Source organism: Onychomys torridus, chromosome 4 (assembly GCF_903995425.1).
Source record: "Onychomys torridus chromosome 4, mOncTor1.1, whole genome shotgun sequence".
Taxonomy (NCBI): domain Eukaryota; kingdom Metazoa; phylum Chordata; class Mammalia; order Rodentia; family Cricetidae; genus Onychomys; species Onychomys torridus.
In genome coordinates, this window is record NC_050446.1 from 55,809,809 (window position 1) to 55,953,987 (window position 144,179).

Here is a 144,179-nt window from a genome sequence, read left to right on the forward strand (position 1 = left end):
ACTTTTTGTTCTCTCTGATTCTGCTTCTTTCCAAAGGCAGTCTTCACTTTCCCTTACATCTCTCTTATTTTTTAATTGTTGTTCCCTTCTATTCAGAACATTGCTTTAATAAGGACTGTAGAGAGCTTTTTCTCTAAATTGCTCTCCATTCCAGATAACTGTGCTAGAAGATGGTGTACTCATCTGTCTGCAAAGAGGCTTTTCATAAATTCCACATGAAGCAAATGCAAAGCAATGAATTCTGTTCAAGGATAAAAAACAGCTGTGCTGAAATAATATGTAAGAGGTCACTGGGAAAATAACCTGTGAATCTAATGTTTGAGCACTGGCTTGTTAATCGGAATCCCAGAACTGGAAAAGAACCGTTCTTAGAATAGTTTCCTTCTGATGGCTGCTGCTGCTGCTGCTGATGATGATGATGATGATGAGGAGGAGGAGGAAGAGGAGGAGGAGGAGGAGGAGGATCTCTGGTCTCAGCACTGCAGAGCAGAGTGGAGCCAGGTAGACACCACACAGTTGATGCCTCAGCGTAGCACCGAGAACATCATATAGCCTCAACAAAAACAAAACAGTTGTCTGGGGGGAAGGGAGGAAGGATAAGGAGACAATTGTAGGGCAGATGAGAGTTCTATATTTAGGTACTACACATGTGCATTTTAAATGAATTCAGTGAAAATAGACTGGAATGCTTATTACATGAGTTTAAGTCCATTTACCCTACAATTTATGTCACCAATGACAGGTGTGTGATCGTGACCTCTTTTTCTTCTTTTCTCAAAGCCAAGACAAATGCCTGTTTGGCATTGATGGGACCTGGTAAATCACATACATCTAATCAGAGATAGCTTTAAATTTAACCAAATTTGATAACACTATAATGTTGTATCCTGCTAATGACAAAAATTGTTTTAACTACGAGAAAGATCATTTGGTGATGTATTAAGAATCTTAAAAAGGCATAGCATATCACAGGGCAGTGGTGGTTCACAGCTTTAACTCCAGCACTTAGGAGGCAGAGGCAGGCAAATGTCTCTCTATGAGTTCAAGGCCAGCCTGGTCAACAGAGAGAGTTTCAGGACAGCAAGGGCTACACAGAGAAAAATCTGTCTCAATAAAACCAATACAAACAAACAAAAAAAGGCATCTGATTACTTCCTTTGAATACAATAGCTTTATGTAGAGATATGTTTATCATAGCATATTTATAAAAAAATGAAAGTAACCTGAACTAATATATTTAATAGATTTGGGGTTATAGTCTAATATATGTTTAAGGACAAAGATGGGTGAAAGAGTATGTGTGTGTGTGTGTGTGTGTGTGTGTGTGTGTGTGTGTGTGTGACCTGAATTTTGAAATTATAAGATCCATCACAGAAAATTACTGAAAGGAAATTCAACCATGAAGTAGCTATTGATATATAAGGAGATTATAGCCTTTTAAACAAATCCTGAATACATCTCTGATTAATCACTTTGAATGTATTGCTAAGTATACACATGATCAAGCTTGAGGCATGTTGTGATTTTAGTGTTTTCTATCACATTTTCAGAGTCATCCAGCCAGGAGCTGTCAAATATGCTTAAGTCTCAAATGCTCTGAAGGCTGAGGCTGGAGGATTTCCCCAGCCCAGGAGTTCAAGAATAGCATGAGTAACATATAGATACCCTGTCTCAAAGAAGCAAATTAATCAAAGTAAAGAAAAGCAAAACACATAGTTACCCTGTAGCGTAACAAGAATCTATCAAAGGCAAAGAAATTTCTTACCTACACACACTTCACTTGCTAAGTCTTCTTTATGTTTCTACCCAAGAACCTACATTAAATGTGAGTGTTATACAAAAATACATATGATGAATGTCTGAATGTAGAGTATTAGCAATGTTAGTACATGAAGTGGAACATCCCTTCCCTCACACTTGAGACCCTGGGCCCATCTTTTAACACTCCTTCTTGACTACTGAATTAGGTTACCATACCCTCAGATTCTGTCAGTCTGTCCTCTGTCCTCATGTGTCCACTCCTACAGCTCCCACCCTAGTGCGTGTTTTTATTGCATTTTTATTTAACATGTATTCTGAGCACCCATTTTTCTGCACAAGGCATTATGTCATGATTATGGTATTATAACAACACTGTCTGTTCTTCATGGAGTTAGGAGTCTAACAAGGCAGACAGAGAGCAAAAGACAGATTGTATTGTTAATCATGTAACAACAGTTACCATGATGTTTCACGGTTGCAGGACTAAGAGCTGTAAGAGCAAATACTTGGAGAGACAGATCTAGTCTGGAGAGCTCAAGTGAAGAGTTTGTAGAGAAGTGCCTTTACCTGGAACTCAGAATCTGTGGCATTAGCTTAAAGGAAGCGGGTGGGGTGGGAGTGGAAAAATCTAGACAGAAGACAGTGTGTTTAAAGAAACTGAGGAAAGAAAACCTGGAACATTTCAGACACAGAGGCAAAGCTAGTTTCAATGCAAGGCAGAGAAGAAGAACAGCTTTCTCTTGAGCTGGCAAGGCAGAGAGGTCTCTAGGCACATCTTGTAGGTTAGTACAGGACCAAAGCCCCTGGCTAATCTGAAATTGGCCTCTGCAGTCCTCGGGCATCCCCTCCCATGGCTCTGACCCATTTCAGCAGGATTTATTTTTTTCTGAAAGATCTGTTGATACACACTGGCTTCCCTTCTAAAACAAATGGGTAACAGGAACAAAATACAAAACTGATCTCATGGTACTTAACTGCTGCCTATGAACCCAAGGAGACACCTTGGGCTCTGGAATAGGCTGAATTATATTCTCCCAAATTAATATATGAAGTTCTGATCTCAGACTGTGACCATACTTGCAAACAGAGCTGTTAAGGTCAGGGTCACACTGGCAGAGGACAGACAGCTAATCTATATGACTGTGTCCTTAAAATGAGAAATTTGTATACACACACAGAGGATGCCAGATGGAGATTGGTTTTATCACATGGCAAGAAACTACAGAATCTTAGAAAGAAGCCTGAAACAGACCATTCACCTTCAATAATCCTAACTGTTTGTAACATATAACACCTCTCTCCAATGGTGTCAATGTTTTGAATCAATATAGACCTCCCTCAAATAGAATTAGAAAATTTGATTCTGAGATGTATCTATTTTATATTCTACCCAATATAAAACATAAGTAATCCAAGTATCTGAGAGAGACTTTTGTAACTCATAAAATGCTTGAGGTTGAATATTTTGTAAAAGAAAAAATTCACTACACTTTCTGTGGTTGGAAAGTCCAACCAGTAGGATCCTGGTGTCTACTAATTGAGCTTCTGATTGTGTAATAGCAGAGGACATAAGCAGAAAGGGAAATAACCCAGTGCAGAAGGGACCAACATGTAAAATGTCATTGCTTGCTAACAGCCCTTTTGGCTGGGTCTGATAGCACAGGCCTTAGGCTGAGGCAGAAGAATCATGAGTTCAAGGCCAGCCTGGATTACGTGAGATCAAATAATAAATAAGCAAAAAGAAGTCTAGGAATATAATTCATTGCCAGAGCCCTTTACTAACATGAGTGAGGTCTTAGAGGTATAATCCCCAAGCACCTCAAAAGAAAAGAAAAAAAACGCAAGCTTGTTTTAGGAGAATTGAGTGAGGTATACAAGAGTTATTCACCCACAGAAATTGTCATCAAGCCCTTCAAAGTAACGGCAGGGCCAGGGCCACCATGATTTACTTATCTCCTATTAGACCCTCATGTCATGTTTCCACAACCTCAGGGGAGGGAAAAAAGATTTAACAACCATGCAACAAACAATAGATATTTGCCTTTCCTATAATAAGTCGAGTCCTACTATTAAATTTGATGGAAGAAAGTAGAGATAATAACATACATTTGCTTCGAAACAAGATTGAAGTGCCTGGCATCATCCAGACCTGGGCAGTAATCTGCTACTTTGCTCCATGTCTGTATCTGAAACACAGAAAATGTTTTTGATGGACATCTCGTGAGGAGCTCTCTGATGAGTCCTACCATCTTCGGTCTACACCCTGAATAGTAATCATTTCCCCTTGGTTGTACACTGGCCTTAGTAAGGCACTTTGAAGAAATATGGTGGGACAAAAGTAGTGTTATATTGCTTCTGATAGTATGACATAAAAAGTCCACTGCTCTGCCTTGGACACTCCTTCCTGCTCAGTGTCTTGTTCTTCCTCGCTTGAACTGCTTTGGGGGTGCCCGCAGCCACACTGTGAGGCAGTCCTGTGAAAAGATCATGTGAGTCGTGCTGGAGGTGGACCCTTTAAGGACCCACCTCCATAAATGACCTTCAGCTAGTTATCCATCCAAGTCACTTTCAGATTCCTATCCCACAGAAACTATGTGAGGTGATAAATATTTTTTAGCTTCAGCCACTAAGTTTTGAGCTAATTTGTTACAGGGTGATAGACAAGTATTATAACATTATATTCACCCATTTTCTTTCTGTGTAAAACTTTGGTCTAATTTTATTTTGGGGGTTGGAATTGAGATTGTTAATTATATTGAATTTGGTCTTCTGAGGAAAAAAATACATCATAACATTGTTTTGGGGGGGGAGGGCTGTGGAGATTTCCATAATCAACTTTAGTAAACTGCTACACCATTGTATTTCTATGATACATGTAAATTTATTTTTTTAACCTTGGTGAAATTCCTAATAATGAAAACTAATATAATATAAAGTGCCAAGTAGGTGTACTAGCCCTGACATCAGGTCTAGATACATATATCATAAAATGCCAAGAAATTCATGTGTTTGAAATACCTTATATGGTTCATTCAATTTCTCATTAATCTACGTCAAAGCATCTGCCGAGCCCCTATTATGACCAACCCCTACACGAGGAACTAGGGTATTGAGTCAACTAGTGTTCATCTTGCCCTCCCAAACTTAGGTCTAACAGGGCAGACATGCCAATAACCACTTTGATAGACAGAAATAAGTGATGGAAATAGCAATTGGCTCTGGGTGCGATTAGTACCAAGGAGAAGCTCAGGAGGATGGGAAGGGTTTCCCTATGAACCCTTTAGAAGGATAAGCAGGATTTAGTCAAATAGAAGAAAGCTTGATGGAAGTGCCTCAAGTAGACGGTAAACACTTGCCAAAGCACAGAGGTGAAAAGGGGTTTAAAACTGTGGGGCACTCGCAACTTAGGGTGGTGAGGGAATGCCAGGGGTACAGCAGCAGTCAGATATGATGCTGGGGACAGAAGAGACCGATTGTCATAGGACAGCTGAGCCCATGAAGAATCATACTTGTTCTCAGTTACATTAGAATCACCTGAAGCAGAAAAGTCATAGATCCCCACATCCCATCAACAACCGACTAAGTCACACACTTGGGCTAGAGATTGGCCATTCTACTAGGCACCCAGGCCAGTGAAACTTATCTTACTGTGTGGACCATTTTAAGGGGAGAGCAAAATGTGATTGGCTATAACTAGTATGAAATACAAAAAAAAAAAAAAAAAAAAAAAAAAAGGAAGGCTGAGAAATTTAAATGTAATAATATTAATTTAAGGTGTGGGATGATGTTCCATGCTGGGCAAAGCCCCTGCTCCCACCTGCTGCTAGAGAGTTATGCTCTCAGAGTCCAGTCTGTCTACATTGTACTTCACTTGGCAACTTGGCTCATCTGCTATTTTCCCCCTTGCATAACCAGCTGTGAATTCTAATGTATATGGCCCATTTGATGTTAGTTGACCTTCACTTAAGAATTTGGTGGTCTTGAGTCCATGTACTCCTTAGGATTGGGTTCAGATAAAGTGACAGAAAATCTAACAAACAACACGATTGTGCAGAACAGATGCTATGACGGTCTCATGAAAGGTGGGAACGGTGATTTGGCCTGTTGTAGTGCACACGGTGTTGGGCACTCAGGGTCTTATATGCTTCCTTACTCTTGTGCCTAACTGGCCCTCCGTGTGTCTAAATTGCTCATGAAATAAGAAGATAACAGCTTACAAAAGCATGAGATGTGTTTATGTTTATGTTTTGTCTTGTTTTAAAGCATCCTTTCTCTTTCTAAGGACATTCTCCAGAGACTGCACAAGTCACTTTTGTTTATTTTTTAAATCTACTTTCTGTTTGTTTTGGGGTTTGGGGTTTTTTTTGTTTTGTTTTGTTTTGTTTTTGAGACACTTTCTCATGTGATCCAGGACAACAGCGAACTCTTGATTCTCTGGCCTACCAGTGCTTGGGCTTCATATAGGCATGTGTCACAACATCAGCAAGCCACGTTTATGTATAACTCTGACCACACTGAGCTGTAAGAAACGCATGGAAATGCAGCCTCCTTCCTGAAAAAGTGAATGTCAAAGTACAGGCAGATTATTTATTCCATTCTTTTATTTTGTTATTAGAGCCCACAACACACACATACAGATGCACAAACACACTGACACACACAGAGTCATACACACGCAGACTCACAGACACACACCACAAACATACACACATACATAGACACACACTAACACAGACAGACACACAAACACAGACAAACACACACACACACACACACACACACACACACACACACATCCAAAATACTGTTCTATGATGTCATTAACATAGAATGAACAGGGATATTGAACAAGGTAGTCATGACATTGCAATCATTCAAGACATTCCTGCTTTCACTGTCTTAGATAATTATGAGACTGAAAACAAAAATACAGACGTTTTTCATTGAATCAAGGGAGCCATGAAAAACCAGACCCCAGTTGGAGCAAACCTGTGAAAGTGAGCCACAGCATGCTCCAATTTAGAAACCAATGGTGGAAAGTGTAGAGTCCTCGTGCAACTTCTAAGGATGTGTATATCAAGAATAATATTGGTTCTCAAAGTGAGAAAGTCTATGCTAAAATCTCAAAGAGTCTTTTTGGCGATATAATCAGCTCAAAGTGAAGTTTGCTAAGTTCTTTGTGGGATGGAGCAGAAGGAAAGGAGAGAAAACATTCTGGGAAGTATGAATTAAACCGTCTGACAAATCCTGCATTAGAGAGGCCATGCCGACAGAACTGTAAGGAGGCGCTTAAGTATGAAATCTGAACATGGAGTCCAACACTACTGAAGACTCTGTAAAGGGAAAGATGAATTCAGGGCCTGAGCTAGGAACTGGAGGAGCTGAGATGGGTTGATTTCTGTTTCTAGGCTTGGACCACAGAGATGCTGGTGGTCTTGTAATTGGCCAAGTTGTGAACTCCCTGGGAGCTCCAGGTCTCAGCTGCTCTTCCCTCCTTTCCTTTACTGTTTGCCATTAAGTCATACACTGTTCTACATTCTAAGGAGAGTGTGAGAGCAGAATAAATGTGATCCCTGCTCTGTTTTTACTAACCCTTTAGAGATGGAGAAAAATGCAGGAGTCCATAATGATTGGATTATGAATTGTGCTCAATTGGGTTGCAAATTGTGGCAAGAAGAATGAAGGGGGACAGCAGGATGTGATGTGTAAGACTATAAGGGCATTTGTATGTACTACTGGAGGGAAAGGTTTTCATTTTAGACTTTTTAATAAGTCTGTATGTCCCCTTAGAAAAGTGGCTGCAATACAATTGTGTGATGAGAAAGGAGTGTGGAGAAGCTGGCTTTACAGTTAAGGATTGGGAGTTCATCAGCATATAATTGTTAACCACAACCATGAGCCCCTATTTTTCCACAAAAAGAAAATGTGTGAAGTTACCAAATTGTTAATTATTTGGGTGCTTTTTGAGGCAGATTCTCAGGGCATCTACACCAATTAATTTTATTTAAAAAAAAAATCTGTTACATTTTAACATCAGGACAGGATTTAAAAATGATTTCAAGTATTTTTTTTAGATCATAATATTAATAACCTCAAAGATTGTCCCTAATGGGGTCTAGTGTGCTTTTAGAGGTTCTGCTCAGAAAATGTGTGAGGCAGAGGCCACGGTTGGTCTTAATGCTCACTGAGCACTGCATGTCACAATGGTTGTCCATTTCAGAGATGGGCTTTAGCACTTTCTGTAGTCTGCAGGTTGACTAATTTGCATCTTTCATTTCATTTTCGTCTCTGTGAAACGGTAATAAGCCTTGCATGTGTACAGTAGGGGGGAAGTGCATAAAGCGTGCAATAGATTGTATGTGACTGCAGAAAAGACAGGGCTTCTGGAAGCAGGACTCTTATTTTATTACCCTGAGTCTCACTGGTGGGCTGTAGGAGTCATTAATGCTCATGAAAATGGGATCGTTTGGGATAGAATGATCAATAGTGTGATACTCTTCAGTTAACACTGCTGTTTCTCTCGGGTGTGCAATACAGAAAGGTACTTTTTTTTTTTTAATGTTGGATTGCAAGAACAAGGGAAAGAAAAAGTGTGGAAACACCAAAAAGAAAAAAAGCAAGCAATTTTTTAAAAGGCACAAAGCTACACAGAGAAACCCTGTCTCGAAAAACCAATATATATATAATTTCTGCATAGAAACTCTAAATTCTGGAATTACTCAAGATCCCACTACGTTTTCTGATGCTTTCTAAAACTAAGAAATGCAATCACTTACCAATTAAAATGACTAATATTTTTATTATATTGCATCATTTTAGTATGAAAGTGTTTTTAAATTTTCCTAATTACTTGAGTTCAGTTGGTAAGCTGACGTAACAATTTAAATTCACATTTCTCTTACCACCTACTATTTAAATATTTCAAGTCTAAGCACATTATGGTGTTACAATTTTAATAGAAGTAACATAAAAGTGTTGTTAAACAACAGAAAGCTGTGCAGCAAACAAAAAAAAAATCGATCTCACTAGATAACTGGTTTTTAACTGAACCAAGGAAATGTTATCTGATGGAGAATCTGAGAAGCACCCTCCTCTTTCTGTTTTAAAATAGGAGTAAAATGATATAAAAATCTGTCTACTGTTAAAGTAACATTTGCAGTGTCAACTGAGCTAGCCCTTTGTGGCTTAGTTCATACTGAATTAGGTTAGTGCACAGCCTGTGATCCCAGCATTCCAAGAGTGAGATAAGAGAATCAAAGGGTCAAAGCCAGCCTGGGCTATAGAGCGAAACCTTGTCTCAAGTAAGCAAATAAACATGAAATGAAATAGAAAGTTGGCTAGTGTTGGGGCTGGAGAGATAGCTAAGCTAAGGGCATGTGTTGTCTTTGCAGAGGACCCTATCTTGCTTCCCAGCATCCAGGCCAGTTGCTCACAACCACCTGTCATTCTAGCTCCAAGGGATCCTGTGCTGCTAGCCTCCTAGGACACCTGCACTTTTGCCCATGTGAACAATGTTTTAAAAAATCTTTTAAAAAGTTTTATTTTAAGGAAAGTTGGGTAGTGCAATGAGCAGCAGAGGAGGGTTGAGACTGATCACAGCAAGTCTTTGGTGCCTTTCGTTAATGACTTTCTCTCATGGACTTCCTGTTAGCCTCTGTGTAGGACTTTGGGATTGATCACAAGACAAATTCCTTTAAGATTAAATCCAAATAACAGTTTCATTTCTGATGAGATATAGACTAAATAAGTGGCTTTGTAGAGACTTTACCATGTCTTCTCATCTATTCCCTTACTCTTTATTCTGCATCTCCCTCGGAACAGGAACAGGAACAATTGGCCAGATTGTACTGTGTCGTCATGATGTTGTAACCTTTCACGGAACTGATGGAAACCCATGCTTTAGAGTCATATCCATTGGCCAGCTGTGTGACATGGATATAACTGTCTGTGAGGTGAACTTTTTCAGTTATTTTGTAGCCAGTCATCTTTCCTGATGAATTGCTTGCTTCTACTTCTAACCATTTTCTATTGTGTTATCATTTCCTGGATGATCTCAGTGGAACTTAGATATGATTTATATTAATGTTTTATTAATATCTTCTTCATGACAGCTCAATTTTTGTGGTCTCTTTCGATAAATGATGTTCATCATGTGAACAGAATTCTAAATATTTTTTCAACAAATGTCACAGTTTTGTTTCCCATACATAGTCTTTAATCGACTCAAAGCTTCATTTTGTGCAGAAGGTGAGGTGGACATCTAATACTTTCCCCAGGTGTGAAATGCCAGTGTCCTGAAATGCTACTATGTAACACAGGTGTCTGGCTGGCTGCTATGCTTGGGGAACAAGCCTGTTTATTGAGTGGGATTTAGATATGTTTATTAAAGTCTGACTTTCCCCCACTGATCTGAACAGCTAGCTTGTTCCCCTTGACTCTGTTTATGTCAAACAGGCTATTTGTCTCTTCATACACCGGAGGCACCATGCTGCCTTGATATAGCTTTCTGTCTTCATATTGGTAGAACTCATTTTTTCAATTTGTTCCTCTTCAAAACTATTTTGGCTGCTTTTAGCCTATCGCCTTTTCTGATGTATCCTATAGTTAACTTGTCAAGGTGCATACCAGGATAAAGTCAGGGTTTTTATTGGAACTTCAAAGAATTTATAAGGTAATTTGAAGTGAGTTGATACTTTTGTACTATTGAATCTATAATTCATAAATATGATGAAGTTGTTTTATTTTAGGTCTTATTTGTTATTTCTAAAAATAAGGAACATTTCTATAAATATCTTGCATGTATTTTGTTGTATTTATTTCTAATATTTCTTGCAATTCTTTCATACATTTTAGAACTGTTAAATTATTGTTTTTGATCCATAGAGCCATGGGCCATTAATAGTTTTGATTTTTCCACACTAAACTCTAATAATTTGGCGGAAAAGCTAATTAAAGAACATTTAAACAATGATTATACTTACATATATACATGCAATCTCCATAACTACTTAGTGACTGCAAAATGGCCACGACTATTATTTTTAAATGTAGAAACTGAGGCATAGGGAATATTTTTAGACGAAGTTGCCTGAATCAAACAAGGAGAGTCAGCACTTGAAGCTGAACTAACTGCCTCTGTGCTCTGCAGAGGTTTCTGGCTCTGTCACATTAATAACCACCAAGGAGTAATGGTGGTGTTTATCGTCCCTTTCTTACCTCTTCGGGCCCTGTACCATACCTTGCCTTTTCACCTATGCTGCTACATTGTCCAACTCAATATGGAACACAAGCTACTGTGGCATGTCACCTTGTCCTGCTCCTGATTTTAAGTGGGCCAAGATTTTACTGTTCATATGTCTTTCAATTTTTTTTTAAAAAAAAACACCCTGTGAGAAATCAGGCAATTATTATCATCATTGTACAAATGCAGGAGGCATTCTGTCTGAAAGCGGAAATCAGCAAGCTCAGTATCCCACAGCATAAATTTTGAGATGGTGTTTTCATCTGGATTGATTGACTCCAAATCCTGTATTCTTCCCCAAGGTATATCCAAAATGCAGTTCCTGCATACATGAGTGGATGTGTTTAAAACCAAGAGTTAACACAATTCATGTTCCCTTAGAGTCACTTTTACTTTGAAATGGAATAGTTGAGTCATTTTTTAAGATAAAAATTCACACAGACCCTGTCTTAGTTACTGTTCTAATGCTGTGATGAAACACAATAACCAAAGCCATTTATAAAGGGACACATTGAATTGTGGGCTTGCTTACGTGTCAGAGTTAGTCCATTATTATCCTGGCAGAGAGTCTGGTGGCAGGCAGGCATGGTGTTGGAGCAGTAGATAAGAGCTTATGTCCTGATCTGCAGGCAGCCTGCAGAGACTGGCCCTGCAGTGAGCTTTAGAAACTTCAAAGCCCACCCCCAGTGACACACCTCCTCCAACAAGGCCACATCTCCGCATCCTTCCCAAATGGCTCACTAACTGAGGACCAAGCATTCAGGCATATGAGTCCATAAATGCAATGTCATTCAAACCACCATGGACCCTAACAGTTTATAGAGTAGATAAGGGTGAGATTGGTGAGAACATGCTGGGATGAGTAGCTCAGAGCAGGACCTCTGAAGTATTCTGTCCACCTCAAAAGCTCCATGGGGTGCTTAGGAACCTTCTGGTTCCTGTAACAATCTGAAGACGGGTATTGAATCTTTTCTGAGTATAAAAATTGTATTATCTCATCTGCTAGAAACTGGTAATTACAGACTTTTCTCTTTCCCCAAATTCTTCCCCAGCAGTTATCTGAGCATGGGGTGGGTCAGGGCCAGGCAGTCTAGGACTGCTGAAGGCAGTCATAGAGAGTGTTTTATGATGTCCTCAGGACAAATGATCCTACAGTCCTCTGAAAACAGATCTACAGAAGGGGAGAAGAAGCCTTCCTAGCTCTCTAACATTACATTTTTTATGCCCTAGTGTCAGCTAAATAATTAGCTGCTGGCCAAGGGGATGCCTGCACATTTGTTAAGAGAGTCTAAGTTGTTGGTTCTATAGTAGCAGGCTGGGTACAGCTTTTACACCAGGGTGGTCAGAGAATCTTTCAAGGTAAATGTAGAGTTTTCCCACATAGTTTATAGTTTCCTATTAGCTAGAGGGCTTTCTGTAAAAGATATCATGTGGAAAAAAAATAGTTATTCATCAAAATTACTTAATTGTGTTGACTCCTCTTTTTTGGTTGTTAAAAGGCAAAGCCTTCCAATAAACAAACAAACAAACAAACAAACAAAGCCAGGCGGTGGTGGCGCACGCCTTTAATCCCAGCACTCGGGAGGCAGAGCCAGGCGGATCTCTGTGAGTTCGAGGCCAGCATGGGCTACCGAGTGAGTTCCAGGAAAGGCACAAAGCTACACAGAGAAACCGTCTTGAAAAAAAAAAAAAATGCCACAGCCTTCTGAAATCTGTCCATCTCTGAATGGGTTACACATTTTATATGTAAGTCAGAATTCTGAGAAAGAAAGTAATCTTATTTAAATTTAAAACAAACACAGCAGCAATATGATGTAAATATAAACTAAACATCAACAAAAGTGATAATGCTGAAAAAATGGCTCTGAAGAAACATAGGTCCTAATGAATGTTACTTCTATGGCAAATCAGAACTTGGCAAGGAAATGAAATTATGGATCTTGAAATCAAGAAATCATCCTAAATTATCTGAGTAGACTCTGCTGTTGTCTCAGATATCCTTGGAAGAGGGAGGCAGAGGTTGGACTCTGTAGAAAGCAAGCCATGACCCTATCTTGTCAGAGAGATGTGAAGATGCTATGCTCTTAGCTTTGGAGGAAAAGGAAGGGGCCATGCTCTAGACAGGCCAGGCTGCATCTGCAGAGCTGGAACAGCCAAGGGAACAGTTTTTCAAGTAAAGCCTATGTCCACTCCACAGTCCAGCCCTTATTTAACTTCATCCTATGGAACTAATTTCAGCCAGCACATCTGTAAAGGACTATGTTTGTTGCTTTAAGACACAGTAGCCATGGTGATTTGTTATAGCAACTATACAAAACTAATAACCCATGTTTAGGTAATTGGAAAGAAAGATAAGGGGGGTAAAAGAAAAGAAACTGAAGCAAAAATAATTACAGTCAGGCATGATGGTGCATGTCTTTAATTCCTTCAATTGAGAAGCTGAGACCAGAGGACTACATGTTTGATAACAGATAGGCTAACCAGCAAGATCATGCCTCAAAACATAATTCAAAATATCACAGAATGAAATTCCAACTCGCTAAGAAACCATATTAATAATTTATAATCGGAAGAATCCTGTTGCTATTTGTATAACAATCTCTCTCTTATGAGACTCCAAAGCTCTTTGTACTAGAATTGGTCAAATGCATGAAACATGTGACCTTCATGTTGAGTTGAGTTACATCATGTAACTGGTACTAAATGTTTTTTTTTTTTTTTTACTAGTTCTTGGATAAAGCAAGACAATAAAAATAATGTAATTTGTCTTTTCAAAATTGAGTTTCTTCTTCTCTGCTATGTTTATATTATCTTTCCCATGGAAAGCTGTATTATAGTCTGCTGATTTTTCCCTAAATTTTAAGTAGCAATTATTATAATAAGGCAGGAGATTCCACAGCTAGATTTAGAACTCACATATTGTTTGGAAATTTTAGGAAATTTTCAAGTTTACAAACCACTTCCACACACCAGTCACAAAAATCAACTGTGTTACATATTTGAAGATATTTTATCACATTACCACACATTTAGGGTGACAATAGTATTATCCAATCATTTTGGAGGCTAATAATCTGATGTTGGTCTCAATGAAGGACATGTTTCTCTCTGGCAGCTATAGGGAGAAAGTCTCTCCTTGCCTTTTCCAGCTTCTGCAGCCTCTGGTTTGTGGCAAAATTGCAAATTAAAGTTCTACTCACACTGTGTCTTCTTCTCTACCTGGACTTCACTATGCTATGAAATAATCATTTTGTGTACTGTGAATATATATTACTCTCACTGGTTTAATAAAGAGTCAACTGGCCAATAGCTAGACAGAAAGAGGTCAGGTAGAAGAGCCAGACTGAGAGAATGCTGGGAAGAAGAAGGGTGGAGTCACCAACCAGAGGTAGATGAAGCAGGAGATGGACATTCCATGCTGAAAAAAGGTACTGCCACATGGTAGAGTATAGATAAGAGATACAAGTTAAGCTAAGTTGAGGGAGCTAGTTAGTAACAAGCCTAAGCTATTGGCCAGGCATTTACAATTAATAATACTAAGTCTCTGTATGTGGGACAGAAAAGTCTGCCTACATTACTATGTCACTTTTCATGATCATTATGGGTAATTGTTCCACTTTGGTAATCCAGGATCCTCTCTGAAAATCTGAAAATCTGAAAATCAATTATTTGCCTTAACCCCTCTTATAGCTTTAACTTCTCTTTGCAGCGTAACCTAAAACTTTCACAGGTTCCAAACAGTAGAACAGAAGCATCTACTAGGGACAAGAGGTCTGTATCATACTATGTATTGCATTAACAGATATACCTCTGGGAGAATAGAATGCAGAAATATTAGAAATAAATTCTTTTCACTTTTATTATTTAATCAGAATGAATTATGGGCATTCCAGGGCTGAGTAAGTGTATTTTGTCCATTCTAAAGGTTTTGAATCACATTGTCAAACTCACAAAAACAATCTCAAGTTAACATTGTGTATTCAAGTGTTAGTTTTCCTTACTCTTCTTTATGTTCAAAGTCAAAATGAAAACAACTAAGTACTCAGCACTCCTTAGAAACTGACCATAACAATGAATCAACAGATAAAGCCCCTGTCCATTGATGAACTTACAGTTACCAAGACAGACATTACTTTCAAAACATGTCATGGCAAACTACCTTAGATGATTATCTTCCTGTGTAGCTCTTGTATTTTGTCTCTAACTCCATTATGATAATTCTTTATTTTAATTATGTGCTTATCTTTATTTCTTCTCCTAAGACTTACTGATGATCATTTGTGACTATGGCATCTTCAATCAAGGGCTCTGAAGTCAAACCATCTGAGTTTACATTCTGGCTCCACATACATATATGTATGTTGCTATCCTGAAATATTACATGATGACGGCTGTAATAGTTACCTTCTAGAGCTAAATGACAATCAACTTTCAGGACATGAGAGAACTGAGAATAGTGCTTGACATGTAGTAAGCACCTAACAATCAGTAGCTATAAATACTATCTAAATTATTATTATATTGTTGTGTCTAACACACCTACTACTAGACTAATACATAAATACATAAACATATCAATAATTTTTAATCATTTGATAGTCATGTTCAATAATTTGGCAAGCCTGAATCATTTTTGTCACTACATGAACCTGAAACTTTGACTCTAAGACTATATTGTCATTTTATGAACCGTTAACTAAACAATAGCATAAACAAAACCATCAAACTCAAGATGCTATTCTAAAGTTGTATCCTGATTTTGTGATCCAGAATGGAGGGGAAAGTCCCTGCCATTTCCACTTTAAAACTTTTTGTTACTGAAATTTTTATCTTATGTTTCTTGTCGTTTTTGTTCTTAAACTTACTTGGTCTTGTTTTTTTATCACACATGACAACAATGTGAAGAGCAACAGATGAGTTCATGTAGTCTGGGCTAATGACTGCGTTATAAATGGTGCCTGGTTGAGAGTGATTGAAGAGATCATCGATTAGAAGGTACATTTTGATCTCAGAGATCCTAAAATTCACAGGTTAGAATCAAGGAGTGATATATACAAGTAATAGGGAGACTATTACAATATAGCCATTTGGGGTTCTTACCCTTCAGTGATTGTTGAAATGGACTGTGATGGGAGATGACTTGTGTTTTTCTGAAAGACATATTGCTCACTTCTCAGGTCTAGTGCACAGGACACGGTTGCTCAGCTACCTAATGAGCCTGGTGGATTAAGCACTCAGCTCACACAGCCTTGAGAGTACCCAGGCAGAAACTCACACTCTCCTTGTCACTCTATGCCAAAGTGTAAGATTATGGAAAGGTTTTCTGTAGCTCTCAGCAGTGTCGATGCCATATGTTAAACAGATAAAATACGGTTTGAACAATTAAAAAACACCTTCCGTTTATTCAGGGCCTACTAGGTACAAGCACTATCTCAAAACTTCCCTATCCAGTCTCCCACAGTTAACAGCTTTACTATTGCAGCCTTACCTGTTGCTGTGACAAAATGCCTTCCAGCTTAAAGGAGGAAGTATTTACTTCGGCTCACAGCTTGAGTGGGTCTACAGTCAAGCAGGAAGGGACAGCGGCAGGAGGACCGAGGAGCTTGTTACTCTTTGAGGACATTGGAGGTCAGCAACTTCCTCCTTTGCCCCTGTCTATTCCATCTGGGATCTCTGTCCTGGGGGTGGTGTGGCCTATGTTCAGGGTGGGTACTCCCACCTCAGTTCAAGTTCTCTGGAAACGCAGAGGTGTGTCTCATGGATCATTCAAAATCCAGTCAAACTGACAATGAAGAGTAATCGCTGAAAAGATATAAAAATAAAAGTCCCTGAGCTAGGTAAACAATATGTTCTAGGAATCATGACTTTGAAAGCCAAGATAGGTTTTAAGTCCTGGGTTATTTAATTCTAATTACTGGACTGGAATGGATCTATATAATTACATGGGTTATATCTAAGCAAATAAGAAACTGCTTCTAATTTACTGAAATTAAGTCAGAGGGAATTTTTTATTGATTAAAATTGTTCTTTTACAATTCCATATGTGTACATGCTGCATTCTGTTTACTCTCACCCTCCCCCACCCACACACATACACCTCTTTCTTACAGGTCACTTCCCACATTCATGGAATTTTTTTTTCTGCTTTATGATTCTCCTCAGAGAAAATTTTTTGTATGCTATAGTCTATATTCTTACTGTATAATTCTTGTGAAGGAAATATACTTAATTTAAATGATCATAATTTAAAGATGCATAATTTTTCTCTAAATGACTAATATCAGCTTCTAATGGAGGCCAGCTTGTAACCTTCAACTACCACTTGAAAATTATCCATTCAGTATTATATCTGAACTGTAATATGTATATTAAAAATAATATTTTTTGAAAAAAAGGCCCATAAAGTAAAAATTGTTGTAAAGATACATCTACAAATTTAAAACAATTACTATAGATTAAAAAGTATTTGGGTAACTTATTCACTGGCATATTTCAGCATAAATAAATACATATTTATATAATCTGGAAATGTGCTTCTATACAGTAGATAAAACTGAAGTTATGATTTTTAAATGATTCAGGGAAAATAGCCCACCAACCTCTTTATATACATCACCAGTCTATGGCAGTTTGAACCATCACCAACATTCTCTCCTTAATTTAGTAACTAGACCGTCTGTTCTGACTGCTTTTTTCTTCAGTGATTGTTGGCACCCCTACCAGGAAGCTGGATAAAGCAGCAGTCCTCACACTTGACCATCTTATTGAATCACCTGGAAAAGCTTTCAAAAACACAGAGCAAACTGTTGGCCAGCTCTTGTCACAGCTTACAATTCAAGAGATGTAGACTGTAGCCTGGGCATCAAGACTTTTTAAAAGCCCCCAAATCATCCCCAGATGATTATGCTCTGCAGCCAACATTGGGAGGCATTGACCTAGTACGTTAGATAATAGGAAACACATCTGTGAGTTTGAGAAAGAAGGCTGACTCCAAAGCTTAGCAGTAATGCTTCTGAATTAGCTACAGATTTGGATGTACATGTTCTATCTGTTCTCAAAACACCATAGAAAATGGAGACTTAGATATGCTACTCACGAACACTAGTATCTCGTGAACCAAAAATTATAACCATACCATTACCTCATTATAACTCTGCTCTGAAAATGATCTAATTTGTTTCTGGAATTCTTTTTACAAATCTGCATTTGGATCTTAGCACCAGAAAACACAGAAGTTCTACTACTGTCGTGAGGGAGGGAGAATACGAGTCAGCAGGAACAAGGTTTGAAATTTATAACTTGCCATGTTGGGCAGTTATCCCGGCCAACTCTCTTAAAAGATAATTTGACATACTAATACAACTTCTGCCAAAATAATCCTTTGCAGAGCCAAAGAAACTTTAGGTATGATAAACTCCCTTTAATACACGGACTTATGAAACAAACAATTGTAACAACTTCTGATGTTACTGCTTGCTCGTAAAACACCCATGGAAGAGAGCAAGACTTGGTACAGGAAGTGGAAAGGATGTATCTAGGTTTCCAAACAATTTTAATAATTTCTATCTGTGAGAATTTAATAATTAAAAACAATCTTCACAATAAAATTCTGTATTTGGTTTCTATGGTGATTTAAAGTCATCTCACTTCTTGGTAATGCTCTTCCTTAACCAAATGTTTTTAGTGTACCAGGAAGGTAATTTAAAAGAAAATTCAAAACTGGTTGACGAGAAGTGATCACGCTTCTGTCAAGGCAGAGAAGGGGAGTTGCTATGATGTTTATAGCCGGTATTATTGCTGTTTCTAATTAGCATATTTACCTCCGGTTCAGACTCTACATCGTTATCCATCAATACTCCACTTTACACAGCTCCTTAATGTTATGTCTTCTAAATAGACAATTGGCAACTGCAACAGCAAACACTGTCTAAGAGGAAAATATGACCTCTTAAGAGGAAAGTGTCATCTACTGGGACTTGATAGCAGTGAATGAATATTCATTCAAATCAACATCTGTTACTTCCACAAGCCACAGCAGTAAATTAGTTTTAAGAAGCTGAACAGAGATGAATATCATAGCCCCGTCCCTCACCTCAAATCAATCTCTTTACAATGGCTTCATTTGGTTTAGATTTTACATCACATGTAGGATACTGAAACACTCTGTAGTTAGGTGACTCATGTCATGGAGCTCCTGGGGTCAGTCTCTCATACTGGCTTTGGTTATTTAGTGTTCACAATACTCCATTGAGATGTATTTATGAAATTCTATGGCTGGGGGTGTTGCAATGCTGATCACCCTTAGAAGTGTCTTGAACAGACACATGCCTGCTCTTGTAGCATCTGTGTATATACACACACACACACACACACACACACACACACACACACATACACACACACACACATGCACATGCATACAGGAATGTCCTATTTTTTAAACAAATTTATTTGTTTATTTTACATCCCAGCCAAAGTCCCCCCCTCTTCTTCTCCTCACAGTCCCTCCCCCTCCTACCTCCCTCTGTCCCATCCCCAATCCACTCCTCTATTTCTTGTCTAGGAAAGGGCAGGTCTCTCATGAGTATCAACAAAACATGGCATATCAATTTGTAGTAAGACTAAGCACCTCCCCATGTATTCAGGCTGGCCAAGGTGACCCAGTGCGAAGAGTAGGGTTCCAAGAGCCAGTACAAGAGTCAGGATAGCCCCTGTTCCCACTGTTAGGAGTCTCACAAGAGGACCAAGATACACAACTGTAACATATATGCAAAGTGCATAGGTCAGTCCCATGCAGGCTCCCTGGTTGTCAATTCAGTCTCTGTGAGCCCCTATGAGCCCAGGTTAGTTGATTCTGTGAGTATTCCTTGACCCCTCTGGCTCCTACAGTCCTTTCTCCGCCTCTTCGAATTCTGCCTAATATTTGGCTGTGGGTCTGCATCAGTTGCTGGATGACACCTCTCTGATGATAGTTGGGCTAGCCACCAGTCTGGTCACAGGAGATGGTCAGTTCAGGATATATATCCACTATTGCTAGGAGTCTCAGCTGGGGGCATCCTTGTAGATTCCTGGGAGATTTCCTTGTGCCAGATTTTTACCTTACCCTGAAATGCACTCCCCCTTCCAGTAGTCTCAGTACTCTCTTCCTCCCACCTCCCCGCACAACCTGATTGCTCATGTTCCCATCTCCACATGTGCTCAGTCCACTCACAAATCTCTTCTATTTCCCATTCCCAGGGAGATCTAGATGCACTCCCCCCCCCATGAACTCCCCTTGTTACCTAGTCTCTCTGAGTCTCTGTCTATATGTAGATGTATCTAAGCTCTTTTTTTTTCCTAGAGTAAGTACACTCAAATCTAGTCATCAATCCAAAGACTATTTGCACTAGACCAGGCACATGTTGCCTAGTGACGTTGGGAATTTCCCCCTAGACAACAACTTTAAGGACTATTATTTTTATGTTCTCACAGTTTAATTCAACAAGCAGTGTTTTAGTTTTCTTTAAAGAAAGAAATTTCATTGTTCTATGAATAGTTTCTCACTGTATCATATCAGATATATCTGAACATCTTGCTCCATTTATAAAATGAAGGTTCTACTTAATATTAAGATATTCCCAAATCTGATTTGGGGGTTGTTTTTAAAACAGTGAAGAAACTATTACATTTCAGCAATAAATGCTTTGTAATTAACATTTGGCTGTGTCTTCTAATATGGAAGTGACAGAGCACAAAGATTTAATTTGTTACAATAATCACTCTGTAATCAACCCACAAGGACTTTTTTTTTTTTTTTTCTGATAAACGTCATTGACCTATATGTACCACCCCAGAAAGTCACAGTTTTGAAGTAACTTCAGTGTTTTCTCTTAATGGCAGTCGGGGAGCAGAGTGGAATGATTTGTTCATTTGATTTAACAAACAGAATGATTTACAATTTAGGTCAGCTTTATCACAGGCTAAAGGGAATAGGAGGAGAGACAAGAAAGGACACAGAGAAAGAATAAATGGCAGAGGCATTAGTAGAAAAATTGCCCAGGACTGCAATCACTTCTGTTACCCCTCCCCCCCCACACACACACCCAAGAGCCTACTTACATGTTTCTTTCCCATTGAACAGTCTTTACCAACCTCATGATACAAAGGCCATCCAAAAGTCACCTTCCTTGGACTCCTGAAACCACAGCACTTTAACTCTCTTCACTGCTTTCTGCATCTCCAGTGGGTTCTAGGATGCTCCAATATTTTACTGTTAATTGTGGGGCCAAGAACACTATTAATTACTTCGCCATCATCTTGTGGGTCCCCCTCACTTGCAATACTACTTCTCTCTTCAGAAGTGAAAACACATAGAAACCAAGAGTAAGGCTGCTGAGGCCAGAGGCCATCATTTAATAGTCATGTGCTGTGAGCAAATTGTATTCTGTGTGTGTGTGTGTGTGTGTGTGTGTGTGTGTGTGTGTGTGTGTGTGTTTCCTCATCTGCAACACTAATCTGTTTGAGTACCAGCCTCACTGGGTCACTGAGAAAGAATATTTCACAAATTAGAATGGGCAGTGGAAAGGTAGTCCTTACCACACATGTGTTTGCTATATTTATTTTCAAAATGCTTACTGAGAATCAACAGGATAGATGGCATTAGTGAGACAATAGTGATACAAGAGTGAATGAGAGCCCAGAATCTAAAGTAGCTCAGCTAGAAGGGGGGTTGTTCTCTGCATTCAATTCTCCTTTAAAACGAGGGGCAACTTACCACAATGCAAAAAAATAAAAATAAAAAAAAAAATCAGTGGCTGCTTTTTAACCATGTAATTATCCTAAGATAGAAGTTGTTTCTCATCTGCTCCACCAGTATTCAGCTCATTGGTGCCTGGTGTGTGTGTGTGTGTGTGTGTGTGTGTGTGTGTGTGTGTGTGTGTTTTGAAGGACTTGTCATCTGCGTACAAAAATATTGTTTTCTCATTTGGTGAACACTCAGTATTTGTTGAATAAGCATATAAAATTGCCTTTTACATTTTATGCACTTCAGGGCAGTCAAAGTAGAATCCTTGGAGGCTACTTATTTCATACTGTGCAGATAAATGAAACTGCCACCGTTTATGATGCAGGAAGCTCTTGGTTGGGGACATTGAGGACCTATCCCATTTATATTTTTAAACTATCCTCTTGGATTATCAACCCTTTGGAGAAGAGCTGATAGTATAACTTTTATTTGGTGCATATACTTTAGTATTGCGCTTTGTGATTTAAAAAAAAAATGGCATGTATTGGGTTTGCTGAATGAATACAGTCTTAGATATGCAAATAATTATATATTCTAAATATACTTTATGGAGATTTCTGTATGTGTGTGGAAGCAAAGACCATAAGGTAAATCACAGACTTGTATCCTTTGTTTTTGAGACCTAAGTGACCCAGGCTGTCCTCAAATTCATGATGCTCCTGCCTCACTCTTCCTAATTCTGAGCAAGTTGCCTTTTCTCTTTCTCTTTACAGATGTGAATGACTCTGCCTGGCCATCACAGGCTTTTTAAAAGATTCTAATAACAAGGGGGAAACATCAAGTCACATATGTTCTTAAATCTCTGGTGGCCTAATTTACAAAGGCACTGGTGTGTGTGTGTGTGTGTGTGTGTGTGTGTGTGTGTGTGTGTGTGTGTTAAGGCTACTAACCATGTGGATTAATTCAGCTTGTTCAACGTGGTTTTATTGAACAAGAACATAATCACTGGTTTCCCAGAACCAGAAGGGACCTCCTCTCCCATTCTTTGTGCCCCAGTTTGTTGTACAGAACACTTACAAGCGAGAATGGCTGGCTAGAGGGGCTCAGGCTTTTAGATTTCCAGTGTCAGGCCTGTTAGAGCTCAGCTCTGCATGCCAGAGGCCATCAAGCAGGCTCTCTCCTTCCCCCATAGTCACTGGACTCATCACAGACAGATGCAAGAGATCTCAGAGTCTTCCTCAGATGTTTGGCTGGATGCCAGGTGCTCCTGAAAGTCTTATGGGGCAAGCGGCTCCTTTCTTTGTGGATTGGTGACATCTAGAATCTGTTAACAGGAACTGGAATCTCTGCAGCTGCTTTCTGTGTGAGTGAGCATGATGCTGAGTGAAGAAACTTCGACTAACTAAGTACAAATTCTGAGCCTGAGATTGATGGAGGTTGAATGATTTTAACTTTAAGTGACAGTATCTAAGCCTTACAATACACAAAACTTAATCTCATCCATGCAGACATTTTACTAAGCAGGTTAGGGAAGTTTTGCTATGTTATTAAGTTTTTAGAAACAAAAGCAAATCTGTAGTTCAGTATGCAGGTTCTGACTATGGCTCTATTAGAAGTGCTGGGAGAGCTGGGTGGTGGTGGCACAGGCCTTTAATCCCCACACTCAGGAGGCAGAGCCAGGCGGATCTCTGTGAGTTCGAGGCCAGCCTGGTCTACAGAGTGAGATCCAGGACAGGCACCAAAACTACACAGAGAAACCCTGTCACAAAAAACAAAAACAAACAAACAAACAAAAAGTGCTGTGAGAAAAGGGGACTGCAGGCATTGTTTAGGAGGCTGGGGGCTCCCATGCTAAACACCCTTAACTTACTTGGGTGTACACAAGCACTGTCCTTTAATTTCTCACATACTTTCATCCTCTGTGTGCTTGGCCTGTGCTAACTTTTATTGAGATTATTATTATTTTCCTTATTATTATTCCATTTATTTTCTTCATTTGGCTTTGAGTATGATGGTAACCTGCTCACTATTCAGGAGTAATTTACCAACCATTATATGCCAAGTATATATGGGCCCTGGTCCTTACACTGGTGGAGAATTAGTAAAGAAATTATTATACAAATAAACTATGATAAAAGTATGAAAACAGTTTTGAATGACTGTAATGGGATTGAGCTATGCTACCCTAACATAAAGGCTCTCCTTTTTACAGATAGAGGTGAATAAAATCTTAGAAGAAATCGATGATGCCTTGGTGGCTATAATAAGTTTAACAGTATGGGGATAGAATTCTGAAGTTTTTGTTTGTTTTGAAACATTTGTCACTTTTTTTTTTCATTTATCACTCAGCCTAGGCTAGCCTAGAACTTGGTAAGTCTCGCAGGCTGACCTTGAACTTGTGGCAATTCTCCTGCCTCAGCATTCCAAGTGCTGGAATTACTGCCTGGCTTCCCAAGTTCTGTCTACTGATCTATTAGGAGCTACCTTTAGGAATCTAGGGAAGGTCATTTAGTACCTAAGATCCTTAACTTCCTTGACTGAAACTTTCTAGTGTATCTAGTCAACTTTTTTGTTTTTACATTTAAGTGCTGGTATTAGGTAGTCAACTCTTTATGTGCTGAGTGTTACATGTTCTTATAGAACATTATTTATTACTTTTGTTTTAATCCACTGACATTACTTTGTGCTGTTCACTTTATATGAGTTACTTTGGAACATTACAACCTAGAGGGATTAAGAAACATTTGTACCTTGACATTTTTTAGGTGTACCTTTGAAACCTTTATGGGTTATTATAGGTATTTAGGATAGAACTTTTGGTATAGAGACATCTTCCTTTAAATGATATTTTGTTATTCTGCGTTAGTTATAAAGACATTCACGGGAAATACAAGCACGCTTATATCTGATTAAACTACTTTATTTATGAATGAAAGAATATTGCTCCACTCTGAGTCTTTTCCAATTAGATACCATTTGTGCAATATAGACAAGGTAGCCAGAACCACAAGGATCCAGGCTCCTTAATCCAAAATAGTTCTTTGTGTATTTTCCCTGAATCTCTTTTACACATTCCCCCAGACAATCACTGTACATATAGTTATTTAGTGAAGAAGAGACATATATTTATTCTGATTTTACATATGAGATACTGTAAAGTATCCTAGAAAAATCTACATGATATCAGTTAAAAAAATAATGCCCAACATCTCCAGTTAGTCTTATTGAGTAGCCTATGAACAGACCTTAGAGAAACTGACTTAGCCACACAAAGGAGTTGGTAACAATCATAATTATATTACTCACCATTTTACATTTACAAATCATTTTCCATCAAGTGAATGAACCATACTTTACTAAACCCTAGCTCTTATGATGGACAATTTGAGTGGTTTTCATATTTATAGAAAACAGATTACATGGGGACAAATATTGTTAGGCATATGGCATTTGAAAACATTTTGTATTATTTCCTTAGGATAGATTTCCAGAAGCAAAAGCACTATGTTAAAGGGTATGAACATTTTTATGGCTTTGAAACTTACTGCCGTATGGATTTCCAAAAAGATTATACCAATTTACCCTGCCATCAGTAACACAGAGAAGGGCCTACTCACAGGTACTTGGCATTATTGTTTTTTTAGATTTGGGGTGCAAAATTGTACACCCTCATTTTATTATACATTCCAAATATTTTAAGGCAAGTATAAATACTTTTTGTATGCAGTTAGTAGATCTTGTTTCTAGTTTTCTTTTAATTGTATGATGTGCTCATATTTTTATAGAGCTATGCAGTACTATGTGAAGCATGTATGAATCCTTTTTCACAGTGAAAACCATTTTTGTAGTTTACTATTTAACCTTTGTGTGGATGTGCACATAAAGGCATGTTGAAGATTCAGTATTTACCTACTTGAATACACATTTTCTCCTGTGATGTTTGTTGTTTCACTGTTTCCTATAATTCTGCTCTACCATCAGTAAAAACCTCATGATTCTGATTTTTCCAAGAAGTGGCATTTTAAAAACCTTTTGTTGTTGTTTTTAGCCTTTCTTTTGTGAGACAAGGTATCACTTTGTAGCTCAGGCTGGCCTGGAATTCACAGGGATCCTCTTGTTTTAGTATTCAATTATAAATTTAATTTAGAGATATGTCTATATCACACATGCATCAACATAAATTACAGATATATGATACAGACTATCTCAAAGCAATTTGCTTTCATGTTGGTGAGTAGTTACCTTGACTCACTTTTAGTTCATTACACAATCCTTTCTGTTGTGACTTAGACCAAGTCGCCTGTTAATTTAACTAGTTATTATGCTTTCATAACTAAAAAATGGTCTTTCAGTTTTTTTCTCTTATCAACTTTAATTGACGAATTCTCAAACAGCCTGCCTGAGTCTTCACATTTTAATTTAAGAACAGAACTTTAAAAATGTGAAGACAGCATGTGTTTACTAAGTTCCTACCTGTATTTCTTCATTCTTTGCCCCTCCCTTCTGGAAAGGTAGCATTTTCATTAAAGAACAATAACAAGGAATATAGTGGGGAAAGAGCGCACTCACGCCCATCGCAAAAGACCTAACCTTGCAGAATACTCTTAGATGGTTTTGTAGAAGTTGTGAAAGTATGGTCCATATCCACTGAATAATATTTGTTGTCTTTGTGCTAGCATGCCACTAGGCTCTTATGTCACAATGAACATGACAGACAAAATACTGCCTTTATTGACATTCGTCCAAATCCTGCTTCTGTATTTGTGCACATTCCTCATGAGCATCACTGACAGCAGCAGGTCTCAAGGTGTGTGTAAATGAGCAGTGTAATCGTGTTCCTCCAGTTGGATCTTTTCACCTTTGCAGTGGTGTTTCCCCTGACATTTATTAACAAATGCTTCCTTTAATTGTTTCTCCTCCACCTCCTCTTCCTCCCTTCTTTTGGTACAGGGTCTTGCTGCATTGTCCAGACTAGCCACGAGCTTTCATCAATCCTTCTTGTCTGATAAGATGCATTTCTTCAAATGGAAAGATTTGGTTGAAGAGAATGAGTGTATTTAAGGTTTCTGTTAAAATCCCCAAACTGAACTGAACGTGGTGGTATAGACCTCTTCACTCAGCACTCAGAAGGCAGAAGCAGGTGGAGCTCTTTGAGTTCCAGGCCACCTGGGCTGTGTACTAAGACCCAGTAAACATTAAACCAAACCCTAGAAACCTCAAAAGTTTTTCTAAAGAGTTTACCAACTTTTATCACCTCTGAAGATGGACAAAGGAAATGTAAAAAATCAACTTGCCAGTACTTCATCTCTCACTTTCTTTTTCTAATTAAGAGGTTTTTGTCTTTGTATCTGCTTTGTTTTCTTGAGAAAGCTTCTCATTGTCTACCGGGCTGCACTGTTTCCTGAATGTGCCCACCATGTCCTGGAAAAATTTCCTCCCTCTTCCCCATCCTTTTCTCATCCTTTTTTTTTTTTTTGGTTTTTCGAGACAGGGTTTCTCTGTGTAGCTTTGCACCTTTCCCGGATCTCGCTCTGTAGCCCAGGCTGGCCTCGAACTCACAGAGATGTGCCTGGCTCTGCCTCCCGAGTGCTGGGATTAAAGGCATGCACCATCACCGCCCGGCTACTTCCTTTTCCCATTCTTTTTCTTTTCTTTCCCTTCCTTTTTTTCTTCCCTCTTCTCCTTTCTTCCCTCTCCTCCTAGCCTTTCCTCTACCAGCAAGTTTCATTGTTTCTTTTTCTAATTAAGTAAACTACTATATTTCTTTAAAGTTTTTCCTGTTTGGGTCCTTTTCACTCCTTCAGGTACTTACGTTCCCTGCATGTGGATTCTTTAGAGTCCTGTAGGTACTTGACTGCCCTCAGAATTATCTCAAAGAAATAAATCAAAGAAATGATCACTGTGTTCTAAAGCCAGTGAAGCCAAACCCAGGCTTATAGACCTTTCTACCTTTCCATCTCAGCCCTGCAGCAGGCTTAACACAGTCCTGGAGAGGCCCCAGTGCTAACTAAGCAACTCACTGGACTTTGCTTGTCCAGACTATGGCAGATAGAGCCTTGGAAAGTGCAGCTGGGCTTGACCTGGCTTCCCAGTAATCAAATCCAGTTCATCTAATAGGGGTAGAAAGAAAAGTTTACAGCCTGAAGGATACAAGTGATTACAAAGTAACAGAAACAGCCAAAAAATGGGAAGAAGTGAAGATAGGAACACAGAAAAGTTAGAGTGAAAAGAAACAAAAGCCCCCCACCCCCAAATCCGCAGGACAGATTAGTAAATTTGTATTTTATAGTGTGTGTGTGTGTGTGTGTGTGTGTGTGTGTGTGTGTGTTAGGTTGTTGACCACGAGTTTAGCGTTGTTAAGTCTCACCCAAGCTTACACAATAACCCAACTCAGAAACTTTTTAAGCAACTAAAAAATGATGGGTGTGTAATTCATTAGGTAACACCAGACCCACTGGAAGACCCACGGAAAAGCATCCCCCAAACTAAAGATATGTGAGCCTTATCTGTTCTCCTAACTAAAACCAGTCACGGGGTCACAATACCTGGTGGAAGAGGACAGGGAGCAGCTACAGGAATGGTCATATCCATTGCAAATGGCTGGTCCAGTACCAGAGCAGTCTTTGCTCTTCCATCTGACCCTCTTAGCATTGTCAGAGCCTGGTAGGATCCCATACGAACGGGGAGCAAGAGGGAGTGGGAACAATCATCCTGTAGCTGATGTCTGCTTCTTGGTACTATCTTGTGGCACCTTGTGGGGAAAATTACTATATTTTTAGGGGATAATTTGCATTAGATGAGACTTACATACCACCGGAAGTGGTTATTCACCACATTCCCCAAATTCAAACACAGACATCACAAAAACAGAAGAAAAATCAAGTGCAAAGCAGGGTGTCATGTGAAGGAGGACTTCCCGTTCACATTTTATAACTGAAAAGTTGCTCCTGGGTCAGGGCGGTGACATCACAGTACCTTGAAGGGCAGCTTAAAGAAGCACCTCAACAGCCCATTAGAAAACCGAATGAAGGTAGCTGAGTCCTTAGTGTAGTGGCGGCAGATACGTCTTTCTCTAAACTTAAAGATCTTTCCATGTGGGAAGTATTAGTTGATACATGCCTGTTAAGTTCTATTTGTGGCTTTACTTTTGGCTGGTGCCCGGGATCAAACCCAGGCCCTCGAGCACGTGGGCAAGCACTCTATTATTGAACTGTATCTGTACATCCCCAACAGCTTTCAGATATTTTGCCAAGAACATTGTCGTTTTGTTTTGTTTTGTTTTGTTTTAATTTTCACCTGTATATTAAGGTCTAGTGAACCCTTCAGGCTCAGCCCAATGTAACTTCTTTTGGTTCAAACCCATTGCCACTTTAAACACAGTTCTATTGCACAAAGGTTGTCACACAATTGGATGCTCCTCTGCTTTGTACACAGTTATTCTCACTCTCCACAGAAAGGCTGCTTCTGAACCACGGATGGTTTTTAACTGATAGTTAATAATGCTGCAATCTCCTTTTCTAATTCCTGTAACAATAGTACTTCTCGATCTTCATCTATTTTCTTTCTGCCCAACTACAAACTGAAGATTATAAGTGCACTCCCAATTGTTTTAGTATTTGGTAGTTCCTAAATACTCTGCTTGGGACTCCATGAATCCAAACACACCAAAGAGTCATGGAGTTGTGGTTAACCATTAGCCTTTGGGCCTTCAGGCTATTTCTAGGGTACTGAATTTCCCTCAGATACTCACCTTTCACACACAACCAATACTGCAATCCCAAACCATGCCCAAACTCCAAAATGGCTGGCTGCTGCTGTAAAGTCCCATAATGGAAAATTGGGTGTCTTCTCATTCAAACCTGCCTCCCAGTACCCTTTCAGTCAAATCAAAGTGTTGGGGTGTTGATCCACAAACAGATCACGATCCCACCGGACACAGGACTTTGTCAAAACTGGAATACCTTTCCTTCTTCCTTTCCAGGTGAACTTCAGTAATGGGGTCCTGTTCTGGACATGGAACTCCTGGCAGGAAGCAAGGAGACTCTGCTTTGGACACACGTGAAAGAAGTTTGTGTCTCTAGCATATACCAGCATATAGCCCCTTTATGTAAGCTCACCTAATGTGTGTCTTTGGAAAGTTACACACGACTTACAGTTTTGAATATCTCTTTTTATTGGAAGAAAAATAGTGTGTTGGCTCACTCTTTTTTTTTCTTTTCTTTCTCTGAACATTAGCTCATCTCTCACGACTCTGCCATTCTTGCCTCTAGGAACTCCTTCTGCCAGCACCCCTGCCCCTGGACACTTGTGGGAGAGGAATGCACAAATTCCTTTGAGGTTCCATCACTGGAACACGCTCTCAGAAGCTGCAAACAGGAAGTTTTTGTACTTCTAGTTTGTGCTTGGGGCAAAACCGGCCTCCAGTTAAGAGACTGCAAAAAGAAACGCAGAAGTCATGCAACCTTCATGATCTCTTATCTAAAACTTTTTTTTTTGTTTGTTTTTATGAGGACACTGCCATAGATCCACCCAAGGCAGCACTGGTGTCTCTGGTGCAAGGCAGGCAGAGCCCACCGGCCAGAAATGTCAGGTGACGGCCCCCCAAACTGCCTCACTCCACTTTCCCCATCTTGGGCGGGACATTTCAAACACAGTTCGGGATTCCTAAGTTTTCAAAGCGTCCAGGGGGCAGTCCCCTTGGGCAGGGACACTGCAGAACGGGAGCCACAGAGGAGCTGAGGTCGGTCCCCGGGTCGCAAAAATCCCTCTGGAGCCCAGGGCTTCACCTTGCCTCTTCCTTCAGCTCGCCGAGGGGCCAGCAGCAGCTCTCCTGTGCCTGGGTGCCTGGCCTCCTCCATAACACCATTCATTGGGTTGCCTCTCGGGGCACCAGGGAAGCCCCAGGGCCCTAAGCTTCAGAGGCGGGTAGTCCAATGGGCAGCGTTGACACCCCCCCCCCCCCCCCCCCCCAACAACCCACCCCACTCCACCCCATTCCCCCCCCTCCCCCGGAGGCGGGCCCAGGCCGGAAGCCACTCGCGGCCCCGCGAGACCGCGTCCCCGCCTCCTCCTCCTCCTCCGCCTCCTCTACCAGCTCGGCGGCCAAGGGCGCTGGGGCCAGCCCGCCGGTCCCCGCCGCGCTCTTTGTCCCGGCCGCGCGCGGGCGGGCGGGCGCGTGCGCATCTGCACACACGCAACCCCCCCTCTCCCCCCCCCCCCCCCCCCCCCCCCCCGCCGGGTGGAAAGGAGGCGCGGCGGGGACGCGCGCGCGCGGGGGCGCGCACGAGCAGCTCGCTCCTCTTCCCCCCCTCCCCTCCCTCCTCCGCCAAGCCGGCGGCGAGCACGCGCGCCGCCGCCGCCGCCGCCGCCGCCGCGCCCGCCCCTCCCCCGCCCGCCCGCCCGCCCGCTCTCTCGGAACTTGCTGACTGCGCGGCCGGGAGGAGCCGAGCCGAGCCGAGCCGGGGCGGCGGGGCGGCTGAGCGCGCGGGGGGCTCCCGCGTCCCTGCCGAGCTCGGCGGGCGGCGGAGAGCGCCCACCCCACCGTGGCTCCCCGGAGCGCGGGGCGGCGCCACCCTCCGGCCGCAGCGCGGCACTGCACGGCCGCCTGCGACTTTCGATGTTCCACACTCCCGGGCCGGAGCCTCGGCGGCGGCTTTTTTTTTTTTTCCCGCCCCCCCCGCTCGGGTCTCTCCCCCCCCCCACCCGGTTCAGCTGCCTCCATTTCCTCAAGGAAGGCTCCTCGGCGCTCTCCCTCCCCCACAGCGTAGCGGCGCACGAGCGGGCCGGGCGGGCGGCCGAGGTAAGGGCGGCGGGGCCGGGGCCCGCGTGGGGGGCGGCGGGGGCGGGGGCGGCAGCTTTGTTCGCGCCGGCCGGGCGCCGCGCTCCTCAGTCCGCCGCGCTCGTCCGTCGGCGGCGCGGGCCGGCGGCTCCCGCATCCCCCGGCGGGCGGGCGGGCGAGCGGGCGGGCGCAGTGGCGCGGTCCCCCTGCGCGGCCCTCCCCACAAAGGACCGCGGAGCTGCGTGGTCCCGGCGCTCGCCCCGGGGCGGGCCGCGCCAATTTGTTGCACTTCTGGGGGTGGGGGGTGGGGGAGGGCTTTTGTTTGTTTGTTTGTTTTGCCCTCGGGCTTTTGGCCGCTTTGCGGATTTTTTTTTTTTTATTTTTATTTTTTTTATTTTGGACAAAATGTCGGTCGGTGAGGGAGGCATCGAGCGGGGAACGTCGGTGGCACCGGGAGCTTTGCAGAAGGTGCTGTTGGGATCCTGCCCTTCCCCGGGTGGCAGCTCCGGCTTGGCCGGGTGAATCCTCGCCGCTGGCCGCGGGGACGGCTGTGGGGCGGCTGCCAGTTGATTTTTATTTTTATTTTTTTTTAATTTGAGTGCCGTGTTCCAAGGCTTTCGGTGCGCACGGGAGGACCCGCCACCGTAAATAAGCATATGGGCGACTAACAGGGTATGTTTCCCTCTGGGAAGGAGGATTTGGTGGCTCAGACCGGTGTCAGCCTGTAAATATTGAGACGATATTAGTGACTTCTGAACATTCTCAGCGAGATCTGTTATTTACAGTTGTCATATGTTATTGATGCCCGTTGCCCAAGTTCCCTGGCAAATCTGTTTCACGCCTTCTGAGAAAGTAGACAATTGATAGATGGTCTAAGGGATGGGGGAGAAATGTGAGTGGGTTTTCTAACTGGAGTTTGGTAAATCTCTCAACGCCTGTGTTGTAAGACACATCAGCCTCCCTGCAACCTTGCTGCGCCCTAAGTATGGGGACTTTCGAATCTTTCCAATGAAATGCTCCCGTCGGCGCTTACTGAGAGAAGAGCATGCTGTTGGGTGATGATTATTATTATTATTCTTTTTGAGATTGAACATTTCTCTACGACCCCTTCGCTCCTTAGAAGTTCTGCCAGAGATAACTTCACCAGGATGTCCAGTGATAGGCAAAGGTCGGATGATGAGAGCCCCAGCACCAGCAGTGGCAGTTCAGATGCGGACCAGCGAGACCCTGCAGCTCCAGAGCCTGAGGAACAGGAAGAAAGAAAACCCTCTGCCACCCAGCAGAAGAAAAACACCAAACTTTCTAGCAAAACGACTGCTAAGCTATCCACTAGTGCTAAAAGGTAATGTCCACGAGGCGGGACTCAGGTTGTCAGGTTGCCTTGTGTCCTGCCCGGTGGTGGTTTTGTTGGTTAAACAGCAGTGGCAGTAGTTCAGAAATACTTCTCCATCAGATGAATTTGAACTTGAATGGGCTGTCATTCTGTATGTGGTCGATCAGCAACCTTCCTACTACAACTGTTGACTTGAAAGCCAAGTGGACTTTGTTCTGTACTACGGTCACTGGAGGAGGTGTCTCCAGCAGAGCTGAGACTGGATCTGACCGATGAAGGAGCTGGCAAGGAGAATTTGGTGAACCCAAATTAGATGGTACATTGGAGATGTTTCCTTTTGTGAGTCATGCTTGAGTGAAATGGACCATTCTAGAGATCAGCCAGTGCCTCGCTCCATAAAACTGAATGGTCAGAAATGATCATATTTACTAGGAAATTGGTGCACACTAGGTTCGGTCATATTGGAAAAAGCAGGTCTTAACGGGGTGCTTTAAATTGGCCCCCGTTGTTTGAAGGAACAAGACTCTTAAGTCTAGTGGCACAGGTGTAACTGTGGTTACGTAAATTATTGTATCCCTCCTCCTGGTGAGGGCAAATACAACTGAAGAGTAAGTAGCCAATTCCAGTTTCAGATGCCATCCGGTGACGGCAAACGTCACTGTCCTTCCTCCTCTTCACTCCTCAAACTTGGGGGTATGTTTGACAGGTTAACTCAGTGCAGGGGAAGCATCACTGAGTCGACGTTACAGATCAGTTTTCTGTTGACTTTTATATTCTGAGATGACAGAAAAAAATTCTGCCAGAGGGACTGTGAGTGGAAGTAGTGTTGGAATTTCTAGAAAAACAAGCAATTAAAAATAAAATGTGCTCACAACATGACCCAGGACAGGTGTTTTGTTGATTTTTTTTTTTTTTTAATTGGTCATAAATGAAGGAAGAAAAATGTAAGAACTGATCAGATATTACATTCTTATTGTGATTCAAACTCTTTATGTGGGTTTTAGCCACTAATCAAATGCTAACAGCTTTAGAATATTTTATTGACTAGGAACAGTCTTTGAAATAATCTATAGTGCCCAGTTGTAATCTTGTGGAGGGACATATTAAACATGTCTGAAGTTTGGAAAACATCCTCATTTTGAAGAAGATCAGTGTTATCTTTTGCCTATAACTTGAGCTTATATATTTATCTTCTTCCCTGCTGCAAATTTGTAGAACTTTAAAGGTATCTCTAAAAATCAGAGACGACAGTCCTAGTTAATGTGAGTGCCAATTTGAAATTTCTCATTGGCAAAGATGTTTATAAATTTTAAACTTTTCTGACAGATTAAAAAAAAATGTTGCCAAAAACTGCTAATGTGCTCTTGTAGCAGCAGCCTGTTAATTTTTAGCTCAGTAAAAAGTGACTTGAAATCATTGTCAAATTCTTCGGTGTTTTCCCTCCTCCCTTTTTGTCTCATTTGCATATAAGCTTGAAAAGCGAATTTCCTTGGTAAAAAGTGTGTTTTCATAGATGATATATCCTTCTCTTAGTAGTCAGAAAGGACTACTTCCCAAATCAGGTGTGAGTGACACACTTATTTACAGGAGCACGTGAGAAAAAGAGCTGCAAAGTTTCTGCTCAGGGATTTGGGTTATGCCTCTGAGAACAAAGAGGAAGCAGCCATGTTAGCATTACTGAAGGCAAAGCCAGCCTTGCATTTAACTGCATGGTGGTAGAGGGCAGTGTGATTCCCCGGTTATTCTGTGGACTGCCTCAGAGCCCTTTTGTTTGTTCTCATTTTCACTGACAGAATTCAGAAGGAGCTAGCTGAAATCACCCTTGATCCTCCTCCTAACTGCAGGTAAGAAACAGTTTGTTTGCGTTCCGAGTTGTGGAGAAATACTGAGAAATGCATGGTCTTGCTTGCATAGATGTGCAGCCGAAGGAGCTGGCTTCATTTGTTTCCTCTTTTGAAGTGCACTAAACTGAAAATTAATTAAATGAAAATGGGAGAGGAGATAGTCTCTAGCATGCATCCATCGTGAACTTTCGAACACAGGCTTTTGGCTTCTGAAATTAGTGTGGATGGTGTTGGTTTTGCTTGTATGTCTGTAGAGCATTTTTGTTCACAACTGTGTTTCAGTGATTTCTAAAATTTTCAGCTTTAAAGAACTGTTTGTGTGCAGTCTGAACTGACCTTCCAGTTTAGAAATTGTTGAATGCAGTGTTAGAAAATTTAAGTGCAGCAGTAAACAAGAGTGTAGTCGTTTCTGCTGGATTTCTTAGTCACTCGCCTTAAGGGAAAATTTTAGGTGCTAAACTAATAGTTTCAGTGGTTGTTTTCCGGAGGGTGCATTGTTGGAATTATTTATATTTTAAGCAATTGTCCTAATTACTCTAAAGTTCTTGTAAGTAGAAAGTAAACTATAATTGTGGAAAGAATTTCACTGGAACCTAGGTAGAATAATTTAAGATTGTTGTGTTTAATAATGTTAAGATGCATCAAAAGTAGCCAGTGACATTTTTTTTCTCAGTTTTTTCCATTTCATCTTATACACTATACTTTTAATTTTGAACAGTGATTATATGGCTTATGGAATGTATCAAATTTAGAGATAAATTGAAGTAATTTTCATAGAGATAGATGCTTATGCTTGAGAGTGTCTGGTGCAGTTGTGGCCATGTTATAGTTTGGTAGGAAAACGCTTTCATTTAATCTGTTTCTGCTACATAATTCTGTTTGCTTGTGTTGATCAGACACATTTCTGAAGTTAGCTATAGACACAAATGTAATAATTAACCTCTTACTGTATACATTAATTAGATCTGTTGATAAGATGATCTGATTCTAAATTTTCCAGTGAATTAATAGTTTCACTTATTAAAAGTAGGTGTGTCCAATCAAAGTATTAATGTAGGAGGCATGCTATCTAATACAGTAGCTACTAGTTCAAAATGACATGTTAATAGTGTGACATATGCACTGGCTTTTAAAGCTTAGCAGAGCATAAAATTTTGCTGTTATATGTTGAAGTGATAATATTGTGATCATGTTTAATAAATATTATTAAAATTATTTTCACTTTTCCCCATTTAGTTTAGTTACTAGGAAATTTACAAGTTATTATGAGTGAGTAATGTCATATTTTTGCTGCTTTAAAAATAAATTGAAGTATCTGTGCAGCCTCCCAAATGGTGTATCTAATCTGTGTTCATTTAAGAAGGTCAAATTAAGTTTGCTCTCTGAATCATTTAATTTTCAATATGTATACTTGTTTTTCCCATTAGAAGAGACGTAAAGATCAGTACAAAAAGATCAGGTATTTAAAAGTTGCATGTAGGATCAAATATTTTAAAAGGTGGTTGACTTTTCTGCAAATAGCACAATCCAGAGGACAAGAATAATCTATGGAATGTGGTAGACATGTGTTGATTTGCCCTCAGAGCAGTGTGGCAGTGGTGAAGGAACCATCTTTTACATTAAACCCTGGAATGTTTCCACAAGGTCACTGAGAATTATTTTAGGGGAAATAGATGCATTCTATGGGGAGAGAGTTTGATTTGTTTTGAGTTTTTCCTCTGTACTGGTCTCTAAGCTAGTGCTTAGCATTTGGCTGTTAGACTAGTGGGCTAGTGAGACTTAGAGCATGCTTGTGCACAGCTGTTTGCCTGTTTGCCCTTGCTACATTTGATAACTGTCAACTATTACAGATGACGTTTTTCAGTTCTCTATTTCTTTAGCATCTGTATTTCTTTGAAGCTGCATAAGTAATTAGAAAAAAAAGTGGGCATTGTAAATTGTTTCCTGGCACTTTAAAATCAAGCTTTTTTTCTCTTATATGTCTTACATGTAAAAAGAACAGAATCTTGGGCATGTCTAATTCTGTGTGAAAGGTCTACTCCTTATCTAGGGAAGAACTTTGTAGATTGAGTGTTTAGTTAGTTCAGGAAGTATAGAATTTTGACAGAGAAGCCCTAAATTTGCATTGTATTTTTTCTGCCTTCATATCAGATCTGGGAAGGAACACCACAGTGTTCTTTACATTCATAAGTGTTTAAAATGTTTATTGTAAGGCTGTGGAGATTGTATACTTTAAATTTAATCTTTATTTAGGCTACCATTAAAAATGAAATTCTATATTCATAAGTACATTTAAGATAAGTGGGTTTATATTGTCTGAAATGTAAAAAAACCCAATGTTTTTGACTTTTTGTGTACACTTTTGACTTTTTGGTGTATAGTTATTTAATCAGAATACCGTTATGGTTTTGGATGTGAATTTTATTTTTTACAAGCTTGTCAAAGTATGACAGATTCAATTCTTCCTTGGGGCAGAAATGTAAAGTATAGCTGTGTATCTCAGCAAAAAGGTTGAAAAATCCAGGAAAATTCAGAAATAAAGCCAAATTACTCAGACCAGGAAGAATTTTCTTAAGTTTCTTCTTTTGATTAGCATTCTTACCTTAGGTCTAATCATCCGGAGTGATCAGGTATTGAATTGGTTGTTAAATTGTGTGCCCTTAAGTAAGATTCACTGTAGTTTGGTAGATTTTTTTCTCTTTTTTCTGGTACTAAAAACTTTGATAAAGATGTTATCTCCAGTGATTTGACTATATTTCATTTCTGGAATTATGAGGTGCTGCTGCCCACAGGCAGGATAGGACTCCCTTCTCAGTTAAGTCTCTTTGGAAACACCCTCCAGGTATGCCCAGAGGACCATCTCCTAGGAGATTTCAAATGCAGTAGGTTGCTCATGAAGATTAGCCACCGCAGATGCAGTGTTTATTTATTGGTTTAAATTTATAGTCTTGCCATCCAGGCCTCAGATTAAGCTATAAATAATTGATATGCTAGTAAAGTCTAAAGAAAATTGTGTGGGCATTGCTCTGCTTTCAGAGAAATCTGCTGACATGACCATGGAGTGACAGCTGACAGGGTGACCTCATCTTACAGGCACCACTTGGTAGAGAGTGCTTGTTTAGAAAGGTGCTGTTTCTGACTTAGTCCCCAGTTTCTCTGTATTGTAGAAACAAGTACAAATGCATGCTTCTAAAATACTCTTTAATGTTCTTAGATTGAATCTGTTACGATGCAGACATTTAGGGTATTGGTAGATAGTTTTTGGATGTGTGAAATGCTTTATTTGGGGGAGATATTAGAGTTTTAAGCTTATAATGATATATTTCAGATAAAACCTAAAATCAGGTGCTTACAAATGTTGGTGCTTACCCCTGAAGAAACATAAACCTGGAAGCCTGTGTTCTAAGTGAGAATCTGGTAACTGCTTCTTGTTCATAAGCTCAATTGGGGATTTTCTTCTGCCGTTTTTTTGGTGTTGCTGAAACTGCTTTTTATGGTATATCAGACCCTTGCTATAGACAGGGTGACCTGTAGTCTGCATCCCAGGTGGAATTGTGGGAAGTACAGTGTTGTGCCTCTCTCCCTTTGCCCTGCTCCATCCTCTCCCAGAGTGTGGAATTAGAACCTGAAATGTAACAAGACTGGAAGATGAGTTTGCTAAGGTTTGGAAAGTCCTAGTGTAGAAATAAGACTGTCTGGCTTCAGACCCTTGCTCTGCTTCTTATCAGAATGTCCCATTCTGATATTAGCTTCTGCTGTACTTTTAGCCTTCTCTTTTCTCAGTTCTAAATATTGTGAAATTCCAGGAAAATGCTTATTTTGTATGTTTGTCCTTATTTCAGTTGTGATGATATTTCTAATATAATTCTAAGTTACTATTTTTATTTGATTATAAGAAGTTTATTTTCACAGTAATCTTACTTTTTGTATATAAATCAATGTAGGAGAAGAACTTGAGACTGTAGTAAGACTAAAGACATTCCTCCCTACCCCCCCTCGAGAAGTAACTGAAAACAGTACCCCTCAAAGGTCATAGTTTTATTAGGATCTGTTAACACTCAGTTCACATGATGTCAGAAAATGTGTGGGAACAATAAGTACTTTTTAAAAGTTATATGCTACAAATTATGTTCTCTATGTGCAACTGTTTGATACCTTATTCCTTATTCTCAGCTTGAATATGATGCTGTGATTTGCTTGGATGTTCAGATTGTTGAGAAGGCAGAACTTGACCTTTTGCTTTTTACAAATATGAGAGAAAAACTGAAAACCAGGCACAGGTTTAGAGAATAGAATATGATTATTGTCCTTCTTCCCATGTCTTTCAACAGGGAAGTATGTTTGGCCATTTTACTGGATGCCTAGATACTAGAGGATGAACTGTATTAATTTTTTTTAACTTTTCTTCTTGATCAGTGGTTTTGTACTGGGGCAGTACGCCTATCACTCATCTTGGGGATAATTGCCAATGCCCAGAGATATCACTGTTCTTGAGAATTGGAAAAGGAGGCCACTAGATTTAGCGGGTAGAAGTCAGAGATGCTGCTGTATCCCCTGTGAAACATAAGAGAACTCCTCTACCCCAAAGAATTATCAGAACAAAAGCATCAGTAAGGCTGGGAGGAACATTGTAGACACTTGATCCTGTCCTCTGCCTGCCTCTTAGATCAGTGGATAGTTTGCTTTTGACTATTTTCCTGGTGATGTCAGCTTTTATGCATTCACCTGTGCTTCTCTCCTAACAAGTCCCATCTCTTGCCAGTCCTCTATTAGAGTTCACGTGTGTCTTATATTATGAAGTATGAAGCTATAGGAATTGGTACTATGAGTACCTGCTAAATTACAGCTTTTTAACTCAGAAATGCTTTCAGCAGTGTTTCTTTTAGGTCTCATAACTGGTAATAGTTCCATTGGCATGGTATGCTTTCGCCTGATTCTATGGTGTTCTAAGGACTATTAAGGAAATATAATGGAGAAGTATGCAGGGGTCAGAGATAAGGGGTCAGTGGTAGAGTGCTTGCTTAGCATGTGTGAGGCCCTAAATTTAATTCTCAGTACCACAAACCAAAACAGGAAAAAAAAAAATACCATTGATGAATCATCAAAGTTCAGTTTTAAACTAACTGAATTACACACTAGTAAGAAAGCCATGCTCTTCATCTGCTTTTGATTTTCATTATTAAAATACTAGCCTGCCAGGCTGCCATACTATTGCCTCAGTTTCAGATTCCTTTATTTCAAACTTTTGAGTCCAGGTATGTTTCAGGATACAGGAACTGTCAGGTTTTGGAAAGGTTAAATTATATGATCATTGTGTGTTATGTATATTTGCTACAACATTCCGTAATCACAATATGAATATTTCTACACTAAAGACATTGTGAATATTCATACAAAGTGGAATGTGTAGAAACAATAAGTCATTTAAAATTAGCTCATAATTGGTTTTGCTACCAAATTATTTTGTGTCAACCATGCAGCCTGGTCCAGCCTCTGCTCTTACAGTGGTGGTCACAGCCCCCAGCAGTGAAAGGTTTTGCAGTCTCTCTTTGCTTCTCTTTCACCTGTTCTTGAGAAGCAGATTCCAGTTTCTTGGTTGTTAGTTTTGGATCAGTGCTTTTTTTTTTTGTTTTTTGTTTTTTGTTTTGTTTTTTGTTTTTAAGTCACGTGTGTTTACCAGGAAAAAAAATTAGATTGTTGGTTTAGAGTTCTTTACTCTTAAAGTGAAATTGTTAGTGTCTGTTTCTTTTTTAAAGTTCTGTATATATTGGATTATTTTTCCACTTTCCTTTCAAAATACTTTCTTAATTTTTCTATTCATTCTAGTGTACAAAAATTACACAGAAAAGATGTCCTTTAACACATACAAGATGAGCCGTTTTCAAATATGTATTGTCTTGAAGCATTTAAGTGCAATTAGGCTGGAAAAGAAACCGAATTCTAGTAGCTGTGCTGTGGTTACAGAGAGGCTTCCAGGGGTTACTGGCTCAGCATATAAAGGTGCGCCTCTTCAGGAGACATCGGTTCGGGTTCAGGGACACTTCTGTGAAGCTCTTCCCCTGCAGATTCAGATCCATGCTTCCGTCCTGTAGCTCTGCCACTTGGAACAAGTGGAGTTGAGAGAATTGAAGCTGTCATGTGCCAGATTTAAGTGCTTTGGTTTGGAAATAAGACACAAATTGGACTGAGAAATGTGAGGGAGTTCATGGGCATTCCATGAGAAACCAAAACATACTGCCACAAAAACATAAACTTGTGGGTAGATGATGTTCATTCTCTCCAAGAGCAAAGAGGGAATAATTGAGAAGCAGCTTGGTGTTGCAGATTGCTTCTCGGCTCAATAACTTACTAATGCACTGTTTTGTTTGAATTATAAAAAGTGGATGAATATCTCTTTGGGTTTAAATTTAAAAAGTAAAACTAAGTGTGGAGGACTCTAGGAGTTGTAGTACATGGACATGAGAGAATCAGGCATAAGTCTCAGTTTACTTCAGGTTTGAAGTAAGCAAACTCTTACTTTTGTCTCTCAAACAACACTGTTGAAAATCTGATGGAAAGTGTTGAGAGCTTGTGGGTCTTTAAGTGTGTGTTTAGGGTAAGTGTATTCCTTTGGCTTGTACCTCTACAAAAGTATCCAAAATGTTGGACTGTATGGTTTTAGAATCTGGCCCCAAGTAAGGTTCAAGTAGTTAAGTTGGGAGAAAAAGAGAGCTGCTTTCATCAGCTTAGGGGTGCTGGCTTTCCTCTTTTGGGGGAGGGAAGTGTCATTCTGAAGAATTTTGTTCCCGGGAAGCATTTCCAGGGTTGCCCTGCTCTCTGCTCTTCTCTCTTGTAAGCACAGAGGTAAAGAGTTGAATGTGTTCATATGGAAAAAATAAACTTTTGTTTTCTGCTTTGTAGTCTTTTGTGTATGCCTTTCTTATGGACAAATGATAAATCTACATTTTTCTTTGGGTTATTGTGAAAGCAGTCCATTTTTATGGATTGTTTTGGACTTGATAAAAAGCTCCGTGCAGTTAAGAATTTGTGTGCTTTATTGGGGAAAGCTACCAGGCACACACGATTTTAAGGGAAGTTTAAAGCTGATAGCAGCATAAGCATGCATGCAAATCTTCTAATACTGGTGCCAGATCCAGGTTTTTACAGATGTTGGCTTTGTATTAGATTCCTCATAATTTTGTTTTCAATAATGTCATTGTTTTTTAAACTTGTTTCTCCTAAACATGATTTTATACAGAAATTGTTCTCAGATATTTTATGGGGATCCCCCCCAATATGTTTCTAAGAGCTGTTTTTTTAGCAAAATTGATATAATGTTCTCAAAGTGACAAGCCAGGTTTATAGAGCTTTGTCACTCAAATCTGTACCTTGCAGTTTGTTTAGATGCTGATTTAAAATTACATTCCAATTTTGAGGTCTTATCTCTTAGCGTCTTAGAAGTTTATAAGAGTCTATAAACAACTCAGGCTTATATATGGAACCTGTGATGCTCAGTTGTGATTAAAAGTATTGTCACTAATAATGGTTAAGCTTAGTGTTTCTAAACTTTAAAGATCTGGTCCTTTGTTTGGCTTTTACTGTGTATAATAATTGTTTTAGTTTTATGGCTTTTTGTAACAAAACTTCGTAAAGAATCGGAAGGAATCACAGTGTTCTAATACTCATTGTCATAGGTTTAGTCAGCCTGTTTGGAGGGATTTTGACCAGTTATGTCATTTACCAAGAGTTTTCCTATCCTCTTCTTTTTGCTCCTTCACTGTCCCAGAGAAAATAATACTTTGTCATTCTGTTTAACATCCAGTTTGTCTGGGGAAAAATAAAGACATATCTAGTCTGAAATTGCTTTTGGGAGTGTTGCTCCATCTTCTGGGCTGAATGAAAGGCCTAGGGAAGCATGAATTTTGCTACCTCTTTATTTTCCTTTGCTTACAAATCATCATGATGATCCTCCCTTTACATCCATGTCTCACTTCTTACAAACAGCATTTATTTCCCTTCTGAAGGTGAGTATTTCTAGATAGATTTGCTATTTAAAATCGTATAGGTCTCTTACAAATGTATCTTTTTTTTCACATTAAATTTTAGTAGGTCGAGGATCCATTTATTCAGAGTCCTCAAGAGAACGATTCTTAGAAGTGTGTGGTTGCATATTTTTTATGGCTTCTGATGATTTCTGTAGTTGTCTCAATTTAAAAAGTAGTGGCAGCAAAATGTAGAGGGTGCAGGAAGTCATTGGCTTAATGATTTTATTCCTGCTTCATACTAGGGCATTGAGCTATTTGTTGGATTTGTGGTATACCTGCTTGTGCAGTCTGCCTAGTATCACAATGAGGGAAAATCTGCCACTTGGACTACAAACACAATTTGAGGCATGCATGTGATTATGGAATAGGCTTTCTTCATTTTCTTTATATAATGCTTTGAAAAAATTTAGAAGACATTTTTGTTAAATTTTCTTACATTTAATATTAGCATTTCTGTTAAAATGGTTTTGAGTTGTATTCATTTTGTTCTTTTCTTTGAACCCTGAAATGTGTTGTAAATCAGTTTTCCTTCTTGCTGAAGACTTAATTTTTTTCAATGATCTTTTACGGAAAACATCAAATATGTAGAAGAAAACCGACCATCATTATAAACTCTCCATGAGGTTTTCATCCAGCTGCAGTGGTCACCTTGCAATGTTCTTCTTGTCTCATCTACACACTTCATTCCTTTGACTCCATACCATATTACATAAGCAGATCTCAGTACTGTTCATCTCTCCCTTTTAAAATCGATATCGCAGCCAACTCTTAACTACAAGATCATAGTTCCTTCGGCATTATTCAAAGTCATGAATGTGCTGTGAATGACTTGGTTTCTCCCAGACTTAACTTGAGCCAGAATCCAAATAAAGCAGGTAAATCGGGATTGGTTGATGAGACCTGAATGCAGTGGTTCTGGAGGTTCTCCTCCCTTTGGGGTAGGGTGTTGAATGGCCCTTTCACAGGGGTCACTTATCAGATATCCTGCATATCAGATATTTACACTATGATTCGTAACAGTAGCAAAAATTACAGTTGTGAACTAACAACAAAATAATTTTATGGTTGGGGTCACCACAACATGTGGACTGTATTAAAGGGTCACAACATTAGGAAGGTTGAGAATTCCCAGCTTAATGTTTTCTGAGCTCAAAATTTCTCCATATCTTTTCATTTTGCAACTTACTTATTAGAGAAACTGAACTGAATTTGCTGTGATCTGTAATTTGCTTTTAGACTCCTATTAAGTAATTTAGTATCTTTTATTTCTTCGGTGTATTTTTAAATTTCGGAGTTAGGTCAAGAGGTTTGATCAGAGACAAACTGAATTCATATTCTGACCCTCCCCCCTTGCCCTTTTTCCCCCATTGTGCTGGCTAGTCATGCCAACTTAGCACAAGCTATAGCTGTCTGAAAGGAGGGAGCCTCCATTGAAAAAAATGCCTTCATATGACCCAGCTGTAAGGCCTTTCTTAATTAGTAATTGCTGGGGGAGTATCCAGCCCATTGTGGGTGGTGCCATTGCTGGGCTGGAGGTCCTGACTTCTGTAAGAAAGCAGGCTGCGCAAGCCATGGGGGGGAAACCAGTAAGCAGCACCCCTCTGTGGCCTCTGCATCAGCTCCTGCCTCCTGGTTCCTGCTGTATTTGAGTTCCTGTCCTGATTTCCTTTGATGATGAACAGAGATAGGGAAGTGTAAGTGAAATTTATCCTTTCCTCCTGGACTTGTTTTTTGGTCATGGTGTGTCATTGCAGCAATAGAAACCTTAATGAAGACAACCATTGTCTCCCTCTTGTTTTCCTTTTTAAAGCAAAACTGCTTCATAGGCAGAATGATCTATCAGGAGATGCTCAGGAATTGACAGCCTTTTGGATGTTACCTGACTGAACAGCTCCCTCATAGACTTATGCTTTTGAGCAATTGGTCCTAGGTGGTGAAACTGTTTGGGTGGGTTATTTAACTTATAGGAGGTAGGGACTAGCTGGCAGGGAGTTTCCCTAGGGGCCAGTCCTTGAGGATATGTAGCCTGGACCTGCTTCTGGTCCTGCTTTCTGTATTTTGCTTTCATTTGCAGAGAGCTGTGTCATATGCTCTCACCATCAGGACAGCGATGCTCCCCTAATTACAGCTGTCTGCCCTGATGGACTGAAATCCCCTGAAATGATGAGCTAAAGTGAGCCCATCCCCCCTTAAGTTGTTTATGTCAAGTGTTTTGCGACAGCTGTAAGAGAAGTCATCACACAGCAGTGGTGTAAAGTACGTATGTGGTCAAAGCAGGACAAGTACATAAACCCTCTTTAGCAGTCTGCTTTCCCTCCTTTCTCATCAGATAAGCCAGTTTTCTACTCTCTTTTTTGGAGTCATTAGCTCCTATTTGTTGTCTCAATGACTTGTTCTGCCTTAGGGTATCACTGTCATTCTCCTTATAGAACTTATTAAGTTTTCTGTGTGTATATGCATATATGCACATATGTTTGGGGGTGTGCTGGCCTCTGTGTGTGTGTGCATGTGTGGGTCATTGTTGACTTGGATATCTTTTTTATTGCTGTTTTTTATTTTTTTAATGTGGTAATTAGTCTCAAAAATAAAATAACTTTTTGAGATACTGTTTATTTTTATTTATGTGTAAGGCGTCTATCTGCACGTGTGCAGATGTCTATGTGTATGTACATGTACTGATGTGTTGTTATCAGCAGAGGCCAGAAGAAGGTCCTTTGGAACTGGAGTTTAGACAGTTGTGAGCTGCCCCACGAGAGTGCTGGGGACCAAATTTAGGTCCTCTACAAGAGCAGCAAATGTTCTTAACTTGCTGATGGTAATTTAAATTTAATTTTTTTATGGTATTTCATTAGTTTTAATTTTTTTCATACAATATATTTTGGTCATATTTTTTACCCTCTTCTCCACAATATGAGCATGAGTCCCTTTTGCTGAAATACCAGTTAATACCATTGAAAATGGAGAAAACTGATGCCCAAGTAGGAGCTTTTTCCCTTACTGGTAGCATTCATGGTGCTGGAGGGTGTTACACACATTACTGGAGAAGAACACTAATCATCAGTCTCAGCCACCTCTGAACCTTGTGACCCACAACAACAGCCTACTTTAGTGTTTGAGACAGGATCTGTAACTGAACCTGGGCTTGCTGTTTGAATAGTGTAGATAGCCGCTGAGCCTCTCAGGTGTCTAACACTCTTCCTCTTTGCACTGTGGTAGTTTTCAAGCCACATACACAGTGGTCTTTAAGGTGAGTCGTGGGGATATGAACTCTGTCTCTGTGCTTGAGCAGGAAGCTCTGTATCTACTGAGCCACCTCCCCAGCCCCATTTTAAACAAACACATCAGGCTAAATGACTCTGCCTTAGGAAAACTTAGAATCAGAGGAATCATTTTGAAAAGTTAACAGAAGCTGTGCTTTTAAACATGATGTTGTCCTAGCCACTTGTTATTTGTGGAGAAATAATTAACTCTTAGCGATAGACTAACAGAAATATCTCCATTTAGAATAGGTTCTCTGTTTTAATTTTTTTTATAATTTTTGTTTTTGTTTTTTTGAGACAGGGTTTCTCTGTGCAGCTTTGCGCCTTTCCTGGAACTCACTTGGTAGCCCAAGCTGGCCTCTAATTCACAGAGATCCACCTGCCTCTGCCTCCCCAGTGCTGGGATTGAAGGTGTGCGCCACCACCGCCCGGCAAGTTAATTTTTATTTTATATGTTTGGTTGCTTTGCCTGCATGTGTGTTTGCACTATGTACATGCCTGATCCTCTGTTACTAGAGTTGCAGAAATGTGCTGCCATTTGGGTGCTGGTAACTGAACCATAGGCTTCTGTAACAGTAGCAGATGCCTTAACTACCACACAATCTTTCAAGCCACTTTTAATAATTTTGAATTAAACTGTTGTAGATTAAGTGATAGGCTCACTTTTCGAATAATTTATACAAGAATTGAATCCTCTTGCTATCTAAATCCTCAAGACAAGCAACATTTTCCTGTGCTTAGTATTTCTGACAGCATTGGGGTCTAGATTATGCTATATTTCTGAGAAGATATTGACCATCCTCAGAACCTACTGACTAAATGGTAATCAGGTTTCCTCCATGTTGTATCTTTCACCCTCCTCCCCACACATGTCAAGTATGGGGAGGGTACATCTCTCCACTTTTGAAAATTGCTTGTATTAAGCTAATTTTGTATAACATTATTTGGATAATACAAAATAATTTTTATTGTAAGATCTATCATTAATTAATTGATGTAATTTCATTTATGTGTACGTGTGCATGTGTGCACATACTTGTGGAGGTTGACATTATGTGTCTTAATGACTGTGTACTGAGGCAGTGTCTCTAGCTGAACCTCAAGCTCTCTAGTTTGGGGATCCTTTGTATCTTTTTACAGAATGATAGGCTGCCGATGCCTCTTGTCTTTTTTATATGGGTCCTGGGATCCAAACTCCCGATTCTCAGTTTGGGTGCTATATTCTCTGAGCCATCTCCTTAGGCTCGAATTTATGTGATTTTTTTAAAAATTGTATATATATATATAAGTATATATATAAGTCTGTTATGAAAAATACTTTATTTCCTCAATATTTCACTTTTTACACCTATTCCATTCTGAAATCTCCTAGTTAATTTGAATATTGTGGGGTTACTATGCACTCCTGCACACTCAGTCACTCATACATACTACAAGTGCCAGTTTGTGATTCCCTTTGATTTATTTATTTATTTGTGTGTGTGTGTGTGTGTGTGTGTGTGTGTAGCTGAGGATCGAACCCAGGGCCTTGTGCTTGCTAGGCAAGCGCTCTACCACTGAGCTAAACCCCCCCCCCTTTTTACTTATTAGTTTTATTTACAGGAAATCCTATGTTAATAGGATTTTTATCTATTACGTGAAAAGAAAATGTGCCTTTAGTTTTCTAATTTCTTCTGTTAGCTTTCTTATTCTAAAAGTGTTTTAAAGCCTGTTTGTCTCATACTTTTCATACTTTTATCAACTGGAGTCCAAATATGCAAATATATGAGCTTATGGGGCCACTCTGATTCAGACCACCACAGACAGTGTTATTGTGAGTGTGTGTGGATGTTTATGTGGGGTTGGGGTAGATTATGAAGGATGATTAATACTATAAACTTCAGTTCAACACACTGCTTTCCCCCACTCCTTGTATTACAGTCTGAAAGTTACTGGCTTTTAATAATTTAGAATCACTTTTAAAGTTAAGAGTTGAAACTGTGAGTGTGTGTGTGTGTGTGTGTGTGTGTGTGTGTGTTTGTAAAAATTAATGTTAATATTTTAAACCTCATTTGTTCATACGTTTGTGTTAAATGACTTGGGCTTAATAAACTTAACATCAGCAATATCAGTAATACTCAGGAGTTTATTTTTATTGTATTCTCATATTTAGAGCTTGTTGCTTTTTAAAGGGAAGTCATTTTGGTCCTCATGGTCTTGTTTGTGATTTGAATGAGAATAGTCACCATAGACTCTTGTGTTTGAATGTTTGGTCCCCACTTAGTGGAACTGTTTGGGAAGGATTAGGAAGTGTGTTAGAGGATGTGTGTGTGCACTGGGGGATGGGCTTTGAGGTTTCAAAAGCCCATACCAGACTGTCTCTCTTTGCCTGTTACCTGTGGATAAGGATGTAAAACTCCAAGCTATTGCTTCAGTGTCATGCCTGTATGTTTCTCACCATTATGATCCACAGACTAACCCTCTAAAACTAAGCAAGCCCCCAGTTAAATGCTTTGATTTGTAAGAGTTGCTTTGGTCATGGTGTCTCTTCATAGCAGCAATACACTCACTAAGATAACTGTGAAAAGGCTATACTATTCTTGGCCTTGTCAAATGTCATTGTGAAAGCTAGTGTTAAGTCTAAAAGAGTGTTTTACAAAGAAAATGTTTTAAGTAATTGTTTTTGAACTATGCATTTGTGGTGTGTGTGTGTGTGTGTGTGTGTGTGTGTGTGTGTGTGTGTGTGTGATGTGAGCTGGCTCCAGGGTGTTTGTGGAATCGGTGGTCTACTTCCACCTGCACATGGGCTCCAGGGATTGAACTTAGTTTGCAGCATGTGCTTTACCTGGTGAGCCATTTAACCAGACTCTTCAGACGATTTTAATCAAATCAAAGTTTGTATTTGTGTGTAGTTGTGTTCTGGCAGTTGATGGGACAAATTTAGCACTATGTTTTTGTGTGAGTTGCTTTTAAAAATAGCGTGTTTGTATCAGAAATCATATTGTTGCAGACACAGGAACTCAGAACAGACTGGCTCATATAATTAAAAAGCTCATGGTCTATTTGGGCATCAGTATTTCATTACCTTCAGATTGTACAGACTTCTTCCTCTCAGCTAATCCCAGTTTTAAACATACTTTCTATGTTGACAAAATAACTGGTAATCCTTCCAGCTTTCACCCTTCAGGTTGAGCTACCTTTTCACATAGTGTGACTTTCTACTCTAGGCTTTTTTATTTTTCAAAAATTTGTTTGTTTATTGCATAATTAGTATTGACTTAGTTTTATTTATTGTTGCTTATCTTCATAAACTAAATTTTATCACTGTTATGTGTGCATTAGAGAAGCACAGTGTATAGGGCTAGGTGCAGTCAGTTACTCACTAGCAAGCAGTCTTTGCTTTTATTTTAGAAACTGTTTTTATTATTTTTCTTCTGGCTCTTCATGCTGTGTCCTGTCTTCCCTGGCTTTAAGTCGAGGACTTCCGGGGTCACTTGCCATATGCTCTCTTGTCTAGTCCAGCTCCTCTCCAGAGAGTTCTCTTTATGATTTTAGTTTATGTGGATAGGTGTTTTATGTCTGTCTGTCTGTGCACCATGTTTGCCTAGTGCCTCCGGAGGACAGAATAGGGCATCAGATCCTCAGCAACTGGAATTACAGATGATTGTTAGCTGTCATATGGGTTCTAGGAATTGAACCCAGCTCTTCTGGAAGTTAAGCAATTTCCCTTAACTGCTGGGCCATCTTTTTTTTAATTTTTCTTTTTCTTTGGTTTTTTGAGACAGGGTTTCTCTGTATAGCTTTGCACCTTTCCTGGAACTCGCTTTGGAGACCAGGCTGGCCTGAACTCGGAGATCCGCCTGGCTCTGCCTCCCGAGTGCTGGGATTAAAGGCATGCGCCACCACCGCCCCGCCTATTTTAATTTTTCAAAGGCATACTTTACACTGAGAAATAAAGTTTACATATTAAGTAACATTATAATAGAATGTTTTGATAATAATTTTAACAGAAGAAAAGGAGAAATTTTCAGATTATAATACCTCTCACTAAAACAGAATTTTTACAATCACGTCCTAAGTGGGTTTGTGCTACAAATGTGTTCTTTGACAGGTCGTGTCTAATTCCTTTTGTGTTGATGGTCACTAAAGATAGGCAACCAAACTTTCACCATGTTGGATTCGATATGGAATTCAAAAAATGGTTTTTGCTGTTTCAGAACGTTGAGTTTGTATATCCACCACAAATAAAGAACAAAACTAAAGTTGAAACTAGAAATTAAAAAGCGATATAACCTCTTTCATAACTAGTGTCCTTTTGGCTACATGCCATCCTTCCTCATCATCCTCTCGTGGTCTTCTTTCTAAATTTTAGGTTATGTCCACACTTACTTCTGTTTTATACATATATGTTTGTATTGTAGACCAGGTCTACACATGCAAGGGAAGTGCACATGCATTTTCATTCTTCGCTTCGTCCCACTCTCTTAAGTGCACTTTCCAAGCCATCCTAATTCCTGAAAATTTCGTGATTGCCTTTTATTTTTCACCTGAATAAACTTCATTTTGAGTATGTGCCACATTTTCATGATTTAGTCATCTGTTGATGGACATCCAGGCTGGTCCGTTCTTTGCCATTGTAAGTAGGGCAGGGATAAACACGGTGTGCAGATGCCTCTGTGGTAGGGTAGTGAGCCTTAGGACATCTACCCCAGAGGGACTGCTGGAGCCTATGATAGTTTTCTTTCTAATTGTTTAAGGAACCTCGAAACTGATTTCCATGACTGTTAATTTGTAGTCCTCTAAGTAGTAAGGGTTCCTTTCCCCACAGGCTCCCCAACATTTCTTGTCAGATTTCTTGATGATAGCTGTTCTGCTGGTGAGTGGCATCTCAAAATAGTGGTTTCCTGGTGACCGGAAATGTTGAACACTTTTAACAGTAGTTACTATGTATTTTTTTTCTTAGAACTGTTTATTTTCTCAGTTCATTTGATGATTCACGGTTTTGTCTTCTTGGTGTTTTAGTTTTGGAGTTTTTGTTAAATTCTGGTTGTTAGCCCTTTATCTGAAATATAGCTGATGAAGGTTTCTCCCACCCTGGCCTGCCTCTGTGTACTCCGATGGTAGCTCTTTGTCTTGCTGTGCAGAATTACTGTAATTTTATGGAGTCCTGTCCATTGACGTGGGGCTTGCTTGTCTCTGTGCCATTGTATTTCTGCTTGGAAAGTTCTTGCTTCCCTCCAGAAATCCCATTTTTTTTCCCCCTCTAGTACTTTTAGGGTTTGAATTCAGGTCTCTGAACCAGCTCCACTTCATTTTTGTGTAAGGTGAAAGGTATGGGTCTCTGAGTCTCCTGATGGTGGACATTCAGTTCTGTCAGTGTCTTTTGTTGAACAGGCTGTGGTTTTGACAGTGTGTTCTTTTAAACCTTTGTCAAAGATTAGGTGACCATAGCTTTGTCTGTTTATTGCCAAGTCCTCTATCTTGCTTCATTAGTCTGATTTTTTTTTATGCCAATACGAATACCAGGATATCTTTGTCACGATATAATTTGAGATCAAATACCTCCAGCTGGGTTCTTAATCCTGAGGATTGTTTTAGTTGGTGGTGGTTTTTTTTTTTTTTTTTCTCGTGTGTGTGTGTTTCCATATACATTCTTGAATTGTGTTTTCTAGACCTGTCAAGTGTGTGTGTGTGTGTGTGTGTGTGTGTGTGTGTGTATGTGTGTGTGTGTATTTCCATATACATTCTTGAATTGTGTTTTTTAGACCTGTCAAGTATGACATCAGAATTTGGGTTGTATCATTTAGTCTATAGATTTTTTTTTTTTGCTTTTTGCTTTTTTTGGTAGTACAGCTATTTTCACAATATTAATTCTGCCAGTCCAGGAGTATGAGAAGTTTTTCCATCATCTAATATAATCTTTGATTTTTCTTTTTTAATGTCTTGAAATTTTCACTGTAGAGGCCGTGTGCTTTGGCTACATATATTCTTAGGTTCTTTTTCTTTTTTTCTTTTCTTTTTTTTTTTTTTGTTTTTGTTTTTTTGTTTTTGAGTTGATGTGTATGAGGTTTTTTTCCTTGCAGGTTCATGTTATAGATGGCAGGCTGTTCTTTTAAATTTCTGTATCCTTCAACTACTGTGTTTATTAGTAGATTCTATAAAGTCTTTTTTAGTAGACTCTGCAGTCTTTTAAGTATAAGATCATACCATCTACAAGTGAGAATAGTTTGACTTCTTCCTTTCCTATATTTATCCCCTTTGTGACTTTTTCTTGTCTAATTGCTCTAGTTAAGCCTTAGAGCACTATATTGAATAAGAGAGGCCAAAGAGGCGGTGCTCTCATTTCATCTATTAGTACAGTGTTGTCTATAGGCTTGTTATATACCACATTTATTTATTTATTTATTTGTTTGTTTGTTTGTTTACTTACTTACTTACTTACTCTGTGTAGCTTTGCGCCTTTCCTGGAACTCACTTGGTAGCCCAGGCTGGCCTCGAACTCACAGAGATCCACCTGCCTCTGCCTCCCGAGTGCTGGGATTACAGGCGTGCGCCACCACTGCCCGGCTGATATATATTGCCTTTATTATTTTGAGTTACAATTCATCGGTTCCTAATGTCACCAGGACTTGTATTAGGACATTTTCTTAAACTTTGTCAAATGCTAGTTCAGCTCCTTAAGTTTATTTATATGGTACATAACTTGTATGTCTTAATTTTGTTACTTCACTCAATTTATGAGTGACTCAGTCACTGCAGGGGACGAGCAGAGAAGCTGGTGCATGAGTGGTTTCTGCTGCAGCCGTTGTTGTCTCTGAGGTTGAGGTGGCTTCAGAAAGGGCCGTACATTTGAAATGGATTATCACAAGTTCAATGAATGGAACGGCATAGCAGAATCATTGTTTATCTCTTTTAGAGTGACAGGCATTCTACATTTCACCTCACCTTTCCCTTTCATATTGGCTTAATTAATTTGTATTGTGTTTTTCAAACCATCAAGGCATTTATTTGGGTATGATTCCCTGGTTTATAGCTGTTGTCAAAACTGGAAGAATTTGTTATGACAGTGCAATTGTACATCTTTCTTCCATTTAATGCAAAGATGTACTTCTATACTTTTAATAATTTAAGTGTTGATGTCTTAATATGTTTTTGTGAATGTGAAGTTGTTTTAGTTAATGAAATAGTAAAAATGCTTAAACAGTTTGAATTAATTGGTTTTATTTTTCAAATGACAATACCAAAGCAAGTTTACTCCCAGAATTGGTTAACTTCAACTGGATGTCATGAATTGCTGTAGAACATCCTGAGGTCAAGATTTTGGCTGAGTATATAGTTACAGATAAACTGAGAGCACTGACTTAAACACCAGTGGATGGCTTAGGGCTGTTGTAGGAGGCTGCTACAGCTGGTACAGAGACAATAAGAGTCTGAATTGGACACGGTTGCAGGAGAAATTCTGAGAAGATTCCTTGTGCTAGCCTTCAATTCAGAGGTATAATGTTGACTCATAAGTATGACTTTACTTCTCTAGCTAGGATACAGTTTCTCTTCAGGGATTAGGGCTTCTGATTTTTGTCTCCTTCCCTAAATTCCATGAAGGCTACTACTTCTGAGTCCAGGGTGGCAGGATAAATGAATTTCTAATTAAAATTAAATTCAGATCAACATTGAATTATTTCTCACATGCGCGCGCGCGCACACACACACACACACATGCTTGCATGTGTGTGCACACCAAATTTAGTTGAGGGCATGAGGCATAGTTACATATAAACTAAATATTAGGGCATACTAAATATTCCTGGGTTTTTAGTGTTTGGAATAGTTTTCTATGTCTTCATGGCTCAGGTTTGATTAGGATATTTGATATGTGTCTAGGGTTACATGCATTTTTTGTTTTCTGACTTGTTAGCATTTAATTTTTGATAGTAGCCCATAAGTTCTCTTCCTCATTCTATGATATTTCTTGCAGTATGTTTTTATTTTCTCTTTGATTTTATCTGAGTTTCCTCTTTTCATGTTTAGTCTAGCCAACATTTTTTTTTCAAATTGTGGTTATGTTTTGAAAAGGAACTTTTTTGTTTGTTTCTTTTTTGAAGTGTTGCAGTTCACTTATTACTCTGATCTTGTTACTTCTCTCCTCGTATCAGTTTGGATTTGGTCTGCTCTTGCTCTTGTTCCCTGAATTGTATCCTCAGGTTAACCTCACCTGAGCACTGCTTCCCACTCCTCCCTCCTTTCTTCTCTTGCCATAGGTGCACGTGGCTTCACTCATCCCTCTGTAGTACCGCTTGCTATGTTTTCGTGGGCTGTTTTGTTTTCATTTGTTACCAAGGAATTTTTTCTAATTTCCCCGTTGTCCCATTATTCCTTCAGTAGTATGTTTGGTTCTCTGTAACTCAAAAACTTTTAAAGATTTGTTGATTTCTACTTTCACTCCATTATGGTAAAAGCCATATGCCAATGGCTTCAGAGAAATCTGATAAATATTTGCCACCGTATATCAGACTAGACATGAAAATATGAATAGTATTGTATTAGTTACTTGTCTTGTTGTTGTGACAAAATACTTGAGTAGAAGCAGCTTATGGAAGGAAGGGTTTAGGTTCGCTTTTGGCTTACAGTTTGGAGATACAGTCCATCATGGTGGGGAAGCCATGGCAGCAGAATCTTAAGGCCCCTGGTCACATTGCATCCACAGTCAGGAAACAGAATGATGAATTCTTTTGCTCAGCTCATTTTCTCTCTCTCTCTTTTTTTTTTTTAATCAGTCCAGAGCCTCCAGCCTGTGGAATGGTGCCACATGCTATGTGCCATGTACAGTTAAATTGCTGTTACTTTCTCAGTGAACATAATCTAGATAATCCTTCACAATCATGCCCAGAAGATTGGCTCCTAGGTGATCCCAGATCCTGTCAAGTTGACAGTATTAGTCATCATAATATCAAAATACAGGTTCATTTTTTATATTTATGTATGTGTATATGTAGATGCATATGTGCACCTGTATATATATGTATATGGAGAATAGGGACAGCCTTGGGCACTATCCCAAGGAACACCTTCCACCTGCTTTGAGATTGGTCTGACTGGCCTGGTCTAACAGTCTGAGCTGGCTGGCCAGGGAGTCTCATAGATCCATCTGTCCACCTCCCTTCCTTGGCTTATAAGTGTGTGTGCCATCAAGCCCTGATTTTTACATGGTTTTCTGGGCTTGAACTCTGTTCCTTAGGCTTGGAGAGAAGCACTTTACCTTCTGAGCTATCTCCTAGCCCCACAGATATGTTTAAGAATAATCAATGAAGAGTGCAAAACTGTGTTACACTGAAAGCATGTGGTTTATCATGTGGAATATTCTGTAACAAAGAGAGCGTGTATTTTGTAACACTTAGATAAAATGTTGAATTCAGTTTCTCTTTAATATTGTTCAACTGTTTCTTTGTTGTTTTTCTTTTGGTAAGTTCTATTCACTGCTGAATCTGGGGTATTAAGCTTCTCAGTTACTGAACTGAGTGGGTCCTCCCTTCTTTCCATGTCCTTTTAGATCTTGCAGTGTTTGTTTGGTCTATGTAATTGGCCATTCTGATATGCTATGCCTATATATATTTAAAACTATATCTTCCTATTATACTGATTCCTTTATGAGGCATACTGTGTTCCTGTGTTTGGAATAAGGGTCTCACTTTGTAAATTACGTGAGCTTTGAGTTAGTGATCCTCCTACCTTGCCTACCCTCCTAAGGGCTGCAGTTACGGTTGTGCAGCACTACAGCATGCTTTTAGCTTTTGGACATCTAAGTTTTCTTTTTAATTTTACAATGCATATAACTAGTAGTACCTGTAACCAGAAGTTTTCCTGTGTCCCACAGCCGCTCAGCCCCAAATAAACACACAGAGGATTTTCGGTCTATGGCTCAGGCTTATTGCTAGCTCTGATATCTTAAATTAACCCATTTCTATTAATCTATATTTTGCCCTGTGACGATGGCATTACTGGTCTGCTGGCATCTTGTTCCTTGGGTGGCTGGATGGTGTCTACCTCAACTCTACCCTTCTTCTCCCTGTCTCTCTGCTTGGATTTCCCTCCTGGCTCCTATCCTCCGTACCATAGGCCAGAGCAGCTTCTTAATTAACTAATGGTAGCAACACATATTCATAGCATACAGAAAGACCATTCCACAGAACTTCCTCTTTGCAGTCTAATCAAAAAGGAAGGTTTCCATTTTAACATAGTAAAATTATATATAACAAAACAGTTATGAAACAATATCTTGTTGCTGGTTAATTTTAAAGTATGGATTTGTTTATTATAGTATCTAGTTACAATGTCTAGTTTGTTACAATATCCAGTCTATTTGTATTTGACAAAATTAAAGAAAATATTCTATCTTACATTTGTGAGTCTAAAGTTTCATATCTAATTTGCCTTTTGTTATAACCAAGGAAAATTATAACTATCTAATCTTCAACTCCATCAAAGACCCCAAAAGGATATAATTGTACCTAAGTAAACAGGAAATGCATTGAAAGCAACATCCAAAATTCTAGAAATGACAGACTGTCTGGTGGCCTGTACAGTCACCCAAAGTTCCTCTATAACATTGGGGCATCTGTCTTCAGCCTACAGGCCTAGAGTCTCTGGCATACTTTCTGGCTGGAAATTTGAAGGACTGTTCTGTTCAGTGGCGAAGTTTGTCAGTCGCTTTCTCCTGTGTTCTGCAGAATGTCTGGCAGTTTCTTCTACAAAGCAGGAACCTTAAAGACCATCCAGCCTTGTTTTGGCAAAGTTTAGTGGTCACTTTCTCATTGGTCCTGTATGTTCAGTTTATATAACATATTGTCAAACAGTCCAGGCAAGAGCAAATGGCTAGACTTTTCTATATTGTAAGCAAACTCTATAACAAGTTTGATACCCATCATCCTCTTTGAAGTAATTGGTGCTGCCAGGAGCAGGCATGTCTCACAGTCCAGTAAAGTCCAAGTTCTTAAAACATTTTAAATGCCATATTCTGTTGTATTCATTCTTTTACAGTTTGTGTAGGTCTTCACTGGTAAGTGAATTTGTTGTAGATAGTATATCTTTTTATTTATTTTTCTAGCTATTGGACCCATCTGTCTATATCTTCTGACTGAGGAATTTTATTTACATTCAGGGCTGTTACTGGTAAGAAAAGGTACACTTGTATCATTCTGGTAATTTGTTTTCAGGATGCTTTGTATTTCCTTTGTTCCCCTCCTGTTCATCTTCCTGGTTTGGGGGTTTTCTGCAGTAGTAAGATTCGATTTTCTTTTTGTATGTGTATTTGTTGTACTGTTAAGTGTACTTCAGTTTTGTAATGTTTTCTATCAGTTACTTAAATCTAGTACAAGTCTCCCATAAGCATATCTTGGAGGGTCAGTCTTGTGAAAATTCCATCAACTTTTTACCTGCTATGAAACATTTCTTCATTTATGAGATCTGGTTTTGTTGAGATGTTCTTAGACTAGAATGTGTAATGTTAAATGAAGTAACGGTCTCAGAAAGAAATGTTCTCCCTCATGTCTATTCTCTCTCTCTCTCTCTCTCTCTCTCTCTCTCTCTCTCTCTCTCTCTCTCTCTGTGTGTGTGTGTGTGTGTGTGTGTGTGTGTGTGTGTGTGTTTTATGTATGTTGATATATACACATATGTAAACAAATATACATCTGGATACGGTATACACTTGTAAAAAGGTGGACAAGAAAGGGTAAATATTAGGTGATAAGGACTGAATCGAGGTAAAGGACACTTGTCATCAAGAAAGAGGTTATAAAGCTAATTTTCTAGTTTGAACTTGCTTGGATTGTTTTGTTTTATTTCCTGGTCATGGATAAATGCATAAAAATATATTTGATAGTGAAAGTACAAATCTAATGAGAAGCTCCACAGATTCAACATGGCTTTCCTAACTATACAGAAATTCATAGACCAGATTTGTTCCTGCTTAATTTTGATGTATGAATTTGTTTGTTTGTTCTTGTAAGTTCTTTATAATAAGGTTAAAACTTTTTGACGACTTCTCAGCTTCATTTTTGTGTACAACAGGTAGGATCTTTACAGGCTAATTTAATTCAAGCTTCTCAGTAAAATTAAGCAGAGATTGCCTGACTTGGGAACATGGTCAAGTCACCACCTTAGTAAGATCTAGAGCAAGAGTCTAGATTCCAGTTCTGTCTTAATCAGTTTTATGTCACTAAAGCTGAATTCCTGAAATCAGGTTCTTTATGCCAAACAGAATTAATTGGCTCAGTTTTAGAGGTAGGGAAGTCCAATATGGTGCTGATAGCTAGTAACCATCCATCTTGTTACTTTATCCCATGGAAGGAGAAGGAAGAGATGATAGAAATAGAAAGTAATAGCCTAGCTCCATAGCAATAGCATTAATCCATTCATGAGGGGAGCCCTTACAGCCCAGTCACCTCCCACTCACTGCTCACTGTACGTCTGATGTGGTCACACTGGCAATTCAACTTAAACATGAGCTTTGTAGGGGATAGCCACACCATAGCAAGGCCGTTGCTTTCTATGGCACTTCACTATTAGATGGGCAGCGTTTTCTTTTAGAAAATTAGCTCTGGCTGCAGAAGAGCCGTGGGATGAGAAGTATTATTTGTAACTCAATTTCTAGCTCAAGACCTTTCATATTTGTCATATTTTGTCTCAATGGCAACCTGTGAGCTGTACCAGTTAGATCACTGAGGTCCTTTGGCAACTTGTGTTACAAAATGGTTTCTGCCATTACTTTCTGATTTATTTTGGATTTTAAAATGAATTAGTCATTTCCTATTTTAACTGCTTTAAAAAGGAGCAAATGTTGTGGATTATTTTTTTTTTATTCAGTTACCTTAACATGACCAGTATTTTTATTTATTTGATTTAAGATTCTGTTTATGAAGTTTATTAGACAAAATAGATTTTATAGAATACATTCTGGTCCCCTGTGCCAGAATTAAGTTTTCATTTTTTATGTAGAAGGGCAACTCTACTTTGCTGAACTGCAAAGCAGAAGAGTTAATTACTAGTCTTCTGGGAGAACAGAAATTGTCTTGCAGAGGAAGCGGCAATGGTTTGGTTTGGTTTTATGATACTTAGGATAAAATCCAGCGCTGTGCTCATACTAGACAAGCTCACTGCTACTGCTAGCCCCATGCTTTGTCCTTGAACTTGACAGTTTGAATAGTGCACGTTTGTTCTTGTCTTGCAGCAACATAAGCTAGCTTGATAGCTATAATTTGGTTAGATTTAGTGATTTTTGGTTAGTGATTTAGTTCAGCAGTTAAGTGCAAGAGGACCTTGGTTCAATCCCCAGCACCTACATGATGCCTCACAATTTTCTCAATTCAGTTTCAGGGAATCTGATGTCCTAACCTCTGCAGGCACCAAACACGCATATGGTGCATACATGTGTATATAGGCAAGCGCAAGGCCCTGGGTTTGATCCTCAGCTCCAAAAAAAAAAAAAAAAAAAAAGTTGGATTTAGCTCAGTGGTAGAGCGCTTGCCTAGCAAGTGCAAGGCCCTGGGTTCGATCCTCAGTTCCAAAAAAAAAAAAAAAAAGCCTCAAAAATCTATCTATCTATATGAATGTAAAACACCTGTGCACATAAGGGGGCCCTAGGGCCCCTGAAACTCTGTTACATGCAATGCTATATACTGTTATATTCTGTATTATAGATTGGTGGCACTGATTTGATTAGTTTCAGTGACACACACATTTTAGTGGATACTGTAGATATTGTTCAGTTGTCAAGGTACTCGTCATTTCAGTGTTGTCTTGTTATTTTCCTTATTTCCTACTTTGTGTGTGTGTGTGTGTGTGTGTGTGTGTGTGTGTGTGTGAGAGAGAGAGAGAGAGAGAGAGAGAGAGAGAAGGGGGGTGGTCTGAGGACAGTCCGTAAGTTGGTTCTCTCTACTGTATGGGTTCCAGGGATAGAAATCAGGTCACCAGGCTGAGTTTAGGCCATAGTTTAGTACTTTTAAATAAATTACAATTTTAAAATAAAAATGTATCAGGGGGTGAAGATGTACATGCATGGAATGAGTGCTTTTTAAGTCAGGTGTGTGTATGCAATTTTAAATAACTTAACTGGCAGCCACATAGAAGTTTAACATGTAATAATCACAGCTATCATTTTGTTTAACTTGAAGTTAATTTTGAGTTTGTTGAATGACTGTACAGTATTCTGTGTGTATGAACAGTTCAAGATATACATCCAACTTAGTATGAATGTGTGTGTGTATATATATATATTGAGCTGAGGACCGAACCCAGAGCCTTGCTCTACCACTGAGCTAAATACCCAGCCCTTATTATATATTTTTAAAATTTAAAATCTAGGATATGAGTTGAGCTGTTAAGCCCCTTGATGGTGTAATGTATTCAAGTTCCACCATTATCTGACATTTTTATAATGAATTTAGAAAAATTTATACAATTTGAAGTTTCTCATTCTGTATTCATAGAGCCCATAGTTATGTAATGAGGGTACAGTTATGAATAACTCTGGCTTTGTCTAAGCCTATATAAGCCTCTGATAGAAACAAATGGATGCTATGGGTGCCATGCAAAGGGAAGGCAGTGCTGCTAGGCAGGTCTTCTTGTAAAAACTGTTCTCCAAGACCCAAACCAGTCTAGTGAGCACACTTGGCTGAGATGGTTTCTATATAGAAGTGTCCTCTGCTGGTCATCGGGTCCTATATCTTACCACTAGAATGCTATTTAAATGGAAATCAGTAATGAAACACCACATTGTTCTAAAGCCCAAAGGTGGGAATAGATGTAGGTTAGTTGGCAGAGTGCTGGACAAAGGTCCTGGATTGGATCCCCAGCACCACATAAAACCAGGCATAGTAGTGCACACTTGTGATACTAGCACTTAGATGGTAGATCAGGAGGATCAGAGTTCAAAGTCATCTTTAGCTGTGCAATAAATTCAAAGGGGAGCCTAGCTATGTGAGACCCCGTCTGGTAAAGGAGGGAAAAGGTACAAAATGAAACCAAAAAATTAAAGTTTGTATCACTGTTTAAATCTGGAAGACAGGGAGTCCACTTAGGACCCCATGGTCCTAGACAGTAGCATCAGCAAGACACAGGAATAAAATGAACTTTTTTTGTTTTTCGTGTGTGTGTGTGTGTGTGTGTGTGTGTGTGTGTGTGTGCGCGCGCGCGCGCGCATTCAGAGACAGCAAAACTATCAACCTAGATTTAAAAAAATCTATATAGCATAATGAGTATGCGTACATTGGAATACATTGATGATGCAGTTTAGAGTAACATCAACAAGAGTGAATAGCTAGGACTAAGTCTGACAGAAGCTTTGTGGTTTAATCTGGATTGTCAGCGTGGTTCTACTGAGCTCAGTAAAGCACAGCTGTGTGTGTGTCTGCTATGGCATTTCCAGAGATGCAGAGATCCTGAGTCTCTGGCCTAATTGGATGGTTTCATATACTGATTACCGCCCCAATACACACACACACACACACACACACACACACACACGAACTAGGCAAAGTAAGGACTACTTGGAGGAAACAGGTCCCTGAGTTTTATCTTTGGATGACTTATATTGTGCAGGTTCAGCTTTCTGGCTGTCACATGGAGTTGGTCGCCCATGCACCTGCCCTACCACCCCTTCATTTCTTAAGTTTTTCTTTTAAACATGAGATTGTCACTCAATTGATTATTCACTGCTACTTCAGATCACTGAAGATCTTTGGAAGGTTTTTAATGACCAATATGATGATTAATTCTAATCCAGAATAAATATAATAGCCCTCCACTTCTCACTTCTATGACAAGTTCAGTAATACAGCATGATGGTCATCGAAATGCTGAAGAAAATGACATGACATTCAACAACTATAATTGTTGCACGAATTCTAAATGGTCTTACAATAAAAACCTGGAGCCAGATACCAGGGTGAAAGCTGAAAGATCAGAGAAGCAGAGCAAGCCACAGCCACTACCTCTTACCTCACCAACTTCTCAGCCTTAAAGAGCGCCGCCGGTTCCTGTCTCTTCCTGCCTTATATTCCTTTTTCTGCCCAGCCATATCACTTCTTGTCTCAACCTTCCTAGTGTTGGGATTAAAAGGGTGTGTGATCTCAAGTGCAGGAATAAAGATGTGTGCCACCACTGCCTGGCTCTGTTTCTCTTTTAGACTGGATCTCATGTAGCCCAGTGTGGTCTTGAACTCACAGAAATCCAGATAGATCTCTGCCTCTGCCTCTAAGTGCTAAGATTAAAGGTGTGTGCTATCACTGGCTGACCTCTGTGGCTAACTCTGTTGCTAGCTCTGCCCTCTGATCTTCAGGCAAGCTTTATTTCCTAGATTACAAACAATATATTACCACATAAAATTACATATTCCAAACAAAAATTGTAAAAAGGAATAGCCCCAAGTGGCTTATGTTCCAGGAAATTGTGTATTTTGAATAAATGAAGAAGGAAAATCAGTTATCTAACAAAACCAAATTTACTTTAATATCTCAAATTTGAACAAGGGTTAATATTTTCAATGACAAAAATCACATCCGACACTGGATGCCATATTTGCAAATAAAATCCTGGGAAGTCATAAAAGCATTCCTAGAAACCAAGCCCAGGTCACTCTCCGCATCCAGGACTCTAAGCGCCCCCCCCCCCCCCCCCCCCCCCAGGATTTCTCTGTGTAGCTTTGTGCCTTTCCTGGATCTCGCTCTGTAGACCAGGCTGGCTTTGAACTCACAGAGATCCACCTGGCTCTGCCTCTTGAGTGCTGGGGTTAAAGGCATGCGCCACACGACTCTAGGCTTCTTAAGAATCTGATTTCCATTTAAGAATTTTAATATATTGGTCAAAGTATCTGGTTTCTAAACAAATTCCAAACCCACCCTAACATAGGACATGTGCCTCAGAACACTAGTGCTGATAGAAATACTTGATGTTTTTAATGTGATAGCATGGACAAGGAACTTTGATTCAGTAGGCATGGGATAAGTGTTTCAGAACTCAGGTATTTTTTCAATTTTAGAATATTTTCATATATTCAACAAGATATAATTGGGGATGAGACCTAAGTATAAACACAAACTCATTTATGCTTTGAATACAATTTATAAACCTATATTTTTAGTGTGCCTGAATTCTAAATGTAACTGTCTTGGAAGTCAAGGTGTAGTTTTTTTACCTGTGAGTCTCTACTGTCGCTCAGAAGTTTTAGATTTTGAAAAAGAATTGTGTACTTTTTTAGAATAGGAACATTTAGCTTTTCCTGTCTTAGGCCCAAGAATCAACCAACAAAGGAAGCTAAAAGAAAGGCTTTTTGAAATGCTTTAAAAACATTTTAAATAATTTCTTTTAAGTTGGCTATCCTGATAAGGAAGTCATGAAAGTTATTTTAACTCTATTAATAAACCTAAAGTTAAGCACTAAAAAAGTCATCACACATCTATTTACTACCGTTGAAATGTTACAATTCAAGTAAAATTACCTAGTAACAAATGATTTGTATTACTTCATTTCCTCGATTATATAGTTTTTGATTAAAACCAATGTATATCAAATTACCTTCATAAAAATAATTATTAATGACAGAATATGGATAGCTGACATAGATAGCTACTAAATGATTTTCAGGTATTTATTTACATATGTTGACAGTAAGATATTTAAAAAGTAGACCCCAATAACAATTATTTATACATGGTAAGGCATTCCCATTACATATATCATATATCACTTGTCAAATTTCTATTTTGTTAGTGCATTTTCTGATCTGATTGTTGCTTATTCATTTATTTCATGATGAATGGAAACTCCAAAATACTTAAAACTTTGGATTTGAAACTTTTCTGGGTTGTTTTTCCTATGAGGCAAATAGGTGGCAGGATGGAGGAGTTTTCCTAATCTAATTCATATTAAAAGATAAGCATATGTATTTAGTCATCCTGATAATAGTCAAAAGACTAATTTTAGATGAATTAAGAAGAAAACATTAATGAGTGCATTTTAGAAGCTAAGTCTTGGTACATGGAAAGCAGTACATCCTTCCATCACTGCCTCTCTACAGTGATGGCAGTAGGGGTACAAAGTAGCTATGAAGAACAATGGCAAATGTGGCTGTTGAGTGAGGTAACAGATATGAGAAGGATCATAGAAGTTTGTCAAATCATTTTGTTACTGCCACAGTAAGGGGTAAGACTCAAACAGTACACGTAAGATGAGACTTGAAATAGTAATGATGGATGCCATTTCTTGAGCACTAACTTAAGCACTTTTCACTTAGGAATTTAATTCTCAGCTAAACTAAGAAAGTAGGTACCATTAGTGTTTCCATTGTACAAAAGATACCTAGAAACAGAAGACTTCAGTCATGAACGTAAAGTCACACGCCTGGGAAGTGGTGGCTTCAAGACCATGTCTTCAGCTATCCTCTCTACTGGACAGCTTTGGTTTTTGTGCTCTGTAATTCATGGCTGTTGCTGAACCTGGAAGAGGCTGTGTTCAGGAAGGGTAAAGAGGACTTCACACTGCTTAAGTCCGCTGTCTTCTACATTCACAGCAATTTATGATTCCTTTATGTAGCAAACTCCATATAATAAAAAGGCAAAAGCATTAATTAATATGTAGTTTGGCGACATTGTATACTATAAGAAATCAGAAGACATATATGCAAAGGGTATACACTTTACTGTGAAACACTAAGACACTAAAATATATCTGAATGCAAAGATTCAGTAATATATAGTAAATAAGGTATCTTTATACAGAGCAAAATTATATACTGATCTGTTGGCAAAAATTGACTATAGGCCCAGAGAAACCAAACTATCTCTCCTAGGAGTAGTGATTTAATCTTCAGTAATTCAGAGTTTGTGAAAACTTTATGAAACACAGTACCACTTAAACTTTTTTCTTTATTTAACCATCTATGCATCTTCCTGAAATGGATAGTTATCACTATTAAATAACTTAACAGTCATAGAAAAATAACACTCAACTCCTAAAACTGTGGTGATTTATTATATAGTGATAACAGATGTTCTATATAAGTTCTAATTTTATAATGGAACCCTCTCTGTTCCTCATTTTATTAATTTCTGAAATGTTACACACAGAGATGTCTCAGGCAGTCAAGTCAAAGCCCTGCCTTGTAAGCATAAGGAACTGAATTTGAATCCTAGTACCCACATTAAAGCCAGGTGCCAGGTATTCAGGTTGTCTGTAATCCTAGTGCTGGCAGATTGGAGACGGGAGGATCCCTGAGGCTCACTGGCCAGCCAATCTGTCTGAATTGGTGAGCTCCAACCAAGTTCAGTAAAACACCCTGTGTCAGCAAGTAAGGTAGAGAGAGTCAGGTGGAGAAAGACACCTGAAGTGTGGACCTCTGGCCACCGAACGTGTGTACACTCTCATCTATGTGCACCATGCCAACACGCAAACCTACTTGTGTTATTTTTTTCTTCTTTGCACAAATTATAAGGTAGAATATTTTTAACTCAATAATGAGACTATTAAAAGTAGAAGTGGATTCATATATTAAGAATGATTAAAATCATGGATTCTCTGAAGTTCATGTCAAACCTCCAGATGCATGTAGAATCATTTAAATTTAAGAAACAAAACCCAGAAACATTTTCCAACCTATGTGTCATCCTTTCTTAAAAAATAGAATGAAAACTAGTAAAAACATAACTAGCTTATAGTTCTAAAAACAAACAAAAAAACAAAACAAAACCGAAAAAAAAAAAAAAAAAAAGAACACCACACCATCTGCCAAACACAGCCAAATTACTGTACTTGATTCCATAACCACAGAAGTTTATTTAAGTCAGGCAGGAGATTTTGGATAATTTTTAAATCTTGGATAAGAACAGAAAAATATAACTTAAATGAGTTATTTCAAGATGTCAAACATCACCAAGGATTAATGTCTTTTTTTAGTAAAACTATCACAATCCTGACTAATCTCATGATATTTAGTCATAGCTATAGGATATGTACAAGTCATGATAATTGGTTTGTCTTTCCACCAGTTATCTCTAACACTGTTTCTATAAACACCTTTCCTGAAATAATTATCATTTTCCTACGTTTTCCTGGTTCCTTTGGGACAAAAACTGAGTAAAAACATAACTGAATTGGAAAGCTTGTGTAGCTGCATATATACATTAAGAAACCACTACAGATAAACTACATGGTAAATAATCATCATCATTCTACATCAGCTGTATCTCTGTATCTGAGAATTTCAACCTCAGATCTAAATATAGGTGTATGTATATTTACCATGTGTATATACATCACCAGAAAGAATTCTTCCATGAGACAGAATCTCTATAGTATTCTTTAGGTTTTATTGACATCAGTTGCTGCTGTAATACAACCCTTTTTATTAGTTGTTTGAGACTTTTTAGACAACCTGGCCAAAACTGTATTAAAAAGAACATAGGAAATGAAAGCCTAATACAAAACTTTTCAGCTTAAGTTTTTCAAGTTTTAATTTTTATTAATGGGGTTTTTTAGTGTCATCCTTGGACTTGAAACTGACCTGTTGTGTTTTGAGAACCAAATGAATTTAAAAAAACAAAAAACAAAAAACACAAGTTTAAAAAAATAAAAATAAAAATTTTTTATTAAGGATGAAATGATAATTGTTAAATAATTAGATGAATGAACTCAAGCAACTCCAATTTCATATAACATGGAGACAGACAGAAATGTAACAAAATTAACCAGTGAGTTTCCGTATAAAATGGGTGACAGGAGGTAAGGCACTATGAAGAGATGGGTATGGAGTAAGGTGACTCAGAGACTATAGCAGAGCTGACAAGGAACCACAAAACCTGTGAATAAGGCCTAGTTAACTCCCACTTTATACTAGGGGTCATCAAAACCATTTTGGTTCAGAGCCAAAAGCAAACCAACCTTGGACCTGTTAATACTTTTTTTTTTTTTCAAGTTTATTTACGAGTTGAACTCAATCTCTGAAAATGGATGTCTTCCCTTCTAAACTCTAGTATCTTACTTGACAATAGAATGTAATTATATCAGCAGTCATAAAAACCTATACATTGTGTAAAAGCTAGTTCCACTGTGTTAAGTAATGATGTACACCTTTACAATCCAGTGAGTTGTTTAGCTGTCTTTGGTTCTGCTTGTTATATTGTATTGCATTTGACCATTTTCATATCTGTAAATTGAATCAGTTGACATTCCTTTTTATTTGTCACAACTAAAATTGTGGCCTTAAGATGTATGTGTAATAAATAGTAGATAGGAAATGTTTTGTTTTTCGTTAGAGTTGATTTTGGGTAAGAGGCATTTTTATCATGTTTGATAGCATTTATTCAGTAGCTTGTTAAGTGGTGAACATTTTTATAAGCTGTTTGTGGATGTATATGGTGCTGTAACATATACATTTAAGCTAGGATAAAATGTAATTCCTATTTAATACAAAATGTAATATAAAGGACATGGGTGGGTGGTCACCAGAACTTTCAGGAGGATAATAGGTTAAAAGGAGAAAAATTGTTCTGTTCATGACAAAGAAAGTCCTTGTGATACTAAACAACCATCATTGAAAATGTCCCATCACAAAACAACATGAGATTTCTTTTAAAGTACAATCTTTTCCCTTCTTTCACATTGTTAGGTTGAACTAACTGGTTAGGGTATGCAGTCGGTGCACTGACTACCGAGAGGGACAGACGACTGAGTTTTCTTAAGTGTAGTCTGAAAGCTTTCCCCTGATGCTTTTGGCACATTTACCATTTGATGGAGAGTAAAGCTTCTTGGATTCAGTTATTTTTCTTTCTCAAGTAGAGTTTAGTTTTCATATAGAGTGTCAACACTTGAACTAAAACCTTTTGTCTCTCCTCACAGAGACAACTAAAGCTTCAACTAAACATTTTTACAGACTATCCTGTCCTAATAATCGTTAAGATAGGTGTAGAGATTCTTTCTAAGACTGCTGTGTCATGCAAGTATTTTTAATAGCAAAGGTGGCAAAAGTCATTTGATGGATTTATTTACAGCCAAGCCCCCTTGCAACAGATAGTATGATTTGGAAGATATTTTATTGGGTTATGAGAAGAATTCATGCCCATCACAAGGTAGAAGGTGATCAGAGCAAACCTTTAATTTGTAGATCTACAGAGTATAATATATACTTTAGTGTTACTTGTCCAAGACATTTAGGAAGCTAGTACACATTAGAAATAGTAGAGATGTTGTCTCTACTCTTACATTTGTCAATAATAAGTTAATATTGAGAAATAATAATTAAAGTCTGGGACATCCTCATTTTTTCTTCTAGGTTTTTCAGTTTTTATTATAAGATCCATTAACCACCTTGTGTCGTCTTATCTCTTTAGTATAGCCAACCAATTTTCAGTCATATCCTAAGCTTTCAGATTATTTGGAGATTGATATATTTGCTTCTGTTAGTAAACCAGGATACAATGAATATTGGGTTGTTCAGTCTGTTCTTAGCCTCAAAGCTGCTGTGAAATTTCAGTTGTTCCTCTGTGTCTTCAGCACAGCAGCTGTTTACATGTTTCATGTTTGCTGACTTGACTGCACACTGTTGTATTCAGTTTGGTTTTCTATCAGTGAGGTCTAACTAAAAAGATGGTGGTGTATATTCGATAAATTATGAATGAGGGAGACATCAGTCTTGGTACTGTACAGGACCTTCCATTTATTTCATGAAATCAAATAAAGACAATTAAAAGAGGCAGAAGTGATTAAGGAAGTATAAAAAGCACAAACAAAACAAGCTTGAAGAAATTCCCAAACTGCTGATAAAATAATACTGAAATTGGGTATAAGAAATGGTAGAGTTGAGATTTTTCCACATATCCTCTCTGTGGCTTTGAGAAAATTATTTACTTCACTTTATTTATGAAACAAGTGGCAGGCAACTGTGATCTGCAGTCACCTTTCAGGTCTAAACATCCACAATGCATTCCTAGATCCGATACTTTCTTCTTTTGTATTACTGAGGAGAGGTGGAGGGGGGGGAGACAGAGACACAGAGACACAGAGAAATAGGACTAGCAGACCAATTTGGTATCAGAGGGGCTGGTGCTTAAAACTAGACAGCTAGAGAGTGAGAACTGTTATTAATATTCCTGAGTCTTTGGCTGGCAAGATGGAAGGGAAGAACCAATTCTAGAAAGATATCCTCTACCTCCCTCACAAATTCTTTTGCACACACATCCATGCATAGTAATAATATGTAATAAAAATTTTAAAGATAATTTTTAAAATAATGTATAATTGTTTTAGAATGCAAAAGGAAAAACTAAAAATGAACCATTTAAATGTAGACATAACCACTAATAATTTCTACTTTAAAATATATGTATATACATATTTCTACAGTTTAATTAGTGGTATATACAGGTGTGTGCTCTGCTGTTCCTCCTTAATCTGTCATTAACTTTCCTTAAAAACATTAGTTTTCAAAATATTAATTTGTAGTAGATGCATCATAGTTGATTAGAAACAGAGCAATTCAGTTGTACTGTTTTGTTGGACACAAGTTATTTTGAACTTTCTGTTTCTGTTTTGCATTTACCTACACCTCTGTTGATTATTATTGTTGAACAGTTTTCTGAAAATGGTGTTCTTTGATCAAATGACTCTTGATTCATGTGTCTAGGAGTCCTTAAGGAGTTCTGTTACTTTATACGCCACAAGTATTATATAAGAGCTACTGTACCTCTATATTCTTGGTATTGTTATATACTACAGTTTTTGAACAATGTACAGATTTTCATTAATAAGAGGCTCTGAGTTCTTTATAAGGCCTTGGACTGAGAAATATTCAACTTACGGTACCAACCCCTTTTACAGTTTTAACATTATCTGCTCTAATTCCACTACTGTGCCAATAGAATTTTTTATGTCACATAGGCTATTGTATTCTTGGTTTTCTTAACAAATCTTTTTTATTATATGCTTGTAGATGATGATATATTTCTGAAGTACTTAAATAAATTTATCTTAATCTGTATGTTAAATGTTATTACCCTCTCACTCTGATGCTACTTTGCTCAACCTTTCCAGAGTTACAGGTTTCCATTATGTTCCATTTAAAGTATCTCTAACATATCAGTTAATGTATTATCTGGTGTATATTGTTCCGTGTTTTAGAATTAATTGTGCGTGATTAAACTATATTTCCTCATTGTGTGAATTTCTAAATACTTGAATTTAAAGTCAGTCGTTAAAGATCCTTGATTGAAGTGCTTACATGTATAATCTAATAGTTTTATCTAGTGTTTATGCTTTTAAGTCTGTTTTAGACTTGTAAGTAGAGAGAAAACAGAACATATGAGAGCAGAAAAAGTAAAGACCCTAATATTGTCCTAACGTTGTGCTTTAAAGACAAATGTAGATGCAAAATCACTCATTTATTGTGTAAGCAAAAACATTGTGAACATTTTCACATTTGATCTGTTTAAAGAAAAGGTCCTAAGCTTTTGAGGGGATGACAGGGAAGTTTTCCAGGCTAGCTGGCATGCCTCTGGCAGAGACTTAGTAAACCAATATTACCTTGATAAATACACAGTTCATAGATGTAATGAGTTTTGGCAAAAAGTTACCATGGCATGTTACATCTTTCTGCACAGTAGAAACAATTGTAAAACGGGTTAATCTTTTCTGAGCAGTGAAATACTTTGATTTAGTTCATTTCCCAGTCATTATGTATATCAGATCTCCTTTCCTCAATGCTGAATCATAGAGCTTCACTTTATACCTATCACCTGATGAACTTTTTTCTGTAACCTCAGATCCTTAAGTCAGAATTGCTGGACCTGGCATGGTAGGATTGGGACTGGTTAATCTTAGCATTCCTGATTTGTTTCCAGGTGGTAGCCAATATTAGGAGCTTTGGGACTTATATTAGTAGGTTAGGACCAATATTAGTAGCACCATTAATAAACTTAGTTCTGGAATATTTTCTGTGCTGATGCAAAATTAACTTTCTCTTTGTAAGTTAACCATCTCAGATACTTTTGTTATGGTGACTAATACCTTCTGTTGTCTTCAGGGTAAAGGTTAGTATCCTTCCTTGCTTGAACACAGGTCCATTAGGAATACTGGTTACTTTTTCATAAGCTCAGCTCTTACTGTGCTTTCATGTTCTTATGGATTCTGCCACATTGTCCTGATTTCCATTTTCTGCTGTTCATTTTATCTACCTGATGCCCCACCATATTTGTATATGCCACTCAGTCTTGTGCAATCTTACTTCTCACCAGCCAGGTAACTCACGTGGATCTCATGTATTCTTCCACCCACTGCTTCCTACTGGTCCACTCATTTCTGATTTTCCTGAGTAGTTCATATGCCCTTGGCACTCAGCAAGGCAATTTCTCCTTTGTAATACATATCACATTTTTGCTTTGTTTTGTGTGGGTTTATTTCAGGTCTTTATCCTCAGGTAGGCTATAATCAGGGGCTTTTGTATCATTCATGCTACAGGTACCCGTAATAAAAGTTGAACTCAGTAAATCTCCAATAAAAGGATACATGTACTTCTCTTTTCTCTGGTGAAAATATAAATACAATATGAAGCAATTATGAAGATTGAATTCATGGTGGATTCATTTTTACAAACCACAATATGGATGAATAAGTAGTACTCTGTCCTGGTTGGTTATAGTAGAAATTAATAACTCTTCACCAGAATTTACATTTGTTTTTTTAAAGACGTTTTGTGTAGGAAAAGAGTAGGATTATCAAGTAATAGAACAACTAGTAATGTCTAGATCTTCCTCTTTAGTAAGCTTATTTTCCTGTGCCATTTTCCACCCACCTTTTCTGCAGTTATCTGTACTTATCTATTCTTAATAAACCATGAAGATTTGATTCACTTTCAACTGAGAGAAGGGCAGTTTTTCCTGCAACCCTTACAATAGTAATCATTCACTTAAGAAGCAATTGAAGTTTGAAGAAATAAAGATACAGGGTTTTTATGAGGAAGTTTTTCCTAGGTTTCCAGTAGAAGTCACTCCTATCCATGTAAGTGTTTGATGTAGTTAATGAAATCTGTCTTGCATGCTAAGGATATTCCAGGTCCCAGCTGTCAGCCATTATTGATAAAAGTGAACAACTCAGATACAAAAGTTATTTCCCACCCTCCCTCCCCTTCCTGTGTTTTGGTAAAGTTAGAACTATATAGGCTTCAACTTAGAAATGGGGGAGGGGGTGGTGGATGATGGACAGGGTAAAACTTAAATGAAGGAAGGAATTTTTGGTACCTCCATATAATGATAAAAGCTAGGGGTATCTAGAACATTTTGTACAGGTAAATATTTTAATTTATTACATGCTGCAGTGATTGTGAGAGAATTGAGAGTGTGCTTGCAGATGCTGATAATTTGATTTTACTGTCTTTAGAATTTGTTCTTCTAGCATCATCTTTTAGACACCAAAATATTGTTGAAGGAGTTGATTGGTCTTGAAAAAATAGTTTCACAACTTATATAAGACTAATTTTAGAAGTATTTCACCTGATTTATACAAGTGTATTGTGTAGTGAGTTGTGTCTGGACTGGCATTCTTAACTATCTTCTAGAATGTTTCTCCTTACTATGCACAACTGTATTTGGATGATGAATGTCAAGATAGACAAAGCATGAGCTTTGTAGTAGTTTAGATCAAAGACTTTTGTAGTTGGAAAGTTTCTCCAGTCTCACCTGCCCCACAGTCCCAAAGTTGCTTATAAAATAATCACTCAGAGGCTTAACATTCTTTACACACTGTATGGGTATAACCTATGGCTTAAGCTTCTTGCTAGCTAGCTCTTATAACTAAACTCAGCCCATTTCTATTATCTATATGTTGCCAAGTGTTCCATGGCTTTACCTGTGTGCCATTATATGCTGCTCCCTGGTTGTCAGGATGGCCTCTCCCTCACCTCTGTCTTTTTTCTTCCTCTCTCTCTCGGATTTTCTGCCTGGCTATATAACCTGACTCGCCATAGGACAGAGCAGCTTCTTCATTTACCAATCTCAGCAACACATACTCATAGCATACAGAAAGACATCCCACAGCAGACTTTATACTGATACTGGCCCAAGAAGAAAGGTTTGCTATAAATAATTTTTGAATCCATCAGTCCTTTATGTGTACATCTAACTAAATATTAATTTCCTCATAAACATAATCTTGCAAATGGAGTGTGTGCATGTGTGTGTAAAACATCTAATCCTTTTAAGAAAAGAAAAAAAACCACCATGAAACAAAGACTATTTTCCTCCTGTAAACCACTATACAGCATTGTCAGGGCTGGGAAGAAAGAGGAAAGCAGTGTATATTATATGCCTCACCCTTGATATGTGAGGGAAAAAAAAAAAAGACTGGGCTTCAAAGCAGCATAGCTACTTTTCATGTATCACAGTTATTTATAAAAGAGCCAGGATGTTACATAGCATTTTTTTTTTTTTTTGCAGTAATTTGTGTAAAACATGTCACTGGTGCAGGATGGTTCATCGTTCCAGAAGGTCTGTGCTTATGTGCTGACATAACAGTGGTTAGATGGTACTTACCATGGATCTTACATGACAGTCTACTCTTTCTACAGGACAGGATATTAAGTCATAGTTACTGAAATTGAGGAACATGTTTCAGAAGAGAGTTATATACAGGTTTAGAGTGTAGATGAATTATATATATTTTTTTGAAGGCGATGCTCTTTGAATTTTTTTTCTTTAAAAACTTTAGTTTATTGAATAGTACATGGTTCTTGGGGGAGCACCATCACCCCGTGTCACATAACTCCACTTAAATGTATGTGTGTGTGTGTTTGTATAATATATTTTAAAACAAACTTATAAAATGTTTTCTATGGCTTTTTCAAATATCCGTGGTATTACTTACCTCTCCGTTTGTTCCTCTCTCCCTTTGTTACTCTTCCTACTCCTCAGTTTTAAATCCTCCCCACATTTGGCCCATTGCCTCTTGTGGCACCTGTCTCCTAGTCCCATTTCTAGAGCTACTTCTGCCCTAAGCACCTCCTTCACTATGGTCTCTCTCTTTCCTGGCTTCTTCAGATTTATCAAGTTATATACTGAGGATTTGGAGAGAGATCGCCAAGTGAGAACCTGTGGCATTTGTCTTTCTAGGTTTGTTTTACCTCACTCAGTGTAGTACTTTTCAGTCCCTTCAACTTACTTGAAAATTTGATGGTTTCAGTTTTCTTTATAGCTGAGTAGAATTCCATTATGCATATCTACCATATTTTCATTATCCATACCTCGGTTGAAAGAAATTCTGGTTATTTCCATTTCCTATCTTTTGTGAATAGACAGCAACAAATATGACTGAGCAAGTGCTCAAGTATGATAATGAGTCCTTTGGGCAGATGCCAAGGGTGGGATGGCTGGGTCATATGGAGATATATTTTATAGCATTTTGTGATTTTTCCCACACTGATTTTCATAGTGGCTGCACCAGTTTCCCACCCCACCAATAGGGAGTGCAGGTGCCCCTTATCCTGCATTCTCACCAGTATTCATTGCCAGTTATTTCCTCTTTCTCAGCTATTCTGACTGGAGTAAGATGAAATCTCAGAATAGTTTTAATTTGCTAAGAGTGCTGAACACTATCCAGCAAATACCCCAATGCCAGACATGGGAAATCTCCCTTTCAAATTGTTAGTTGGTGGTACAAGTCTTGCCAAACAATATGTGCTGTTTTTATTGCACAGTGTTACTCTCCAGAGCTTGAAGTCTAAGACCTTATTACTGAAGACCCTATCCTCTCAGACACAGGTCTAGGAGCTATTGATCTGGAATTGACCTGGAAGCCTCCTTCTTGAGGACAGTTCTCATAATATTGGTAGGTGCTGTGCAGGCTGCCAAGGGAGAAGAGCAGTTGATAGTCCAACCCACTTGAAAAGCCTACAAAAAACAACAATGACTACATTGACAAGATATCCACAATGGTGCAGTAGTGGCAGTTTTATCTTGGGGATAACCAAAAGCTAATTGGAATTATAGTCCATTAAATAGGAGGGGATTCATGGCTGGTATAGTAAACGAACCAACTACCCATGAGTGGAGAAGTTACAGGCCTGAAAGGAGAACCTCTCATTTTCCTAAACCAGTATAATATGTCACTGTATTCTAAATATGTATCATTATACCCACAGGTAAGTGGAGCTTTAGCTCTCAGCCTCTCATCAACCAAGCGTCTTTGTGCAGCAGTGAGAGACTATAACAGGGATCCACAAATCATTAAAAAGGTTGAAAATAAATGATTATATGGTGCCCAACCCCAAATAGTAATCTGTAGTGTAGCTCCTGTATGTAAAGCTCAGGGAAAAATCACAGGAGAGGGTTATAGAGGTTATAAGAGTCATTAGTCCCAGGACACCTGCTGAGAAAGTATGTCCCTTAGATATGACATGGAAAGCACACCCATGAATCTAAACAGTATGGCCCCTGGGCGGGACTGGCATAATGACAATATTAGTTGACATGCCAATGTGGACAGGAGAAATTCCACATGGTCCTTCCTTAGATAAAGAGCCATAGGCGGTCAGTGGCTGCTGAGAGAGGGAGAAACAGTTTCCTCCAGGGATGGGCTCCTGAATTTCAAGTGGTCATCCTGAACACATGTACATATGAACAGTAGTAAGTGGATACAGTAGGCTAAATATAGACATCTATGTATGAGTAGATGTACATATGTTAGTAGTAACCTAAGAGGAGGTCATAAATTTGAGAAGGAGAGATGGGGTACAGGAATCGTTGGATTCAGGGAGGCAAAGTGCTAGCTGGAATTACAGGTGGTACCACTGTGACTAGAAAATGTAGTGTATTTCTTCTTTATGGATATTTAGATTTAGGTTTTATGTAGTTTTGTATTGCCATAGATGCTAGTGTTTGTACTTTTAATATTCTTTAAATGCATAAACATTCATTTATTGAACCTTATCCTAATCCCTGGAATGTATGCAACTGACTGAAAGGTTTTTCGTGAACTTGTTTTGCTCTTCTTACTTGTTCCTAAAAGGTTCATCTAATTCAAGGGTTCGTTCTCTCTCTTTCTTTCCTTTCAGAGTACTCATGCTAAGAGGCTGCGGTGATTGCCTCTTTGTGGGAACATGTATCAGTGTAGAAGTTACTGCTTATTTTAGCAGTACTAATAGTAATAGATATTAATAGTCATCAGTTTAATTATTCATTTTTAAATGAAATGAACCAATTCTGAAGTGTCCTTTAATGACAGGTACATACAAATTCTGATACATTATATATAGGACTTTCCTGAAGTATTTATTTGCAGGGAGTAGATTAGATAGCTTTTAATCATGTTCCTTTTAAGAACTTGTTTTTCAGGGAGTTAGCTATAAGTTCAGTTATCTATTTTGAATCTTTTTTTTAACATTTTTTTAATTATGTGTTTTAATTTTATACATCAGCCATGGGTTCCCCTGTCCTCCCCCCTCCCGCTTCCACCTCCACCTTCCCCCCAACCCCTCCCCTCCATTCCCATGTCCTCCAGGACCAAGTCACCCCTGGGGATTCATTTAAACCTGGTGGATTCAGTACAGGCAGGTCCTGTCCCCTCCTTCCAGGCTGAGCATGTGTCCCTGTGTAAGCCCAAGGTTCCAAACAGCCAGCTCATGCACTAAGGACAGGTCCTGGTCCCACAGCCTGGGTGCCTCCCAAACAGATCAAGCTATTCAATTGTCTCACTTATCCAGAGGGCCTGATCTAGCTGGGGGCTCCACAGCCTTTGGTTCATAATTCATGTGCTTCCATTCGATTGGCTATTTGTCCCTGTGCTTTTTGCAATCTTGGATTCAACAATTCACGCTCTTGCACTCCCTCCTCTTTCTCGACTGTTGGACACCTGGAGCTCCACCTGGGACCTGGCTGAGGATCTCTGCATCCACTTCCATCAGTTATTGGATGAGAGTTCCAAGACGACTGTTAGGGTGTTTAGTCATCTGATCACCAGACTAGGTCAGATCAGGCCCTCCCTCGACCATTGCCAGCAGTCTACAGAGGATATATCATTGTGGATTTCTGGGGACCTCTTGAGCACTCTGCCTAATCCTGTTCTCATGTGGTCTTCATTTATCATGGTCTGTTATTCCTCGTTCTATCTTTCTGTTCTTGATCCAGCTGGGATCTCCTGCTCCCCTAAGCTTTCATTCCCTCAAATCTTGCCCTTCATTACTCCCACTGTCGTCCAGGTTGTTCATGTAGATCTCATCCATTTCTCTGTCATTGGGTGATCCCTGGGTCTTCCTAGGGTCCCGTTTTCTAGGTAGCCTCCCTGGAGTTGTGTAGCAGTCTAGTCATCTTTGTTTTACATCTAGTATCCTCCTATGAGTGAGTACATACCATGTTTGTCCTTCTGAGTCTGGGTTACCTCACTCAGGATGATTTTTTCTAGATCCATCCATTTGCCTGCAAACCTCATGATATCATTGTTTTTCTCTGCTGAGTAGTACTCCATTGTGTATATGTACCATATTTTCTTTATCCATTCTTCAGTTGAAGGGCATCTGGGTTGTTTCCAGGTTCTGGTTATTACAAACAATGCTGATATGAACATAGCTGAGCAAATGTCCTTGAGGTATGATTGAGCATTCCTTGGGTATATGCCCAAGAGTGCTACAGCTGGGTCTTGGGGGAGATGGATTCCCAATTTTCTAAGGAAGTGCCATATTGATTTCCAAAGTGGCTGTACAAGCTTGCATTCCCACCAGCAGTGGAAGAGAGTTCCCCTTGCTCCACATCCTCTCCAGCATAAGCTGTCTTCTGTTTTTTTTTTTTTTAATCTTAGCCACTCTGACAGGTGTAAGGTGGTATCTCAGAGTCGTTTTGATTTGCATTTCCCTGATGATTAGGGATGTTGAGCAATTCCTTAAATGTCTTTCAGCCATTTGAACTTCCTCTGTGGAGAATTCTCTGTTTGGTTCTATAGCCCATTTCTTAATTGGACTGTTGGGCATTTTGATGTCTAATTTCTTGAGTTCTTTATATATTCTGGATATCAGCCCTCTGTCAGATGAAGGGTTGGTGAAGACCTTTTCCCATTCTGTAGGCTGTCGCTTTGTCTTGTTGACCGTGTCCTTTGCTCTACAAAAGCTTCTCAGTTTCAAGAGGTCCCATTGATTGATTGTTTCTCTCAGTGTCTGTGCTACTGGTGTTAATATATTTAGAAAGTGATCTCAGGTGCCAATGCGTTCAAGAGTACTTCCTACTTTCTCTTCTATCAGGTTCAGAGTAACTGGATTTATGTTGAGGTCTTTGATCCACTTGGACTTAAGTTTTGTGCAGGGTGACAGATATGGATCTATTTGCAGCCTTCTACACATTGACATCCAGTTATGCCAGCACCATTTGTTGAAGATGCTTTCTTTTTTCCATTGCACATTTTTGGATTTGTCAAAAATTACATGTTCATAGGTGTGCAGGTTAATGTCAGGGTCTTCAATTCGATTCCATTGGTCCACATGTCGGTTTTTATGCCAGTACCAAGCTGTTTTTATTACAGTAGCTGTATAGTAGAGCTTGAGGTCGGGGATCGTGATGCCTCCAGAGGTTGTTTTATTTTAAAGGATTCTTTTGGCTATCCTGGGTTTTTTTGTTTTTCCATATGAAGTTGAGTATTATTCTTTCCAGATCTGTGAAGAATTGTGTTGGTAATTTGATGGGGATTGTATTGAATCTGTAGATTGATTTTGGTAAGATCACCATTTTTACTATGTTAATCCTGCCTATCCATGAGCATGGGAGATCTTTCCATTTTCTGACATCTTCTTCAATTTCTTTTTTCAGGGACTTAAAGTTCTTGTCATATAGGTCCTTCACATGCTTAGTTAGAGTAACCCCAAGGTATTTTATATCATTTGTGGCTATTGTAATGGGTGATGTATCTCTGATTTCCTTCTCAGCCTGTTTGTCTATTGTATATAGGAGGGCTACTGATTTTTTTGAGTTGATCTTGTATCCTGCTATGTTGCTGAAGGTTTTTATTAGCTGTATCAGTTCCTTGGTTGAATTTTTGGGGTTACTCATGTATACTATCATGTCATCTGCAAATAGGGAGTGCTTGACTTCTTCCTTTCCAATTTGTATCCCCTTAATCTCTTTATGTTGTCTTATAGCTCTGGCTAGAATTTCAAGAACCATATTGAATAAGTATGGGGAGAGGGGACAGCTTTGTCTTGTTCCTGATTTTAGTGGTATTGCTTTGAGTTTCTCTCCATTTAATTTGATGTTGGCTGTTGGCTTGCTGTGGATTGCCTTTATTATGTTTAAGTATGTTCCCTGTATTCCTGACCTCTCCAAGACCTTCATCATGATGGCATGTTGGATTTTGTCAAATGCCTTTTCTGTATCTAGTGAGATGATCCTGTGGCTTTTTTTCTTTGAATTTGTTTATATGGTGTATTACATTGCCGGACTTTTGTATGTTGAACCACCCTTGCATCCCTGGGATGAAGCCTACTTGATCATGGTGGATAATTGTTTTGATGTGTTCTTGGAGTCTGTTTGCCAGAATTTTATTGAGTATTTTTGCATCAATGTTCATGAGGGAGATCGGTCTGTAGTTCTCTTTCTTTGTTGTGTCTTTGTTTGGTTTAGGAATCAGGGCAATTGTAGCCTCAAAGAAGGAGTTTCTGCTTCTATTGTGTGGAACAATTTAAGATTTTCAAGTTTGTAGAGTAGAGGTTTTTGAAGTATGACCTGATGATTCTCTGGATTTCCTCATTGTCTGTTGTTATGTCCCCCTTTTCATTTCTGATTTTGTTAATTTGGATGCTCTCTCTCTCTGTCTTTGGGTTAGTTTGGATAAGGGCTTGTCTATCTTGTTGATCTTCTCAAAGAACCAACTCTTTGTTTCACTAATCCTTTGTATTGTTCTCTTTATTTCTATTTTATTGATTTCAGCTCTCAATTTGATAATTTCCTGACGTCTGTTCCTCCTGGGAGACTTTGCTTCTTCCTGTTCAAGGGCTTTCAGGTGTGCTGTCAAGTCACTAGTGTGAGATTTCTCCAGCTTCTTTATGTGGGCATTCAGTGCTATGAATTTCCCTCTTAGCACTGCTTTCATAGTATCCCATAAGTTTGGGTATGTGGTGTATTCATTTTCATTGATCTCTAGGGAGTCTTTAATTTCTTTCTTGATTTCTTCCTTAACCCACTGGTGATTGATTCAGTTGAGCATTATTCAGTTTCCATGAGTTTGTAGGATTTCTGTAGTTTTTTCAGTTGTTGAAATCTAACTTTAAACCATGGTGGTCTGATAGAACACATGAGGTTATTCCAGTTGTTTTGTATCTGTTGAGATTTGCTTTGTGGCCAAGTATGTGGTCGATTTTAGAGAAGGTTCCATGGGGTGCTGAGAAGAAGGTATATTCTTTTTTGTTTGGGTGGAATGTTCTGTAGATATCAATTAAGTCCATTTGAGCCATAACATCAGTTAAGTCCATTATGTATCTGTTAAGTTTCAATTTGGCTGATCTGTCCAGAGGTGAAAGTGGGGTGTTGAAGTCTCCCACTATTAATGCATGGGGTTTTATATGTGATTTAAGCTTTAGTAATGTTTCTTTTACATATGTGGGTGCCCTTGTGTTTGGGGCGTAAATGTTCAGAATTGAGACTTCATCTTGGTGGATCTTTCCTGCGATGAGTATGTAATGTCCTTCATCATCTCTTTTGATTGATTTTAGTTTGAAGTCTATTTTGCTGGATATTAGGATGGCTACACCAGCTTGCTTCTTAAGACCATTTGATTGGAAAGTCTTTTCCCAGCCTTTTATTCTTAGGAGGTGTCTGTCTTTGAATTTGAGGTGTGTTTCTTATATGAAGCAGAAAGATGGGTCCTGTTTTCGTATCCATTGTGTTAGTCTGTGTCATTTTATAGGTGAATTAAGTCCATTGATATTAAGGGATATTAATGACCAGTGATTGTTCGTTCCTGATGTTATTTTTATTTTTTGGTGGTAGTGTGTGTATACTTTTCTTCTTTGGGGTTTACTGGTGTGGTGTTATCTATTGCCTTTGTTTTCATGGGTGTATCTGCCTTCCTTAGGTTGGAATTTTCCTTCTAGTGCTTTCTGTAGGGCTGGGTTTGTGGATAAGTATTGTTTAAATCTGGTTTTGTCTTGGAAGGTCTTGTTCACTCCATCTATGATGATTGAAAGTTTTGCTGGGTATATTAGTGTAGGCTGGCATCCATGGTCTCTTAGTGTCTGCATTATATCTGTCCAGGTTCTTCTGGCTTTCCAAGTCTCCATTGAGAAATCGGGTGTTATTCTGATGGGTTTGCCTTTATAAGTCACTTGGCCTTTTTCCTTTCTTGCCCTTAATATTCTTTCTTTATTCTGTAGGTTTAGTTGTTTAATTATTATGTGGCGAGGGGACTAGTCTGTTTGGTGTTCTATAGGCTTCTTGTATCTTCATAGGCATTTCCTTCTTTAAGTTGGGAAAGTTTTCTTCTATGATCTTGTTAAATATATTTTCTGTGCCTTTGAGTTGGTATTCTTCTCCTTCCTCTATCCCTGTTATTCGTAGGTTTGGTCTTTTCATGGTGTCCCAAATTTCTTGGACATTTTGGGTCATGACTTTGTTGGCTTTAGTGTTTTCTTTGACTGATGAATCTATTTCTTCTACCGTATCTTCAACACCAGAGATCCTCTCTTCCATCTCTTGCATTCTGTTGGTTATACTTGCCTGTGAAGTTCCTGTTTGTTTACTCAGATTTTCTATTTCCAGCATTCCTTCTGTTAGTGTCTTCATTTTTTTATTTCTCTCTTCAGGTCTTGGACAGTCTCCCTTGCTTTTTCATGATTTTCTTTCAAGGACTTATTGTTTTCTTCTGCTTTAATTGTCCTTTCCTCTAGTTTTTTTCATAGCGTTCTTCCCATTTTTTGTTTGTCTGTTCCTCTACTTTATTTTTGATTCTTCTATATAAGGCTCTAGCCTCTTCATGATGTTACTTATAAGGTTGTTTTCTTCTTCTTCTTCCATCCCGTGATGTTCAGATCTAGCTGTTGGAGAATGGCTAGGTTCTGGTGATGCTGTATTGCTCTTTATTTTGTTGTATGTACTTCTGCCTTGACGTCTGCCCATCTCCTCTTGGGTTCGTTCTTGGTCTTATAAGTGTACTTGGTCCAGAGAGAGTTGACAGAATTAGGGAGCCTCTCTCTGGTCCAGATGGAAGTGCTGGTCCAGATGAGAGTGCTGGCCGGTTAGTAGCTGGGGGGCTGGACTCTTGAGTCTCAGGAAGTCCCTGGAGTCTCCTTATTTTGTCCAGATGGGAGTTCCTCTGGTCTCTGGTCCAGATGGGAGTTCCAGGGCAGGATGGAAGCTGGGGACTGGTCTCTGATTCTCAGGAAGTGGCCTGGGTCTCTGGCAGATGGGTGTGGGGGCAGGGTGTGGAGACTGCAGGGTGTACCTGCCATCTTGGAAAAGGGGAGCCTTCCTGCAGGGCCCGCTGATTGGCCAGAAACTGGGGCCAAGTTGGGCAGGTCCTCCCAGGAAGGCCTGTGTCCAGTGGTGGGACCGAGGGGCAGTTGCCTCTCTGGCTATAACCCCAGGCACTCACCTCTGGTCTAGATGTGATTTCCAGGGCGGACAGGAGCTGGGGGTTGGTCCATCTATTTTGAATCATATACGTCTTCTAAGTAAAATTATTTTTTTAGTTATGGTAGAGACTCTAAGTACATTTCCACATTACTAATGTATTTCTGTGTAATTGTGGGCAATGTACAAATTATGTGATTCTAAACCCTAGATAAGGCTGATTTGTGCTGTGAAGTGCTTGGTTCTTTGTTGTTTTTTTTTTTTAATATTTATGATTATTACTAAATGTTACCTGGTTTTTAAAGACATAGAAAGGTAGTTGAGAACAAGCCACATTCCACATGAAAATGAATGCAATATTCAAAAGTATAAAACAACTATTATTATAAAAGTAAGTCTGAAGTTGAAATGTTTGTTGAAAATTGATTTTTCACATGCCACCAACAGGGTCTTGGTGATGTCAAGAACAATCTGGAGCAGATTAAGGTGAAAGTGGTAGCACCTGATTACAGTCCTGTCACAAAGCTGGGTAAATCACTGTGGGCTTGAGGCCAGCATAGGCTGCCATCAAGGTCTAATCCCATATAAAAATAAAGTGGCACACTCCTTTTATTTCAACACTTGGGAAGCAAAAACAGGGGTTGCCTTAGTGCTAGGATATATGCTAACTTATTTCTAGAAACTTTTTGATTTAAAAAACGGGTTGGTATATAAAAGGAAAGAAAAAATTTAAATAAAGAAAACCAACAAACAAAAAAATCTGGAGATGGCCTGAGTGCTTTTAGAAACAGTCACCAGTGAGAGTGTATTTTCTTTCCACACATTATATCCACACTAACAATATCATTGATTAATCTTTCTACTGGTTGGCTAATAGCTATAGATGTTTCCTTCCTGTCTGTAACTCAGATTTTGGTTTCCAGTCTTCCCAATACCCAGTCCTCACAGTTGCAGAGGATATGCCCTCCCTTAGGCTAGGGTTTGCTCCTTCTTTATTGTCTTTGTTCTGCTTCCTTTGTCTCTTCTGTCAGAGAAGAAACTCCTCCTTTATTTCATCCTTGCTATGACATGTTGGCTGGTCTGTCCTAACTTCCTGTCCTCTTTCTCGTACTTTCTTTTCTTAGCCTGATTGTCCTTTCCTGTTCACAGCCTACCTGTCACTCTGACGTCATATCCTGTGTCTTTCATTTTCTAATCATTAAACAAGAATAATCTTTTCTTTTTGGCCTTTCATTCTTTGTGACTAGACTCTTTTTGTCTGGTTTGTCCTGGACTAGAAAGTTGTGTTAGGAAAGCTTAGAGGCTAAAGTGCCTGTCTGCCAACTTTGTGAACTTGAAGCTGTGCTGGTTAAACTGAAGGAGTGTATATAATGTAGTTTTAATGCTTACCCTGATAGCACAATGAATACTGATTTTTAGTGTTACTTACTAAAAAGTTACATGCATTCATTCATTTACTATTATGGGGGAAAGTGGTTCATATTAATATTGATGGGCAGGTGTGGAAAGCTTCATTTACAGTATTATGGTTAGAATGCTTGCAGAGTCCAAAATACCTAATATTGAGACATAATTTTGGAGTACGTCTGTTTGTAATTTGGAAACCCCTTTTTATAAACCAAGACTTGAAAAATATTTACTACTTACTGCATTAGCATGCAGATTTTTTTTGTATTCTACAGTTTGTCTTTTGAATTAGTATTACTTGATTCTTACAGTAATTTTAGACTCATAACAAAGTTTGGTAGAAACTACAGCATTCCATGTACTCCTTTGCCTCTTTCCTCCTTAGAACCTTCATTGGCACCCCCACCACAGTGGTGTGGGTGTTGTGTATTATGGGACATGAACTTGCTTTGAGCATGCATTGCCACATAAAGTTTCTAGTCTTTATAACATTTCATTTTTGGTGCTGTATATTTTATGGATTTTGACAAATATATAGTGATACATACATCTTGCTTGTCAAATCAGTATCTGTCTACCCTCTGGCATCTTCTGACCTTTTTTATTTCCTCTATAGTTTTGCTTGTTTCAGGATGTATGCTTGGAATCTTGCAGTGTGTGGTAGTATATAGATTTTCAAATTGCCTTCTCTGACCAAGTAATGTGGATTTAAGGTACATCTGTGTCTTTTTGTGGCTTGATAGTTCTTTTGTACTGAGTAATATTTCATCATCTATATGTAGCAGCTTTTCCATCTCTTAATCCACTGAGGTCATCTTGGTTGCTTTCCAGTTTAGACGATTATGAATATTGTGGCTATGGACAGGTTTTTGTGTTGAGTTGCTAGTTTCCTGGTTAAGTAGAAGCAAATGTGATTGCTGGATCATTTGGAAAGATGTGCTTAGTAAGAAATTGCCAAAGTGTTCCAAAGTAAATCATCCACAGCCCCAAACAGCGAGAACTCTTGGCATTTGGCATTGCCTCTGTCATTTTGCTTTCCTCCAGTAAGTAGTTCTGTATCGTTTGTTGAAAAGCCGCATTGATTCCAGCATTCCCTTTGCGTCTTTGCACCTAGGAAGATAACGAAGGTTAGGAGACTCTCTGGGTTTCCTGTTCTCTTCTCTTTTTTTCCCACTGCGCACACTGATGCCCTTTCTGACTCTTTGTAGTCATGCTGTAAGGCTTCAAGTTGGGTAATGTCCTTCTTCTTCATTCCCACCTTTCTGAGTAAATAAACATTCCAGGTTCTTTTCGAAGTAAGCTTTAGAATCAATTTTTTATATTCATAGAATAATTTGACTTGATTGCTTTTTTGTCAGGCGGGGGGCGGGGGGCAGCCTTGGTACATAGATGAATTAGAAGAATTGATATTTTGACACTAGTCTTGCTATGAATTTGATATGCACAGTATCTATTTAATTAGTTTGATGGTTTTATCTTTTTAAACATTTATTTTTATTTGATGAGCAAGTGGTTTTTCTTGCATATATGTCTATGCACTATGTGCATGCAGTGCCCACTGGGGCCAGAGGAGAGCATTGACATTTGTGAAGCTGGAGTTACAAATGGTTATGTGTCATCATGTGGGTTCTCATGTGAACTGATCCTGGGTCCTCAGCAGAGCAGCAGCTGCTCTCAACTGATGACTCTTCACTCAAGCCACTTACTTTATTAATACTTTACTTAAAAAAAAAAATTATCAACAGCTTTTCCATATGGGATTTTCATACATACTTCATTTTGTTGATTCCTCCCTCCTCTGCTTTCCTGGGTTTTCTTTTCTTTTGAGTTGACTTAGCTGCTTTTAAAATGTAGTTAGTTAATTGATGCATGAGAAGTGACCACTGAGTCCATCAGTGATGTCATTGTTGACCTTAGATAAGAGTTGTTTCTATAGAAAAATGAGGAAAGGAACTCAATTTGAAATTCTTAAAAACAGAAGGAGAAGAATTGAAGACAACTGGTAAAGGCAAAACTTTGAAGGATGTCTTTCTATTAGAGGAACAGTAGTTTGAGGTGAAAGTTGGAAAGTTTAGTGAACAGAAGTTTGTTTCATAATCAAGTTTGGAGAAATGGCATTGCTGGATTCTTATGGGTGCTGTTCACCTGAGAGAGAACTGAGACGGTATAAGGCAAAGTGGAAGGTTGTGGAGTTCTGCCCTATGTATGGGACAGAAAAAAAGAATGGAGATCAGTCAGGAATGATACAGGAAATGCTTGGCCATTATTACCAATTACCCCCCCTCCCCCCAGCTATGAGGCCTCAATGGCAGGTCTGCTGCTAGCCTGTGAAATACTTTGAATTAATGGACTCAGTCCTGAAGCTCCCTTTTTTCCATACTTCTTGGTGGGTCTGCCCCAACCTCTCTCTATCCTAAATGATACCTTAAGGGAAATGAAAATAGACCCCCTAGGCCAGGAGCTTCTGTTACATTTAATGTCCTGCTGTAATAATAGGGTTAAGTGAACCCCTTCATATGCAGCATACGAAGGGAAAAAAGCAAACTTTAGAATCAAGAATTTAGTTTCACAGTGGGTATCTCAGCTTTCCTCCACATAACAAGATTTAAGATAGATTCCTCATCCTCTCCATTTTGATTTCCTCAAGGGTTGGTGGATTTGTCCAAAGCACCATCTTTTCAGTCTACAATTCTTCAGTCCATTAAAATTCATTGACTTTAACTTACCTTCTGCTCAGTCATCTAAAATAAGTGTTTTGAGGCAATACGGCTATTTGGAAGTTGGTTCTTATATATTTGGATACTTATACAAGTTAAGTATTTGCAAAGTCTGTCAGGATAGCAGAAGTAGCCACAGTGAAATTAAAGAAATAAATAGAAAACATTTGTAGAATATATAGAATAGCATTTGTTGAGATTTTTGTCTTCTGAAGTTTTCTAGTTTTGCAGTCAGTTTTGCAGATTAATAACCTGCAGTTAGTTAAACTGATGCTCCTATTATTAATATGGTTGCAGTACTGTTTCACACTTATTATTTAAGGAGAACCTCCAGATCATCTCTAAATTAATGGATTGTTTAAAAGAACAAAAGTATATGCATACTTAAAACATTTAGAAAGCCAGGATAATTTGGAGTAAAAAGCTAGAGGAAAATGGGTGGGAGACATGTCTCAGCCATTATGGACGTGTGCTGCCTTTGCAGGAGGAACTGAATTTGATTCCCAGCACCCGTATCAGGTGGCCTGAAGCTCCAGAGGATCTGAAACTGTCTCCTGGACTCTGTATGCCCCTTCACTCATGTGCACGTGTTCTCCCTGCCCACCCCACCCCCACATACACATGATTAAAAATAAAAGTGAAAATTTAAACAAATAGAGGAAAATGGCAATTTGTGAGGTGTGCTTGAACAATATTTACAGGAATCATAGAGTTGTATTGCTAATGACAAATTGTGAATTTAGATTATATTAAACTGTTACATTTTTTATTCCATAAATGATACTGATGTTGAGCACATTGCATTAAAATGTTAATGTGGTTCAGTAGAATTCAATTCTTGGTTTCTTAACATTCCCCTACAAGGACTCAGAGTTCTTGAAGCTGATTCCAGGGCTAGAACAGTAGAGCATCTTTTCATGCCAGAAAGGAAGAATGTACTCTAAAACAATGCCAGAATGTTAGAAGCATGTTGGAGCTGTGTTGTGGGCTCTCCCACTGGGCAAATCTAGGATGGTTCAAGTAGCAAAATAATTAAAAGCAGTAGTAAATTGTAAAGCATTGGAAAGAAATAGTAACTTATGAGACTATATCACTAGCATAACATTTATATAAACATTTGGGGAAAAAGGGCTCAAGACAGCTGTTAAATGTGGAGGAAGAACTGGAGTTGAAAATCATGATTATGCCAATGTCATAGTCAAGTTCAGAGGATTCCAAATGAGTGTTAAATGTAGAGAAGAGATTTTAATGAAGAGTAGGTTATTTGCATGGTTGTAATCTGTCCAAAGAATACATTATTGGTTGCAGGAAAAGATCGTAACTAAACAGTAGGAAATTGGGAACGCATCTTCTATAACTGAAGCTTAACATCACCAAGTGAGGAACGGGACACCATATCAAATGCTTCAAATTGTCATGACCCCCAAATGACATACCACTTACTTCTCTGTTAAGAGTGTAGTATTTGAGTCCATTACGAGAGAACCACAAACTCAAATGGTGCTGCACTTTTTTTTTAGGGGACTATATCCTGTCAAATAAAAGTTAGAAATTAAATAATGATGGGACCCATGCTAAAGGAAAGTTAAGGCATAGAGGGTAAGTGGATGTGGTGAAGAGCACATGATGGATTATGCCTGCAGTTACAGCACTACAGATGGGAAGGCAAGAGTATTGCAAGTTCTAGGCCAGCCTGGGGTGTAAATATTAAAATCCTGTCATGAAATTTATAAAATTCCTTGACCCCAAGACTGGATCTTGTATCTGGGAGGAAAATTAAGTGTATTACAGAGTTAGTTGACAATTTTATAGATTACTGTGGTTGACTTAGTTACTGAAATTGTAACTGTTGTAACTGTTGATTTATTTGTAAATTATTTTTTGGAAGAGGACTTGTAAGTATTTACTTAGAAAGGATCACAGTGTAAGCAACTTTTAAGTGTTGATACAGCGCACGCATTGGGTAAATTTATATGGTGTTTGTGTTTTCATTATAATTTTTTTCTGTTCATTTGGAATATTTCAGAATTTATGCATGTGTGCATGAGCACATTTGCTTTAGGTTGTTTATTTAATTTAATTCTAATTTTTCATTCATCTTAAGGTATTAACCTAAATTTTTATAGGTGTGTATATAGGTGTGTATGTAAGTGTGGATTATAGATATGTGTATTGATTTTTGATCTCTTTTACACAGTGCTGGGCCTAAAGGAGATAACATTTACGAATGGAGGTCGACTATACTTGGCCCACCAGGTTCTGTGTATGAAGGTGGTGTTTTTTTCCTGGATATCACGTTCTCTTCAGATTATCCATTTAAGCCACCAAAGGTAAGAACCTAGATGTACATGGATTAATTATCCTTCTCCCAAAACCAGGTACTCTAGAAGTTGTATGTATGTTGATGTAATAATTTTTATTTTATTGTTTATAAATTAATATGGAAATTCAGAACCTATTATTTTGAAACCAAAAAGTTACTGACTTCTGCCTTTTAAAAATAATTTTTAATAATTTCAAATAAACATAATTTGTTAATACTAAATAAAATTTATACATTGAATAAAACATAAATGTGATCTTATGCAAAATTCCCTCTGTGAAATAAACTTTATTGACAACTTTCAGAAATAGGCTAATAATAAGGATTTTGTCTTTATTGATAGATAAGTAAAATTAGAAAACTAAAAAAAGAAAAGCAAAGCTAATACATACTTGTTTTGTGCCTTCTGTGAGTGTAATATAAAATAGAGTGGTGGGCTTACTTCTGCCTTCTTAGTTCATTTAAACTGAGTGTCCAGCTGGGTAACAAACGGAACACATGATACTTACTTCAAGGGCTTCTTCCTCTGACTTCTCATTATAAAGTACTCAAGTAAAAACCCTGGAGCTTAGCCTTGGTAGCTGAGTTTGTTATAGAGGAATCCATTGTGCCAGAAGGGTTGACAGGACCATGGCTCCCAACTAGTAAAGTGCTTTTCCTTTTTTTTTTTTTTTTTTAATTGCGTAACATTTTTTAGTGATGTATTCCAGTGATGGTTTCCCCTCCCCCAACTTCTCCCAGCTCTGCCCTACTCCCACCAACCCAAATACTCTCTCTTTCTCCTTTGGATATAAACAGGCTTATAAAACAAATAATAAAATAGAGTTAGATAAACAAATAAATAGAAGAAAAAGCCAAGAAAGTTTCTAATTTTTATATGATTTCTTTGTGTGTGAAATGCTTCTCTTTTTAAATCTTAAAACTCTTTAAATACATGTTTTCAGTATATATCTGTTTATCTTCATCTATTCATCCTTCCTATTTATTTTCTACAGTCTTTCTCTCTGTCCCTCCCTCCCCCCAAACCCCACCTCTGTGTGTGTGTGTGTGTGTGTGTGTGTGTGTGTGTGTGTGTGTGTGTGTGTGTGTGTCTGTCTGTCATCTGTCTGTGTCTGTAAAGACTTACTTGATTTTTAGAAAAGACATTTTCTGGGAAGTATTCTCTAACACATTGCAACAAAGTCCCACCTAGTGGTGTGTACCTCAAATTAAAAACAGAATGATCCCTTCCTCCATTCTTCCCTCCCTCCCTCTTTTTCTTATTGAAGAGAAAAGAATCTTCTCTCATACACTACATCCCCACCACAGCTTTCTCTCACTCTACTCCTCCCAGCCCCCTTCCCTCCATCTCTCCTCTCCCCCATATCCACTCCCCCTGCAGTTTCCTCTTCAGAAAAGAGCAGGCTCCCAAGAGAAGACAGCTAAACAGGACCAAACAAGATGCAGTAGGAAAAGGTAAAAGCCCTCATATTGAGGCTGGACAAGACAACCCAGTAGGAAAGAGTCTCAAGAACAGGCAAGAGTCAGACACCCCTGCTTCCAGTGTTAGGACTCCCACAAAAACACTGAGCTAACAGCCTTACCATATATACAGAGGACCTGGTTCAGATGCATGCAGGCCCCATGCTTTCCACTTCAGTCTCTGTAAGCTCTCTTTAGTTGATTCAGAGGGCCACGCTTGTCTGGTGTCCGCTATACACTCTGACTCCCGCCCCTCCCCCTTCCATGGGATCCCCTGATCTCCAGGGGGAGGGACCTGATGGAATATTCCAATAGGTTTTTTTCTGCCAGTCATGTTTTTTTCAACCCTAGTTTTCTAGGCTGTCCAGTCTCCAGTTCCTGGCCATTCAGGCAGTGTAGGGCATGAGTTCCCTCTCCTGGCATGGGCTTCAAGTTAAACCAAACAGTATTTGACCACTCCCACATGTTCTTTGCTACCATTTCCCCAGCACATCTAGCAGACAGGACAGGTTGTATAGGTGGAGGGTTTTGAGGCTAGGTTGGTGTCCAGGTTTCTCTTTCTGTGGTCTGCAGATGATCTTCTCATAGCAAAGAGACTAGAATGTAGGGATGAGGGGTTCATGCAGGCAGCAGCTCATCCTCTGATGAGTTCTGTGGAGGTTGTCCTCAGCAGAGGTGTCCGTCCTCGCCCCCCCCCCCCCCCCACCCCCACACCTCACACACTCACCAGCACTTTCTGGAGAGCAACCCTCTGTCCTTGTATCAGCCTGGGTTGTTGAGGGATCTCCACAGGATGACAGGATCTTGGCCAACGACTCAACTGAATGCAACCCAGTCCCACCACTGGAAGACTTGTCTGGCTACAAAGACCTCTTTTCCTCCATTACTAGGAGTCCTCCAGCTGTCTGTCTCTGTGCGTGCGTTTGTAGCCTGATAATCATTTACCTAACAGCTAATATCCACTTATAAGTTAATACATACCATATTTGTCTTTCTCAGTCTGGGTTATTATCTCACTCAGACTCATACTAGTTGCATCCAGTTGCCTACAAATTTCATGATATTTTTTTTAAACAGCTAAGTAATACTTTATTGTGTAAATGTACAGCATTTTCTGACAAGTTGGTCCTTTAACCACCTGGACACACTCCAGATTAGACTGTGTTTGAGTGTTTTACAGTGTGGCCATTAGAATCTAAGATCCTACAAGTTATCTTTGAAAACTCTTTAGGTATGCAGGCCTGCCTTTCTTAGTCAAATAAAGGGTCAGAACTCTCATGTTATAGTGGCATACATTGGATTCTCATGAGAATGATATGTATTTAATGTCAGCTTATTACTCACTGCTGAATTTGTATTTCGTTGTTTTCTGTATAACAAAGCTTTAGTAAACTTTGTCTATTTTTATAAATAGTGATACTTCTACATGCCTAGTTTTTCATGTTGGAAATTGATTTTAACAAACTAGAAAAAAATAAGGGGAGAAAATTAACAGAATATATTGTATATGAGGAATTCTATTTACAATTACATTTTCCTTAGCACCATTAGTGGAAATGGAAATTGTCCAGCAGCTGTTGCACCCCTCTCCCTAATACCTGATCCCTCCTGTTCTGTGTCCTGAGTATTGGGGTTATAGGCATGTACTACAGAAGCAGGAGGATTGCTGTAAGTTTGAAACCAGCCTGGTCTGCAAAGCAAAACAAAAGAACAGCAGCAACAAAAAACAAAACAACCTTAACCAAACCTAAGCCAAATACAGTTCTTTCTATATCAAGTCAAACCAAACCAAAACAAACAATATTTTTAACTAAGTCAGTTAAAACTATTTAACTTGTTTTTATACCCAGCCTATGAGTATTACGTGTTAATAATTTGTCAGCATCATCTGAGGTGTTATTGCTGAGAAGAATTGGTGACACAGCCTCTTTTTCTTCCTGTTTCTACTGTGACCATGTATAGGTTACCTTCCGCACCAGAATCTATCACTGCAACATCAACAGTCAGGGAGTCATCTGCCTGGATATTCTAAAAGACAACTGGAGTCCTGCTTTGACTATTTCAAAAGTTTTGCTCTCTATTTGTTCCCTTTTGACAGACTGCAACCCTGGTAAGTAAATCTTCATAAATCTACAAATAAACCTTCTTAATTTAATGTTGATCAAGAAGTAAATATTAATTAGGATGATCAGCGTAAGATATTTTATGAGGGATAGGCATGGAGATTGAGTCAGCAGAATAGTGAGTCTGAGGCTGTCTACTTCTTACAGACTTCTGAGTTAGCTGGGGCTATCTGGTGAGACCCTCTCTCAAAAAAAACAAAAGTAATTCTGAGAAATCAATGTTATTTCAATTATAAACTGGGCCAAAAGTTTCTTAATATTTATTTAGTTTATTATTGTCATGTAGCAGGTTTTCTTTTAGGCTACCAACCAGCTTCCAAATCATGACATAGCGACTTATTACTAGTTATGAATGCTCGGCCTTACCTTAGCTCTTATTGCCTTTCCCTTTCTGTATGTCCTGCTTTCACTGCTTCTTGTGTCTGGCTGGCTTGTGCTGCCTGGCTGGCTGACCTTAGTCATATCCTCTCTTTCTCTCTTGTCCCCCCCCCCACACCCCCAGATTTCACTTCCTACTTAATTCTTTCTGCCCTCCAGCCCCACCTATCCCTCTACTGCCTAGCTATTGGCCATTCAGCTATTTATTAGACCAATCCAGGTACCTTATGCAAGCAGATGAAACAGTAACACATCTTTATTTACTTAAACAAATGCAGCTCAAACAAATGTAAGACATCTTTGCAGCCATAACAAAGGCAACAGAAATAAATGTAACACACCTTCACATAAAGTAATATTCCACTGCATAAACAAATGTAACGTATCTTTTCATAAAGTGACATTCCACAACATTCTTGCCCCTCCGTGATTATTTTTGCACTATCAGCTATGGAGCCTCTACTTTCTAAACTGTGGGGCTGCCCAGATCATTTCTGTGAGAGTTAAGCAGTGTCTCCTGATCCCTTTTCCCTCCTTCCATGTTCTCATGTGCTTTACTGGACTCACCCAGTAACTGAAGGTTTCTCCCTTTTTGTATTAAGCTAATTGTATTAAATAGAGTGGTGAATGTTGTAGTTACCACTCATCAATCAGTCTAGATTGTTACTGTATAAACTCAGTTATTAGTATATAATTAATGACTTCTGAAATGCCTCATAAGAAATTGAACATGTTAGAATCATGGTTAGAATTAGTTTCACATGTTACTACTATATAGGCTTGGTATTAGGTTTGAGAGGGTTCAAGGAGGAAGAGAAAAAGAGATAGTTAATTGTGCATTTGTTTAAACAGACCATTAGAAATAACCTGTGTGTCCACTAAGAGACTGTAGCTATTAAAAAATGAAACAATTCTGAACTTACAGGGAGACAGTCTTTAAGATCTAGTATGTCAAGATAGAGGGTCCTTAAAAAGATACATTCATACTTAACAATATTGTTAAGCCCTAGATATAAGGCATATATAGAATATCTGAAAAATAATTTAAAGATGTTAGCAGTTATTGGCCAGGGAGAGGATCCTGAGTCTTTGGAGTCTAGAAGGGAACGCTTTTACTGTTCTGTGTTGGCTTTGTTTGGAACACTTTCTGTACCATGTGCACATACTTTGCTGAAAATTTTTATCTCAGATTCAACTTTTACTTCAAAATTATATTTAAAATGAAATGGCAAGTCAATGTTTTAGCGACTTATGTTTAATTTGCAGTTGGAGACATAACTGACATCAGGGAACATTTCATTCTGAATAGCATTGTGAGATGGAAGCTTTATATGAAACTTACATTAAGATGCATAACAAGACAAAAATGCAGCTCCTGTCTACTGCACTTTCATAGTTGAACAAAATGTCAAGAATAATGTGATCAGGATGCTGCATCCTTGCTATATCTACAGAATATCTTAGGTTGCCTAAGCAAGACTTACACAATGACATCAGCAATTGGCATGCCACTGTGTGTGTGTGTGTGTGTCCCTGGCCTAAATGAAGAGTTACAATCAGGAAGAAGACTATGCCTTTTCTAGAGACTGTCCCGATAGACTGTCTATTCCTAAGTGGTTGCCCTAAGCACGTGGACCTAAAAGGAGGGGAGGATGCATACATATGTAACAATGATAATGGAAGAGGTCTTGAATTTGAAGGGGTGGTTCGGGCAGAGACCCCAGTAGAAATAATGTGAATACAGTAGTCAGTGTGATTCTCAATAAAGTTGAAAATATTTGTTAAATATATCTCTTAAGAAATCCTTGTTAATTTACCATTGACTTTTTTAGTGAAGGGGACTTTTTTTTTGAGCTGAGGATCGAACCCAGGGCCTTGCGCTTGCTAGGCAAGCACTCTACCACTGAGCTAAATCCCCAACCTGGGGCTTTTTTTTAATATTAAAAATATTATTTTATTATTTAAAAAATTTATATTATTTTCTTTGGAAAAAAATCAAAACATTCCATATTTAAAATGCCGCTAAAATATAACTTTTAATATAATGCCATGTTAGAACTGTACATGTAAAGCACACATGATATCTTAATGTCGTTTTTATTTTTCCAGCGGATCCTCTGGTTGGAAGCATAGCCACTCAGTATTTGACCAACAGAGCAGAACATGACAGGATAGCCAGACAGTGGACCAAGAGATACGCAACATAATTCTCATAATTTGTATGCAGTGTGAAGGAGCAGAAGCCTTCTTCCCACTGTGCTGCGGATCTTTATAGCCTTTACAATACGGACTTCTGTGTATATGTTATACTGATTCTACTCTCTGCCTTTATCCTTTGGAGACTGGGAGACTCCCCCAAAAGGTAAATGCTATCAAGAGTAGAACTTTGTAGCTGTAGATTAGTTACGTTTAAAATGCCTACTTGCAAGTCTTGCTTCTTTGGGATATCAAAATGTATTTTGTGATGTACTAAGGATACTGGTCCTGAAGTCTACCAAATATTATAGTGCATTTTAGCCTAATTCATTATCTGTATGAAGTTATAAAAGTAGCTGTAGATGACTAGGAATTATGTCATTTGTATTAAGCCCAGATCTATTTCTGAGTATGTGGTTCATGCTGTTGTGAAAATGTTTTACCTTTTACCTTTGTCAGTTTGTAATGAGAGGATTTCCTTTTACCCTTTGTAGCTCAGAGAGCACTGATGTATCATCTCAAACACAATAAACATGCTCCTGAAGGCATAGTTTCTTGTCGTAATGTTGAAAGTCTTGTCAGAAGGTGTGTCTGAGATGATTGTTGATGAAATAAAGATGTGGATATGAAGATGGATTATTAAGGACTAGTACAAATGAATGAATTATTAAATTGAAAACATTTAAAAATCTTAAGTGTGTAGAGTTTTTTCCTTTAAGGAGAGAATATAGTGGCTTAAATGTGAAGCTGGATTTAAACCATCAGTCTTTAAAAAGAAAAAAAAGACATGAATTCTACATTGATGATGTAGTATTTGAGTTGAAAATGAAGTCCTGAGTTATTCAGGACTCTATCCATGTCTTACATAATATTTTGTTTCCAAATTGGTGATGTCTATTCAAAGTTGGGCAATATTGTCAGATAATTGCTATTCTGTGATTTATTTTCTATGGTGCTTTTCCCTTTAATCCTGATCTTGAATTTTTATGGTGCATTATTGTTACTGTGATACATGGCCAACAAGTGTAGCCAGAGGCTCAAAGGCCCTCTTTTCCCTGAAGATAGAAGGTGTGTTAGTGTGCAGATGTGGCACTCTCAGTTGAAGACATACTAAATTGTACGGATTTAGAGGTTAAATTACTTCTAACTGTAATTATTAAGTATACTATTTAGCTTGTAATTATTAAGCTTTCTTAAGAGAATTGTAAACAATATAACTGTACTATTTTTTCCCCTGTGCCTGGAATAAATTATCTGTGGTGAGTGTCTTTTCCGGTTCTAAATATGGTAATACAGTAACATCATAAAATTTATGGAAATTTATTATTAGGATAAAAAGCAAGTATTGCTTTGGGTTGGGGAATGTTAGCTCAGTGGTAGAAGCTGCCTTGGCATCTTCAGCACCACACACACACACTCAACATGTGCACACACATACACACAGACATTTCTTCAGGAAAATGAATCATATAGTTACATAGACTACCACTGTTAAAAGAAGGGGCTTCTACTCAAGTATTTGGTGACAGAAATATTAAATCAGAGGAAACTTAAATTTAGCAGGTTTCTATTTTTCCTACAAGTACACACACACACACACACACACACACACACACACACACACACAGCCCCCCCCCCCCCCATGCTTTTATAGAGGAACAATGAACAACGTGTTAATGTTTAGAAGATTTAAGCTTTATCTTGGGAAACTTCTAATTCTTATTTTAAACAGAAATTAAAAATCCACAGTTCAAGTCAATGTGATGAGAGTGGAGGCTTTGTCTGAAAGTCAAAACAATTTCAGTTAGCCATGGTAAGCTGTAGGAAGGACTTCATCCCACTGCTGAACTTGGTCATTCTGTACCCTAGGGTAATGAGTTTCTCTTGGTGCTAGAGAGCTTTCGTTCTGCATATTGCTGTGGTGTTGCATTGCTGTTCCTACTGTAACTGTAATGTCTGAGAATGACCGAGCCACCATGTATCCCATCAGACCCTCAGGAGCTGGGCAGTGCACAAAGCAGTGTCGAATATGCATACCTGCTATAACTGTTGCCTGTAAAAGAATTCTTCATCGATTAATTACAACTTCTAAAATTCGATAAAGAATCATTTGAGTAGATTCTTAACCTATTTTAGTTTCAGACTTATTTCTAATGAATATGAAGTAGCTTATTAATATTTGTTACTGGAACAGTTAATAGTTTTCCTTGTTTAAAAACTTGACAATGTTTTTTTCATTCAAGTAATACTCAGAACCATCTCACATAACCACATCAAAAAGCTTGTGTTGATAAGCATTATCAAGTATGTCATTTTAATTATCTGGACATGACCTTTTCTTTTGAACTAGGAAATCTTAACTAATTGAGATAAAAATTTGTAATTTGACCCATGCTACCTTTTCTCAGAAGAACTTTTTGAGTTTTGCTCTGATTTATAAAGAACTTGAGTCCGTCCACTGGTATTCGATGGTGTTGAAGTAATAGAGGAACAACTATTAGAAGTATGTGGCAGCTGCAGTCCTGAAACTTAAGTTACCCCGTTAATGCATGTTGTTAACACACTGTTAGTTACAGTTTATATGGTGCACTTAGATGGATCATTTAAGTATGAGCTGAAATATCAATTACTTTTTGTCAAACCACTGTGAGAAACTAACCCTACAATAATTGCATCATGGTTATATTTCAGTTAATGTTCCTTATTCAGAGTAAGTAAATGTATAAGCATCTTTGTTTTATATCTAGTCACATTAGTTCTTTCAAGCAAAAGCCCAATGAAAATAATTACATATATATATATATATATAAAATTTAAGTCAAATCTCTCTCTTAAAAAAAAAAAAAAGGCTCAGTTTTTCCTTAGGAAGATCTTCAGTGTTTTAAAGAGTGTTTGTCTTCAGTGTACAATGGAACATTTATGCACGGTGGACTGTTCGTGCTTTCAGCATGGTTATAGACTACATTGCTTTACCAATGGTTGAGTGTTAAAGCCTTGCTTGCTGTCAGACAGCGTCCACCTTGTTAGCCTTGAACTGAGATAAGACAGGACCCACCCACAGGCTTATGCATTTGTGCTTCTGCTCTTGCTGCTTCCTTTCCCTTCCTTCCTGACACTTGAGCTCACAAGCAGCTCTCTGTAGGGAGTGCCCTGGAACCAGAGTCTTCCAGTTTGTCACCTGCTGGGCTTGCAACTGCTTGTGTTTGGACTGGAAGGCCAGAGTGAATTTTAAGTAAGAACTTTCAGTGTCAACCTACATAAATACTCAGAAGCTAAACTTTGTGTGTTGGGGGCAGGGGCGGAGTTTAAAGAGCATATGGCCCAGATTTGGGCACAAGGGTGGGTACAGACATCCTTTAATCTTCGTCATTAAGTGTAGGTTAGGCAGCAGAGCGCTGGAGCTTAGTCCTCCATCTATTCTAAGATAGAACGGAGAATAACAACCAAATAGCTTGGCATGGAGACGTGGTGATTACCTCATTCATGAAGGTCTGTCTCATGCAAGTCACTGAAAGATTTCCCTCCTCAAATCCCCTCAGTTTCTCTCAAATCTACATTGCTGTCACACTGCTCTCATTTACCTGTTAGTTTATCAGTCTGTTTTTCTGAGATACCACCTACACAAGCATCACAAAGAATCAAGTATGTATTTATTTTCCATTGTCAGCAACAAGCCAGGTGCCTTCCCTAAAAGTCAAGAACTTTTTATCTTTTTCTTTTTGGTGGGCAGGTAGTGGTTAGAAGATGCCTATACTGCATAACCTGTTAACTGATTTACATTGAGAGTTTATTCTTGAGAGTTTAAGTGCTTGATAATTGTTTGGTTTATTTAGAGAGTATGAAACATAAAGAGATAAATACATTTTCACATCCTTATTATCACTTTCCTGTCCAGATAGATTTTTTCCCCCTAGCAAAAGAAAAACATGTCTTTGTTAAAAAATGTATTCTTTTTCTGCTGAATGAGAAGTTGAGCAGATGTCTCTGCTGATATAACAAAAATGTTAGTATAATGTTTAGCAAATCTACATAATATTCAATATACTTCATACTAACTGACATTTTAAAAATATTCTTGGTCTAGCAAAATGGCTCAGCAGATTAAAGTACTTGTCATTCACGCATGCCCACCTACCTGAGTCGGCCCTAAACCCACATTAAAGGTGGGAAGAGAAAACCTCCTCTTAGACATTGTACATACACACAAAATGAGGAAAAACAGTCTTTAAAATTACTTGTAATATTCAATGTCTGTTACTTGTATTTTGGCATTTTACTTCGTTCAGTTTAACTCCATATCTGTATGTTTGGCTAGTTGAGCCCTGGGAAGACATCATATATCCTCTTCCTCTGGAATGTAATGTAGCTGCTATCTGGCTGATTATTTTATCATGGAGGTAAATCATTAGCTTAAGGCTGTCCTACACCACATGGCATTTGTCTGCATAACAAAGCATGTCTTCTTTAAATCCTCAATACAGTGATTGCAGTGCTTTGTACATGGCAAATGCTGCTTTGGTTATTCCTGTTAAAATGTGCCAAGTAATAATACTTTTTTCAGTGTCATAGAATGAAGAATGAATTAATTTTAAAAATTTAAAATTTCGTCAGTATACCAGAAATCATTCTTACAGTTGTACACAGTTTTCCATTATCATTAGTTTTTTTTTTGTTTGTTTGTTTGGTTTTTTTTTTTTGGTTTTTCGAGACAGAGTTTCTCTGCATAGCTTTGCGCCTTTCCTGGGACTCACTTGGTAGCCCAGGCTGGCTTCGAACTCACAGAGATCCACCTGGCTCTGCCTCTCGAGTGCTGGGATTAAAGGCGTGCGCCACCACTGTCCGGCTTGGTGTTTTCTTAACCCCCTTTTATTCATAAAAAGAAAACATGTCACAAAGAAGCATATGTAGACTTGTGTCCTGTATGCCAGCATTTTGATGAGTGGCTTTTACAAATGGTGTTTCTTGGGTTATGCGTGGCTTCGTTGAAGTGTACTCTGATGTTTTTACAGTGATGAGGGCTATCCTCGTACTTCTCGGTGTATTCCCTTTGTTAAGACATTCATGACTGTGTACCAGTAATTAGGAAAGAAGGGAAATGAGGTCTTTGAGGGCATTATCTTAAAAAAAAATAATACTTTGAGGAAAAGAACTATGTAGAAGTATATAATATGTTGTATGCTGCTATGTAGTAGAGAGCTGCCCTTGAATGTTGAAAGTAATTACTGAGATTGCCTATTTACAGGCTCTATGAAAAGGGCAAGTGTAATAACATAAAGATCAAAAAGCTGCCTTTTACTCTGTTGCTCAATAATTGTTCTGATAAGTCTAATTGGAAAGTGACTTCCTAATCCAAGTTATCTCACTTCTGAGTATTTAAATCAGCTGAGCAAACTGGGCCCACCTCAGTGTGATAAAGATGAAGAAAACCCTTAGGGAAGGTGGTGGTTGAACAGTGCTGGCATCAGAAGCCTGGCAGTCAAGAACCCAGAGGCAGTTCAGTTCCCAGTGATCTGAGTTTGGAGGAATTATGTCCAGCTTCATGTTACTATCTATGAAGTGATGAGAAGTAGTTTTTTGTGGAGTATAAAGGGCTAAGGGGAGTAAAGAGAGTGATCTACTGGTTGCCCTTACCTGCTTCCTTCATCATTGTTAGTGGAACACTAACCTGAATTTGTCCTGATCAAACAGTGACAGTTATATCTCCAAACAGTGATGAAGATTATAATATAATATATATGAGAAAGTTTTCTATAGGTTTTTAAATGGCACATTTAAAAATGCATATTACATTCTACTTGTGTGTATCTCCATTAATGAGGCTTCCAGAAATAATGTATCCAATTCATTTTACTCCATCAGTACATTATGATGTGTGTCCTTGGGCAAATTAATATTGTCCTGGGTGCTTATTAGTAGCAGAGACTAGAGCTTAAAAAAAAAATCCCTATCCTTAAATACTTTAAAACACAGGGAGTCCTAAAGGAAAGTTGTGTTTATTAGATAGTAAGAGGTATGTAGCAAACCGAAGCAGAAGAAGGAAAGAGAGAGGTGTTGGGAGGGAGAAGGGAAGTCGGTATTTACTTTAAAGCAGGTAGTAGTATCCTGCCTGTATCATGGTCCCAAGTCTTTAAAGGTAGGGAGATAGGAATTTTCAGATCCGTGTATATCTTAGTTGTTTAAGATTGTATGTTATCTTCATTTTCCCAATAAAATTCCTTTAGAAACCCAACAGCTGAGTTGAGGTTAGCCAGTAAAGACATGGACAGAAAAATAAGAGCATGAAAGAGCTGAACTTGAAGAATAAGCCAGAAAAGAGTATACCAGAAGGAATGGCCGGCGAAAGGACTCCATAGTAGGAAAGCACTCGAGTTGAATAAGTGTGTGAGACTGGAGCAGGGTGAGCCCTAAGGGTAGAAAGCCAGGACAGGATGCGGTAAATGGAATGATTTGGGGTCTTGGATGAGCTTTGGCTATCTTTTTACCCCAAAGATACAGGACATGACAAGTTTTGTTAGGTCTCTGATTACTGTTAGGGGAAAGAAAAGTGACAGAGTGAGGATGTGAGTAAGGGAGAGGACACCTGTATGGAAATCTGAGAACAGGGGGATCAGTTGGGAGACTAGTACAGTAGTCCACATAAGTGCTATCAGTGGCCCTGACCTGGGTGACAGTTATTACTCATAAGACATTCCTGTGCCTGGATTGAAGATAGAGCTAACAATATTTGATAAGAGTTGACTGTTGATGTGGGAAAAGGACCAATGCATGGGACTTGAGCAGACCAGAAGGATATATTTGTGAGGGAGTCAGGAGGGAACAGGGTCAGGAGGAAGACTAAGAGCTTTATTTTTGACAATCTGGGTTTGAAGTGCCTGACTAAGCACTGCAGTGGATGTTTAGACAGTGGATATGCAAATCTGCATTGTAGTCAGATCTGGATTAGACATGTGCTTTTGTGAAGATGCAGCATTCACACTATGGAAAGGCCCAAGCCTTATATGCCAAGTGAGTGCTGCTGGGGTGGTTAACTCTACATCACAAAGAATCCCAGGAGAGTGGAAGTACCTGGAAAGGAAGTGAAGAGTTTTAGGGATGCCAGAAGGGGCTCATTGCTAAGGTGGCATTCAGGAATCAAATAAAGACTCAAAAGGTTGCTTTCATTAGCTACCTGGGGGGTGCTGTGCATCCATGACTTTTACAAGTGCAGTTTTGTTTAAGCCTGTGATTGGGTCCAAGCTAGATTGTAGAAAGTACCAAAGGAGAGAGAGGAAAAAAAAAAAGACACCGTTTGCTGTAATTCTTCATGTACCAGTTCATGTAAATGTTTTTTCCCCCTGAACTTAGTCTATGCCTATTTTCCGAAGTTAAATTGATTGTAATATTCTTTAACATAGTTCATATAGAGGCAACTTGATAATTGCTTTATTTTCCTTATTTCCGAAGGACTTTGGGTCAGTTTATTTTCCTTTCTAACCTTATTGTTTAAATCCAGTGCTTGGTTATCCCTTATCTACCAGAACCTTGTTAAAGGAATACTTTCTTGTCCATATGCGGACTTTAGTCCATTCTTCACACTGCTAGCACATAGCTTTCTCCCATACAAGCTCCATCTTGCAGTTCCTGCTCATACAATGTTAGTGGTTGCCTGTTGTTCCACATTCTGCAGAAGCCTCGCTTTCTGTCACTGTCCTCCTCTAATGAAGCAGTGTCCATGTCAGCCACTCTAGATGTGTGTGTTGTAGTGAAATTCAAGGGTCACTCTTGCCAACTGCAACCTTTGAATTTGTCCATTGCAAATACTTGCTCAGAGAAATAATGATAGCGATACATCATGAATACTTCCTAATTGTTGGACTCCAAGGCGCTCTTCTGTTTAGAACACTGCAATTCTTGGATACTCTGACATCTTTGTACTTTCCTGGTAGTAGTTAAAAGTTGATACATGTAGCCCTGTGACCTGACCATGTTTAAGTTTCGGTTAAACACCAACACATACATTGCTTAAGATCCATTGCTAGGCACATTCCTATTTTAAATGTGGACTTGGTTCTTCAAGACAGATGGTGAGGTGGCACATTGCTGTCTGTACCTAAGAGCATTTGGCAGTGCTAAAATTGAGCTTTCTGTTTAGTCCAAAATAATTCAGTGATGAGTGGGCTGCTTTGTACTTTTCTTCCCTCAGAATTTGAGTATTTAGAAATCTGAGCTTCCAAAGACGCAAACTACATATACCCGTATTTAACTATGTGTAGGCACCTTCATGAAATAAGGCTTCATGAGGAGGCAGGTTCTTAGTGGGTAAGTCCTACCTGGCAGTTTGGCATGTGTCCCTGGTCTTGTCATCGTAGTGCTGCTTCTCGTAAGACTAGCTATAAGTAGGGTTATATTTAATGTGCACACGAAATCTCTCAGGCTTAAAGTTAACCATTCGTTAAGCTCATGGTAAGCAAAATGTTCACATATTACTGGAGTGATCTAAAGGTGCGGAGTGGTCACCTCAAATAAGTTTATTCCCTTCAGTTCCTCTTCTCAAACACTTAAACTGCACTCCCATATATGCCTGGGCTGGAGGATTGCAATTAATAGAGTCTCTCAAGTCTGTTTATAAAAGGTCATGTCCCAAATTCATTAGCATTTCTCAAGTCCTGTATCTTGGTAACTAAAATTGGAAATTGTTTTGTATTTTGACTTACAGCTCATTACATCCTCTGTATTTTCAAAGTAGGATTAACACAACCCTGTTTATCATCCAGGAATACTAGCTATAAATTATCATGGGATTCCAAAAGCCCACAGGAAGATGCGGTGCTCCAGTGGGAACTCCTGGAAAGAAAGTACGGACACATTCCCTTTGGCACTGAGATGTGGGTGTTGCCTGTGATGGTGATGGTGGACCAGAAGGTGTCACTTAGGGAGGCACTATACTGGGATAACCATCCAACCATTTAAATTCTGAAAACAGGTGGACTCTTGAGTGTGGGTTAAAAATACTGTCTTGCTTGCTCTCATTGCTGGAAGGTTAAAGAAATCAATAAAGTCTCCTCTGCTTCTCCAAGTCAGACTTGTCTGTATTTTCTTGATGTCCAGGGAAGCCCAGATCACAAATGGTGGCAGATTCTGGTGAAATGTTAGGTATCCATTCTGTGCTGCTACTGCAAATTCTTTTTCTGAGATTAAATCCATGGTGTACAGGAACTCTGACCATGTGTAGATTCATCCCATATAACATGCCATGGACTGCTCTTCTAACAGCTGCCTTGTCTTTAGCATTTACAGCTTCTGAACCCATTTGGAAAACTATTCCATAACACATTATCCTCAGAGAATGGAGCTAGAAGACCAACTTAGTGGGACATATTTACTCCACCCCACCCCCATAATTAACAGCTCATGAAAATGACCAGAATCTGCTTATTTTACAAAGTAGGGATAGTAGCCTTAGTTTCAAAACTGAAGTCCTGTCCATGACTCTTGCTGTCAAAACCTACCATCTAGTAAAATTATGATATATATATTTATGAAAACATTACCAAATTTACAGCCTGTCATACTTTGACAGTTTCCTTTAAAAAGAACAAACACGGGGATCACACCTTAGAAACATCAGTGAATTCTCAGTAAACCAGGGAAGTAATGTATCATAATATCTAGTGAATAAAATATTCTAATGATAGTTGATACTAAAGTTCTGGTTTCTATAGTAAACTGAACTTCAAGACCAAACAGTGTCACCACTGGTTTTATTTGCTATCTTGTTCTGTAACTGGGATTTTGTTTTTCTACTTCTTGGAATCTGAATATTTTTTTCAATTGTATAACTGGGCTAAAGCCAATGAACAACACTGCAAAAATGTAATGAGGGAGAAAATTATTTAGTGGCAAAACAATAGGCATTGTGAGTTATTTGGAGAACAAATGGAAGAAAATACCATTAAGTCCTGTGCAGAATGACACTTCACTGTAGAACACGCTTTTGCTTGGTCTCTGGTAGTGTCCTGTCTTTTTCCTTGTTTTGTTTGTTTGCTTGCTTGCTTGCTTTTGTCTCAGCTCTGAAGATTGGAATTCACTGTTGCTGAAGACCGATGTGAGTTTGTCTTCCTACATATCAGTTTGGTATGATGTACTCAGAACAATTGAATATAGCAATGTGTCCTTTAGAACTGTAAATTAAAAGGATATTTAGGGGAAGTCTCCGACATCACAGTACCAAACAACTCTTCACTCCACCCACACGTCCACTTTCCCCTAATTTCTTCCTGCCTTGTTATTTCTTTTACATTTAAGAAGGCCAACCATTATGTTTATTTAAGGATGGGTAGTTTATATATGTAATGTGGCTGCCTTAAGGTTCACTTGGGATTTTTCCACTTCAGGGCTGGTCTTGACAATCATTTCTAGATAATTCAGATTCACAGAAGCAATGGACGAGGGAAAACATTTTAAGAATTGGAATGATTTTTGGATGTAGTGGCAGCAGTCTTATTCACATTCTTCTCAGGAGGAAATCTGTGCCATGTGTAGTTTTTGAGGATTTCATTTAGTACTGTTCCAGACCAACAGTAAGAGGTTTTCAGTTTCCTGGTTTTCTTCTTGCTTTTTTTTTTTTTTTTTTTCTCTTTCCCCAGAAGTGATGTGATGGAAAGTCTGTCATGAGCAGACAGACACTAAGCACACAGCCATATATATATATGGCTTTATTCCAGCTTCCAGAATTCCTCTGCTTCAGGTTCTCCTGTCCATTGGAACAAGGAAGCCATCCTATGGTTGATGCCAATAGAGAACAAGGAAGTCGTCTGATGTGGGTCAGACCATCTGTACTCAGTCCAGCTTCACTAAGATGGTGGAGGGCACGTGGTTTAAATTCAGTTTGTAGCAGATAAAAATGTGCTTTTAACAATCCTTGAATATTATTTTTACTTGATTTGAATACTTGTATATTAAGTAATATAGCAACTTCCTCCTGGGCACTCAGTTTTGTTTCTTAGGGAAAATGTCATGCTTTTATTGATAGTGCTACATACTTTGGAAGCTTGAGAAAATAGAATAAACATCTTACATATTTTATTTCAGAGTGTGGTAAGTAAATAGATTCCGGTAAATGCTTAGTGATATGTAAAACATACGCATAACATATGCTTGTCTGGAATTAATAAAATTCTAACCATGGAAAACAGTTAACTTATGTGGTAGAAAACCTGGGAAATGCTTCTTATCTTCCCTCCATTTCCCTTTACTTGTATTTTTAAGAAAATTTCCTTGCTTGTGTCCACTCTTGAAAAGAGTAACTGAGTATAGTTATGTGTTCTTTAGAGCTGTAAGTTAAAAAGAACATCACAGGACCAAGTAGCTCTTCACCACCCACACCTCCTTCTAGCTCCTGCCTTGTGTACTGCCCAACATTAAAAGCAAGATTTAAAGAAGATACCTTGTGGCTCAATCTCTTAATATCTGTTCTTGATGCTTTTAATAAAGGTTTGTAGTCCTCAACCTATGGGCTGTGACTCCTTTGGGTTGCACATCGGATATCCTGCATGTCAGATATTTACATTACAATTCATAACATCAGCAAAATTACAGTTACCAATTAGCAATAAAATTAATTTTATGGTTGTAGGTTACCACAACATGAACTGTAGTAAAGGGTTGTAGCATTAGGGTGTAAGGTAGCCCACAGCTCACTATAAATCTCCACTAGATGTCAGTGTGTGACTAAATGAATCTAGTTCAGCCTTCCAAAACTGTTGGAGAAACCTGTAAGAGGGGTGAATTCATTTTTTTCAGACTGATACAAAGACATTGTACTGATACTGGTTAATAAGTGCATTTTTCTAATGATTGTTGTTCTATTTTCAAATAAGGAATTGTCTACCTTTTTATCTGAAAACTTCAGATGCTTGCATACACTTTTTTTTTTTTATAATAGTACCAAAGAAACTATAAATATGATGTTCATTTTACAGTATAGTAACTAGAGTTGCATGGAGACACTGTGACTGGCCTCAGGTTGTGAAGTTGCCATGCAGTAGAACCAGGCTGGTCCCCTCAGTCCTTCTGTGTTTATGGTGTCTGCAGTGCATCCATGCTTAGTCCTTTGGATAATAAATTGTTCAGTCTGACTGGCATAAGAATATCAGTCTGATTGAGGACAACATGGGAATGTTTACACCCCAAGCCTAAAAGTTTAACCATGACCACACAGAATGCAAAACAACTATGAAAAACAAAACAAAACAAAAAACTTCTATAGTGTTTCATAGATAGTGAACTCAGACCAATAAGAGTATCCTCTTAATTCATTTACTTAAGAGAAGTTGGAAAGGAAATTGAAACTTGGAATGAAGACTCAAGCTGGTGGTTATTTGATGGATTATTGTGCATATTATATAGTGTATGTTTATACTAGTTTCATAAAAGAACTCATCTTTAATTCTAAAATTACAACTTAAATACTGATTTTTTTCCCTCACTGTATAAGATAGTTTGCAGATATGTAATAATTTCGCTTGTAAATAGCAATACACAAAAGATGAAGTAGAGTGATAAGGTGATTGGAAAATTTATTTCCACTTTATTATTAATGTTTTATAACATATAAACAGACAAAAAACATGCTCTTTTGTTGTGCATGTTATAGAAATGTGGCACAACCTTGCCCTTGAAAGGTCTTATTCATATCAGTCAGTTGCATTGAATAGATTGTGGTTCAACGAGATGGGATTAATGTGGTTTGTCTGTTTTAAAAATTATAATGGTTACACAGGAAGAAGTACAGGGTCAGGTTTTCAAACAATATACATTCCAAATATAGGTAAATGCTTATCTGGATACAAGAAAATGTTGCAGTAATACTCAATGTCTTCTTGGTGAGAAAGTGTTTAAAGTATAAGATAGTGTATAGCTGAAGAGTTATCAAAATTGAAATCACTATTGACTTTCACATACAGATATATTTTGATTCAGAAGTTGTATTACTGAATACTGCATTCATCAAAGTAGGTATATAATAATGTGTAAAAGAAAACTTTGATGGTATGTCTCACTCAAGTAATGATAGTCTAGCAACCATAGGATGTGTAAAATCTTCATCGGCTGATTAGTGACTGTCAGTTCAGGATATTGGGTCTGTGAATCAGAATTGGTTAGAAAAACTTTTTTAAAGATTTATTTACTTATTATGCATAGTGTTCCATCTGCATGTGTGCCTGCAGGCCAGAAGAGGGCACCAGATCTCATTACAGACGATTGTGAGTCACCATGTGGTTGCTGGGGATTGAACTTGGAACCCTTGGAAGAGCAGCCGGTGCTCTTAACCACTGAGCCATCTCTCCAGCCCTTGGTTAGAAAATTTAAAAGTCATGTTTCTGTGATCTTTAACCAGCCCCTCTATCTTGTAATGTTTGTAATCCTGCGTTTCCAGACTTGTACACATGGATGTTTTAGTTAGAATGGTACAATTCAGGAGTGTTTAGGGGGTGTAAGGTGTATACAAGACTCTTTGACATCAACTCCTAACCCTAACCCACCAGATACATGCTCAGTTGAAGTTAATTCTTAGAGTACTCAAGCCAGTGAAATATTACTGGTTTCAGTACAGACATCTAAACTCCTGCTGGTCTGTCTACAGGTGTATGGTTGAAGCAAATCTAAGTGACAGGTCATCCCAGGTGAGTTCTTTATCCAGTCAATTCTTATTAAATCTGGAGGAAAAGAATTCGGTGTGAGGGCAAACAAAGCCAGTCAGTGGCGTTTCTGATTCTGATTTGTTTACTACCCCAAACCCTCACACACCTTTGTTTACTCTTTTCATTGTTCCTAGAATTTCATCATTAGAGACTCTGTAGCTTAAAATACAGCCATGGCCCAATGTCTTTTTAATGTAGCTGTAACAGGAATTGGTCACATTTGAATTTTATTAGTGACTCTACAGCTTATTAGCTTGTAAAACTCTCATTGTCTACATCTGCTTTGAAGCAAGTAGTAGGGATTTTGACTGAGAGCTTGAAGAGATGCCCAAAGCATTCCAGCAACTGCCTGACATAGCTGACACCCCCCCCCCCCCACCCCCCCCACCCCCCGCAAGGAACTGACTGCTTGTGGAAAAATCCTCTAGGAGAACAGGATGTCAGGTTCTTTCAGCTTCCAACTTGAACTTAGGAAGGAATCCCCTGGGGAACTTTGTAAAATGTACATTGATCTGTGCAGCTTGGACAGCAAAGTGTGCTTGTCCAATAAGCTCCCATGTGAGTCCATAATTCTAGTATGCAGTGACAGACATCTTTGTCAATGGCAAGTCCTATCCTCATTACCTAAGGATCTTCAGGAGTTCTGGCACATGACTTACACTGGCTTGTTAAAATACGTATAAGGTCAGCATAGTAGGAAAGGTTTGCGGATTTGTATTCCTAACTCAGTGCTGGGGCTTGAGTGGTCATCAGCACAGCCCTAGGCAGCTGCAGTCCTCACACTGCCCTGATAGGTTGTAGATGTAACAGTCTTATTAAATAAGAAACACAGGGCCAAATGCAGAGTTAAAAGCCCAAGAGGTCAGAGCAGTAGCTAAGAGCTGATATTAAAAACTGTTTCTTACCCTTCACTACCACTGTTGTCCTTCCCCTCAGCAAGAAACCTACTTCCTGTGTATCTGCCTCTTTATTGGCTTTCTGTTCTGCCTTCTCATTAGTTGTAAACCCAACCACATGATCTCCTTGTCACTGCCTGTCTATACAAACCTCCAGATCTTCTATGGTTGGTATTGAGATTAAAGGCATGTGTCTCCATGCTGGCGGTATCCTTGAACACACAGAGATCTGTCTGTCATGTGATGGGGATTAAAGGTGTGTGCCACCACCACCTGGCTCTTGCTATGGCTTGCTATTAGCTCTGACCTCCAGGCAACTTTATTTATTAACATACAAATAAAATCATTTTCAGTACAAATAAAATATCACCATAATAGGTGGCAGAGACTTGTGTTTGGAATTCCAGCTGCTGACAAGCTCCAAAGATAAGCCAGCATTTCCCTTTTTCCCAGAAGTGTTAGCCGGAGAAGCTTCTTATTCAAACTCTCAAGGTGTCTTCTCATCTTTGCAAGTTTAGAAGTCCTGGCTTTGGTGTTGACTGCTTATAATACTGTCAAGAGGATTAAAAAAAAAAAAATTCAGTAGGCACAGGGCATCAAAAGTATTTGGATCTTCATTTCCTTGCCACAGTGGGTTGTATTGTTAGAAACCCACACACAAGGCTGTTCAGCAAATACAGCATTGGTACTAAATATTGCAGGTTTTTCTTTACAAAATCTTCTCCAAGCTTGGTTTAAGATATCTTAAGAACTTGAAAATGCATTGGACAAATGTCCAGAGCCAATGAGGAGACACTTCCTTAACAACTAAATAATATTCCATTGTGTAAATTTGCCACATTTCATCATCTATCTGTTGATGGACACTACCTGTTTCTTATTTGTCTGTTTTGATTTTTGTTTTTGTGTTTTGTTTCATAGAAAGGGAGAGAAAAAACATGAGGTTGGGTGGATAGGGAGTTGGGGAGGACTTAAAGGGGTTGGGGAAGGGGAAAACATGACCAAAAAAATGTTTTATGAAAAAATAACTTTAAAAAATCAATAGGTTTATTCCTTTAAAGCATAACAACCAATATTTTCTACAAATGTTGTTAATGAACCTGCACCAAAAAAGGTTAAAACCATTTTGCCTTTCAAATCAAAAAGAAGAAAAGAAAAGAGCAATATAATTTACCAAAGGTCCATCACTGCCGACTGGTAGGCTTGTCCATGCTCTCTTGAGCAGTTCCTCCCCAAGCATAGGTCCTTTCATACCGCAGAAAACTATTCTGCAGTGGAGGGTTCCTCAACTAGCTGTAGTAGTTCAGTGACAGGACAGAACCATCAAGGATCTTTACCTGGGAAACCACTTCCATCACCCCGCCCACTTAGGCCAATTTCCTTCCATAGCCAGTGTCCTTCTTGTAATTGGGATGACCATTTGAATTGTCTTCCTGGCTACCCTTCTGAAGTGTATAACCACTAGAGCCCAGAGGCCTTTGGGGAGCTTGGTAAAAGAGCTTGGTAGGTATTTGGTATCAAGGATTTTTCTATGTAACAACAGTAATACAACAGTAGCATTGTCCTGGACCAACAGACTAGGGGTTTGTCAGAAAATGCACCAATAGCTTTCTTCTGCTTTAGGCCCTCAAAATTTCCCTTTCTTACCTAAGCAAAGAAGAGAACGATTGCTTTGAAATCTCCCAACCGCCATCTTGTTTCTGTTGCTTTGTGGAGAGAGGAAGAATGACTTGACGGTTATCTTTAAACTTGTAAGAAGTGTTTCCTGGTTTTTCCGCAAACAGACCCTATTTGCTTAGGTGGGATTTCTGATGGGAAGATTGACATGCAGTATACTAGTTACCACCAGGAGCTTGGCAGCCACATCAGCTGTGGAACTGTGGCTAAATAGCTCAGTAGTTCAAATGTTGATGGTACTTATTGTGGAGGGCTAAAAGAGATAATGGTTGTAGCACACCTAAATGATTGCAAATAGTTTCTTGTAGTCTTTAGTTCAGGAAAACGCCCCACTTCCTCAGCTGTCTGACTCAGCAGGTTCTCTCCATTGCTCCAGCCTCATGCCTAACTGAATCTATATAGCTCGTGCCTTTGGTTTGTTTGCCAAATGGATTTCCAACCACTCATGGACTTTTGAAGAAGTGCTGTGGAAAGTTCAGGATAAAAGCAGGGGAGTGTCACATCCATCATAAAAAGCCCCCTTGCTGTTCTTCACCTAGGCATCTGTCTGCTTCTTAGAGATCATATCTAATAAGCCCTAAATATTAAGTCCTAAACACATTTGACATTTTTTATGTATTAATTCTTTTTTAAAAATTTGTTTGTATGTATTTATTGTGCATGGTAACTGTGTTACATAGGGATATTTTCATGTGAGTACATATTGGATGTTGAGCATCACCTCCCCCAAAACTTTTTTGAGAACAGGCTGCTGGGCCATGTATAAAGGACCTGTTTTGGGACCTCAAGCCAGCTTATTCTTTGCCAGCAGCTTTAAACTTACCATTCCTAGTTTGTACTGTACCCATAGTAATACTGACCAAACCTTCAACTTGGAACTGGCAACAGAAAAATAAGGCAAAAAATTTATATTTATGATCATTATTTTATATTTTGCATATTTTTGTTCTACTTTTTAAGCCTACCATTTACAGCAGATCATGTGATTTATGAAAATCATTTAATAAGTATTGCTGGTTTCCTAACACATAATCCTTGCTCAGCTTTCAGAAATAATTTAGATGAATCCATAAGAAAAAGTGGCTGTTCCTTTTTAAACTTATTTTTATTGTATTGTGTATAAATGTTTACCTGCCTGAGTGTATGTGTACTTCATGTGTGTCTGGGCATCAGATTCTCAGGAACTGTAGTTATAGTCAATGGTTGTGAGACACCACATGGGAACCAAACCCTGGTCCTCTGTAACAATAGTAAATGCTCTTAATCTCTTAGCCATCTTTCCAGCTCCAAGGTAGCTGTTCTTAAAGGTATATAATTTGACATATGCATTCTTAAATACACCATTCATGTTTCTATCTTCTTTTTGAGAAACATTTTTTGGTGTGAGAATCTTTCTGGAACATTTGGGTATCATTTCTCAGTTGCCATCTTGGGGTGTTTGCTTTTTTTCTGTTTGAGACAGGGTTTCACTCTCCAACCTTTACTGGCTTAGAATGCCCTTAAGCCAGTGGTTCTCCACCTGTAGGTCGTGACCCTTTGGAGAGAAATATCAGATATCCTGATATCAGATATTTACATTACAATTCATAACAGTAGCAAAACTACAGTTATGAAGTAGCAACAAAGTAATTTTATGGTTGGGGCTCACTGTAACATGAGGAACTATCTTAAAGAGTCTCAGCAATTAGGAAGGATGACAACCCCTACTCCAAGTAGACCAGGCTGACCTCAAATTCACAAGACATCTGCCCTCCTTGACCATCTGAGTGCTAGGATTTTGAGACAGGGTCTCTCCCTGGCCTGGAATTCCCTAAATGGAATAGATTGGTTGGCTAATGAGCAGCAGGGATCTGCCTGTCTGCCTCCCAGGACTGGAATTGGAAGCACATATCACCATGTCTGGCTTTTTTTTCCAGTTTCTAGGGATCAAACTTGTTCTCATGAATGCTTGGCAAGCATTGTACTGAATGAGCTACCTCCCTGACCACATTTCTAACTAATATAGTTTCTCTTTCTATCTGGATTTCAGTTCTAATGTGCTGAAATACATTAAAACAATGATTCCATCTAATATGTGCTGTCTGTAAAAGAGATAATTCTGATCTCTGGGGAATGGTTAGCAGTGGACTTTCTTCTTTTTCTTTTAAAGGATATATGTGGTCTTAGTGGGTAAAAGGTTACTGATTCCCATCCTAGATCTTGAGGGATATAAAGAAACATGGTCATTTCCTGGATTGTCATACATGTCAGTTGACTAGTTTGTTCTCATAAGGAAGTGTGCAGCACTGCATAATCAAAGGCTTTGTGCCCTTCTGAGGCAAGAGACCCTCTCAGAGAACCTGAGGAATATGAGAGGACATTTTAATTCAGAGATGCATAAAGCATCCAGGTCTGATGAGATAGATGACACTCAGGAGGCTTGTAGGAATAGAGTGTGTAGACTTGGTATTTACTGAAGTAGGACCATAAAGATGGGGATGAGTCTCAGAGTTATACTGAATGACGAGCCCTTGGAGCAATCATCACTGGGAAGTGAGGAAGAGCCAGAGGAAGAGAGAGAACTCGCTACCACTGTTTCCAGCCATCTACATGTGTGGTTACCTTTATTCCTTCCAAAACTGGAGTTTAAGACCTGGACCATCACTGCCAAGGCCAGCATCCTTTGTTACAGAATTCTGGTGACGAGACTCATAACAAACACTCTCTAGGTCTGGACATTGTTTACACTGCCCATGCTGTGCCCTGACGTGAGAATAGACAGAATCTCCTAGATGCTGCTGTGCCAAAACTTAACAGTTAATGTAAGGATGCCATGTCTATAGCAGCCTACCCAGATATATTTGACCAAGTTCTGAGTACTTAGAGAGGAACTTAATCATATCCACTCCATACTGAAAATACAGCATTGAAATGATTTGTTGTCTTGTTAATTTTAAGTTTGATCACATAGAAGCCAAATAGCAACCTTTCCTAATACTGTGGTAAATGCCAGGCATAATCCACCTTGTTGGAATTTTTAAATCCTAAGTCCCTTTTAACCTAGGCCATTTCAGATGTGATTTCAGATGCCTTTGAGCCCAGATTGGCTCTTGTCCTATGAGGGAAGCTCATCAGCATCTTTTCTTCTTCCCACTGCAGGGACAATGGAAGCTATGGCATATAAGACCAAAGCAGTGTTTCTTAAAACATGATCCAATGTCTCATCATTTAAGTTGCTAGTTAATATATAAATGTCTGGGCTTCACTCAAAAATAATACTATAGCAACATTACAAAATGATTCAAGAGTCTACTTTGTGTGTGTAGTTGTGCCTGCAAATACACACATTTGTCTGTGTGAATGCAGGTTTGCACAGACTATGGCATGCATATGGAGGTCAGAGGATAACACTGGGTGTTATCCTCATTTTCCCCCTTTTCTGAGACAATCTCTGGCTGTTTTGCTGATGCATGTCCTAGACTAGCTGGCACATGAGTTTTCAGGGATTCTCCTGCTTCTACCTCCCATCTTCCTTAGGAGTTCTGAGATTACATATGCTCAGACAATATGTCCTGGGGATTCACATTTAGACCCTCACTCTTGTGTGGCAAGTATTTTTAAGCCAATACTTTCTTTCTTACCCCAAGAGTCTACTTTTAATAAATGCCCTATATGATTTCCATACACACTAGTGTTTAAAACAGTGGTTAACATATAGAGAAGTTATGTTTGCAATACAATGCTACTCAGCATTAGAAGTTTTCCTTCCAGGGTTACAGACAAGAATCACCCTCAGTCATTTATTTGTGTGTGTGTGTGTGTGTGTGTGTGTGTGTGTGTGTGTGTGTATTTTGAGATCAGGACAAAAAGAAGAAAACTGTCATTTTTATTTACTAATATTCCAACTGCAGTTAACATATCGTAGTATAGTGACATTCTCACAAACCAATTCCTTCTGGGGGTTAGAAGTCTTAAGAGTTATTTCATAAAACACAAGGGTTCAAATTTTCATGGCTTATCCCTTCTGAATTTTTGTAGTGGTAAATTTCTGATGGAGTTAGTCAAGACTAATTTTCTCCCAAGTAATGTATTGTTTGTTCAACTGCTGGCTAGTGTCATCCCAATACAATACTTGGTCAATGAAAACACAAGAGTGTTGTAGGAAGCACATGTGCACTGGACACTCCACTTTTTTGACCAGTAGCATAGGAAACAAAGTGAGTGACCAATACAAAGTAGAGCAAATTCTTTGTAGGGATGGTTTGCTGGTCCAGTGCGCTTACTACTTGTTGAGATCAGTATGATAATTGATTCAGTTTACGTAGTTAAAGGGTTGGCTGTCGTTTCTTGGAGAACCCATTCAAAAATGGGTTGTTTCCAGGAAACTGTGTGAGCAGGAAATCTTTAGGAAGAGCTAGTCAAGGTCTTGATAAATAAGCACAATAGCTTGTTTTACTCACTGGTGGAGGCTACCCTAGCTCTTTAATATTAAATTGCTTGTAGTTTATAATGAAATTAAATTAGTATTTACTGTCCACTGTAGCTCATAATTAGTATATAACCCAGGAGCAGGAGGTGGAGGAAATGGTGGTGGCTGCATCTCTGATGATAATGAGACAGTGTTTGGCAGATGTGCTCAAGATGGTGGTGACAAGGAGATGTGTGTTTTGAGAAGAAATAAGATTGGAGAGTAAGTACATTGAAAACATGTAGATTCCTTAGGACTTGTATCCTAGGGATTTTAAAAAATATGTTCCTGCCAGGCGGCAGTAGGAGGCAGAGCCAGGCGGTTCTTTGTGAGTTTGAGGCCTGCCTGGTCTACAGAGCGAGATTCAGGACAGGCACCAAAACTACACAGAGAAACCCTGTCTTGAAAAACCAAAAAAAAAAAAAAAAAAAAAAAAAAGTTCCTGATAGGAATTCCAGCCACCTCCCCATGATGGCGCATCCCCAGGAAGGACACTTAATCATTTCCAGGTCATAAGTCCTACATAACCCATGCCCTGCATGGTCACGTAATCACAAGCTGCCTGACCATGTGATCTATGTGCATGCGTGGAGTAGTCGCATGGGCCTCTATGCCCAAAAAGTCAGGGCCCTATGTACCCTCTCCCCTTCTCCCACACCTGTTCTTTCAGCAGGCCCGATCACATCTATCCCTTTCTCCTTGTCTTAAAAAAAAAAACAACTCCTGTTAGTGGATTCTGCCGTGTTTTGTGACTTTTCCGCTGCTAAAAACCATCAGTTCCTAAGAAAGAAAGCCCTGTGCACACAGGAGAGCCTCTGCGCCTGCCAGATGTGCCCAGCCAGGATGAGTTTTCAGAACACCATGTTTTGTCATCATCTTGAGACAAGAGGACTCAACCTGGTTCTTCATCTGACCTCTTCCCAGGGACCTTTGTTTTCTCTCTCTTCTTTTCTCTTTTTCTTCTGCTTTTACTCGTTTTTGCTTCTTTTATCCAGTAAGTACAAAACAAAACAACAAAAGCAGACAAGAAAAAGAAATCCCTCCCGTGTGCAAAGCAGCATTCTGTCTTTATGATGTCTTGTTTGTCATTGACCTCTACGCTCTGCACCATGTTGGAGAAAGTGACCAAAGTGTTCCTAAATGAAATAATTCTCTTCCTAAGAGAAATTATGGTACCAACTATTAAAATCTTCAACATTTGACCCCATTACACATTCGATTTTTCCAGTTCCCCTTGTCTTGCTCCTGTACATGGAGTTTGCACTAAAGAGAACCCTCCAGCTACACTCTCACCCTCCACGGTGGTTGTTTTATTTCTCAGAGATCAGTACCTTGTCTTTCTTCCTCCCGTCTCCCCTCCCCTCCCCTCCTCTGAGATAGTGAGAGAGATATTAAACTCACTCTGTCAGAAGAGTCACTTTAAAACCTGATATCCTTAAACTGCTCCCTGGAAGCAACTAATACTCATTACTCTTTAATGGTTTCTTGTCCAGTGTAATGTGGGTTTTATATTCGCATACATCCTCTTATTTAATTATCCCCATAGCCGTATGAAAGGTATAATTGTTCCCATTGTGATAGATGTAGGGACGCAAGGTTAGAGGAATGAAATAATGGATCCAAGATAAGACAGCGAATTCAAGACAGTAGGGATTAGAAGCTGTTTTCCTTGGTTTGAAAGTAGGTTAGTGTGATTCCTTCCTATTTTCTACAACTTAAGCTTCTCAAGGTTGTCTTTTTTTCCCCCCTGTCTTGATTTGGCTAAAAGAATATTTACTGGCCCGCTGGATACCCAGAGAACAGGTGTGGCTTGTTGAAGATACTTTGGAAGCATAATTCTATCTCCCTTGGGGACACATTAGTCTGTTGTTTCTTAATGTGTTGAACTGATGGGAGAGGCTTGTCTCGTGACACAGGGGGAATATGCCTTACTCAGAATCTACAGATTTAAATGTTAATCTCATCACAAAATTATCTTCACAGGGCATCTAAAATTGTATTTGGTGGAATTTCAGGAAATGGTAATCTAACCTTATTGCTGCATACATTTAACATCATAGCTGCTTACTGTTGAGCTGCTTCCGATTCTGAGACATCTGTCTGTGTGTGCTGACAAATACCCGCAAGTGTACACATTAGACTCTTCCTGGAGAGGATCTATTGGACCTCTTTGGGAGGGAAGGAAGGTGGAAACACAAGATACTTGTATTGTGAGTAGCATTACTCTGTGTTGGTCAAATGTCTTCAGAAAGTATTGTAATCCCCATTAATGATTTTTTCAAATTAGTTTCTAAACAAAATAACCCCAGTGTTTGCTACAGTGAAATGGAACTACCAAGCTTGCCCAGGCCTCTGTTGTGCCATATACCCTATCTCCTCCCACTTTCCCTCATCACATTCCTCTCAAATCATGTCACATTTGGTGAAACAATGCACCCAATGTTGCATTATTATGATAATTGAAAAATCCAAAGCAAAGCAACAAAGAATACTAATTGTATTTCCTTTCTTTTTCAACTTGGTCCTTCTAAAATTTGCTTATTTTATTTTGACCTTAGTTTTCTTTTTTCTTTTCTTCTCCTTTTTTTTTTTTTTTTTTTGGTTTCTCGAGACAGAGTTTCTCTGTGTAGCTTTGCGTCTTTCCTGGAACTCACTCTGTAGCCCAGGCTGGCCTTGAACTCACAGAGATCCACCTGGCTCTGCCTCCCGAGTGCTGGGATTACAGGCGTGCGCCACAACCGCTCTGGCTTTGACCTTAGTTTTCTATGTTCTTATTGTTAACACATTTTTCAAGCTGTTTGCTAGAGCTCTAAACTCTCTCTGTCTCTCTCTCCCTCTCTGTCTCTTTCTTTCTCTGTCTCTCTATCTTTGTCTCTGTCTCTCTGTATGGGCATGTTCATGTGTGATGCACAGTGTGCATGTAGGTGCATATGCACATCCATGTATGTGCCAGTCTCTTGCTGAACCCGGAGCTCATCCGTTCAGCTAGGTTGGCTGGCCAATGAACTCCAGGGATCAGCCTGTCTTAGCAGCACTCTCTCCCCCAGATAACTGTCAGTCATGTGCCTGCTGCACAAGCGTGAGGACTGAAGTGTGTGAGTTTTTATCTAGCACTCACAAATATGGTGTCTTCTCTTTAAAATGTGCTTTTTTGTCTTACTACATTGCCTCTGGTCTCCCTAAACTAGAAAGGAGCCATTGGTGGAGAGAGGAAAGAAAGACCTGAAGTGGAGGATGGTAGAACCTAGATGATATGAAGGAGAAGGAGAAAGGGGGGATAGTGGGAAGGCTTAACTAGGGGAGCAGATGGGAGGGTAAGGCAAAGGTATAGAGTGGAGAAAAAGATAACTAAAGTTAATGATGCTTGAAAAGGCCATATGTAAACCTACTCCTTCCATAAGAGGCATTAAAATCTCTGTAGACAAAGCAAATACCTGAGCTGAGCCTTGGAAGATGGAAAAGGTTTACCAAAACTTTATAGAGATCAACAGCAGTTTCCCTGCACACTGAATTGGCGTGGGTTGTTTGAGCCATGCCCTGAAGCACCACCCATAGTAAGATAGCAGGTAGCTGTTACACCTGCCTATGACCTTGAGGTACATGCCCCTGGGGCGTGGCCACCATGGACCCTTACAACCTTGGATGCATGTACAGGGTATCTCTTAGCTTTGCTACTTTGTGGTTTTGGATGCTGGTACCAACCAGGGCAGAGCTCGCCAGAGAACTGCATTGGACAGTGCCTCACCTTTCCAGGATCCTATGAGAAATTCCTTTATTCTGTCTTGTTAGTTAACCCCCAAATAAAATCCTTTGATCATTAGATAGACTCCGTGGATTATCCCAATACCGAATAATGTTCCTCCCAGAAGCCATAGGTTGCCAGTGTTGTGTATAGATATTTCCCAAGTTATTAGTCAGGTGTTTCAGAAATTTAGAAAAAGACTACCAACTTGCTGGGAAGGCTCATTCCTGGTAATACCACATACTTTGGTCACAGGACATGGAGAACTTAATTTGGCATTCCTTAGATGCTTCTTTCCTGCTTTCTACCTCTCACAGTACCAGAAGGATGCTGAGGTCAGAGAGAAATTAAGACTTACCCAGTTAGCAAAGCTGCGAACTACAATCATATCTGTGGCGATGCCTATGGCGCAATAGTGCCATGACTGTTATGAGAGTAATCCATTTTTCCCTGATTGGATGTAAGAGCCCCTTCAGAGGAGGAAACACATACCTGTTATTACAAATGGTGCCAAGTACCTATGGCCAAAGAGTTCATAGAGCCAGGAGTGATCCTACTACGATTATTTGCTAAATGGACATGGTATTGAACTATCTTCTGAATTTGTATCTTTAGACACACAGATTAGTTTAGCTTTCAGACCTCACCAGAGACATTTCTTTGTAGTGGTTAACTCAGAACTCACAGCTGGTCAGAGTGCAGCGAATGTGCGTCAACGGAGTGATCAGCCATAAAAGAAACATCACACAGCTTCCTTGCAAGGCTCAGGAATCATTTCAGAAGAGGAGGCAGGAACTGCAAGAGTCAGAGGTTGGGGAGGACCAGACTAAGGCTATATCTTCTGGACATGAGAGGACATTACTGCACTCATGAATTCCACAGAGGCTGCGGTTGCTTGTACAAAATCAAGCCAGTCAACTGTCCAAATACAGGGAGAGGAGGTCCTCGTGAACCCTCATCCCTAGCCATCCCTAGCTGAGGAGCTATTGACAGTTGATGGCTTCTGGGGAGAAGGAGAGCCAGTTTTCTTTGAGTGTGTGGTCCCTTGTAGATTGGCCATGCTTAAATGGGTGGCCCTACCCCCATGAATACACAGGCAACAGAAATTGGACTCTGTTGATTATTTTTAAAAGAAGGATGTGAAATTGAGAGGAGGTGGGTGTTTAGGGGTATAGTTTGAAGGAGCTAAGGGAGGAATAGGAGTTAATATGAACAAAATACACTTGTATACATATCTGAAACTCTCAAAAGAATTAATATATTCAAGCTACCACAACTCACCTAATGTTAATAGCCCCATGACCTTTAACAAAATTAATTCATTATATCAGTCTCTCAAAAAAACCTTTAGATCCAGGTATTTTCACAAGAAAATGTTATTAATATTAATATGAAGAATGGTTAACATAGATTCTACATAATCTCTTTTAGGAAAGAGATGAAAATTATTTTAAGTTATTAGTATAAGCCTGCTAACAAAACAAAAGACATAACAAAATGGGCAAATGTCTCATACAAATATAGGCTTCAAAATGGTAACAAAATACTAAGCAAAATGATTTATTAAGTCCGTTGATAGTGAAAATAAAAAATGCAGTCTGTTATATTAAGCTGAAGAATAAAAACTTGAGCGGTAGATAATCTACAGACATGGAGAAAGCAGTTACAAACATGTCTGATAATTATATGTTCTTCATATTTCTATATAGGAAGCACCTTAAAATTCAATATTTTAAAGAGAAATTCAATAACTAGGCATGTGACATACACCCTTTATCCTAGCAATCCTGAGGCTGAGACAGGAGGATTGATGAGAGTCTAAGGCCAGCATGTGCTAAATATTAAAACTTCCTAAAATAAATCTATGAGAAAATGTATAGAAAAAGACACAAGACATCTCAGTAGTGGAGCCATTTAGAAAATGCAAATTAAGACCCCCAAATATTACTCCATACCTCTTAGAAAAAAATAAAACAACAACAACAACAAAATGACACCATCAAATGACGGCAAGGATTCAGAGAAACTGAATCATTCAATGGTGCTGGTAGTAATGTGAAATGGTTCCTCCACTCTGGAAAGCAATTTGACAGATGCTTCAGGGACAAAGCTCCACACTTACGGTATATTCTCATGATCATATTCCTTGGTATTTACTCAAAGGAGATGAAAACTTACTGCCACACAAATATGTACACATGGATGTTTTATAGAAACTTCACTCATAATTGCCAAATCTTGGAAGCAACCGAGATGCCATTCAATAGGAGAAAGGATGAATGAATTGTGGTATATTAAGACAATGAAATAATCATTTATCTCTAAAAAGAAATGAGCTAGTAATTGTGGAAGACATGGAGGGAACTTAAATGCCCATCGCTAAGTGAAAGAGGCCAGTCTGAAAAGGCTTCATACTCTATTTCAGCTACGTGATATTCCAAAAAATAAAAACCATTCAGTTTCTGTATCCATGGCAATTGAGCTTCTAAGAACCTAGAAAAATGAGTAATTATATCCCTTTGAAACCTTTTCAAACTAATCACATCTTCCCCATGCTAAAAACAACCTTGGATGCTCTGCAGTGGATAAACAGTAAAACAAACTATGGTGCGTCTATATGGTTCATGTGATGGAATGGTGTCACTACCTCACAGAGAGAAGGAATGAACTATGGATATGGGCAATAACCCAAATATCTCTCCCAGGAATTATGCTGTGAGTAAACATAACCAACCCCCAGGATTATATCTAAATCACTCTGTCTATACAATGTTCTTGAAGTTCTGAAATGATAGTAATAGTGAACAACTAGTGGTCATTGAGTATCACATAGCTGGTGGGATATATGAGAACTGATTGAAGCTTTAAAAAGGGCAACCTGAGGGATGGTTGTGATGCTGAACGTCTGTATCTTATCCTTTGCCAATCCCCTAGTGGTGATGTTGCACTATAATTTTGTAAGATGCTATTTTTGAAAGAAAGTGTGTGTGGTATTTACAGAATCTAGTTTCTTATAAATGCAGGCCAATATATAATAAGCTCTTGAAAGTGAAGTGTTTGATTGAAAAAAAAATCCTGTTGAACATAGCATATAAATTGGATGCAGAGATGGGTCAGCTCTTTAGCTAGTGAGCGTCAGTGTAGTGCAGTATGACACTATGCTGCTCGACCAACCTCCTGGAGCAAAGCCCTCGCTGTGCTCCCTGTTTATGTGCTCTTCCTTACAGCTTTGACCAGAGAGAATCTACTCACTTGGATAAAGTCTTTGATGATTGGTGTCATCCTTCAATAGTCCAGATATTAAGTTAGTAGCCTGTGTTAACTGTAGATAACTTTACCTTTGATGCCAAATCTCTAACAACTCTCTGTTTTTGTAGGTTCTGAGATTAAGTATGCTGCATATTTACTTGAGAAATATTTTACAGAACTTAGCACCTGGAAAAAAATTGTCTAAGATATAAGGATCTTGAAGATAAAGCAAACTATAGAAATAAAAAGAGAAATAGGTCTATTGGTTTTAGAACATTCTTCCTAATGAGATTAGAAAAACAAAAACAAACAAAAAACCAGGTAAACTATGCATTTCTTCTTTCTTCAGGAGTTAAGAAGCAGTGTCTGTCAGTCACTTGGTTGGAACTGAATATCTCCTCAGAGAATTATGCTGTGAGTGAAAAGAGTAACCCAGAAGGCCATTACACACTAAATGACTCCATCTATGTAATACTCTTGAAATGATAAAATCATAATAATGATGAACATGTTAATAGATGATCGGGCTTTTATGAACTCTCTCTTGTCCTACAATCCTAAGATCTAAAACTGTTTTTTTTTTTTTTCCTTCTTCTCTCCAAACCTACTTGCCAGCTTTCCATGCTTTCTAGGTCTCCTCCGGGACTTTCCACAATGTTCATATCCTAAAGCTTAGATAACGATGACAAGGAATGCCTAAGTCATAAATAAAAATTAATTCATATAATTAAGCATTTCTATTTCATGAATGAAAAATACACAAAGGTCTTCAATGACTCTCATCTTACCAATATCAATAGTTTGGAAGATCTGGGCTAAAGTCTTTTGTGAATGACCAACTGCATCCATCTTGATCACATTTCTGCACCATTGAACACCTCCTTATATATTCTCATTGCTTCTTCCAGCTCATAAAAGACCCTGCCCTTGCTGCTTACTAGCATTATTATTTTATATTTCTTTATTTTACATGTATGAGTGTTTTGCCTGTATGTATGTACACCTCATGTGTACCTTGTGTCCTTGAGGTCAGAAAAGAATGTTGGATTCCATGGTTGAGAGCTGCCATGTGAATGCTGGGAACTAAACCCAGGTTCTAAGAAAGCAGCATGTGCTATTAGCCACTGGGCCATCTTTCCAGACCTGTTTACAATGTATTTTGATCATTTCCAGCTCCCCCTGTACCTTTCCACTCCCAAACAGGTCTCCCTCCTCTCTCCACAGGCTCTTTTAAACTCACTGAGTCCAATTCTACTTTTAGTCACCTGCTTGCTAACTAGAGCTGTCCCAGTGAACTTCCCTTCCCGTTCTAAGCATTTCTTAATATTAATTGGCAAGTCCCTATGCCTTTTATAAATTCGATTTTAAGATCTGGAAATTATATGCACATGCATTTTTTTTGTTGTTTTTTACTTTCTTCTTTTCTGGCCATTTTCTTTTTCATGTCTCTCCTGTGCTTTTCTATCCTTTTTTTTCCATCCTTGCTCCTCTTCCTCTAGATCATGTTCCATTAATGATCAGATCGGGAGCTGTGTAGCCACTAGATGGCGGTACAAGCACACAGGGGAACTAGTTTGTAAACAGAGTAGGCGTTAGTTTTCATTTCCTGCTTAGTTTTTAAATTGCTATCCACTGGGGCCCTTAAATGCCTCCTAAGGGACATCACTGTGATCGCTGTTTGGTAGTTGCGCCAACATAACACTGATGTTGAGCTTTCCCGCAGCTGCTGTGGCCCACTTTATGTTGATAGTGAGACTTTTTAAAAATGCTCATTGCTTGCACACATTAACTCCTCAGTGGGAATCTGGTAAGTTTCCTGAGTGATTTGAAGGGCTCGCTTATATTCTTGACTGATTTACAGGTCCTACAATGTTGCAGTTGAGACTACTTAGAATTTATAATCCTGCTTTATTTAGTTGACTGAATTTCAGTGAAGAAATGGCAGTTCTGTAGCTAGTTCCTAAAATGACAGAAGGCAGCTACTTGCTATGGTTTGCCCGATCAGCTGCAGTTAGAGATTTATACAAACATGTTTCATCCATTACCTCAAGGTCTAAAATGTAGTTTTTAATATCTTGGAATTTATTATAGAAGTATTTTTTTCTGTGTGCAAATTGCCTTAATTTTTTAGAGGTATCTGTTTTCTCTATGAGAATCTATGGGAATCTGTGCTGTGAAAGTTTGTATTGCTAAATTCTTCTCAAATCATAGAAGGAAGGAATCTAACAACGTTGAAGGGTCTTTGCTTATATTAGAGCTACATGATAAACTTAGCATTTATACTCTTGAAAATCAGCTCAATGCATTTAGCAGAAGACCATATTATCAGCACCACCACCCCTCCAACACACCCCATAAATGTTCTGTGCAGAGGTGGCACACATTCATTCTCCTGTTTGGCAATGTCCCTATTTGCCTTGTGGGGATGGGTATATGATTCCTTCTTGTTTTGTGACAGCATGCTCTTGTCAATTGTCAAGTGCATGTCTTCCTGAGAGGTATCCTTACACTCAAGTTTGGGCTTACTAACTTTAGTGAGTCAGTTATCTGGGGGCAAGTGTTGAGGTCTACCATCCCATTTGTATCAGGGTTGCCTGACTTAAAAAAAAGACTAACATTTTAATTGTCTGATAATAATGAGGCTTTCTTACCACTTACTATGTCTTGATGAAACTCTATGGTGTGCTGTCTGGTAGTGGTGTTATACTGTTACACCTGGAAGCCTCTATTTAAGACATTTGCTGTGTAACTAAAAGGAAACAACTTCTTGTTATTCCTTCACACATAAGAGAAGACAAAAATAATCACTGACTAGAACTCAACAGAAGAAAACTGAGTTCAGAGAAGCAGTCCCTAAGATGAGGAGCCCACTGGCACCCTGCTCCATGAAGTAGAAGCCACTGCAGCTGGGTTCTTTGTTTTATGAGGAAAGATAGCCCATTTTGTGATCTGCAACGTTTAAATCAATTGAACTATAGTGAAATCTCTCCCCTGAAATGGCTATTACACAGCTTGCAACCTTTTGTTCAAGAGATTAAGTTTGCATCTCCTCACATTATCTCCTTGTAATTGGAAAACTTTCATTTTGACGGAGAAAATGTGCCAGCATCCCCGAGAGCCTTGCCACAAGCCAATGCAGAGTGCCATCTGGAGGGTGCATGCCCACATCAGGCAGCAGACTCCTGGCGGGCTGTATCTGGAACTCTGCGACGAACAACTAATAACATCTTAAGCTCCATTTGTCTAGCTCGTGAGTGCTCTTGGCAGAGGTCATAACCAGCAGTGGTTTTCTTGATTTGCTGCATCAAATGTAATTAGGTTAAAGCACTCACTGACAGAGCCTCTGATAATGGCATAAAAGCCTCAGGCTTGAATTTACCCATCGAGTCAAATTTAAGTTTCGATCAACAAAGATGTATTAATTTCATCACCAGGACAGTGAAAACTGATGAATTTTAAAGGTATTTATGTGGAGCAACACAGTTTTCCTTTCTTTGGATTTCATACTTCTTTGGCTTCTATTTTAAAATTGAGATTAATCAACTTATGTGCCGGTTCCTAGCTTCTAAAAGAGACACTGATGTCCCCCACTAGGACACACGGTCCCTCATGTACTCAAACAACGCATCTCTCGTGAACCTTACCATTGGTCACATTGTAGAAAATGAGGAGACATCTTCAGCATGTTACCTCCATGTAAATTTATTCTGCCAGTTGTCTGCACTTAGAGACAGAAATGACACCATGGTTGACCTTTTAACCTTTGCCTGTTGAAAAACTCCAGGGTGAGCAGAGGCCTCTTCATAAATGAGTCAGTTCAAGGCTGTGAGTGAAACAGAGAACTGTTGCTTAGGGTTAAATTTAGGGCAAGCTTGGGCCCAGAGCACAAGACAGACGTTAGCTGTTATGAAGAGCATACAAAAAGAGCATAAGCTCTCTGCAGAAAATGAGGCTTAACAGTTTTCAGCACTAGTATTATAGAACAAGTACTAGAGAAAGAGAGAGCTGGGGTGTGTTCTCAGCAGGCGGGCATGCCTGTAAAGTTGTTGGTCTGCATCATAAGGCCTTTGAACATCAGCAGAGGAGTTAAGGATGAGGGACAGGCAAAACAATCACGGGAGAGCTACATTTTTTCAAACTGACTTCCGCTTCTCCTGTCCCTGCTTCTTGGAAATACTGGCACTACTGAAGCTGGTGGAGAAACAGGTCTGAAATTTCTGGGGAACAGTGGTGATTCCTGTCGACTTTGTACCTCACTGTGGGATGTTGTGTTAGAGTGTTTCAGGTGGTTCTGACTCTGATAAAAGCAATAGGCATGTGTGAGAATGAGGTTAAGTAAGTGTTTATTTGAGGATTTAATATTGCACACGCCAACGGAGTATAGCAATTACCATGCTGCGAATTTCATATTCATGTGTGGCATATTTATTTGTTGTTTACCTCTCTGCATAATGGAAATGCCATGAAAATCTGTTCCTTTTACTGCTTTAATTTTAAATGAAGCTAAATGTTATGTATAATTTTAAGTTACAGACTGCTAATTTCATTCTGTTTTAAATACTCTACACATAAGAAGCTCTTATGGTCCTGCAAGAATCCACACTTTGGACAAAATCAAAGCATAATCCTTTCAGTAATTGTATAATGGGTAGGTAGTTAATAGATTAAAATATGAACCGTAGATCATCACATTGACAGTCTATTTCAAACTGTATAGTTATATGTACCATTCATACGTGTATGACTCTCTGCAATAGACTATGTATGCCTTTGTTCCTTTCCTGCTAAATATGATATAGTTAAAAGACACAAGCTCATCGCCTCTGGTGGTAAATTGTTTGCATCCAGCTTACTTCTAATAATCTGGTGATAGACTCAGTGCTCGATGAAACGGTGACGAAAGCTTCAGGAACAACACAGTTGTCACCTATTTCCATGACAGTATTTTAAAGAGCGAGACAATGGCAGAACTCAAAGCTAGTTCACCTTCTGTAAATACAGTGGAACAAAGCAAGGAAAATGCCAGAAAGAAAGACATCTATAGCTGTTGTCTGTGGCTTCCCAGCTCTAGTCTGAGAATCCATTCTTGTTCCATGCCTCGACTTCTGTTTGCTGGCCCATCCTACTCTTCTCTCCTCAACTCCAGAGCCATGTCAGGAACCAGGAATGTGTGCCACCCAAGATCTGCTCAATTATGGCTTATTTAACAAGCATCACTGTGCACTGAGCATGTATATAGCTAAGGTTTTCACCCTTGGCTACAGCCTGCATGGGAACAGATCTAGACCACGTTGGTGAAAACACCCACTCAATAGCCCTGCAAGCTAGCACATATTTATGTGTTCTAAAGGCAGAAATGGCCAAGAAGGTTCGTTTTCTGAGAACTCTTAATGTAGTCTGCAAAGCTCGAAATGTAATGTGCCAGTTGTTCAATTTCCATTGTTATTTACCAAAGTGAAGCTTTGAATGAAGGGAGAATGTGCCATCTGCCTCCCCCTGTGATGATGCTTGGTTTTATTCCCAAGCATATCAACCACTGACTTGGCATTTCAACTAACTGAGGCACTTTTCTCATTAGACTGTGTCTGTGTCTACAAAAGACCATTTTTTCCTGATGGCTCATTTGAATATTCCTGTCCTCTCTGTCTTCCTTCACTGTATTTGAAACTTTCTATCCAAAAATATGGCCAGTTTGATATAGCCAGTTTTCTGGATACCTCATGGACAAGCTACACCCGATACAGCTCTTTTTCCAGTGACTTATTCAATCAACTCTTTTATTTATTGATTTTTATTTAATATTTATATTGTCTATTTTCTGTGGACACAGGGCATATATAATTCTTTGAGAAGATATAATATAATATAATGTGATACCCGTCCTTAACTCAATTTCAGTTAAAAACAAAAACTGAGTGTGGAGGTCTAAAAACAGTCTATTTTAAGTAGACATTTCTAAATGCCAGGGCATATTGATAACATATTTATTCATCCAGCCAATCACTTAATAAGCATTTAATGAGTGTTGTGATATGTTCAGCAGTCTAAGATTCACTGGAGACATAAACTTGAGAAAACCATGCATGGTGCCTGACGTGGATGACTTTAGAGCAAGTGGGTACTGTGGCATAAGAACCTATTTGAAGAACGTGTGCATCACCTAGAAGTTTAATAGATATGTATGGTGTCTGATCCATCCAGCTTCACTGAGAAGCAGCTATGTTATAACAAGTTATTCCAGAGACTCAAAGTAAAGTTTGGAAAGTGCTGGAGGAGCATGGAATGCTTGGTGGACAACACAGACAAATGGGGATCACCAAATTTTATTAAAAGGGAAAAGAAGGTAAATCTAGGCAAGCTAAAGATGAGAGCTGGATGGAACCTAAAATCTGATTCAGAATACAAGGTTTGGGGATCTAGCTGGGAATATTTCTTCAAAACTACCACAGGGGCAGAAAGAGGCAGGCTGATGCATTTCGGGCAGAGGGGGAGCTGGTAGACATGGATGAAAGTCTAAGCTTGGAGGACAGGACACAGTGCAGGGTCCAGAGCAGAAGGACCATTGGTGGCAGTGGCGACACAGCAGCTGGAGACGAGATTTTCAATCTCAGGCATGAGAAGGAAGGCCAATATTAACATTTTCCAGGTGATCTTTAAATGAAGAATCAGGGCTCAGCTTTTAAATTTTAAAATAATCATGAAAGTCCACAAGAAAATGCAAATCAAAGTACGAATTTTTTTTTTTGTATACTGATTCTTCCCAAGCATATCTAATTTATGAGAACTTCAATCTGAGGGGAGAAAAAGAGCGTTTCAGATGATCTGGACCAGTAATCTTGCTTCAAAATTCAAAACTGTTAATGTGGGGGAAAATGCTTACATCTTAATCTACACCATTTTCTCTTTATAACCAAGGGCCAACTCTAATAAAATATATAAAATGAAGCTTGCCTGTGGTCCCTATCCTGCTTCATAATCTTTTCTGTATCTTTTGTTACATGCCAATAGTGTCTGTAGTTTTGCTGAATGCTCTAAGCCAATAAAGGCAATCTTGAGTGACTGGTGACCTTCTCAAATGAATTTTTTTATGTCACTATGTCAAGTGGTTTCTGCTGTCTTATGAGGTCAGCCCTCCACATAGGGATTCTTCCATTCATACATTTGAAATAATTTGGGAGTCCAGTTCTGACAAATTCAGTCAGTGCTAAGACAACCATAGGAAGTTTGCATTCCTCAGTAGGCCCTTAAGACTGTCTCAACAAATGATTTCATTCCCGAGATGCTTTTAAACACTGACCTCTAAATTTTAGGTTTTCTGGACATCTGTTAGGGTGGCATTCAGTGTGCTTTCAACACATGACTTATCTGTATACAAACCTGAGTTGACAGGGAGAAGCCTGTGGCTTTCTAATAAACGACAGAGTTAATCAGCAAGACAGACCCTAGAGCGGTGTCTTGGGCAGTCGCCTTAAAAATATCAGAGAAAACCATCAGCTAATTTCAGTGGGGGTATTCCACACTCAGCAACACAAAGATGGCGCTCTTCTATGAGTGGAGCATCTTGAAGCAATCCTATTGACAAACCCAGGATTTATCTATTTGTAAAAAAGCATGATAGGAAACTGGAGAAGCAGGGGAGACTAGAGATTTGCAAGAGGCATTTGCTATTTGGAAGCAGAGACCATACAATTGGAAGGTGAGCTAGCTAATCAGTTAACATGACATTTTCAAAACTGAATTATTCTACTAAAATTTAGACAGGCCATAATTTGGGATGAACTTTTTCTCCATAGTGATAAAAATGTTCTCTCATACAATGAATTATTAGCTGTCCTAGAAACAAGTAAACACAAAGTATTAAAGAGACAAAATTTTCTTTTATTTATATTTCTAGTTTTGTAGGAAAGGGTTTTTGCATCACAAACATTTAATCAAACTGCTGAATTCTGTATTTAAGTTGCAAATGGCCACAGGACTATCTTTATGATTTCTCTTGAAAAACTCTGTACATCAAACATCAGAAAACATGCTCTCTAGGGAGCTTGTCCCAAATATGGTTCATTGTTCTCTAGGTTTTGTGTTTAGAGTTACTTAATGTAAAAAACTATTATTCTAGTAATGAAAGCTACACTGTATGTGCTATCACTAATCACGACTGACAACAGAAGTTCTAAAATTGATTTTTTCAGTGTATCTAAATGAGAATGTATAAATCAATTAATTAGAAAGCAGAGATCAAGGCAGACTGTTTCTCTGCTTTTCCCTAACGAGTAGCTGTCTTATAACCAGTTCATTAGGACCAATGAACAGCAATTCTGAAAACATGGGGTAGAGTGAAAATTTCTATTCTACCTTCAGCCAACATCACACCTCCTCCAATGCACACTAAACATCTTTGGGCATGAAGAGTGTCAGCTCTGTATCTTGTCTCTTTCCTGCTAATGTTTTTTTCCTTCCCACCACATTAGAGCATCACCAGTGAGAAGGACTAGAAATAGCTTTCCCAGTGAGGGAAAAACAAACAAAAACCTGAGAGCTGATGGAATGGCAGGCCAGTGACTGGTCACTGGAGTCAAGCCCATGGAAGACAAGAACGTGGGAATGGAAGCAGTGTTGCTTAAATGCTTCTCAGTGGAAACAGTGTGGCCTCTGCCTATTAACTTAGTATATGATCCAGTGAATATAAAAATAGTGGGGTCTGTTGGCTTAATTATTTATCCAGGCTTCTTCTAGAAGTCAAGGACATAAAGTGCTTCTACACTATCTGATTTAACAGAGTAGAGTGGAGCTATGCATAGCAGTCAGTGAGCAAGCCATTGGCTATCCCAAGGTAAAGTCCTTTATGTTCAGGGCTTGAGCTGAGCTGGGCTCACACATTAGTGATGTTAGCTGCAAGCCATGAATTTCTCTAACATAGTGGTGCAAATTTTCTGGCTAATGACCCAGGACATCTTCCTATCTCATTTGCCTCTAATTGTCTGTAATACTTTAAATCCATTACATTTAGGTATATGCTAGAAGCAAATTGTTCTGTTGTAACTACTCACATGTGTTTCTTTGGAGTATCCTTAGGAAGCAAGAAGATTAGTGTAACGGGCTTTTTTGGGGACCACCAACCAGCTCCCACATTATGACATGGAGACATATTATTAATTATGAATGCTCAGACTTAGTTTAGGCTCACTTCTTGCTAGCTCTTATAACTTATATCAGCCTGTTTCTCTTCATCTACACTTTGCCTCAGGACTTTTGCCTTTCTTCCATTCTGTATGTCTTACTCTATGTCTGCCTGGCTGGCAGTTGCCTGGCTGGCCCTGGACATTTCCCTCTCTTCCTTTCTCATTCTCTCCTCTTCTCTCATTCTCTCCAAACCTGAATTCTCTCTGCCTGCCAGCACCACCTACCCCTCTACTGCTTAGCCATTGGCCATTCAGCTTTTTGTTAGACCAGTCAGATGTCCTTGGCAGGCAAGGTGAAACAGGAACAAGTCTTTGCCTAGCTAAACAAATGCAGTGTAAACAAATGTAACACATCTTTGCCTAGTTAAAGTAATATTCCACAGCAGATAAGCCAGACAGACAAGGCTCCAAGAGGGGGAGCTAAAATGGCTGGGAATGTTGTAACATTTTTAAAGGGAGACAAGTGTGGATGAGACACTGTGGAGAATGGCCGGCTGCAGAGGGACAGAGGGACATGCTTCTTTCATTTCTTGTAAGTTCTCCATTTCAGCGTGTGTGTGTGTGTGTGTGTGTGTGTGTGTGTGTGTGTGTGTGTGTGTGTGAACATAGTCATATTTACAGTTAAGTGAAGAATTCTAAAGAACAATGAGTGGATTTTTTTCTTCATGGCTTCCCTGATCACATCAGTAGCTTAAGTACCTGATGACTCAGTAACATATCTGTGGAGAGTTAGATGTTCTTATAAAAACACACAGACTGAGATGAGAAGCGCAGATTTCAGCTGTCTTTGGTGGACCTTTGTCACCTTAGACAAGGTTGCTGACACTTTCTGAACCTATCTTCTATCCTAAAAGAGTTGTAATAGCATTCCCACTCATCCCATTCTAATTTATTTGAAGAACAAATTGGATTACGGAAACAGTCACAACTGCTTTGTAGGTATTCTGTGGTTTTTATCTCTCTAATGTGATTAATTAAATATAAAACCTAGTTGTATAGATTTATAATGTCATGGTGATCAATCTTGTAATGTTCAAAGCATTGTTACCAATTTCTTCTACACATATGCATATATGTGTAGTACCCAAGGAACAGAATTTTCTTAAGTGAATCTGAAAAGGAAAAACTGTATTTTGAGAGTGGGAACTTGAAGCCAGGTATTCAGTAAGTGTACCATGTAGCCTTATGTGTGATCTCATTAAACAGGTCATTATTTACATAGATTCTTCCGATTTGAAGCGGATTCAAAGACTTCCTCATGGCGTTAGATGTATGTCCTACTAACATGGGGTATAAAGCAAACTGATATACAGAGCATTTTCTACTCCTCAGTTGTGAAAGCTGCTTGTCTATTGAGCTGTGGTACATCAGATAAGCCCACTTAGTCCACTCAGTTTTCATCCCCCCCTCTCATATACACACACACAAATGAGGCAATAATGTTGAATGGTTTCTAAGGGCTTAGTCTGGCTGTGTAAAGACTGTGTGGATCTAGGAGTGAATGAGTCCGAGCTTTTCACAAGAAAGGTACCAGCTTTAGATATCTAAGACTACTCTTGACTTCTCAAGCAATTATTCTTTGTGTGTGTGTATGCATGATCACTCATGTGTCCGTGTGTGAGTACCATTGTACATGAACATATGTGTATATGTGTGTGCTCCTATGTAGATGCCAGAGATTGATGTTGAATGTCTTCCTCAATCACTTTCCATATTAAATTATTTCTTATTGTATTTATTTGAATTTATATTGTATTTATTCTTGTGTGTGTGTGTGTGTGTGTGTGTGTGTGTGTGCGCACACACACACATGTTTATGCCATGGGATGTTTATAGAGGCCAGAAGACAATTATGGGGCATCAGTTCTCTCCTACTCTGTGGATCCCCAGAATCAAACTCAGTGTCAGGTTTGGCAGCAAGGGGCTTTTTGCCTACTGAGCCATCTCATTAGCACCCCCCCCCCCCCCGTCCCCATGTGGTGATATTGTGTCCTCCACTATATTGTGCACCATAATAAACTTACCTGGGGTCAGAGAACAGAACAGCCACTAAACAGACACAGAGCCCAGAAAATGTTGGCGCACACACCTTTAATCCTAGTATTCCAGAAGCAGAGATCCGTCTGGATCTCTGTGAGTTCAAAGCCACACTGGAAACAGCCAGGCATGGTGACACACACCTTTAATCCCAGGTACAGGAAGCAGGAAGGTACATATGGCATGAGAACCAGGAACTAGAGCTCCTTTAAGCTTTCAGGCTTTTAGCAACAGTTCAGCTGAGATCCATTCAGATGAGGACTCAGAGGCTTCCAGTTTGAGGAAACAGGATCAGCTAAGAAGTTATTGAGGTGAGGTTAGCTGTGGTTTGTTCTGTTTCTCTGATCTTTCAGCGTTCACCCCAATACCTGGCTCCAGGTTTGTTTATATTAATAAGACCCTTTAAGGCTCATGCTACATCCCCACATCTTATTTTTTGTGGAATAAGGTCTATTCTATAAATCTGGAGCTCACCAATCACCAAGGCTGGCTATCTAGTGACCTCTAGGGAACTATTTTTATAAGCTGGCACATCATGGAGAATCAACCGCTATTTGTGGGTGGGTAGATGAATGGATTCATTTATCTCCAGAGTGCAGTCTTCTTTGAAATAGCTCCACTAGGAGTTCATTGTTGTATCCACCATCTATGTAACATAACCAATGGAGGACCAATATGTAGAGTCCCCAGACAATTAAAAGTAGACCTACTACATGACCCAACAATCCCATTCCTGGATGCACAGCTAAAGGAAACAAAATCCTATGTCAGAGACATATCTGCAACATAGTGTCCAGTGCAGTTCTACTTACAGTAGCCAAGACAGAAACAACTTCAGTGACAACCAACTGATGAATGGATAGAGACAATGCAGTGCTTACATGCAATGGAAAACTATTCAGTCATTTAAAGAGTTTAAATTCCATCAGTTGCCACAACACAGATGGTGACAGAGATCACTAGGCTAAGTGAAGTAAGCCCAGACAGAGAGACAGTTTCCCCCTGGTCTAACCAATATGTCAAATCTATTAAAGCCAGTCTCTGAAACTGAAAAATAGAGTGGTAGCAGAGGCTATGAAGAGCAGTGTGGAGGGACATGAGAGGGTTGATCAGCAGGTACTGAATTGCAGTTAGGTAGGAATGAAAAGTGTAGGTGACTCTAGATTAAAAATGGCCTGCATACTTAGAAATACTGTGAAGCAATGGTAAATAATTGAAAAGGAACATTTAACCAGATTCAAACATTATATAATATATACATGCATTAAAATATTACACTGCCCTATTAATCTATATCATTTTAGTGTTTGTGTATATCTGTTGAAGATGAATTTAAATGAAAATGTAAAGTAATAATTCTAGAGCTGGGGATGCAGTACAGTTGGTAGAGTGATTTGCTAACATTTATGAAATGAATGAAACCTGTCTCAAGCACCACTTAACCTAGGTGTGTTGGCACAGGGCCATAATCCCAAACTCAGGAAGTAGAGGAGGCATGATCACAGTTCAAGGTCATTCTTAGCTAGATAGATAGGGATAGATACATGAAACCCTATTTCAAAACCAAAACACAGTATTACTAAAGCTAAGGAAGACTATAAGAAATGGCTAATTAAATCTTAGCTTGATATGTGTCAGAGTATCTCTGTTTTATTTATATGTGACTTTAGTAGTCTACTTGATGAAGACTAGGGCTTTACTAAGATGTTTCTTATGTGCTTAGTTTTTTGGCACTGTTTTGATGGACACTTTGTACTTGAGTAGATATCTCATTTACACCATGCAAATAAACTTGCCTATTTCTGGCATGGATTTTCCTACAACAGAAGGATTTTTCCCCCTTTAAATGCAAATTTTAAATTCTGCATGTCAAAAGTACTAAACTTCCAAGTGCCCCAGTGCCACAGGAGATCACTGCCTGTTTGTTCTCCCACGCCTCACTTGTATGGATTCCCATAACATAAAAATGTCTGAAATTTTTGTCTTATCCTTGTGAACTCTGTATAAATACTTCTGGCTTTCATATCCACTCAAGTTAGAGACAATCTGGGTTCTATTTTTCTCAGCTTTAAATTAGAAAGTTGGACCATTCTGTGTAAGACCGTATGCAGTAGGCATCATGGAGGAACCCCCTTTCCCAGCTAAGCAAGCACTTGCACATTAGAAGAAATTTTCAATTGATTTGGAAAACAGGATCATGAGTGTCAGCAACAATGGAAGCCGCTATTTCCAATTGTGGGAGTCTCTTAGACAGTTTCTCAGAAATATATTCTATCCCTATTTTATGTACAGTGTGATTAATTTTCCCTGGGAATGTTAATTTCCTCTAAGTACTAACATAAATTTTCTTCACTGAACTAATCATTTTGGTGGGGCATATGAATGAGGAGGATCTGGTGAGGGCAAAGTTCTAATCACTATGATGATATGTGCCTGGTGGATTTAGTAACAATTCTTGGCAATAGAGCAAAGCCTGGTGACCTTCCTGGTTAGTTTACAATCAGCCAGTTGAGAAAATCAAACTCAGGAAGACACTAATGTTTGGTGGCATGGTAGAGTGGACAGCATAGAGAGCACATTGCTGCTGCATGCCTACAAAACATTTGTCTGCTGTGGCTTCTGCAGGCCTGGGCTCTCTTAAGCACACCCTCTCTTTGCTGCTGGGGACCCACAAGCATTCTGAATGTATTTCTGTGATAACTTTATTTTGACAATTCTCAAAGGCAACATGTTGCACACTAATTGTCTACAACTGGTTTTGAATCATCTTTAAAAAGGTGTAAATTATTGTCTCAAAGTGACCCAATAGAGGTGTAAATGAACGTTAACATAACATCTCTAGAATGGCTCTATTTTAAATACATAGATAAGAATTCAGTTGGTCTGCTTCCTTTTTTTTTTTGGTTGGACGTTTACTGCTTTAAAATGGGAAACAAATGTGTGAATTCTATCAAGGGTGTGAAACTCTCCATTTGTACAGACTGGAAGATTTGGTAATAAGGAGAGAGATAGGAGAAATTATTCAAAAGTTTAACAACATTTTAGTTTTAAATGCAAGTATTTCAGGGACGGGTTTAGAGTCTGCTTGGAGAGATTTTCTTGTGATCTTTGCTATTAAAGAGTTAGAGATTTCTAAAAAGCCCATAATTGCTAATTTTCTTATAGTTTTAGAATTGGAAATTGCATTGACTAATCCTTTCTGTTTCTAAAGATGATTACTTTACTCAAAGTTCGTGAATCTGATAAACCCATGAGCCTCAATTTAACCCTGCCTAAATGAAACTTAACCTCTTATCTCTTCTCCCATCGGTGGACAATGGGCCTCAGCTGCAGGATCACTTGAGCCTCATGCCCAGTGTCCAGGCCAGCTGGAGGGCCAGGATCCTTGCTTCCCAGCCAAATAGACACTTGGCATGGTTGTACTCCAGGGCAGAGGTTTAACATGCTTTGAATGAGGCTTGGCTTTGAAGTGTCTGTCTCTTAGGTTGGTGTCACTGGAAGTCCAAGACCCCCCCTTTCATTAACTGGCCTCTCACATGGATAGCAATGAGGACAGAAAACAGCTGACCACTAAAACAGTTGGTTCTTTTTTATTATTTGTAATTTTGTCTATTTGCATGAAAGCCTGGCAGCATATGGCCTGATGAATTAAAAAAAAAACAAAAGCCCTATAAATGCTTATCTACTGGCCAGAGCCTCCAGCTCACTCATGCTATTAGCCGTGGCTAGTGCATCTAGCTACCTGCTACTTTTGGGGAGATGGGGGCCTAAACTGGTGACTGACTTGGTCTCCGTAGTCTAATTGTGTTGAGTTAATGTCATTGTTTAATTCCTCACAGTACTGTCAGAAGTGGCAAAAAGTGGCAACATCTACTGTTTCCATAGTAAACATAATTGGCAAGCCACCCACTGTCTGGCTTACCTAATATTCTACACTAATTGTGTCTGGTCAGGCCAGCAGGAGCAGCAAGCAAGAGATCTGAAATGCTTCTGTTCCCATTCATTCAGGCCAGTGATGAAGAGAAATTCAGAGGGATGTACACTCACATTATCTTTCCAGACTAAAATTGAGTAGCTGTGATCTGGTATAGAAATAAGCCACTGTGTGTGGCATTTATTAATGATATACTTGTTTTTTTTTTCATTTGTGGTGTTTATATTTTTATTGTTATTAATAATATTATTATTATTATTATTTTACTTTTTAATTAGACATTTTCTCTAACCACCAACCTGGAAAAAGGGAATTTATTTCCTGTTTGAGAACTAAACCTTTTTTTTACTCCAAACAAAGAAACTAGAATAATTTGGATTAATATTTTATAGCCAAACTGAATCACAAGCCTTTTTTTTCTCTGTTTTGTATGTTTAATATATGATTATATTTGCCAACATGCTATCTAAACAGAAACGGAAATGCTGCACAGGTTTTTATTGAATGGGTTAGAATAACTGTTAAAAAAACCAAGCACTGGCAGATGTAGAGGGTGGGATGTCAACAGAAAGTGGAGGGAGCATGTGAGCTTGCAACAGTTTCTAGGCCAGAAGGTAGAGTTTTTGGTGTAGCTAGGGTGCTTCAGGGGTTACCCATGCTCCAGTAAGTTTGTAAACCCATGTGTCTTCTTCCATAAGCAAGTCCAACAAACTCATTGGGTTGCCTGGTTGGACTTTGGTCTAGAGTCCTCGGTGCCCTTATTTGTTGTGAGAGGTATTTGTTTGCATCTTCCCTGGAAAAGTTCAGAAAACAGGTCTAATTTTAGGTGAGAATGAAGAACTAAACTTTTCAAAATTACAGTCTTGTGTCCAGTTGGGGTGATTGGGTTCACAGTGAACTAAGTGGGAGTTTTTAACTTCAACTCAGAAATGAATGGAAATAACTAAAGCTTATACAACAAAGAATGCTCAAAGGTAGAGAAGAGCCAAGTCTTGGTGTGGGATTTGTGTCAGGATGTAAGATAGATTTAGAGGCACTTTGATTTATTCCTTCCTAAGGGAAAGAAAAAGAGATCTTGCAGAGAGGTTTTGAACTGATACTAATCAAACTCTGTTACTTCTGGGACTCATGAAAATAAAACTAGAGATAACATTCAAAATGTACATTCAACCGGGCGGTGGTGGCGCATGCCTGTAATCCCAATACTGGGGAGGCAGAGGCAGGTGGATCTCTGTGAGTTCAAGGCCAGCCTGGGCTACAGAGTGAGTTCCAGGAAAAGCACAAAGCTACACAATGAAACCCTGTCTCAAAAAGCCAAAAAAAAAAAAAAACCAAAAAAAAAAAACAAAAAAACAACAACAAAAAACAAACAAACAAACAAAAAACAAAAACAAAAACGAAACAAAACAAAAAAGAAACAAAAAAACCCCAAAAAAACAATGTACATTCAAAAATGTATATGCATGTGCAAACAAGTTTAAAAGAACTTATCCTGCTAGATGATGTACTGGCAGCCAGCAGTGCATAGTGAATCAGGTCATGCATGCAAATTTACAATACATAAAGCTGAAATGAGAGTAGCTATGTCTTCATCTAGTCTGACTAGACAGAACTTTTTAACAAGCACTACAAACTCTTTCCTAAGTTTCAAATTAATTCCCTGCAATACACGTGCTTTAGGGCTCGAGTCTTGACAATCTGAAACCCATACGTTAGACTACATCCATTCATGTTTTCTCGAGCGCACCATGCTCACTAGGTAGGGTACTAAAGCCTAAGCTAAATGCCCCAAATCCCGACTGTCAACAAGACTGGCACATAGAATTTTGGAATTGAATGAGCTTTATAACTCGTTAAGCTCAACATATTTTTCTCATCTGAATTAGATAAAAGACACCCCTCTCTTCTCCATCTAATTAGCAAACACAAGTAAGAACCAAAGAATGCCCCTACATTTTCCTGGCCCAGGGTATTTTTGAAGCCTTCAGGCCAAAAAGTTAGTTATCTTCCATAGTTAAAACCATGCTTTCATTAAAATGTCCATTTTGTTGTGAGTGGTTACAAATAATGATTCCTGGATGATTGTCAAAAGGTTCTCAGAAAAGATTTATAAGTTGAAAAATAGATTTTGAGAAGTGACTAGAAAGAAACCCAGTCAGAGGTTCCACTGCAAGTGCAACTCAGTGAAAAAGTTCATCAGCCCAACCTTGCCCTGCTGCTGACTTCTCGGTTTGAGTATGAGGTGACCTGACCCGAGCTGTGTTTAATTGCCTTCTTTACAGGAAATCACCTCCTAACTGCTGCTGCTTTCTCTTCAGCCAACACCCAAAGCCACCACCAAGGGTCGTGGGGATGAGACTTTACAAGGTAAGTGAAAAGAAAACAGGACGGAAGGTATCTTCAAGTGGGATCTGGTGGAGGCATTGGCTCACAGATAGGAAAGAGCCTTCAGGGGCCCTTCTGTGGGGTGTGAAGGGGACATGCAGGCCTGGCTTATGTGGTATCACATAGGGTGTGAGTGACATGAGACAGATCTGGGGTTCCCAAGTGTCCTGTGGGAGATGGAAGCAGGTTCTGTTGTCTAGACTGGAGGAAATGCTCTGGGATTGGAAGGAAGGCTGTCAACTCAAGAAGCAGAAACTAGAAGTTTTGAGACAGGGACATATTTATTGGTTTAAGTTGCTTTATAACAATTACGGTTGAAGATCAACAATTTAGTAAGAAGGCTTACAAAAGCAATGCCCATTTTGTAGGAGTGTGTGTAGGATTGTGACATGTTGCATTTCTTAGCATAATGACTTATGGCAGGATGCTCATGGTGCTGGCAGTGGCTGGAGCTACCGTGAATAGCTACCCATGAGATGAAGAGGGGCAGTGATGCATCGGTCCAAACAAAGCACTATGTTGTTAAGCTGAGGTGTTTGAAGGGGCAGGTGTACAAACTAAATACATTTTCAATATACATGCAATAAGCTGAGAGGCTTCTAATATATTTTGTATGTATTGTATATATATATATATATATATGTCACTGTATATAAATATGTCAAATATATTCAATATTTTTAGTTTTTCGATATTATAATTATATTATTTACCACTCCCTTTCCTTTCTCCATAAATATGTTCAATTTTTTGAACATCATCCATGAGGAAGTAACTCCATTGTAAACTGAATAACATAATAAGTATTTGTAAGACCATTTCCATCTAACATAAACCTAGAAAATTCTGTCTTACTGATTTATGTTAGGCCTTTCAGCAACTTATTCTGTCAAATAGTTTTGTGTTGGGCAAACTAATCTGAAGTTACTGTTTTAGCCCCAGCAATTATTATTCCAGAGGTTACTGGATTTGAGATTATACTAGAATTTCTCAGCCTGTGAAACTGTCTTGTTTCCTGCCAGTGGGTCTAATATCTAGGTACATTGGGCTTGAAAAACACAGCAGACACTAGGGAATATTTGTGTTCAGACAGCTTTTATAACGTTATTCTCTTCATACCATTTCAAGGTATGAGTAGATTTTCAAAAGCAAATGGAAATGGCTGGCCGACAGCTTTGTAGAATCCTCAACCCAGCTGAGCATAGACACTCAGCCTGTTTTCAGAGAGAATGTTGATGAGTGACAGCACCTTTGGGAGACTGGCCTAGCAATAGTGAATGGTGCTGCAGCATTTTCTACAGCACTTATCAAGCTGCATCACCTGGCCCCTGGCCAACATGTGATTGACACCTTTTTCAGCCTCTATCTCATGGCACATCAATCACAATGGCATCCCCACTCATTATTAGTTGCCCTACAGATTCCCCCTCCTCAAAACTGTATTGTTAATCCTTTAAAACTCCTCATGGCTTACTTCTCACAAATTTTTTTTGGGGGGGTTCTGATCACATATTTTCTCGAACACAACTTTCTTTATCACACCATCTAAAGTAACAAATTTTTTGTAACTTACCCTCCTCTCATTCAGCTTCATAAAAATACAACATCCTGTTGCTTATTAGAGTGTTGCCTGTTTGTTCCACTAGAATCTAAAGATATAGGGTACTTTGTGCTGCTCTAGAGTTAAACAGGCAAGAACAGAATGTTAAACAAGGCCCTTGCATGGTTTCTAGTAGCAAATGAACAGCAGCAACCACAACAACAAAGTGAAACAAACACAAACAAAATCAGGAAGAAAGAAGGAAAGAAAGGAGAAAAGAGAGAGAGAAAGAAGGAAAGGAAGGAAGGAAGAAAGAAAGAAAGAAAGGGAAGAAAGAGAGAAAGGGAAGAAAGAGAGAAAGGCTATTATTAACTATACAAGGATACTTGGGTGACGTGTATCTACCAATGACATGAACATATGCAGTTGAGGAGGAGGCGATGACCCTCTATTACTTGGGTATCTCCAAAGCTTAGTATGGAAGAATCATGAATGCAGAAGTGGATATAAAAGGTCTGTCCAATGTACAACGTTATAGTAACGCCAGTCTGACATTTCTCCATCTCCACTGTTTGTGTGACTTGGTGTTCAGCTCTGACCTACTGAGCTTTGGTTCACCATTAATTTTTTTCTGGAGTTTCATGTGAATGCTCTGGCATGCTAAAGCACAGGTTCCTGATAGTGTGTTCAGTTCTTGTCTATTTATCATTTGTAATCTCTCTGAAAGTCCCTGGGGTGGGGGGAAGGCATTTATCGTTTACTGATCAGTTTTATTCTTACTCTAATGTCAGGAGTCCTTAATGCTCTTACAGCCATCACCTGCTCTTTTGGGGGCATTTGAGAGTACCAAAGTCATTCTACACATGGGAGTCTTGAGCCAGGGAAGTATGCCCGAAAGGAAGATGGCTTTGAGTCGGTGGTACTGTGCTCCATAAACTTTAGAAAGTAAAGTGGCACTGTCTTAACATGTGAAAAGAAAGAGGCAAAATAAGTGATTTGAAAATTAAGAATATAATACATAGGCAGAAAACCCGTATTTCATGGTAAGAGGGCCACTTTTATCATAGTTTTCAATGACTTGAATTTTCACATCCCTTAGTCTTGGTTATATTTTGCATCAGTTCTTCTTCATTGACATTGCGTGATGAATTTTAGACAGACATGTGCACATTAAATAGAATAGTTTAGAGAGATACTTCTACCTTTAAGTTTCCTGAAAGTGCGATAAACATTTCATAGTGATTTTGATGTGAGAAGATGCACTTGTTTTGCTACAATGCATATGTTATAGGATTTCCAGCTTGTTACTTTTTAAAAGATGAATATCTATGGCATGACTTGGAAAAGCACAGTAAAATAGAGCCATTCATATCATGATCCATTTGGGATATTATAAAATTAGTTTAGCATTACTTTTTTTTTCTAGAGGAGAAAAACGTTGCTTGAGTCCTGAGTTCATTTTCTGAGATTTAGGGTTTGTTTTTTTTTAAATAATTTTTTCCATCAAAATAATTATGAATCCAATTTTCATCATTTTTTTTCAAAAATATACATAATATGCACAAGAAAAATGGGGGTGGGGATTACCAATTAAAACAACAAGAGAATTTTGCATTTCTAACACACATATGTGCAAGCTGCCAGGCAGCACCAAACTGTACACAAGGATACTTGCATAATTGTGATTGTTTCCTTTCATGATAAATCCTGGGCTTTGACAGTCATTTCTTTAGAGGAGAAGTCTTCTGATCCCATGAACTGGGGTAGCTCCAGAAATGTGAATCGAGACATTCCCCTTCTTCATGACCCTTCATGATTTATTTTCAGTTGGAGCAGACAGCATCAGATCATGGTGGCCCTTCCACAGGCTGGTGATGTGTCTTAAGTCCTCTCCCTACAGAATGGTTGTTGTGCTGTGTGCACTCAAACTTAGACTTTTGAAATCATGTCAGCATGCTGACAACCTACAGTATTAGACTTGAGGGGAAAGTTTGTGCCTGTTAAGCGGAGGTGAAACTTGCTTTCGTTATGAATTTGTGATTGTAATTTGAGTGTGTTCTGAAAAAGTCAGTACAGGTATTAGAATTCAACTCTGTAACTTTTGAAGAGACGTGGTTTTTTTTGTTTTTTTTTAAAGCTAATTAATTAAAAAGAATTTAGAGTCTAGGCAGCACCAAATTGTAATTGTTTGTAATACCCTAGTATTTTTTACTTAATAGCAAAATCTACTATGTTTACTCTTTTACAAATCTTCAAACTTTAAGCAGTCTTATTAGTAGAGAAAATTAGTGTTA

At 38.9% G+C, this 144,179-nt stretch overlaps 1 protein-coding gene across 4 annotated transcripts; it reads left to right on the plus strand.

The window, feature by feature from the left end:
- Positions 1-31,147: 31,147 nt before the first annotated feature.
- Positions 31,148-96,385, plus strand: Ube2e3 (ubiquitin conjugating enzyme E2 E3). Of its 4 annotated transcripts, XM_036185309.1 has the most exons (7): positions 31,435-31,524; positions 32,103-32,175; positions 32,624-32,845; positions 34,630-34,680; positions 88,834-88,966; positions 92,383-92,530; positions 95,031-96,385. In XM_036185309.1, exons 3-7 carry the CDS (start codon positions 32,652-32,654, stop codon positions 95,126-95,128), a joined length of 624 nt encoding a protein of 207 aa, XP_036041202.1. In that variant the 5' UTR covers positions 31,435-31,524; positions 32,103-32,175; positions 32,624-32,651; the 3' UTR covers positions 95,129-96,385. The 4 variants fall into 4 exon arrangements, with proteins under 4 accessions (XP_036041200.1, XP_036041202.1, XP_036041203.1 ...); XM_036185307.1 differs by lacking the exon at positions 32,103-32,175 and having other exon boundaries at positions 31,148-31,524; XM_036185310.1 differs by lacking the exon at positions 32,103-32,175 and having other exon boundaries at positions 32,589-32,845.
- Positions 96,386-144,179: the final 47,794 nt, after the last annotated feature.

What these genes read in the sequence shown, in the direction of transcription:
- Ube2e3 (XM_036185307.1), top strand. Translation starts at nt 32,652, where the DNA reads ATGTCCAGTGATAGGCAAAGGTCGGATGATGAGAGCCCCAGCACCAGC. An exon ending in CTATCCACTAGTGCTAAAAG is followed by an intron (nt 32,846 to 34,629) that starts GTAATGTCCACG and finishes TTTCACTGACAG; the next exon opens with AATTCAGAAGGAGCTAGCTG. An exon ending in ATCCATTTAAGCCACCAAAG is followed by an intron (nt 88,967 to 92,382) that starts GTAAGAACCTAG and finishes GACCATGTATAG; the next exon opens with GTTACCTTCCGCACCAGAAT.